Here is a 144,179-nt window from a genome sequence, read left to right on the forward strand (position 1 = left end):
GGTACTTGTTTTGAGGTTCTAGCAGGGGAGCGAAGGTCGGTGCTTCTCTACCGGCGAAGGCCATCCAATTCGACTGAGCGCTCAGCTTCGGGAGAGGTGTATGTGAAGCGGTGAGGGAGGAAAGGGAACACCCGCCTAGCCAGCCAGATCAGTCGAATCAACCCTAGCGATCAATTGGGTGACAGATGTCGCAGCCAGATAGCCCTCACATCCCAGATAGGAGTCTTGTTGGCTGCTTACCTGTACATGTATGGTTAGGTAGGAAGCAACTGGTTGCTGAAAAGTGATACATCTCCAACCTAGGGGTCCTAGAGAGGTGGAGGAACTCATCCATCTGCCACCTAGTAATTGATTAGCTCACTCCCCTCCACCCATTAGGCAATGATTTAAGAGATGGCTGGTAATAAATTAATAATAATAACAACATTAAACAATCAGATTACATTAATTAATAATAATCATAATCACACAATCAAGCCAGATAGGGGTCTTGTTGGATGTTAAACTGATCGAAACCGTTACACACTTGCAGACAAACTCTGTGCTGCACGAAACGCCCACCGCTCCTTGGCTACACATAAACATGATCAAGCCAGATAGGGGCCTAGTTTTTTAAACTGAAAAACAGAGGGCGGTGAACCGAATCAAAGCGCTGTAGGTCTGCAGGTGGAAACGGAATGCGTGTGGTAACCCCGTACCACCAAAACGAAATATTCAAAGGGTAATGTGTACTAGACACATATATTGCATCCCAAAAAAGTCCTCCTGCGAGCTTCAGGGGTGTGTAAACGGATAGAAAGAGACGTCCCTATCTTACAAGGAGCGTTCCTCTTCTCCGCTTTAAGCAAGATATAAATTCACCAAAGTGTATCCTTATCATATATGGATCAGTGGATGACCCTACACCACACTTCAGGGTAGAGGAAGAGGTACCATACGTCCCTTGTGAGGGATTGGCGTCTCCTCTTCTCCGAATGGTAGTATAGATCACCAGGTATCGGATCACATCAGAAACCTTCCTTTATGCATATATCCATGTATCGGGGAACCATAGGAGCAAAATAGAACCAGATATGGTGCAATAAAATCTCATTTATTGGGTCACAAACATAAAAACAAATGGACAAAGATAAAAGGTATTTCTAGGGCAAGATGGTAAATAAACCGTGTGTGGGGATTCAATCAATTACCAGATATGGTGGAGAACTTGATGAAAAAAGTTCTCAAACGAGCACGAAAGGTGGAAGTCCCGGAAACTTCCTGCCTCAAGCGGGTAAACACCATGGAGGTCCTGGCAGAGCGATCCCCAGATCAACGAGTGACAGCTGTAGTCCTACGCGTTTCAACCGCCTGCTGCGGTCTTTATCAAGGATAAAGTAAAGTGCTGTCTGTTCCCCTCTTTAAAGGGGTGAGTGTCCAATCAGAAAGTTGCGCTTCATCGCGCCAGATCAGGTCTCCGGTGCGTACACAGGAAGTTGTCATCGCTTGGAATGCCCCACTTCCGTCTTCTTTGTCTGTCACATTCATGCCGCACTTCCGGTTTCGTTTTCTAACGCTCCGGAGTAATAGATGCATTCTGACAGGTCATTTCTTCTCCGTTCTCTGTTGTGTCTCTGGAATGAGCCACGATGGTATTGAGTCACGATGGAGTACATAGCGTTGAAGTATAAAGTGCGAAACGTGCGGTGTATTTCTTCCATCCATTAAGTTATGTGGAATGAATAGAAGTGGAGAGACATAATTAGAATAAGATAAAAACAAGAATATATTGGATAAAAAATAGTGTAAAAAATGTAAACATGGACATACTGGAAAAAAGGGACGGATTAAAAATGCTTCTTTTATAAAAATAAAATTCTTTATAAAAACCATTTAATCTCAAAATCTTTGTTAAGACCATTGGGGTATAGTGTATTGAGATTAAAAATACATTTCATTTCCTCCTTTGCCAGTTGTGATGCCTTGTTTTTCTTTCTTGGGTCATCTTTAATCTCTTTGATGCCCAAGAATCTGACAATATGGTTGGGATTGGAGTGATGAACAGTTTTAAAATGGTGGGACAAGCTTTGTGTTTCAAGCCCTTTTCTTATATTGTTCAAATGTTCCGTTATTCGGGTCTTGAGGGGTCTGGATGTACGGCCTATGTAAAAAAGATTACATGTACACTCAATTGCGTAAACGACATTGGTTTTTAAACTGCCATCCTGTCTGCTGCTGCAGTGCCACCCCTAGATGAGCCACGTGTCTGTGCGGCATACGTGTGTGGCTTAGCATAGTTATCCAGCTACAGTACCTCGGTGCAACCTTTTGCCCTAAAAACAATATTGTTAGGTGTGAGGTGTTCAGAATAGACTGGAAATGAGTGGAAATTAATGTTATTGAGGTTAATTATAGTATAGGAGTAAAAAAAAAAAAATCACATGATATAACCTACAGTAACAGACATCACCTGTTGGTGAGATTTATCAGAGTCTTATGTATGATATAGGGTATAAGCCACTTACCAGACACCAGTAGGAGGCTCAGGAAACAATAGAGGTCCCTCATTATAATACAGTCTCCTGAGACATTGCTCTGTGTAAGTAATAATATGACTGACCAGTGGATCGGAGGTCTCTCAATATTGGGGTGTATGATCTCGCTCTCACTCACAGACCAGTGGCTTGGAGGTCTCTCCGTAGAGTTATGTATGACCTCTCTCACTCACAGACCGGTGGCTTTGAGGACTCTCTGTAGAGTGATGTATGATCTCGCTCTCACAGACTGGTGGCTTGGAGGTCTCTTTGTAGAGTGATGTATGATCTCGCTCTCACAGACTGGTGGCTTGGAGGTCTCTCTGTATTGTGATGTATGTTCTCGCTCTCACAGACTGGTGGCTTGGAGGTCTCTCTGTAGAGTGATGTATGATCTCACTCTCACAGACTGGTGGCTTGGAGGTCTCTCTGTAGAGTGATGTATGATCTTGCTCTCACAGACCGGTGGCTTTGAGGACTCTCCGTAGAGTGATTTATGATCTCGCTCTCACAGACCGGTGGTTTGGAGGTCTCTCCGTAGAGTGATGTATGATCTCTCTCACTTACAGACCGGTGGCTTTGAGGACTCTCCATAGAGTGATGTATGATCTCGCTCTCACAGACCGGTGGCTTGGAGGTCTCTCCATAGAGTGATGTATTACGTCTTTCACTCATAGACCAGTGGCTTGGAGGTCTCTCCATAGAGTGATGTATTACCTCTCTCACTCACAGACCAGTGGCTTGGAGGTCTCTCCATAGAGTGATGTATTACCTCTCTCACTCACAGACCAGTGGCTTGGAGGTCTCTCTGTAGAGTGATGTATTACCTCTCTCACTCACAGACCAGTGGCTTGGAGGTCTCTCCGTAGAGTGATGTATGACCTCTCTCAATCACAGACCAGTGGCTTTGAGGACTCTCTGTAGAGTGATGTATGATCTTGCTCTCACAGACTGGTGGCTTGGAGGTCTCTCTGTAGATCGATGTATTACTTCTCTCTCACTTACAGACCGGTGGCTTGGAGGTCTCTCTGTAGAGTGATGTATGATCTCTCTTACTCACAGACCGGTGGCTTGGAGGTCTCTCTGTAGAGTGATGTATTACCTCTCTCTCACTCACAGACCGGCGGCTTGGAGGTCTCTCCATAGAGTGATGTATTACCTCTCTCACTCACAGACCAGTGGCTTGGAGGTCTTTCCATAGAGTGATGTATTACCTCTCTCACTCACAGACCAGTGGCTTGGAGGTCTCTCCATAGAGTGATGTATTACCTCTCTCACTCACAGACCAGTGGCTTGGAGGTCTCTCCGTAGAGTGATGTATGATCTCACTTTCACAGACCGGTGGCTTTGAGGACTCTCTGTAGAGTGATGTATGATCTTGCTCTCACAGACCGGTGGCTTGGAGGTCTCTCTATAGAGTGATGTATTACTTCTCTCTCACTACAGACCGGTGGCTTGGAGGTCTCTCTGTAGAGTGATGTATGATCTCTCTCACTCACAGACCAGTGGCTTGGAGGTCTCCCCGTAGAATGATGTATGATCTCACTCTCACAGACCGGTGGCTTTGAGGTCTCTCTGTAGAGTGATGTATGATCTTGCTCTCACAGACCGGTGGCTTGGAGGTCTCTCAGTAGAGTGATGTATTACTTCTCTCTCAATTACAGACCAGTGGCTTGGAGGGCTCTCTGTAGAGTGATGTATGATCTCTCTCACTCACAGACTGGTGGCTTGGAGGTCTCTCTGTAGAGTGATGTATGCAGGGCCGGTGCAAGGCATCTAGGCGCTCTAGGCAAACCTACAGGATACCGCCCCCCCCCCCCATAGAGGGAGGAGTGGGGGGGTGTCACCGGGGAGAGAAGGGAGAGAGTAACATCATCTGCTCTTGTTACTTGGTCTTAATGCATTGCACTGCAGTGACAAGGAAGCACCACCTCGTAAAAAAATAACTGCCAGTGACAACCCCCCCCCCCCTGCACCACCTTGTAAAAAAAAAATACTGCCACCATCCAGAGAATGAACCCCCCCCACCCATAGAGGGGGAAGCACACCTTGTAAAAAAAATCACTGCCACCATCCAGAGGATGACACAGCTCAGACTGTGTCACTGAGTAGCTGGGCGGGGGGCTCCACCCGCCGAAGATTTACAAGAAAGCATTGCTCACTGAGTGTGTGCCGCCGCCGCTGACTTACCGGCGGGGGCAGGGGCTGCATCCGCCCGCCGCCAAAGTTTCCCGCTGGCGGCTGTAGTATGCCTGATGACTGGCGACTGACTGACTACTGTCTGTCAGAAGCTGGCAGCGCAGCTAGGTACACTTCTTCTTGTTCCTCTCCTCTGCGGACAGCGGTAGCGTGCATAGTAGCTTCCTGCTGCTGCTGCTACTACTGCTGCTGGCCTGCTCATTTCCGCCCTCCAGTGGCTGGCGCCCTAGGCAAATGCCTAACCTTGCCTAGTGGTGGCGCCGGCCCTGGATGTATGATCTCTCTCACTAACAGACCGGTGGCCTGGAGGTCTCACCATAGAGTGATGTATGATCTCTCACTCACAGACTGGTGGCTTTGAGGACTCTCCTTAGAGTGATATGTGATTTCTCTCACTCACAGACTGGTGGCACTGAGGTATCTCAGTAATATTATATGTGATGCCCCATTGCTTTATGGAATTAATCATTAGGTACTTGTTTCCTAGAACGGCGCCCAGCATGCGGTTGCATCGCATGCGGCCAAAAAATCGCATGCGATGCGACCGACGCGAGTACCGATTTTACATAGGGAACAATGTTAAATGGCCCAATTGACCCGATTTCATATAGGGAACAATGTTAAATGGCCCACAGACCCCAAATAGCCAACCTGAAGTGTGAAATGGCCCCCCCAATTGTTAACGCCACCCCACGATCAACGTCAACCCGAAGCGCGGCGAGCGGACGCGGATACCTTCACAGCTATACGCGTCCCCTCGCGGGCTTCACAGGTATTCACGTCTGCTCGCCACGCTTCAGGCTCGGTGGCTCGCTGCGCTCGCCACACTTTCTATTCTCAACTCCACGCCGACGTGGATAGTGGGGGTATGAAAAGGTCGGAGGACGCGTACCGACGCGATTTGTTTCCTTGCGATGCCTAAGATCAATATCGTGGGCGCCGTTCTAGGAAACAAGTAGCAATCATTCTACAATGTAAATGTGGACAAACCTGTATTACATCCAGGACAGTTTCCTTATGGTGACTATATATATGGTGCGACTATGTATAAACTAGATATGGGCACTATAAACTTGGGGAAACCTCAGTAACCTCATAAGATTTTACCTGTGTGAGTCCTACATAGAAAGTGAAGTGTTGATTGATTTGACTGAAATGGAAGTAGCCATTAACCCAACATTACCGGAGTGATACAGTAGATGATAATATATCCAACAATCAGTTTACCTTATTGTTCTTTCAATATGATGAAGTCTAAAGTAGAAATGTCAGTTTGCATATAGATATTATTTCTGCACCATTGTTACATCTTTACTTAGAATGTCTATTCACTGATACCTCACTAGATGCATCTTATCCACAGTTCTAGCGTGGGAGTTCTCAGTTACCTTTATTTTATTACTCATATATTTATTTTAAACCTTCTAATTATTTTAACATATTGGCTATCAATAATTTTTACTGTGGACATTTTTCTACCATCCTCTGATGTATACCCAAACCTGGGAGCATCAGTAGTATGATGTATACATGTGTCTGTTATGACTAATACTAAAAAACAAAAATGAGTGCTCCAGTTACTGAGTATACGGGAAACTTGGTCACTTTTACACCTTGTCCACAACCTGCATGGACATCACTAAGGATGCCTCCGATTCCGTGGACCTCTTCTTGCGCACAATCCGCAGGGACTATAGATGCCCCCCGATTTTTGTGGATCTTGTTTTGGTAAGAACCCTGGCCATCATCAAATAAGTTTATTATTTTGAATCAAAGTCATGATATTTATCTGCGTCAGTATATTCTTTTTCTTTAACTGTTATCCCCACCCGGTAGGAAACCTTCTTGCAGTGAGACGCATAAATCCAGTTGGTTTGTTTCACAGGGACGGGTCTTGCCATTGATCTACGAGACTTCGATTGTAAGAAATGTCTCACCATTGCATCATCTCCAGGCTGAACTCCATAACATGGTTCCTCTGGTCGTCCCTTAATAAGTTTGCTTGCTTTTCTTGTAAAGTCTTTATTAGATTCTGTGATAATTTTATAACATAGTCTGTGATTTAATCATATTAGAGTGACAAGTCTGCTGCTGGACGCTGAATGTGGTTTGTCAGTCTTTTAAAAAATTATATATATATAAAATAAAATAGAAGATATATGGATATTTAGATTGACAAGGTGTGCTCACTGAAACCTCATCGCAGCTAATCCCCAAGTTACACAGAGTAAAAACACCAGGCAATACTCAAACACAATAGGACAAGGGAAAAAGTGTGACATGGAGGGATAGCGCTCCAAAGTAACTATGGAGTTAAGTGGAAATATGAAAACACCTTATAACACATGCTGATAAATCAATACACAGACATGATACTTAGATTTTAGATTATTCATTTTTCAATAATCTACAATTTTCTTGGAGAATTCCAATTATGGTTTCAGAATAGCAGTGTCTTCCCTAATGCAAATAAATAGGGGAGATAAATAGACACAAATATAACGCAGTTCAATGGTATATAAATGATTATTATACATAGTGCACTTACAATAAGTGACTTATTTAAATGCACAAGATAAATGGTCCCCGACAAACAGCATGTAGGCAGATGTAATCGGGTACACAGCTAGAGTCCCTCAGTCTGGACAGGAACTCCAGTAAGTGATCCCAGCCAACACAGCATCCACATGGGGTGCCACAGGTCCCAAAGCAATACACTCTACGCGTTTCAGATAAAACTCCTTTATCAGAAGCATGTATATAATGTCCAGGACAGTGGGTTTATATACCCTTAAGCATGTCAATTACAAAGCTGATACCACTAGCCGGTAAACGGCTCACAACTTCCAACTTTCTCATTTTTTCGATTTCCAATATGGCCGTGTGTTCCATTAGCTGAAACTACGTCACGGCTTGCAAAGGGAGACGTATTTAACTGAGATATAAAAACAAACTTTCCTCTGACGATACGTATAAAAAGTTAAAGGGCGACCCAACTTTAAGGATTAATGAAGCCCTTTTAGTTCTAACCTCTAAAGCGTTGGAGAATAAAATATTACTAAACTGGAATTTGATTTCATTAATATAATAGATCCTAGTACAACATCTATTTACATACTCCGTAAAGTGCATAAGGACACCCTTAACCTCCAGGTTGCCGCATAATATTGGGTGTAACAGTTTAACCATCAATTTATCAGCAATGGTTGACTCATACTTACAACCATTAGTTATAAATTCTAAAGACTATGCCAAAGACACGGGCAACAGGTTGAATAAATTATCATCAATTAAATGGGCCAGTAATTAGTGGTTGTGCACCACTGACATCAGCACATTATACACAATGATTGAGAGAGAGAAAGGCCTGGAGGCTGTCTCCTATTTTTTTAATCTAAGCACTACAGTATGTCAGATTTATTAAAGACATTTTTGTTGGAATTTTTACCTTCAATGTACTGGCACAGCAATGGGCACTAGGTTTGCCCCTAGTTATGCCAACCTGTTTATGGCATACTGGGAAGATCAGGTAGTATGGCAGGGTGGCGTGCTAGGGGCAGACCTAGTGTCCTGGAATCATTTCATAGATAACATTTGCTTTATATGGTCCAGTAGTATGGTCCATGTTTAAACAATAACACGATGAACATTAAGCTTACATTTAATTTGAGCCAAAAGGAAGGGTTTTTTTTGGATCTCAACATGTATGCTGAGGATGAGAACCTAAGAACAAAAACTTTTAGGAAAAGTACAGACTCCAATAGTTACATCCACACCACCAAAATTTGCTTGACTCCATTCCGTTTGGACAATTCTTGTGGATAAAATGTAATTGTACGAACAAAGATGTCTGTAAAACCCAACTAGATGAAGTTAAACAAAGATTAGATCTTAAGGGCTAGTCTAAAGAACTCCTGGCAAACTCCATATTAAGAGTCAATCAGATTGATCGTACAACTTTACTGACTAATAAATATGGATCTGTTTCAGATGGTGATAGATTCAAATGGGCCTTTATTAGCAGATATAGCTATGTAAATAAGGATGTGGAAAAAGTTTTTTTGTCAAAATTGGCATCTACTGCAAAATGATCCGATTATTGGATCAAAATGACCCTCCTAACCTCAACTTATTTGTAGGAGATAACTATCTTTGAGGGATCACCTAGTACGGAGTTCAACTGAAGTTATCCACCAAAGTATCAGGACTAAAGGGTTCCACCATTGTGGTTCATGTCTGATATGCAAAACGGTGAAAACAAATGAACAAAAACTTACAGAATTTACTGACAGTGCTAAGAGCTTTCCCATAAGGCAATTTATAACTTTTCATTTTAAGAATGTGTATGTGCTAGAGTGTAGCTGCAGACTTTCGTATGTCGGTAAGACATCTAGACAATTGAAGGTCCGTGCTGCCGAGCACATATACAATATTCGAAAAAAAACTACTAACACACACAGTGTCTGAACATTTTAGGGTGGTTCACCAATCTAAGGAATGCCACATCACAAGTTTTGGGGGAATTGAGCAAATTCTACCCAAATGGCGCACCGCAGATATAGACAAACATCTATCGCAAACTGGGATGCGGTGGATCCACCATGTGGGTACTTTAATCCCAGGCAGTCTGAATGGTGATTTTTTAGTTGAAAACTTTCCTTTCTTAAAAATTTAAAGATATATAACTTTTTTCACCCCATTTTTAAATTTACACTTTATGTGTTGTTGGTGATGGTGACTTTATTATGATTTTTTGTATATTAATTGTTATTATGGCCCTTATTCTGATTGGTGCGGTAATATCCGCGTGCGGTCGGTCCGCCGATGTTTTGTGTCTGCGCATGTGCAGAGGCGTCTCTGCGCATGTGCGAGCGGGGTGTACGGCCAAATCCCGCATGAAATGTGAACACTTCGAACAGGGGGTGGAGAGGGGCGTGAAGGGCTATTTGGGCTCATAGCCATATGCATACGCCCCGCGTTTCATGGGCGTTCCCATGCAAACACTGGGTGTACGTATGGTAATGCAGTCGTGACGCACGTGTAGGTGGCGGACATATGACATCGCCGGATGTCAGCTGCCCGCCCAGATCCCTGCTTTTGCACGGAAAAATGTCCATGTGGTCTGAGGTTGCGGGAGTGGTGGACCACTCGGTCCTGCATTCGATGGTCTGCGACCATCGAATGATGGGGGAGGTTCCCTGAGATGGAGGAGGCGTATTCCATGAAAAATACACGTGCGGTCCATTCGGCCACCTTCTTACCGCGTACGGACGGAGTTGGCGATCCGTATGGAAGGCGGGGTTTCGCACACACGGTCCTGGCCGCATATTCGGATCCGGCCGCACCGATCAGAATAAGGGCCTATATTTGAAAAAGTGTATATCATGCGCTGCTGGCTTTGTATTTATAAACTCTCAATAATTAAATTTATAATTGATAAATCGATTGTTAAATAATCCAAATTAGTTCCATGCTGATCACAAAAACACTGGACAATGATATTAGTAAATATTTAAATAATTTATATAGAAAAAAAACTACTTTATACAAAGACAATTCATTCAAATAACTACAATAATAACAAAATTACATATATAACTGATATAAAAATAGAATAAATTAAATGCGTCATCCGGATTTGTTGTACTTATAACGTAAGGTCCTGCTCTAGGCCAGTGCTGCAATCTAGAGTTAGTCGCTTAAATGCAGAAGATGATTTGCCTTTTTAGGTGTTAATTGCTTGTTTCCAAATAATATAGATGGAACTGATTGTTACATTTAATTCAATTTTTATATCAGTTATATATGCAATTTATTTTTATTGTAGCTATTTGAATTGTCTTTGTATGAAATTGTTTTTTTCTATATAAAGTATTTAACTATTTACTAATATAAGTGTCCAGTGTCTTTGTGATCAGCTTGGAACTAATTTTGATTATTTAACAATTGATTTATCACTTATGAATTCAATTATTGAGAGTTAAGAAATACAAAACCAGCAGCCCATGATATACACTTTTTCTTATTTTCTGGCTAATTTGGGTAGTGGTCTACCCATGTACATCTGCAGCATCTGGTGCTGTGATTAAAAATGTATATATTTAACAACTATTAATTAATTACACACAAGGAGTTTTTTTGGAGTGGTTGGGGCCTAAAAGACTCCAGCTAATCTCCCCAAAAACTTTTTCCTCTGTTATTATATTTGTTTTATTAATTTTTAATCTTTTTAAGTATCTATTAATGCTTGTAATTTAATGGTTCCTTACATAACAGATGAGAGCGCTCTAGATGCACTACTTGTTGCAATACAAATGGTGATGCATTTTCGCTTATTGGAACGTATAGCCATCCTGGAAATCAGAAACAACAGAGAGGAGTGCTCTAGACTAGAGATGAGTGCCGGGACTGAAGATTTGGATTTGGATTTGTCACCGGGATTTAGATTTGGCTTTGTCAAGCAGTGGTTGAAAGCTTTGGATTTGGATTTTTTTTTCAAAACTGGTCAAAAACCACCCAAATCACTTAATTTTGTGGGGTTTTTTTGTCCCTAGAATAATATTAACTTCAATAACATTAATTTATCCTTCCTACTTTATGGCCGCCTTACAATGGGTTAACCCCTTATCTCCTAGTTTGTAGACAGGTAGTTTTTTCTCTTTGACGCTAGGATCTTCCCCCTTCACTGTGTGCTGTACCCTATTATACATGAACACTTACTGAGTCGGGATCATATATGTGTGAATATACACAAGAGACATTATAGTACAACAATATATCATCCAACTCAGGCAGTGCATTTCAAATATAATTAAGACTGAATACGATCCACGCCAGGCAACCATTCCCATTATAAAGTTTCCATATATTGTGTACAATCTGTGAACATATCTTAGATTGTCTTTTCAAGCTTAACACAAATAGGAGGCACATATAGCCTCAAATATGTGGTAGAAACTGTGAAGGGGATAAGCATACACCCTCCTGTCACCTTGTCATTATACTCTCCCTAAGAACAAATCAGAATCAACTTTATTGGCAATGTATACCATGTATACTATGATTTTTTTTCGGATTTCATTCCAGCTACAAGCAGGGAACACAAGGGTAGGTGTGACATACTAAGACATTTAAACTTTTTTGCATACATACAGTGGATATTTTGCGATTCAGTGGTGAGCATGGAAGACAATTTGCATATTTACGGTAAGCATAGTTAGACGACTCAATTTGGCATTAGTTTGCAGTACATTGTTCAGAAGCAGCATGGTAAGCATAGTTGGTGACACAATTTAGCATTAGTTTGCAGTGCATTGTTCAATTGGTGGATAGCTATCGGGATGAAGCTTCTCGCGGTTCTGGATGACTTGGCAGTGATCGCTCTAAAGCGTCTACGCAATGGGAGAATGTCAAAAAGGTTGTGACCAGGGTGAAGCTTGTCCGTCGCGATCTTCACCGCACGTTTCTTGACCCTGGCTAAGTACAGTTCCTGTACAGGGAGAAGATCAGCCACATTGATCTTCTGTGCTGTTCTCACCACCCTTTGCAGTCTGCGTTTGTCGGACTCATGTGCCCCTCCGTACCAGATTGTGATCAAAGAGCAAAGGACAGATTCCACGATTGCTGTGTAGAAGATACGCATCAGCTCTATTTGGATGTTGAATTTCCTGAGTTGTCTCAGAAAGAATAGCCGCTGCTGGGCCTTTTTGACGGTAGTGTTTATGTTGGGCCTCATTTGAGGTTGCTGAATATTCTTGTCCCAAAGAATTTGTAGGTCTCAACCTGTGGAACCTCGCAGTTGGAGATGGTTAGTGGGACCAAGGCGTTCAGTTTTCTTCTAAAGTTTACCACCATTTCAACTGTCTTGGTGGGGTTCAGGTCAAGGTTGTTCATGGTGCACCATTTGGTTAGTCTCTCCACCTCTCTTCTGTATTCGGTCTTGTCTCCTTCCTCGATTAGGCCAATGACTGTGGTGTCATCTGCAAATTGTATGATTTTGATTGACTGCTCAGCTGAGGAGCAATCGTTGGTATAGAGGGAGAAGAGCAGGGGGGAGAGGACACATCCCTGGGGTGCACCAGTGTTGATCATGTTAACAATCCAGAGGCATGTTGGTTCTGGGACTCCTAGAGCGAGAAGTTTGGGCTGCAGGATACAGGGGGAGATTGTATTAAACACTGAGCTGAAGTCGATGAATAAGACTCTCGCATGTGTGCCAGGGCGATCTAGGTTTTTCAGGATGTAGTGTAGCCCTTGGTTGACTGCGTCTTTAACGCTTCTGTTCACACGGTAGGCAAACTGTAAAGGATCTAGATTGGAGTTGGTTACTTCTTTAAGGTGCTTCAGTACTAGTCTTTCCATTACGTTCATGGCCACTGATATCAGAGCAATTGGCCTGTAGTCATTTAGGTATTTTGCAGGTGACTTCTTTGGCACCGGAACAATGGTTGAGTGTTTGAAGCAGGCAGGGACCATGCATGTTTCCAGTGAAGCATTGAAGATTGCAGTGAAGTTTGGGGCAAGCTGCGTTGCACAGGACTTTAGGGTGGATGGGGACACTCTAAAATAAAATACCTAGAGGAGGAAGAGATAATATAGCAATACCACCAACATTGCTGAGGATACAAAGTTACCAGGATAATACACTCCAGATTGTGTATTCATATTATGAGCTTGATACAAGTATTAAATAATTAGTTACACTGTATGGGAAACACTGTATAAACACAAGACACTGCACCAGAAGTATGACAGCTCAATAAATGTCTGACACTACATATTTATTGGCGTAATAACCATTTATTGATATCAACACACGGACACACATTGGTATAAGATTACCTGTACCTATCATAAAGGTTTAAAAAATCAATTTATTATACAGCGATCAACAGAATTTTTCATCTTCAATTTTCTTTCTTTTCTATAATTCATGACTTTGTTTTTAATATTTCGCTTCATTCATCTCTGGCACAGGGATCATAATTATATAGTCATATAATTAATAAAATTCAACGTGACTAATAGTGAAAGATGGTCTCATAACCTTGAACTATAATTGTTAATAAAGATATCACAAATTGTCATTTTAAGTCTCATTTGACTAAGTGGATGAGGAGTGCATCCGAGTTAAACTGATTTTCTTTTCTTTGTTGTTGGTAATGTACATTTCAAATCAGTAGAGCACCCTAAACCAGGGGGGAATATATACAATACTCCCCGCGAGTTGAAATTCTCCATCCACTAATCAATATAATATATACAGGTTGAGTATCCCGTATCCGTGCATCCATTATCCGAATTATTCCAAAAACCGTGGTTTTTGGAATCATTCGAATTTTTTTTTAATTTTTTTTTTTACCCCCCTAACCCTCTTTTCATGCTTACCAAGTCCCAGGGCGTCCACAGCAGGCCTCCGGCATCTTCTCCAGGGTCTCCAGCGGTCCCAGGAATGCATTGCGCGAGTGTGCGCACGCGCCGGTGACTTCACCGGTGTGCGCGCACACTCGCGCAATGCATTCATGGGACCACTGGAGACCCAGAGAAGATGCCGGAGGCCTGCTGTGGACGCCCGGGGACTGCGTAATGGCCGAGGGACCAGCGGACACCATCAGGGGACAGGTAAGTATGGCTAAAAAAAATTATTCCAAAAATCGAAAAATTCCCCTATCCGGAATGCTCGTGGTCCCGAGCATTTCGGATAGGGGATACTCAACCTGTATTGGTGACACTGTATATCAAAGACTAAGCTGACCTCTTCCCACCCTCCTGCATAAAACCTGACCATCTCTCATCGGGTTGGGATCATTTGTTCTACAGCATGATGGTCGACAGCATGTTGACCTTTCCCTATGTTGACATAGAGCCATGTTGACCCTTTCCCATGTCGACCTAATGGTGTCGACCTAATGACTGTCAACCACCATGCTGCAGTGTAGACCAAATGACCGTATCCCATCTCATCCTAACCTGTTTATGCTCACCTCTTTCCCTTCTGTGTAACCCCTCTCCCTTTAGAATGTAAGCTCTCACGAGCAGGGCCCTCTCTCCTCATGTGCCTTTCTTAGAATATATAAACCACTGCCACCCTGATGATTGCTGCAGTGTCCTGTCCCCTGGTGCAACTATCCGTATTAACCATGTACTTGTCCTAAACTGTCTTGTAATGTAATTCGTTATGTGTTTTTGCTCATAACTATGCTCTGTAAAGCGTTGCACAATATGTGTGCACTATATAAGAAACTGTTAATAAAAAAAATGGTACTTGTGTATTATCACGGCGCCCCCGATATTTAGTTGCGCGATTTTTCACATCGCATCGCATGCCATACACCCGATGCACTGCAATGCGATGCGATTTAAGACCCTATGCAATGTTAAATTGTATAAGCACCCTAATGGGTGGTTACAATGTTAAATGCACCCCCACGCCACCCCCCAGTATAAACGTGAACCCGAAGCGTGGCGAGCGCAGCGAGCCTGCGAGGGGCGGCGGCACGCGTCCTCCGACCTTTTTATACCCCCACTATCCACGTTGGCGTGGAGTTGATTTTATAAAGTGTGGCGAGCGCAGCAAACCCCGCGAGGGGACGCGTATACCTGTGAAGTTATGCGCATCCGCTCGCCACGCTTCGGGCTCGCTGCGCTCGCCACACTTTATAAAATCAACTCCGCGCCGACGTGGATAGTGGGGGTATGAAAAGGTCGGAGGACGCGTAATATATGGTGCGGGTCCCTTGCCCCTTTTTTCTGGGAATACCCACAGGACGTACAGCTGCCGTGCCCTAGCAGTCTTAGTACTGCATAAGAGCAGCACAACCATTCCTGTCCTACAAGCTATCAGATTATCTAGACTGCATGATAATAAGCAGAACTATTACAGGCCCCTAAAAAGGCTCATGTGTATCCAGAAAAATAGCCACCAAATATTAACGGATTGATACCGCATGAAGAGCAGCAGAATTACCTATTTTCTGGTGACATTTACTGTATAAAGCCATATGTAAAGTTTATTATAAGAGCAGTAAAAGCACCCATCTTTGGAGAAACTTATGAAGTTAAATGTGAGGTACCAATAGTACCTTATACCACACCTTCCAATTAATTGACACCTACTAGGTATACAAAAGGACAGCTATGAAATACACCAAAGAGATCAATCCCAAAAGGACACCACTGTTATCCCTTACCGACAAATAAAGGCCAATTGTATACACAGCGCGTGCATCCATCTTTTTAATACAATTTTATTTGTAAAAATGATGTATGTGGCACGGGTTGGGATCATTTGGTCTATTGCATTATGGTAGAAAGTCATTAGGTCGAATCCATTAGGTCGACATGCTAAAAGGTCGACATGACTCTAGGTCGACATGGGAAAAGGTCGACATGATTCTAGGTCGAAAGGTCATTAGTTCGACAGGTCATTAGTTCGACAAGGTCATTAGTTCGACATTGTCTATGTCGACATTCACAAGGTCGACATGGGGTTTTTCACTGTTTTTTTACCTGAATGTCAACACAGTCGACATGGACACAGTTTAAAGTGCACTGCATCCCCTCGCATCGCTCGCTGCGCTCGCAATGCGTCGGGCACGGTGCCTCGCTACGCTCGGCACACTATTTTATTCTCCCACCACGCCCTAGTGGATGGTAGGGCATGAAATACCGCCTGTCGGCACATGTTGGCTCAAAAAACAGTGAAAAACTCCATGTCGACCTTGTGAATGTCGACATAGACAATGTCGAACTAATGACCTTGTCGAACTAATGACCTGTCGAACTAATGACCTTTCGAACTAGAATCATGTCGACCTTTTCCCATGTCGACCTAGAGTCATGTCGACCTTTTAGCATGTCGACCTAATGGATTCGACCTAATGACTGTCGACCATAATGCAGTAGACCAAATGACCGCATCCCATGTGGCACATATTTCACATAAACGGTTTTACTTATAACACAAATAAAAGGTATATTTTATTCTTGAATTAATCTTTCTATCTCTAGTGCGCCAGCAAAAGAGACAATCCTTTCTGATTTTCGTGCACCTAGATATGGCAGGAGGTAGAGGGCAGATGAGCCCTGCGTGCCTGGGCACAATAGGGGATGGGAGATACCCATTAACAGCAGGCACAGGGGAAGGATGGAGCATTCAGCACATACACAGGTAGAGTGCCAGTGACTGCTGGAATGACAGGAGCAGGCCGGGGGTCTGGAATGAACATGTCTGTGACCCGCAGTTGTTATGTAAGGAGTGACACCTCCAGCCCCAGATCACCTGCCCGCTGCACAGTGACAGGACCGTGCACTGAGTGATGCCCTAGCCTCACACTACGGGGTACATGGCCCTGCTGCCAGTGTGCGCCTCAGAGAGAAAGCCCCTTAAAGTCTATGCACAGTAATGCTGGCTGGGCATGACCGAAGCTCCCACAAATCAGTGGCGGATCTAGACTTCTCTTTTAGGGGGGGCGATTTACTGTTTAAACTTGACCCTCCCCCTCCAGTCCTGACTCCTCCCCTTCCCATTCCTGACTCCTCCCAACATAAGACTGCAAATAACCCCCCCCCCCCAAAAAAAAAAAAAAAAAAAAATAATAATAATAATAATAATAAAAAAAAACAATAATAAAGGTTTAAGAAAAAACCCTGCATGGGGGGGTCTGCATTGCACACATATAGCTAGCACACCACAAACACACATGTACATTTCACATCACACACAGCTCACCCAAAATACATACATAGTATATCACACATACAAACACACTGTACAGTATGTGCAGCCAGACACACCAGTAGCCGGACAGTGCACACACAAGGGAGCTCCAGGCTGTGGCTGCTCCCGCTCATCAGGCGACTTCATCCTGAAACCGGGCACACAATGGGCACACACCCACCGTGCTGCACTGTCTGTGAGCAATCAGGGTGGCAAACCACCTAATTTACAGCCCACCAGCCAATAGGACAGCAGGATGGGGAGAGAAAGCGCAGCCATATCAGTTACTGGGTGAGAGAGGCGGCATCATCACCTCCCCATCATCACTACACTCATTACTTGTGGCCGGCGGCAGTGAGGAGTATACCCCTCGCCCAGGGCCGTCTTATCAGCAGTGTGGGCCCCTGGGAAAAGCAATGCACTGGGGCCCTTACCCTTTCTCCCCTCCTAGGGGTGGGGGGTGGTATCAGCAGCAGCTTTGATGTCCCACGGGTGGCAGGGGGTGCTCTATCTTCCATTTAACATGTAGGACCTGGAGCAGTAACTTCTGCTAATTACCCCTTTACTGCACAGGGGGTGGGAGGGAGAACACTAACGTGTGGAAGGGGGCACTGAGCTGAATGAAGGGTCCCTTGTAAATGACTTCCAGGGAGGTAGGGGGTGTTTTATACGCAGGGGAGGGTTGGATAATGGAGTGGGCTTAATATTCGTCATTTTCCGGTGGAAGGGCAGCTTGTTTGACTGCAGATATCGCCATTATCTGGAAATAGATTTCTTAGCCTTCAATAGTATAAAAACCTAGAGTCCCAACTTTCAGGAGGTGCTGGGGACTTGGGGATCAGAGATCAGGAGCCAGAGCAATCCATTGACAAAAATATACTGTACACCAGATGTTTGGCGCTGGAGCAGGGACCGGCTGCTGGAAGGCTGATATCTCTGGTTCTGGGCAGACAAGCCGCTAGTGTCCACAGAAAGGGGAGAGTCCCAGCTTTTGTAATATACTCAGAAAAACTCTAAGTCAGACAGAACCTGAGAAATATGACTGGGAATTGCAATTAACAGGTCGGATGTGGACTGCTGGTTTGAAGTTAGATACATCCAGTTCCCCAGGGCCGGTTTTCAAAATTCTGGTATCCCTGGAAAAAGGGGATCCTCAGCTATCAGCATAGTGATTCCACTCACCTAGAGGGGGTGACCTCCCCATTCGCCCCCCCCCTTAAATCTGCCACTGCCACAAATGAAGGGAGACGGTCACGGAGCTCCTGCAGCCAGATGGAGGAGGGGACGGAGCTCCTGCGGGCAGAGGGGGACTGGTCACGCAGCTCCTGCAGGTGGGGGTGGATGAAGCACCTGCCTCGGGCCTGATGCTGAATGGGGGGCAGAGGCAGGGATGGAGCTGCAGTAGCCGTGGGGACAGGCAGGTAGCTCCTGAGGGTGCAGTGAATATTAATGAGCCAGTCCCTGCTCATTAATTATGCGGCTGTCAGTGCTGCTATACCCATCAGAGCTGGAGCAGGGACCGGCTCATTAATTATGTGGCTGTCAGTGCTGCTATACCCATCAGAGCTGGAGCAGGGACCGGCTCATTAATTATGTGGCTGTCAGTGCTGCTATACCCAGCAGAGCTGGAGCAGGGACCGGCTCATTAATATGCACTGCAAGCCGGGTCCCGCTCTGACTACTGCTGTCAGAGTGCTGGGCAGCGGGCAGGGTGCCGTCAGGTGGAATGCCTATTTGGTATTCCGCCAATCCGTAGCAGAAAGCATTCTGAATAGCTGGAAAATCAAACTGGCTGTATATATTCCTCCTCCGCCTGACAGTGAATATACCCCTTAGGGTGAAACAAGCAACCCATGGGTGTTATTATCCAAAATACCTGCACCAATCCTGCATTATGCTTACTGTGCGCTCAAGGTTTTCTTTTATGTCTGTGTGGCCTGTCTATTGCTGTATTACCTCTAGCTTCCGTATAAAGGGCCTAATTCAGAACTGCTGTACAATGTGACATATATGTCGCACCCACGGCTATGTCGGAGCAACAATGAACATGGTTACATCTGTCAGTTATGTTACATTTCTCAGCCGTACCCGAATATCCCCTTTCCCCATCTCCCATGTTGGGTTCTTCAGACCACTAGATGCTAGCACAGCATAAGCATCCATAGGGGAATCTCCAGACACCAGGAATGCTGGTCCGCAGGTTAGACAATGCTTTAAAAAGGGGATTAATTGCTGTGATAATGCCGCAATACATTTTACTAATGTCAAATATTACAAAGAATATACAAATATACCATTTTGCGCTGTTATGTGCGTATGTTGGTGCTACTATGACAACTTGTATGGATCCGCTGCTCGACTTAGCAAACGGGTCTAATGGTGCCTACAGAATGCCAAGTCTTCTCCTTACCCTGGGAAAGGCTGTTCTTTGTCTATTGCGGGTTTGCATGCAAAATATATCTACAGTATCTAGTTGTCTGATCAGATAAAGAAATAAATTAAATTAAGAAGAAATCATGTTTATTATTATCCTAAATGATTCCAAAATGTGAAGAAATGTGAATCATTATTAATATGTTCATCACAGTTACAATCATTATGTTCATCACAGTAACAATCATTATGTTCATCACAGTTACAATCATTATGTTCATCACAGTAACAATCATTATGGTCTGTGCAGTAAGTAACTAACAGGTCATTAGGAGCAACAACGACGCTGTCAATACAGAAAATGAGGATATGACGCTTCTGGATGCTCCACTGCCTCTATTGGCATGAGTGGTGGTACTGGCATGAGTGGTGGTACTGGTATGAGTGGTGGCACTGGCATGAGTTGTGGCACGGGCATAAGTGGTGGCAATGGTATGAGTGGTGGCACTGGCATTAGTAGCAACATTGATCCAATCATAGTAAGCGGGAACGTAGGTGTATACTCCAGGCCGGTTAGCTAAGGCGCACCCCATTCCCCAGCTCACAATGCCAACTTCATACCAAACGCCCTGTATGGCACAGACCAGGGGTCCTCCGGAGTCTCCCTGCAAGATAAAATGCTAAGTATCAGACAGTTACACATAATAGAATTTGAAACATAGAAACATAGAATGTGACGGCAGATAAGAACCATTTGGCCCATCTAGTCTGCCCCTTTTTTTACCCTTCAGGTAATCTCAACCCTTTTTAATCCTTATTTCTTTGTAAGGATATTCATATGCCTATCCCAAGCATGTTTAAATTGTTCTACTGTCTTAGCCTCTACCACCTCTGATGGGAGGCTATTCCACTTATCCACTACCCTTTCTGTGAAGTAATTCTTCCTAACATTTCCCCTGAACCTACCTCCCTCCTGTTTCAGTGCGTGTCCTTGTGTTCTATTACTACTTTTCCTTTGAAGAAAATTTCCCTCCTGTACTATGTTAAAACTCTTGATATATTTGAAGATTTCTATCTTGTCCCCCCTTTCCCTTCTCTGCTCCAAACTATACATGTTAAGATCTTTTAGTCTATCCAGGTAAGTTTTGTGATGTAGGCCATGCACCATTTTAGTTGCCCTTCTTTGTACACTCTCCAATGTATTTATATCCTTCTGAAGATATGGTCTCCAGAACTGGACACAGTATTCCAGATGGGGCCGTACCAATGACCTATAAAGTGGCATTATTACGTCTTTTTTTTTTTCTGCTACTGATTCCTCTCCCTATGCAACCAAGCATCTGACTAGCCTTCCTCATTGCTTTGCTACATTGCTTTCCTGCCTTTAAGTCTCTTGAAATAGTGACTCCTAGATCTCTTTCCTCCTCAGTAGTTTCCATTATAGTACCCTTGATACTATATTGAGCCTTTGGGTTTTTGAGTCCCAAGTTCATAATTTTGCATTTTTTAGCATTAAACTGTAGTTGCCATGCTCTTGACCAATTCTCAAGTTTACTTAGATCATCAGTCATTTGATTTACCCCTCCTGGTGTGTCTACTCTGTTGCATATCTTTGTGTCATCTGCAAAAAGGCATACTTTCCCTTCAATACCATTTGCAATGTCACTAACAAAGATATTAAAGAGCACTGGTCCAAGTACAGATCCCTGGGGTACTCCACTGGTAACCGGTCCCTCCACAGAATGCACTCCATTTACTACAACTGTCTGTTTCCTATCCTGCAACCAGGTTCTTATCCATTTAATTGTTTTATAATCCAATCCCACACTTTCAAGTTTATTTTGCAGCCTGCGATGTGGGACAGTGTCAAATGCCTTACTAAAGTCTAGATATGCCACATCTACGTCCCCCCTTCATCTAGTATTTTGGTCACGGAGTCAAAAAAGTCAATAAGACTTGTTTGGCATGATCTCCCTGCAGTAAAACCATGCTGTTTTGGAAAATATTTTGCTTTACTGTCTCCAAAACAATTATTACACCAATGACACGAGGCCTGCATGCATGGCGGACATTGCAGCCAACCCATGGGCCAGGATGACAATCGCAAGGGAGGCCATTCTAAACCATTTGTTATTGCTAGCAGGATGCTCAGCCGCTATCGTAGCTGCGGTCTGCGCTGTTGCTTAGTGCATACTTAGGATGCCCTGATGCTGCCAGCCCCACCCCATTTGTGTGATGTCATGATGACAGTCAGTCAGGGGCCAGCAGTCAGCCATGTGTCAGGTAGTGATGGCCATCAGTCGGTTACCCATCCATGGTACCATTGATGGATGGGTAACATCAATGCTGTGAAACCATCAGGAATTGAACCATCGATTCCAGCTGCAGGTCCCGATGTCATACCAACAAATGTTGGGAGGTACTGTATGTAAATGGTCCGTAAGCCCTCTTGTGGCTGGCTGCGCTCAGCACACTATTATATACCCCCCTCTATGCCCACTGGGATGGTGAACAAGTCAGTTTAAAAAAAAAAACACCAAAAAACCCGTGTTGACCCTTTTACATTTTGATATTTTAACGTGTTGACCATGACGACCTATTGCATGTAGATATGTTTCACGTGTCCACATTTTGACGGTCAACAAATAGTGGTCCACCTTTTGACCTACATGCAGTCAACCTAACGACCGAATGCCAATGACCCTCTCTAATGCTAAATGGTATCTGATCAATCTGTCGACAGTAAATTAGTTTGACCGCTATTGGTTAATAGTGAATAGGTTGACGCAAGCAAAACATCAACAAGAAAATGGTCAACCCAGAAAAATGTCGACATGAGTTTTTGATGATTTTTTTGGGGGGGAAACCAAGCTGTTCTTACTTCATGATCCTTTTTTAGCATAAAGTTAGATTATAAAAGCGTACGGAGCGCAGCGAGCCATGCCAGGGGATGCGGTACACTTGTCCATGTTGACAGTGTCGATATTCTGGTAAAAAAAGGTGAAAAACCCTATTTCAACTTTTTGACTATTGACCTTCCCCATGTCGACCTAATGCTTCTGTCAACCTAATGACTCTGTCAACCTAACCCCATGTCCACCTTAAGTCATGTCGAGATAGTGGTGTTGACCTAATGCTTGTCAACATTCAGTAGTTGTTGTCTATCCCCTGCCGCCTAGACCTAATTACCCCTTATAAGTGCCTAATCCTAACCCCTCCTCCCTGTACCCTAACCCAACCCCCCATCCACAGCCTGATTCTAACACGCCCCAAATATCCACCACCTGATCCCATCGGCATTGGTGCGATTCAAATAAATGAACAAAAGGTTATATATCTTAATGCCCGCTACACATTGTGCTACACACCGTAATGTCCATTACACATTGTGCTACACACTGTAATGCCAATTAGACATTGTGCTACACGCCGTAATGTCTATTACACATTGTGCTACACGCCGTAATGTCTATTACACATTGTGCTACACGCCGTAATGCCCATTACACATTGTGCTACACGCCGTAATGTCCATTACACATTATGGAACACACCGCACTGCCCATTACACATTGTGCTACACTCCGTAATGCCCATTACACATTGTGCTACACACCGTAATGCCCAGTACACATTGTGCTACACTCCGTAATGCCCATTACACATTGTGCTACACGCCGTAATGCCCATTACACATTGTGCTACACACCGTAATGTCCATTAAACATTGTGCTACACGCCGCAATTCCCGTTACACATTGTGCTGCACGCCGTAATGCCCATTACACATTGTGCTACACGCCGTAATGCCCATTACACATTGTGCTACACACCGTAATGTCCGTTACACATTGTGCTACACACCGTAATGCCCATTACACATTGTGCTACACACCGTAATGCCCATTACACATTGTGCTACACGCCGTAATGCCCATTACACATTGTGCTACACGCCGTAATGCCCATTACACATTGTACTACACACCGTAATGCCCGTTACACATTGTGCTACAAGCCGTAATGCCCGTTACACATTGTGCTACACGCCGTAATGTCCGTTACACATTGTGCTACACACCGTAATGCCGTTACACATTGTGCTGCACACTGTAATGCCCGTTACACATTGTGCTGCACGCCGTAATGCCCATTACACATTGTGCTACACGCCGTAATGCCCATTACACATTGTGCTACACGCCGTAATGCCCGTTACACATTGTGCTACACGCCGTAATGTCCATTACACATTGTGCTACACGACGTAATGCCCATTACACATTGTGCTACACTCCATAATGCCCATTACACATTGTGCTACACGCCGTAATGCCCATTACACATTGTGCTACACGCCGTAATGCCCATTACACATTGTGCTACACGCCGTAATGCCCATTACACATTGTGCTACACGCCGTAATGCCCATTACACATTGTGCTACACGCCGTAATGCCCATTACACATTGAGCTACACGCCGTAATGCCCATTACACATTGTACTACACGCCGTAATGCCCATTACACATTGTGCTACACGCCGTAATGCCCATTACACATTGTGCTACACGCCGTAATGCCCGTTACACATTGTGCTACACACCGTAATGCCCATTACACATTGTGCTACACAACGTAATGTCCATTACACATTGTGCTACACACCGTAATGCCCATTACACATTGAGTTACACGCCGTAATGCCCATTACACATTGTGCTACACGCCGTAATGCCCATTACACATTGTGCTACACGCCGTAATGCCCATTACACATTGTGCTACACAACGTAATGCCCATTACACATTGTGCTACACACCGTAATGCCCATTACACATTGTGCTACACACCGTAATGCCCATTACACATTGTGCTACACATGGAGTAAATTACTCATTGTCAAGGGGCAATGAAATGCTGCCGCACTGTTTATGTAACACCGCTGCCAGCCACACACAATGTAAAGCTGTGACAGCTGGGCAGAGAGCGTTGGGCTGGCCGGTTGTATTCTGAAAGCAGGTCCGTGGCTATTTTGAACTCTTCCGCTGGACCGCGAGCCAATAGGGGATCGCGGCCTGGCACCCAATAAGGAGCCACCACTGCCGCTCCTGAATGGCTGTGGGATGCGGACTCCTATTGGCTCGCAGTTCAGCGGTAGCTTTAAAATAGCCCCGGACCTTCTTTGTGTATACAGCTGGGCAGTGCACTGCTCTGACTATCTGTCACAGTATTAACTTGTGAGCGGCTGCATCTGTCTAAATTACAAGGAGCGGACAGTGTGGCATTCCTTAGCAAATGGTTCTGCAGAACCAATAGTATATAAGGTATCAGTTCTGCGAATCCCACCTCTGCTTTCGGGGTTCTGGCGCTGGTCTTCTAAAGGCAGTCGGAATGCCGGCGTTGTATACCACCGGCATACAAATCACCAGGATTTTTGCTACAACCTGTATATTGTGCTTTGTGGAACTTAGTGGGTCTCTGGCCACTGGACATCCGCCCTTCTCTCTCCTTGCTACCATATCTTCAGATAATTGTTTTTTTCTTTTTGAATAAAGAATTTTGAAACCCCAAATTCGAGCGCAGCATGGTTTGCGTGGTGGCGGAAGGTGGGCACTACTCTAGAATGGAAACATATTTGCATGTACATGAGCAGCTGTTCCTTATCTGGAGGATTTTGTGGTCAATCAGGCCGGTAACGGTGATTATTGATGGTGTTACCAGAGATTGATAGATCTTATAGGGATAGATATAGATGACATACCTGGCAGGAGTCCTTCTGTCCAGCCTGGTACCCGGCACAGATCTGGTCACTAGGAATGATTGACACACTAGCGCTCATACCAGAGTTGATGTGGTACATCTGGTCACAGGCACTGTTGCTGATCAGTGGCAGCATCACTTCCTGCAGGGTCCCGGGGTACGGCAGGTTCACTGCAGAGAGACAGTCATACATATACTGATTCACCGGCCAACAAGGGAACACATCATAGTATACAATAGTGCAATATTGCCATAGCCTGATCCCAGAGTCCTGCTAAATTAGGGTCTTATCTCATATCAACCATGGACATTATACATTCCCCAAATCCCCCATATACACTCCACCTTAGTCACAAATGGTCAGGCTTACTGTGTACATCACCAAACCCTTTCTATTAAGCCGCCATTACCACATCGGCCATCTAAACCCCCCCACTCTCTCTCGTTCTCTCCAACTCTCCCCCCACCTATGTCTCCCCTCCCCCTCCTTTGTCCTTAACTAGCTGGTGTACCAAGAGCTGTATGTGACATCATGTCTGACAGGGACTCTGACTGGCTTCATGTCTAACAGGGTCTATATCCTGTATAACATGCAACAGGGGCTCTACCTGTTATTACATATATTGGGGTTCTAACTGATGTAATGTGTAATGGAGGCTCTACTTAGATTAACGCAGGGGTGGCCAAACCGGTCCTTGAGACCTACCAACGGTTCAAGTTTTCCAGATCATCTAGCTGGTGCACAGCTGTAGTCATTACTAACGGTCACATTTTCAAACATGCTGCATTCATTCCTACTGGCCACCCCTGGATTAATGTGTAATGAGGGATCTGACTGGCATGTGTAACAGAGGTTCTACCTGGTGTAATGTGTAACAAGGGATCTGTCTGGCATAAAGTGTAACAGACTCTACTTGGCGTAATGTGTAACCAGGAATCTGCCTGGCATAACATGTTGACTCAACCTGGAGTGATGTGTAATGGAAGCTCTACCTGGTGTAATGTGAAACAGGACATCTGCCTAGCATAAAGTGTAATGGGGCTCTACTTGGCAAAATGTGTAATGGGGATTTGCCTGGCATAATGTGTAATGGGGATTCGCCTGGCATAATGTGTAATGGTGGCTCTACCTGGATTAATTTGTAACAGGAGCTCTACCTGGAGTAATGTGTAATAGGGCTCTACCTGGCTTAACATGCAATAACGGCTCTACCTGGCTTTACCTGTAAAAGGCTTTACCTGGCATAATGTGTAACACAGGCTCTGCCTTGCTTCATGTCTAATTGGGACTCTGACTGGTGTCATGTCTAATGGGGGCTCTGACTGGTGTCATGTCTAATGGGGGCTTTGACTAGCATAATGTGTAACGGGGGCTCTACCTGGCTTAATGTGTAATTGGGGACTCTTTCAAGATTGTGCTATGTGGCCTATAAAGTAGAGATGTGTGGTTTAGATTTGGCTCAGATTCACTCGGATTTCAAATCCGAATCTTAGTCGCTATCGGCTGTCACATGTTGTGGATAGCCAATAAAATATCACTATGACATCCTAGTAAATCAAAGCAAATCAGAGCCAAATCCGAACCGCACATCTCTACTATAAAATACTATTTATGCCTCTGGTTGGGGAGATACCTCCCTGGAGTAGATGGGACGACAGCATGGAGTGCAATATTCTTGTAACTACTGGGCAACCTTACGTAGGAGACTTGTATAAAACACAAGAACTACTTTACTGTACGTTAATACTATTGCAGAGACGTGCGTCTCATTACGTTACAGGGATACGGTCACTCGTGCCCGTTGTTGGACGTGTGTAAATTGTATTCCACCACCAGACGTAGGCACTTCTGCCACTAACGAGAATACAAGTTATGATCCTTCTCAGCTTAGCCCCATTATTAGCAATTAGTTACGTGTGTCACATGTTGTGTGTTTTTCCTATACAATGAGTAAAGTCCTCCTGGAAAGTACAATGTGCTAAATGTGTCCCATAGTGTAGGGTGACATCGGATCTACGTCAGTTCTGAGATTGTGCAGACAATTCAGCCGTGCCCCCAGTATTGCACCTTTTATACCCCTGTATCTTATTCTACTAATCTTGCTCAGCCTCATTGTTTCACTGTTCAGCAACTCGGTACATTGGGCGATTCATATCCTCATTAGTCCCATTCCATTGCATTGGGTTCAGCAGACCCACAAACTCAGAAATGCATCCGGGAGGAGAGACGACTCCCCAAACTATCTGCTGCAGTGCTCTGTGTGTTAAGGGTACTGGGGGGATCTGGACACATATAGTTTGGGTCAACAACTTTGTGGACTCAGGCATGCATGTAATTTACACAGAGTGCATGCTCAGTGTGGGTTCCTGCCCCCTCAGTGTTCCTCCACCACATGGCTTCTACCCCTCTATGCAGCTTCCCCCACCCCTCCCCTACACACATCTGAAACTGCTCCTCCCCATAATTGTCTTATCTGTGTTTCTGTCTACCTCCTCCCTTGTCTGTCCCCATCTTTGTGTTGGTCTATCTGCCTCCAACCTGTAAGGGCAATCATCTCTCTGTCTCCCCCTCTCTGTCTCCATTGTCCATTTCCTTTGTGTATGGTTCATAATGTTCCAACTTGCCTTCAGTTCCACCTGTAAATATGTCCCCTAATGTTCTTGAATTCAATCTCTGCAAGTGAACATTGAGTGGACCTGGATTTGATGATGCAGTTAGTGGCACCATACAGTCTTAACCCACATAACACCAATCCTGTCATCCAGTGGCGTAGCTACGTTTTGGGCGCCGTTAGGGGGGGGGGCGCCCATACCCACCCCCCCACCGCCGCCCTGTCAAGCACCCCCCCCGGCCGCCCCGTCGCCTATTCTAACCCCCTCCCCCGCAGTCTTACCTATCGCGCTGCGCTGGTCCCGGCGGCTCCGTTCCGTTCTTCTGCTGAGGACCACCACAAAATGACCGCCCCCATACAGCAGACAGTTTCAGAGAACAGTGTGCTATATGGGGGCGGCCATTTTGTTGTGGTCCTCATCAGAAGAACGGAGCCGCGGGACCAGATACGTAAGTCTGCGGGGAATTGGGGGGGTAACTATAGCACCGCAGCCCCCGGCGCCCCCACATGCACAGCGCCCCCCCCCTACCCGCGCGGTGGCGGGGGCTGCGGTGCTATAGTTACGCCCCTGCTGTCATCAAGTTACAGTATCTTCTCCAGCTCTCCCTATTGGCATATGCAGGAACATAACTTTCCCTAATTGGGCCCCAGAGCAATCTTTTCAGGCCCCTATAACACTGCAGTCTATTCAGTCTAAACTTTGTCTGGTGACTCAGACGTGATGTTATTGTGGCTGGTGAGTCATGCAGAATAGCACAGATGTAGTGCTATAGTGGCTGATGAGTCATGTACAATAGCGCAGCTGTAGCGCTATAAGTGGTTGATGAGTCATGCACAATAGCGCAGATGTAGTGCTATAGTGGCTGATGAGTCATGCACAATAACGCAAATGTAGTGCTATAGTGGCTGATGATTCATACACAATAGCGCAGATGTAGTGCTACAGATAGAGCCAGCTTTTTCTTGACAGAGTATCTACACCTAGGTGCAGAAAATGCTTCCTTTCATCTATTGTTCTCAGCTACAATACAATAGAAGGAACAATACAGCAAGGGGATTAACAGGGGATTAGTGTGACTGGTCTTTCTTAGTTAATCATATTAAAGGCCAAGAAGAAAGAGGCCACATCTGTATAGTAACTGATGAGTCATGCACAATAGCGCAGCTGTAGTGCTATAGTGGCTGATGAGTCATGCACAATAGCGCAGATGTAGTGCTATAGTGGCTGATGAGTCATGCACAATAGCGCAGCTGTAGCGCTATAGTGGCTGATGAGTCATGTACAATAGCACAGATGTAGTGTTATAAGTGGTTGATGAGTCATGAACAATAGCGCAGATGTAGTGCTATAGTGGCTGATGAGTCATGCACAATAGTGCAAATGTAGTGCTATAGTGGCTGATGAGTCATGCACAATAGCGCAGATGTAGTGCTATAGTGGCTGATGAGTCATGCACAATGGCACATATGTAGTGCTATAGTGGCTGATGAGTCATGAACAATAGCGCAGATGTAGTGCTATAGTGGCTGATGAGTCATGAAAAATTGCGCAGATGTAGTGCTATAGTGGCTGATTAGTCATGAACAATAGCGCAGCTGTAGTGCTATAGTGGCTGATGAGTCATGCACAATTGCACAGCTGTAGTGCTATAGTGGCTGATGAGTCATGTACAATAGCGCAAATGTAGTGTTATAAGTGGTTGATAAATCATGAACAATAGCGCAGATGTAGTGCTATAGTGGCTGATGAGTCATGCACAATAGCGCAAATGTAGTGCTATAGTGGCTGATGAGTCATGCACAATTGCGCAGCTGTAGTGCTATAGTGGCTGATGAGTCATGCACAATAGTGCAGAGGTAGTGCTATAGTGTCTGCCGCTGATGAGTCAAGCACAATAGCGCAGATGTAGTGCTATAGTGGCTGATGAGTCATGAACAATTGCGCAGATGTAGTGCTATAGTGACTGATGAGTCATGAACAATTACGCAGATGTAGTGCTACAGTGATTGATGAGTCATGTACAATACTGCAGATGTAGTGCTATAGTGGCTGATGAGTCATGCACAATAGCGCAGATGTAGTGCTATAGTAGCTGATGAGTCATGCACAATTGCGCAGCTGTAGTGCTATAGTGGCTGATGAGTCATGCACAATTGCGCAGCTGTAGTGCTATAGTGAATGATGAGTCATGAACAATTGCGCAGATGTAGTGCTATAGTGGCTGATGAGTCATGTACAATACCGCAGATGTAGTGCTATAGTGGCTGATGAGTCATGCACAATAGCGCAGCTGTAGTGCTATAGTGGCTGATGAGTCATGCACAATAGCGCAGCTGTAGTGCTATAGTGGCTGATGAGTCATGCACAATAGCGCAGCTGTAGCGCTATAGTGGCTGATGAGTCATGTACAATAGCGCAGATGTAGTGTTATAAGTGGTTGATGAGTCATGAACAATAGCGCAGATGTAGTGCTATAGTGGCTGATGAGTCATGCACAATAGTGCAAATGTAGTGCTATAGTGGCTGATGAGTCATGCACAATAGCGCAGATGTAGTGCTATAGTGGCTGATGAGTCATGCACAATGGCACATATGTAGTGCTATAGTGGCTGATGAGTCATGAACAATAGCGCAGATGTAGTGCTATAGTGGCTGATGAGTCATGAACAATTGCGCAGATGTAGTGCTATAGTGGCTGATTAGTCATGAACAATAGCGCAGCTGTAGTGCTATAGTGGCTGATGAGTCATGCACAATTGCACAGCTGTAGTGCTATAGTGGCTGATGAGTCATGTACAATAGCGCAGATGTAGTGTTATAAGTGGTTGATGAGTCATGAACAATAGCGCAGATGTAGTGCTATAGTGGCTGATGAGTCATGAACAATAGCGCAGATGTAGTGCTATAGTGGCTGATGAGTCATGAACAATTGCGCAGATGTAGTGCTATAGTGGCTGATTAGTCATGAACAATAGCGCAGCTGTAGTGCTATAGTGGCTGATGAGTCATGAACAATTGCACAGCTGTAGTGCTATAGTGGCTGATGAGTCATGTACAATAGCGCAGATGTAGTGTTATAAGTGGTTGATGAGTCATGCACAATGGCACATATGTAGTGCTATAGTGTCTGATGAGTCATGCACAATAGCGCAAATGTAGTGCTATAGTGGCTGATGAATCATGCACAATTGCGCAGCTGTAGTGCTATAGTGGCTGATGAGTCATGCACAATAGTGCAGAGGTAGTGCTATAGTGTCTGCCGCTGATGAGTCATGCACAATAGCGCAGATGTAGTGCTATAGTGGCTGATGAGTCATGAACAATTGCGCAGATGTAGTGCTATAGTGACTGATGAGTCATGAACAATTACGCAGATGTAGTGCTACAGTGATTGATGAGTCATGTACAATACTGCAGATGTAGTGCTATAGTGGCTGATGAGTCATGCACAATAGCGCAGATGTAGTGCTATAGTGGCTGATGAGTCATGCACAATAGTGCAAATGTAGTGCTATAGTGGCTGATGAGTCATGCACAATAGCGCAGATGTAGTGCTATAGTGGCTGATGAGTCATGCACAATGGCACATATGTAGTGCTATAGTGGCTGATGAGTCATGAACAATAGCGCAGATGTAGTGCTATAGTGGCTGATGAGTCATGAACAATTGCGCAGATGTAGTGCTATAGTGGCTGATTAGTCATGAACAATAGCGCAGCTGTAGTGCTATAGTGGCTGATGAGTCATGCACAATTGCACAGCTGTAGTGCTATAGTGGCTGATGAGTCATGTACAATAGCGCAGATGTAGTGTTATAAGTGGTTGATGAGTCATGAACAATAGCGCAGATGTAGTGCTATAGTGGCTGATGAGTCATGAACAATAGCGCAGATGTAGTGCTATAGTGGCTGATGAGTCATGAACAATTGCGCAGATGTAGTGCTATAGTGGCTGATTAGTCATGAACAATAGCGCAGCTGTAGTGCTATAGTGGCTGATGAGTCATGAACAATTGCACAGCTGTAGTGCTATAGTGGCTGATGAGTCATGTACAATAGCGCAGATGTAGTGTTATAAGTGGTTGATGAGTCATGCACAATGGCACATATGTAGTGCTATAGTGTCTGATGAGTCATGCACAATAGCGCAAATGTAGTGCTATAGTGGCTGATGAATCATGCACAATTGCGCAGCTGTAGTGCTATAGTGGCTGATGAGTCATGCACAATAGTGCAGAGGTAGTGCTATAGTGTCTGCCGCTGATGAGTCATGCACAATAGCGCAGATGTAGTGCTATAGTGGCTGATGAGTCATGAACAATTGCGCAGATGTAGTGCTATAGTGACTGATGAGTCATGAACAATTACGCAGATGTAGTGCTACAGTGATTGATGAGTCATGTACAATACTGCAGATGTAGTGCTATAGTGGCTGATGAGTCATGCACAATAGCGCAGATGTAGTGCTATAGTAGCTGATGAGTCATGCACAATTGCGCAGCTGTAGTGCTATAGTGGCTGATGAGTCATGCACAATAGCGCAAATGTAGTGCTATAGTAGCTGATGAGTCATGCACAATTGCGCAGCTGTAGTGCTATAGTGGCTGATGAGTCATGCACAATTGCGCAGCTGTAGTGCTATAGTGAATGATGAGTCATGAACAATTGCGCAGATGTAGTGCTATAGTGGCTGATGAGTCATGTACAATACCGCAGATGTAGTGCTATAGATGCTGATGAGTCATGCACAATAATACTCAATGTAGGAGATAACACACTCCCCATCTCCTGGCAGGTAGCTATGAAAAACTGGTAAGCACAGTATGTTTAACGCTACAGGTGAAACATTGGAGGAAAGTTACTATGTATAAAATAGGCACCTCACCAGTGACTAAGTAATGATTGGGAGAACAAACTGATTTGGAACAGTTATAACAATTTTGCTCATCTCTACCATACAATATAATTATTATATGTATACTTACCACCACTTCTTATGGTACCCCATCCAGTTACCCAGCAGTCCATCCCAGATTGGAAGCTCATAGAGGGCGGAGGCAGGCACACCGGAAGGATGTAATCAGTATAGGTGATAGGACTGGACAGTTCAATCAGAGCGATGTCTCCGACGGAGCCCACACCGGCATACTGGGAGTTCACCGTTATACTCTGCACATAAGATGTAAGCTGGTGATTACTGGTGACATCCAGCTGGTACTTGCCCAGGACAACTGTGTAGTCTGAGGGACTGGTAGACCTAAGTGACAAATACAAGAGAAGTGTTCCACGTGTAAGTCAGGATGTATGTATGGCCACTGTAGAGTCTTTATGAGAGAACCTCAGCATTCACCTAACATCTGTCAGCACAAGTTCCCTCTTTTAGCCCTAAACTGACTGATTAATATGTTTTCCTTTTATACCTAATTGTGTTCCCTGAAATCACGGATCTAAGCCATGTGTGATACCGGCAGTGCAAGCAAGCAGTTTATTAAAGTTCAACAAAAGTGCGGTCACAGCAATCACATTTATATCCTTGCTGCTCTTCTCTCTCCAGCACAACAGTCAAGTACAGTATGTCCCTTCACTCGCAGCATGAACAATAATTGGACAAACTACTGCCTGTCACTTGTCCTTTATTCTAAAACTTCCTGTCCACCCCTCTGGACCAACTGGTTTGGGGCACAAACTCCACACTCACTGATAAGGCTGCATGGCTTTTGGTAAATCTTTTCCTTGTTAACCCCTGTGGTGTCTGCAGCTCAGCTAAAGTCTGGGATGTCCCATATGATGACACGTTAATATTTACTAACAATTCTTTATATAGTATAATGTATATGTCAGTAAGCAGTGCAGTTGGGAGGTATAAACGGTCATTTACACAACAGGGTGCCAATATGCACGAAGCGGTATGAGCAGGGTCACCCTCCCGGCCCCCCGGAAAGGTGGGCAACCCTCCCGGATTGCGGCTCCCCCACCGCGGCGTTTAAATGACCTTTTCTGCCGATCTCCGGAGAGGGGGCGGGGCTAAAGTGTCATCATCGCGTCGTTTAGCCCCGCTCCCTCCATGGACATCGGCAAATTGAGGCACAATATGACATCATGGGGCGGGGCTTAATGATGTCATGTTTAAGCCCCGCCCCCTGAATGCCTGCTGAAAGTCTCCTTTCCGGGCTTCTCCCGGAGAGGAGCTTTCTAAAGTCGGCAACCCTGGGTAAGAGAACGTTACCGGGCTCCATACAGGGCAGAACCGGTGATGTCACGTGGCCAGTGGCAGTACAAATAAAGCTTCAATTTACTAAAGCTTCTAAAAATGAAAAGTGCGGATATTAGCGATGATAGAATTGTTAAACATCCGCTCATTTCATTTATAGAAGCTTTGGTAAATTTACCCTTAAGCGCTTGGTAGAGATAATAAATTATTATGGCATACCTCCCAACTGTCCTGATTGTCGCGAGGCAATCCTGTTTTTTGGGTGGACTGTCCTGCATCCCACCCATTGTCCCACCGTGGGTGGGTAGTTTGTAGTCCCCCCTGCCAGCCGCTGCTCTACTGAGCAGAGAAGACACTATGCGCACAGAATCTATTCAGAGAGGGACCAATATTTGGGTGAATGCATATGTCCTGCTGTCACCAATCCCAATGTTGGGAGGGATGTTATGGTCACATATCACTGTTGGTTTTGGGATCAGAGTATCATTAAGTATAGAAGGGGGAACACATGTAAGCAGAGGGAAAGGTCGACATGAGTTTCTCCAGATTTTATTTTTAACCTTTACATGTGTCGACCATTTTCATGTTGACATTTTGCTTGTTTCGACCTTCTGGCTATGATGAGCTAGTGCATGTTGACCCTTTTCATATGTCAACTCATTACTGAACAACCTAGTGACTGTCAATCTAGACATTGTGGACCCATTATCCCAGAATCCTCTGCTCCAACCTTACTCTCTAATTACACTCCCCCAAATGCCTCTCAATCTCTCCTTGCCCACGTCTATAGCAGCTGATGTCCTGTCTCCGCTGTGTACTGTATATTATTCTGCGGCCTGTCTGTGATGTACATTATCCTCTAACACCTGGGTCCTCAAACTGCGGCCCTCCAGATGTTGTGAAACTACAAATCCCAGCATGCCTTGCCACAGTTTTGCTATAAGGGAGTGTTAAAACTGTGGCAAGGCATGCTGGGATTTGTAGTTTCACAACATCTGGAGGGCCGCAGTTTGAGGACCCATGCTCTAACATGATGCTCAGCATCGGTTGTAATACTCACAGTTCAAAGCAGTGCGCAGCCGTCAGTACCCACTGGTTGGAGATCAGGGACCCCCCACAGATATGGGACCCCCGGTACCGCAGACTGATCTGCCAGGGCCACTCTCCATCTGTAGCAGCTGTACCGCCGACTATCCGACTGCCAATCACTGGGGTCCCGCAGATTGGCGCAGCCGCAGTGGAGACCACAGACGTCGGATATACTGAAATATAATAAAGTAATCAATTTGCTTCTTTAACGGTTTTCCAAATATTCTTACATTTGGGCAACAAATTAAAGTTGTATTCAACATATCTGACAGACAGGATTCCTGGTGAAGCACAGGGAGAGTGCCTGCACCTTACCCACATCGCACCTGGTTCAGTTGTGAGCGCAGTGTCATTGACATATGCAAATGACCAATAATTTAATTCTCCTTGTGCATCCGAGTCATACATAAGGCTGTCTGTACACAGGGAATTCCGTACAGGTAACGGAGTAGGCGGAGATAGCGCCGGCATGTTGCCGAAAGTGGTTAGGTACAAAGATCCCCAGCGCCATAATCCTACGCAGACACTGCCATAGGCCTGGTGCAAATGTCCATGGTGCAATACTGTGGCACATGTGATCTGGGATTTCTCTGTGGCGTAATGTGAACTGGTTACTGCACTTCGACACATTTGTGATGCTACCGTAGATATATTTACACAATATACTGGTTAATTATAGTGTCAGCATAAATGTTATTAGTAGGAGCCGAGACAGGTGTTACCCTTATGTCTCCAAAAAACTTAATCAATCCCTGCTGAAATCTCATAGCAGAATACAGATGTGTCCTCACGCACTGGGGCCCATATATTAAGGGATGGCATTGCGATCTGGGCAGCATTGCAGTATGCGATCCTTCCCTCAGAATGTACCATCCTGCAGACGTCCCTGTTCTCTGCTTCGCCGGGTGCTGGGTGGTCTGCGCATGCGTGGTCAGAGATGCTGGCACTCAAAGGGTGAAAACTGTAACTGTAGAGGATGCAGCATGATAGGTTGACACTGTCTAGGTCGAAAGTAGGTCGACAAAAATGGTTGACACGCACAATTGATCCACACAAACAACAAAATCAACTTGAGCTTTTCACTTTTTTTCCTCCATCTTTTACATTTTCTTCGTACTTTACCACCCAGTTGAGGGAAGCGATGGGTCCACGTGGTGAGGTGTCACCACTGACACCACAATAAAACGCGAAATAATCCATGCTGGCATTTTCCCTCGCCAAACTTTCCCATATCGACCTTGGGTGTGTAGACTTTTTGGTGTCAACTGGCATGTATTCAATGCTCCTATGTCGCCGTAAATAACGGTGAGTGTGCATGTTTTTTGGAGAGTAGTGAACTTTTCTCTCATATTTTGTGCTTCCCTGTATTCAGCTCTGTTGCTTCTCCAAAAATATTTTGCGAAGCTAAGTCAGTTCACCCTGCACTTCTCCCCGGTGTTCGCAATGTCTGTTCAATGGGGATTTTAGTGTCTCTCTCAAAAAGTGTATTCAATGCACAAATTGCGAGTCCTGCTGGTTTCTTTTTTTAGAGATGTTCTCCATTTTTCCCTCGGCATCTTTTTTAGGTGAAATGTAGGGTTATCTTTGTTAAAGTTGTTTTTTTTTTTTTTATGGCTTATAAATTTTAAAAAAATGTACTCTAATGTATTTCTTGCAAGTGCCATAATGCTGTACTTCTATATTAATTAATTTGGAATTTAATAAGTTATTTTAATGGTAACCAATAAGAAATCATTTTGGAATGCTCCTTGTAATTTCCCATGCTTCCTCTCTTCTTCCTCACCTAACCCCCAAACAGGCTTTTAAACAAGCTAACAATTATAAAATAAATTACATAAAAACACAGGGCAAAGAAACAATGCTAAAAGCACAACACAAGGATAAAGGCCAAACAGAACAAAATACACCCGTCTGCACAAACCCAATTAAAATAGTCACACAGCCATTTGTTGTAAAATAAATACTGAACAAAACATTTACCTTTCTAAACCTTTGTAAAAAAAAATACAAGTCCACAAATGCGAGGAACACGCTGCTGAGATGAACACCCTGCTCAGGAATATCCCAGTCTGTCTGACCAGCTCACGTGGAGAGCAGGAGATAACAGATGTCTCCAGTTACAGCTCTCCCATCTGAACTCGCATAATTATGCTAAGTTTGCAAAAGGGGCTGGCGAGCTGGCCACACGTTGAATACTGAGGAAGTCAGAAATGAGGAAATAAGAAAAAGTGGTGAGCACTTCAGCGAGATCACAGGGACACAGAACAGTGAGCGGTGAGCCAGACTCTCAAAAAACATTGAATACTCCTCAAAGACTTAGACACTATCAACCCTATGATCCCTACCGAACTGTAGGTATATAAATATGTAAATCAGCTAAATATTAAAATATAGACTATGAAGATACAAAGAGAATTGGAAATAGTGTTGAAATGAATAATGCATTATTATTATTATTATTATTATTATTATTATTATTATTATTATTATTATTATTATATCCTTTTATACATATTCAGTATTATTATAAATATTACTATACACTTTATACCAGTGGTTCCCAACCTGTGTGCCTAGGCTCCCTGGGGTGCCTCAGGACTCTTGCAGGGGTGCCTTAGGTTGGTGGACCAGGAACAATTCATATTATTTATGGTCAATGTACCAGGCAAAACCAGTGCTGGCGGCTGCCAATCATAATATATGTGGACAAACAGAAGCAAATCCTGCCCCTCACCAGATAACTGTGACATAGGGCCTTATTCTAGTTCACTCTTTCTGACGAAATCCTTCTATGTGCACTGCAGGGGGACAGATGGAAAATGTGCAGAGATAATTAGATTAGTTCCTTGTACAAAACTCCTTCATTGGAATGCAAATAGACAGGATGCAAAGTCTAATAAGAGATCTGTACTGAAGGGGGGAGAACATCGTTGACCTCTCTCTGGACAATGTTGATGCAACCCCAATCTGGTTTATGAGGGGATGTTTATCTGACATCCTGGCTCTTTGAGCAACAAATCCTACAAATCTGTTTAGTATTTCTTTAGAGTGACATTCTAATTATTACTAGAGTAGAATCCTCCTTTCATGTACAAAGGATCAGTTACTTAAGGTGCCCACACACTAGAAGGATCTGCGATCATAAGATGTGCGCATAAATTAGCCTTCAAATTTTTTGCCTGTCCTGGACAAAAGATTTCAGGCAAGCGCACATCTTTACCAAAGATTTATCTTAAGATCCCGTGTGCGTTCCTATGGATCTTTTCTTAAATCTTCTGATCTTTCATGCAGCACGTAAGATCAGAAGATTTAGCAAAAGATCCACAGGAGCGCGCATTGGACAGAAATCAGGCGATTTTCGGCTGATTTATTGGTAATCGGCCAATCGGCCAAAAAAACGTTCTAGTGTGTGGGCACCTTTAGGGACATTCATTAGTGTCCAGAATGAAACTGGTTAAAACTCTGGAGGGTGGGAGTAATGAGGGAATCTGCAGGTATAAATTGCCTGTGGTACTTCTTGGGGATCTACCCATCACCTGTGGTACTTCTTGGGGATCAGCAAGCAGGCTGGAACAGAACCAATACTTGTGTGTAAGATACTGGTCTGTAGTTTTCATCCCTTTTTATTTTATTTGAGTTGTATTCTTCTGTGTGTATTTTTAAAATATATTTAATCAACTTTGTAACCATTTTTGTAACTTAAGCTCTGAAGTATTCCTGGAAATAAATAATGCATAATTCCAGTTCTGAATTTGTGTTCATAGGATTTATGCCAGAGTGCGGCTTTATGCTACAAGCCTTGTTATACATTGTATTGTGTGTCCGTTGAGAATGCAAGTGCCCCATCGAGTCTTGCATTGGTGGCAGTGACATATATAGAGGACCCGTGTGTCCAAAGTGAACCTCCAGTCACGGGGCTGTTCAGATTTGCGTATCTGGAGGAATGACCAGTGGGTCCATTACAGTAACATTAAAGTCACCGCGGATTAGGCTTCCGGGTCCGGCACGATGCGGTGAGCACCTCTGTGACGGAGCTCTGGGAGTGACCGCTCAATATCAGCATTAAAAGGCAACTAAAGCCTCCAAACACCCCAGCAAACCTGAACCCCACGGCAGTGCGGCGTATGGACAGATTCCTCAAGCCGCCGGCTCCCGCTCAACCCGCTCTGCCTTCTCCCCAGAGAAAAGAGAAGAGACGCGCTGAAGCCAACATGGCGTCCGGCTTAAACACTCCACCCTCCTCCCCAGCCGCCAAGAAAGTTGCTGCAGCTAGTTCAAAAAATGCTGACAGACCACAGGTACGCAAAGTCTTAGATGCCCCACTTACATACACTGACATGGTTGATGCTATAAAGTCGACAGTGGGACCATTGTTGACACAGGCAGTGAATGACATCACAGCCCAGCTGCAGCAGCTGACCCACAGAATGGGGGGATGCAGAGCGACAAATAGGCAGCCTATCTCACGATACAGCACTAATGCAGACAGACATCATAAAACTCCAGAAAGACAATTACCAACTGCTAAATAAGATTGACAACATCGAAAATAGATCCCGCAGAAACAACATCAGAATAGTGGGCATACCAGAAACAATTAAAGATAATGCACTACTTCAGTTTGCTAAGCAAACGCTTCCTTCAATCCTAGGTATATCAGACCAGTGTAAGGACCTGGTCATCGAGCGGATTCATAGAATAGGACCCTTGAGAACCTCAGACACACGTCCCTGTGTAGTAATTTTTAAATGTCTAAATTACTTACACAAGCTAGCTTTTTGGACTGCCTCCAGAAAACATAAACCACTATTGTGGGAAGGAAATAAATTGATTCTTTTCCAGGACTTTTCCGTTGAACTCACAAGGGCCAGGAAAGCCTTTTCCCACATATGTAGTAAGCTGGTGCATGAAAAGAAAAAAATTGCCCTTTTGTACCCAGCCAGACTTCGTATAAACCGCGGGGACACCTTCCACGACTTCTTAGATCCCCGAGACGCCGAAGCGTTTTTAAATGATCAAGCAAAGGAATACTCGCAAGATATCGCCGACCCTTAAAGTTAGGATTAGTGCATTGGTCAAAGCACGACAAACAGTCACTTCGGTCATGCCTACACTAAATGGAAGCTCTCTCTTCAATGAAGGCATATGAAAATAATATGCTCAATTTTGCCGCAGCATCTACACATATCTATATATATATATATATGTATAGCATTATGTTTATTTCAATTGTTTTATATTTGTATATCACCTATGGTAATTTCCTTACAGATTCCTTTAGATAATCATTATGGCAAGATATGATTGTTTCATAGTTTGATGTTTCTCTAGACATGCAGAATGTCTATGTTCTAGCTCAACTGTTTAATGTCCTGGGGTGTGCATTCCCAATTTAGGACAAGGTCACTACCCAAGGAGCACCCTCCCCTAACAGAGGTTTTGCCCTCCGCAGTAAATCTCTGCCGAATGTTATTATGGGTAGAATGTTTCACACATACCCTTATATTCGAATATCAAACCTGAGGTCCCCTATCATACCTCTCGTTTCCCTTTCCTTCATCTTAAAGTTACTCATGCTTTTGTTTACACATTCCCTCTTTACTATTACCCCTCCCCTCATTTCCCACTTACAGTGGAATTCTCTCAAGGTAAAAAACATCACACAGAAAATGAGACTAACTATGAGCTACTCCCTTGTTTGTTTATTATAGCCCCCTTAACATTTAAAATTGGTACACTTAATGTAGGAGGTATACACTCCCCCGCGAAAAGGCGTAGAGTGTTACAGTACTTGCAGATGCAGAGAATGGACGTAGTCTTCATCCAGGAAACGCACCTGACCCTAAAAGAGACCCTGAAACTTAATTTATTTGGATGGGAAATACTAGCATCATCCCCGTTTAACTCCAAGTCAAGGGGAGTTGTCCTCCTAGCTAGAAAATCCCTCCAGCTATCCCCCTTAGATATCTATAGCGACCCGGAAGGGCGCATTGTCTGTGCAACAATCCAACTTGCTAACAACTCATACAAATTATGTAACATTTATGCACCTAACGCATATGACAAAGCTTTTTTCAGGAAAATTCTCACATTACTACTTCCCCATTCTAACAAAAATATGATTATCTGTGGAGACCTGAACCTAGTATCATCAATTTTCTTAGACCGATCCCATCCCCCCACCAGACCTATTCACCTCCCCAAATTGGGTATTCCGTCTCTGACATCCCAATTACAAACAACAGACATATGGAGAGCCCTGCACCCTATTGAGAGAGAGTACTCATGTCTCTCAGCAGCACATGCAACTCTCTCGAGAATAGATTATACCTGCATTTCAACCCATCTACTTCCGAAAATCTCAGACTCTGCTATAGAAACAATTACAGTTTCAGACCATGCGTTAGTATGGTTTTCACTAATCTCAGAACAATACCCCTCGACCAATAAAATCTGGCGCTTCCCAACTAATTTAACCAAATCTCCCCAATTTTGCTCGATGCTAACTGAAGCATGGCAGAACTACACCTCAGACAACTCCCAATGCTGTGAAACTGATCCCTCTCTGTTTTGGCAATCAGCCAAATCAGTTTTGAGAGGAAAAATAATTTCTTATTCAGCTTCTACCAGACGTAAACAGGCTCAAAATTATGTTTTACTTCAAACAGCCCTCACAGAGACATTTGTTTTGTATAAACAGAACCCTAACCCCACCTCAAAATTAACATACCTTACAGCAAAAGCCAAATTTGAAGACCTACTTCAAGTAATAGGTGATAAACACCTTTTCTCCATAGATTACCGTTTCCACAAGTTCGGCAACAAAACGGGAAAGTTGCTTACCAATCTACTTAGAGGCCCTAGACACCCTATGCTAGTACATCCTCTTAAATTAGAAGATGGAACTTACACTAATGACCCTCAACAGATAGTCCAAATAATGTCACAATTTTATGAGAACCTTTATTCTATCCCGACCTCCAACACTCCTGACCAACATGACACAACAAACTCAAACCTCAATTTCCTTAATTTATTCACCCCCTTAAACGCTTTCCCTCAAATCTCATCTACTCAAGCAAAAACCCTCCTAGAACCAATCACATCACTGGAAGTCATATCTGCGATTCAACATATGAAAACTATGAAAACCCCAGGTCCTGATGGATTCGCCATAGAATTCTACAAAATATTACTTCCACATATCACTGATCACCTAGTGGCAGCCTTTAATTATATGATCACCCACAAGTTATTTCCCTTATATTTTAATAATGCGATAATCAAACTTATTCCAAAACCAGGTAGGGATTTATCTTCTCCAAGCTCTTATCGCCCAATTTCATTACTAAACTTGGATTACAAGATTCTAACAAAAATCATTACGGAACGTCTTAAACGTTTACTACCTGAAATTATCCATTTTGATCAAACTGGATTTATTGCGGGACGCCACTCGGTGATCAATGTCCGTAGGGTTCTATCGGTGATCCAACATACCCTTACTACTCAGCCTTCCTCTTGTAAATTAATAATGACCCTAGACGCAGAGAAGGCCTTTGATATGATTTTATGGCCCCATTTATTCCACACCCTAACATGTTTCGGCTTTCCTTTCCAATTTGTAAATACCATCAAGGCTATGTATGTTGGTTCGTCATCCCGGGTTCACTGCAACAATTTACTTTCTGAGTCCTTCGCCATAGCCAGAGGTACCAGACAGGGGTGTCCGTTATCTCCACTTCTCTTTGCAATAGCAATTGAACCTCTGGCTATGGCTATACACAACAATCCATCTATACATGGAATTAATGTCAGAAATGTGTCTTTAAAAGTCTCGCTTTTTGCAGACGATATGATTTTGTTCATATCAGACCCAACAACAAGTGTTCCCGTGATCATGGACCTTATACATAAATTTGGAAAAATAGCAGGTTACAAAATAAATGTTGATAAATCTGAAATCCTTCCCCTAACAACATTACCCTCATCACTCATCGACTCTCCGATACTAACTTCGTTCAAAATAATCAAAGACAAAATAAAGTACTTAGGCATTAATATACCAGCCTCGCTACCTAATTTATATAAATACAACTTCTCCACAATATTACAGAAAATATCTAATTCTATTGATAACTGGATATCCCTACCTTTATCTTTATTGGGTCGCATAGCAGTTATCAAAAGCATAATATTCCCCAAAATTTTCTATGCTATACAGATGCTCCCCAATACCCTGTTTCCCTCGGATTATGCACAATTCCACAAATTGTTAACCCGCTTCCTCTGGGCGGGCAAAAAATCAAGAATATCCTTGAAGAAACTCCAAATGCCTAAAGAAAAAGGAGGTATGAAAGTGCCTAACATAAAACTATATACTATCTCAGTCTTTTTTAGGTATATAAGTGACTGGTTACTAGACACTTCAAATTATACATGCCCAGAATTAGATCTAAACCTTCTACACCCCTACTCCCCTTCAGGTCTCCTCCATTCAGATCCTTCAAGTATTCCCCCTGAAATTCTCAATAATATCATACTTCATGACACATTTTACATATGGCTTTCCCTGAATAAAAAGCTACGCAGAGATTCTCATAGTTCTCCATATGTCCCAATATGGGGAAACCCTGCTTTTACTCCATCCCTAGACAACAAATTCTTCCAGGAATGGAAAGAAAAGGGCCTAAAAAATATCTCCATGGTCTTTGTTCCTGGGGGACAAATGCGTTCATTCTCTGCGCTGCAATCCCAATTCAGCTTACCGTCCAGACAATTTTTTATGTATTTACAGCTACGTCATTATATTTCTTCCCTCACTAAAATCTGTTATGCTCAAAACTCCGCTGACTTTGTGAACACCCTATTGAGATCAATACCTCGCAGCCCGTATCATACAACAATGCTATACTCCTATTTGATCGCTAAAGACTCAGATAACATATGGCAAAACATTACTACCCAGTGGGACTCCTTCACACCGCCATCCATGGACTTTCTAGGTCATTTGGTGCAGCCTACAAACACGCTACCTCAGCTTATTACCAGGAAGTTCATCTTCGTTTTCTACACAAAGCCTACATCTCTCCAGCCCAGAGGAAACACTGGGTGCCAGAAGAAACTGGACAATGTCAGAAATGCCACCACTCCTCAGCCTCCTATATACATTGTAATTGGGAATGCAGAAAAATTAAACACTTCTGGTATAAAGTCACAGCTTTTATCAACAAAATATTCCTATCTCAAATTGAGTTAAATGTCTCTACTCTAATATTTGGCAAATTCAAACCTCAATCCCTTGGAGGCCCTGCCACGTCAATTCTTCCACTCCTCATAAAAATTGTAACTATTTCTAAGAAGCTGATTCTAATAAATTGGACACAACGAACACCCCCTAACCTTTCGCAATTAACACACAAACTCCTCCAACTTCTTTATCTGGAAAAAAAATCCACCGTGATGCAAGATCGTGGAAAGGGAATATCAAAATTTCTCAATACTTGGGATCCCTTCATAAAATCATTACGCACCTCCACCCAAGAAGATATTTTGAAACCCTTTACCTGGCATCCCACTAATCTTGTATTATTTTCATAGAGACATCGATCGAACTTCCTCCTACATAATATTTTGAATATGTACCATTGTGCCAATAGGATAGTCAGCTCAAAGTTGTATTATGTTATACATGTAAGCTATTATATAGTATATGGTCTACTCTATAACAGACATTCTTATGTTATAATTGCCTACCTTGAGTACTTACACCTTCTCGAGTAAAATATAATTACTAATCTCCACATCCCTTTCTCCCCCCCCTCCCATTCTTTCCCCTACATTCCTCATCCCCTTAAATATCCATGTGCTTTCCAATTCTTCTATCCCCATTCTTCTCCGCCCACTAATAAAGCATACTCTACTCTCTCCTCACCTTTACATAACCCCGCTTTCTTAAAATATTAGATTACGTGTAAATCAATCTCTAATACTTTAACCTTAGCAATTACAGACTATCCTCGAAATTCCTAATATACTGATCAGACGCTCTACCAGCAGGATTGAAGTATAACTTACTATGTATAACTATATATACTCACACTTCATTGTTACATAGCGTAATCCTATATAGATGAATATGTCTTATTGTTCTTATTTCTACCGTTTCATATTGTTTGCACCTGAAAAATCAAATAAAATTTATTTGAAAAAAATAAATAAAAGTCACGCGGATTATCACTGTACCATCTTCCCAAACATTCAAATGTGCATATAATGAATAGAGAAAGGGTGCGTTAGGACCCGTAGGGACATAAATACAAGCAAGAGTAAAACGCTCACTTTCAATATCCACTTTTAGTACTAGATATTGCCTTCAGGGTCAGCTCTATCTTCTATTACCTAAAACAAGATATCCCTAATATATAGAATGATCTGCTAGATTTGGAGGTATAAAATGTGACTGTGATTAAGTGTTATGTAAAATTGAGATTCCTGGAAGAATAAAATATCTGGTCTAAATCATTTGAGATGCTTCAGTACTTTCTTCTTCTTCTTCAGCCGGGTGTTTAAGACCTCTACATTCCACATAAAAAATGTAAAAGTGTTTTCGTCTTAGTCTTATTTGTATTGATTTGTGGTCTAAATGTGATTATACGATGCCTGTTGGGATGGATTTCAATGACAAGGATATCTCATAGAAACCCTACATCATGTCCTTCAGACGGATTGAGAGTGAAGTCCGTACCATCGATTTTGTTCCTGGCAAGACTCCTCCTAGAGGGTGAAAGTATCCCCTTTACTCCCTGAAACACAAGTGATGACAAGTTATATCAAAGATAACCTTGCCTAGGGGTTCATCTGACCATCTTCCTCACCTGCTGGCACAGGTGAAGAAAAGAGATGGCTGCCTATGTCCCTGCATTGATTACTGTGGGTTGAATGAAATGATAGTGAAAAATCGCTACCCACTACCACTTACCACCAAATTATTTGATTGCGTCAGTGGAGATATCATTTTCATGAATCTAGATTTAAGAGGTGCCTACAACCTTATCAGGATCCAAGAGGGTTATGAGTGGAAGTATTCTATCAGTCTTTGGATGCCTGATGGAATGCCTGGACATCATCCACTCATAGATCACAGACATCCCACTGCTATATCGCCACTGACCAGCGCAAGTCTGTCCACGTGACCGGAAGTGGGGCAATAATGCTCCCAGAACTAGACCGGAAGTGGGCGGAAGTGAGCCGTGGTCAATCCCACGGACAGGGCGCCTTCTTTTTGACGTCAATAGACAGGGCCAGATTAACAATGGGCCTGATGGAGCTACAGCTCCAGGCCCACCCTCCAGGCCCATTTAGACCTTAATCTGGCACTGAATAGCAGCATTATACCGGCGTTAAACCGAAGGAAACCAGAAGGCAAACAACAAACCAACATTACTTCTGAAGGACTGCATTAAAACCACATAACTCAGGAACATCATGTGGCCTCAACTTACCTTTGCCATGAGAACACCTGGAACCAGGCCCACTCCCCCCAGCCGGGACAGGAGGGGGACAGGAGGCGCATTGGCCATGGGGCCCCGGCACTACACCCAGAGGCCGGTAGGACCCCCCCAGCAGGCCGCACCAGCTCCGGCCAAACTCTGCAGCGGCCGCACCCACCCCCACTAACTCTCTCCCGGCCTCACTGACTGACTCTCCCCCCCCCCCCCCACACTGGCTCTCCCTACAGGATGATGTCCTGTTGAGCCCTTCAAGATGGCGCTGCAAATGGCTGCCTGGGAACTGTGCACTCAGCCATATGTAACCCCATATCTCCTTTGTGATAACTGTACTGTCTTTGCTGTTACTGTTTTGTCTTTGCTCATATGGTTACCTACCTTGCTGCTGCAATGACCAGTGGTGCCGCTAATGGCTGCCTAGGCGCTGTGCAGCTCAGCAGGTAGGTGTTCCCTGTGTGATAACTGTACTGTCTCTGCTTATATTGTTACCTGCCTGGCTGCTGCAATGACCAGTGGCGCCGCTGATGGCTGCCTAGGCACCGTGCTGCTTGGCAGGTATGTGTTCCCTGTGTCTATATCCCCCAGGGTAGTTCTAGCCTATACCTGTATGTGTTCGCATATCTGTCACTGTTTAACTGTATCTAACTGGCTGTTGCACAGCAATCCAAGTCAAATCCCTAGTATGCGCAAGTATACATGGCCAATAAAGTTGATTCTGATTCTGTATGTCCTTGTCCTTAGTGTGTGTTTATGTGTATACTGTATGTACTTGTCCTTAGTATGTGTATGCACGTACTGTATGTCCTTGTCCTTAGTGTATGTGTGTACTGTATGTCCTTCTCCTTATAGTGTGTATGTGTGTACTGTATGTCCTTTAGATTGTAAGCTTGCAGCAGGGCTCTCCAACCTCCAAGTCTGTCTGTTGTTACCCAGTTTGTTTTATCACTGTCTACTATTGTAAAGCGCAATGGAATCTGCTGCGCTATATAAGAAACTGTAAATAAATAAATAAATGTCCTTGTCCTTAGTGTATGTGTGTACTGTATGTCCTTCTCCTTATAGTGTGTTTGTGTTTACTGTATGTCCTTGTCCTCAGTGTGTGTAGGTGTGTGCTGGATGTCCTTGTCCTTAGTGTGTGTGTGTGTGTGTGTATGTACACAATGGGTGACATTTTAGGCAAAAAACAACCAAAATCACACTTTTTTCCGAATTCGCATATTTAATGAGATGCAAAAAACAGCAAAAAGCACATTTTTTGCAGCGAAATCGCACATCTGAAAGTGCAATTTTTAGTTGCGCCGGAACTTGCATCCAGATGTTTTCCCATTGAAAAGTGGTACTTGTTTCCTAGCAGTGCGCCCAGTGTTTCTACGTATTGCAACGTAGTGAAATCGCATGTGTGCAATGCGATTTCAGTACCTCTCCCCTTCCCGCTCTCTTTCTCCCGCTCCCTGGCTCACTGTGAATCCTGCCCCCTGTCACATCAGCTCAGAAATCACTCTGAGGTGATTTTCTGAGAGGAGTGGACGTGTATTTCTGAGCTGCTGTTTTACTGAGAGAGAGATTTGCTATTTACTGAAAGCTGATGATATGGATGCTTCGCTGAATATGTTCTCATTGCCTCAGAAGGAGGCGGAGGCAATTGAGTTTTTTCAGCGCCATCATCTACTACCGGTGGCGGCGAATTGTGCCAATGGACACATAATGCGCCTAAGTGTGAAGAAAAGTATGTGGCGGTGCCATGTCAAGGTTTGCTGCCTAAAGGTGAGCCTCAGTGCGGCACACTGATTTCCAGGGTGCCGCTTAGCCTTTCTCACCTTGTTGAGGTTCGTATATTCGACATCCATAGACTACTGGCAGCAACAGCTGGATATGTCTAAAAAAACCGCTGTGTTATATAATAAGTGGATGCGGGAGGTTTGCTCGATGGACCGCATGGCGCAGCCACAGCGCCGTATCGGTGGACTAGATCGCATAGTGGAGGTGGATGAAAGCTTATTCGTGAGGAGAAAAAGCGATGTAGGCCGGATGTTACCCCAGCAGTGGGTGTTTGGGGGAATATGCAGGGAAACAGGGCAGTGTTTCCTGACGATGGTGCCCACCCGCAATGGCAGCACGTTGATAGCGGCTATCATCGACAAGGTAGAGCGTGGATCTACAATATACACAGACTGCTGGAGGGCGTACAGCACAGATCAGCTGCGATTGGCTGGATATGAGCACACCCAGGTGAACCACCGCTACAATTTTATCGACCCATCAACAGGGGTCCATACTCAGAACATAGAAAGAATGTGGGGCGCACGCAAATGGCGCAATGAACGCCATCGGGGCACCGCAAGACACATGCTCCAATCGTACCTGGAGGAGTTTATGTGGTTAAAAACATTGGGTGGGGATGACCCATGTAATCGTGTCCTGCACGCCCTGACACTTCTCCCTAAGGACGACTAAATAATTTGTTTTCTAATTGATTACATGTTCTTAATTAATCTTTAACTATTTTAAATGTATTCATTGTTCATATTACCAGTTATTTTATGACTGGGTGATTCATCGCGCACTACGGGCGCTCTTCGCACCGGCGTAAGGGGCTGCGCCCCATTAATTTGTGAATTTGTATAGTGAGAAATATGGTAAGAATTGTATGAAAGATGCCTGTATTGCAATTTGAGTTATAGGTGAAATGTGTTAAATAGAGAGCATATGATGTGGAAGGGGTGTGTATTGTTTTGTTTAATTAAAAAGTGGTTACAGAGTAAGATGTACATTGTTAGTGTGGAGGGTACAGTGACCTTTGTAGGTGTGTGTGTGTGTGGGGGGTTGTGTGTGTGCGTGTTGTTGAGGTGTGTGTGTGTGTGTGCAATAGTATAGTAGGGTGTTTTTGAGTCAGCGGCTCCCCACTGGCGGAGGTCACGACACAGGAAAACATGAGGCTGTGTAGTGATAGGGGTGTGTGGGCATAAGGAAGACTAAAGAGGAGGGTGGGGGACACTGTGCAGCTTCTGCCAGTGGGTGAGGGTCCAGCATGGCAGCACAGGAGTACAGGACGGTGGCCCTGAGTCAGTGTCTCTTCCTACTGGGTGGGAGTTAGGGTGCATGAGAGCAGGAGGCTGGGTGGTAAAGCATGATAGGGGTATGTGGGCAACACAGCATCAGCGACTCCCCAGTGGTGGAAGTTACGGTTCAGGAGAGCAGGAAGCTGGGTAGTGGTAGGGGTGTGTGGGCATAAGGGGGACTAAAGAGGAGGGTGGGGGACACTGTGCAGCTTCTGCCAGTGGGTGAGGGTCCAGCGTGGAAGCACAGGAGTACAGAATGGTGCCCCTGAGTCAGTGTCTCCTCCTACTGGGTGGGAGTTAGGGTGCATGAGAGCAGGAAGCTGGGCTATGGGGCATGATAGGGGTATGTGGGCAACACAGCGTCAGCGACTCCCCAGTGGTGGAAGTTATGGTTCAGGAGAGCAGGAAGCTGGGTAGTGATAGGGCTCTGTGGGCATACGGGGGACTAAAGAGGGTGGGGGACACTGTGCAGCGGGTCCCCACTGGCGGAAGTTACGGGGCAGGAGGCAGGACAGTGATAGAGGTGTGTGAGCATGAGGGGTAGTAAAGGTTTTTGGCTGTTGCAGAGTAGGGATGGGCATTGGTGCAAACGCCATCGATGGTTGGCATTGATGGCGATTTTGCACCCTGCCATCGATAGTAGTAAAATATTACTTGGATAACCATCGATTGTTGTAGCTATCGATGGTCATTCATTATATCTGACTGAATAGGTCGTGGGTCAATCAGAACTCGGTGGCGTGACTTTCGGGTGTGGGGGGGCGGAGCTATGCCCCGTGTCCAGGCACCATAAATATCGGTTCTCCTTTGCCATTGATGTAGGGAAACCATCTGGTCCTCCCACATCGATGGCAAAAGTATTCAACATCGGCCATAAACCATCGATGATTTGAAATCGATGGGCATCCCTATATCTGGAGGAGGGTGGGGGACGTCAATCGCGGGAGGGGGCGTGGGGGTGCCGTGAATCGCGGGAGTGGCGCGGGGGGTGCCGCGAATCAAGGGAGGGGGGTCGCGGGGGCCGTGAATCACAGAAGGGGAGCGCACGGGGTGCCATGAATCGCGGTGGGGGGGGGTGCCGTGAATCGTGGGTGGGGGGGTCGCGGGGGTCCATGAATCATGGGAGGGGGTGGGGGTCCGCAAATAGCAGGAGGGGGGCTCGGTGGACCACAAATCCAGGGAGGGTGGGCACAGGGGGGGCTAGAATCACGGTAGGGGGGGCGCGGGGGTCCGTAAATCGCGGGAGCGGGGGTTGCGGGGGGATGCCGGGAATCGCGGGAGGGGGGGTGCCGTGAATCGTGGGAGGGTGGGGTCGCGGGGGTCCGTGAATCGGGGTTCGCAAGGGGATGAGGATTATTCCACGTCCACTCTCCACGCTTCGGGCTCGGTGGCTCGCTGCACTCGCCACACTATATAAAATCAACTCCACGCCAACGTGGATAGTGGGGGTATGAAAAGGTCAAAGGACACCACGCTTCGGGGTGGCGTTGCTAAACAATGGCATAGGTTCTTACAATTGTAAGCAACCATCCCATCTCATATTATGCACACATCACATATCAATGTAAGCACCCATCAGATCTCATGGCTTCGGTGCTTGTACAATGAAAATTGTGTACTGGGCACCCTTCTAGGAAACAAGTACCTGAAAAGTATATAATTCACATATTTAATGAGATTCGAATTTGGGACAATGTGTCTTGTTTCAGAAATACGGGGGACCCCTACGCTTTGTCCCCCGTATTTTTGGAACCAGGTCCGGCTCAATGAGCCCGGGGCTGGTTATGCTCAGGAGGGGGGACCTCACACCATTTAAAAAAAAAAAAAAATTTAACACAAATCCGCACATTTTCATGACTAAAATTCGCCCTTTATCGCACTTTTACCCGGAAATGCGATTTTAAAAAGTGCGATAATGGGCGAATTTGAAAATGACTAAAAATCGCATTCTATTAAATGCCACCCTGTATGTCCTTGTCCTTGGTGTATGTGTGTGCTGTATTAACCCCTTCATGACAGAGCCAGTTTGTGCCTTCATGACAGAGCCCTTTTTTTCAAATCTGACATGTCTCACTTAAGTGGGGATAACTTTTTTTTGCTTTTACTTATCCCAGTGATTTTGAGATTGTTTTCTCGTGACACATTGTACTTCAAGTTAGTGGTAAATTTGGGTCGATACAGTCTGTGTTTTTTTGTGAAAAATACCAAAATATCGTGAAAAAATGGAAAATTTAGCAATATGCAAAATGTCACATTTTCTGCTTGTGAGACAAATAATCATACCACTCAAAATAGTTAATAACTAACAAAGACCATATGTCTACTTTATGTTGCAATCATTATTTCAACTTCCTTTTAATTTTTTTGGACACTAGGAGGCTTCAAATATGACTAGCAAATTCTCAAATTTTCAAGAAAATTTCAAACACTGATTTTTTTAGGGACCAGTTCAGTTCTGATGTGACTTTGAGGGACTTGTATGTGAGACACCCCCATAAATGATGACATTTCAAAAACTGCACCCCTCACAGTATTCAAAACAGCATTTTGGAAGTTTGTTAACCCTTTAGGTGTTTCACAGGAATTAAAACAAAGTGTAGGTGAAATTTCAAAATTTCATTTTTTTTTCGGATTTTCAATTTTAATACATTTTTCTAAGGAACACAGTACATTTTACTAGAGAAATGTGACTAAAAATTGATTCCCCCAATTCTTTGGTTTTCATAAATATCCTATATGTGGCCCTAGTGTGCACGGTGACCAAACCACAGGCTTCATAATAGAAGGAGCACCTACTTGATTTTGGAGACTCCTTTTTATGAGATTATTTTTTAGGCACCATGTAGGTTTCTAGGCACCATAAGATGCTAAAAGTTAGGAACCCCCCCACAAGTGACCCCATTTTGCAAACTACACCCCTCAGGGAATTCATCTAGGGGTATAGTGTACATTTCAAACCCCCAGGGGTTTCACCAATTGTGGTACAACTGGGCAGTGAAAATGAAAAAAAATAATTTTTCATTTTCACAGCTCAGTTGTATCAAAATTGGTGAAACCCCGGGGGGTTTGAAATGTACTCTATACCCCTAGATGAATTCCCTGAGGGGTGTAGTTTGCAAAATGGGGTCACTTGTGGGGGGGTTCCACTGTATGGGTGTTTCGGGGGTCATTCAACCAGAATCTGTGCTGCAAAATCCAAAAATCACTCCTTCCCTTCTGAGTCCTGCCATGCACCCAACTGGTATTTTTTGGTCACATGTGAGGCATTGCCGTACCCGGGAGAAATTGGGGCACAGATTTTGGGGTGCTTTGTCTCCTTCATTCCTTGTGAAAATGAAAAATTTTGAGCCAGATCTGCATTTTTGTGTAAAAAAATTTAATTTTTTACACAAAAATGCAGTTCTGGCTCAAAATTTTTAATTTTCACAAGGAATGAAGGAGACAAAGCACCCCAAAATCTGTGCCCCAATTTCTCCCGGGTACGGCAATGCCTCACATGTGACCAAAAAATACCAGTTGGGTGCATGGCAGGACTCAGAAGGGAAGGAGTGATTTTTGGTGGTGGAATGAATGGCGGGTGCTATGTCGCATTAGCAAGACCCCCCCACAAGTGACCCGATTTTGGTCACCAGCTTTGGGAGGGGGGCTGGCGCTGCGGCTGGCGGGGGGGTGGGAGGGGTGCTGGCGCTGCGGCAGCCGGGTGGGTGGGAGGGAGGGGGGCTGCCGGGTGGGAGGGGGGGGGGGGCTGGCGATCGTTGGTGATCGGTGCGGTATACGCACACACACACACACACACACACACACACACATATATATATATATATATATATATATATATATATATATATATACATATATATACATATATATACACACACATATATATATATATATATATATATATATATATATATATGTGTGTGTATATATATATATATATATATACACACATTTGCACATTTTTTAATTTTAATTTATTTTTAACTTTTCCAGCAGCAGCATGATGCTGCTGCTGCTGCTGCTGCGGGGGGGAGGGGGGAGGAGGGGAGCGCAGCGTGCGCTCCGGACGTAGCGGTGGAGCCGCTGGAGCTGCTGCTGCTGCCGGGTGAGTGCCCGGCGGGTGGGAGGGGGGTGCTGCCGCTCGGTGGTGATCGGTGCTGCACCGATCACCACCGTTTTCTGTGTTACCGAGCGGCTTAGCCGCCGGTAACACAGGAAACGCTGTGATTGACTGTTCAGATTTGAACAGCCAATCACAGCGATCGCCGACCGGGGGGGGCACCCCTGCCCCCCCTGGGCGACGAGGGGGGATGTCTGCTGTCAGGGACAGCAGACATCTCCTAACTGTCACCGCGTCTATAGACGCAGTGACAGTTAGAATCCATGACGTACATGTACGTCAAATGTCGGGAAGTACTTCCCGACCATGACGTACATGTACGTCAAATGTCGTGAAGGGGTTAATAATAATAATAATAATAATAATAATAATAATAATAATAATAATAATAATAATAATAATAATATTATAATTTTATTTATAAGGCGCCACAAGTGTTTTGCAGCGCCGTACAAAGGAACAATACAGGGAGACAAAGCTTGGCATAACATTGAATAAATAACAAAAATACAGTACAAATAAAGAGCGCCACAGTTCAATACACATTACAGCTTATATATAAGTAGTGAGGACTCAATCAGCATACAACTAGAGGCTTGAGGCCAATGATGGAGATGAGTATGCAGACGAAGATGGTCACTGAGTGTTAGAGTATAGGAGAGTTGTGAGTGACATGTGAAGAGAAGAGGGCTTTGACAACAGGAGGGAAGAGGGCCCTGCTCGGAGGAGCTTACAATCTAGTAGGAAGGGGAGACAGACAGATTACAAGAGGTGCAAGCGAGGGGGTGGTGGTTAGATAGCAGAATGTAAACAGGCAAGGGGTTGGAGAACCAGCTGGTTTATGCAGTGGAAGGGTACGCTTTGATGAATAGGTGAGTTTTCAGTGCCCGTTTGAAGCATAGCAAGGTCGGGGAGAGTCTAATGGAGCAAGGGAGTGCGTTCCACTGAAGGGGTGCAGCACGGGCAAAGTCCTGTACTCTAGCATGGGAAGCAGTGATCAGGGTGGAGGAGAGACGACAGTCGTCAGTCGACCATAGAGGGCGGGAGGGTGTATGAATGGAGATGAGGTTAGAGATATATGGAGCAATGGAATTAGAGATGGCCCTGTATGTGAGTGTGAGGTGTTTGAAGAGGATTCTGTAGGGGAGTGGGAGCCAGTGCAGATTTTGTTGAAGGGGAGTGGCAGAATTAGAGCGGCGGGAGAGGAAGATAAGCCTGGCTGCAGCAATGAGGACAGATTGGAGAGGAGCCAGTTGGGATCGAGCGAGGCCGGTGAGGAGAGCATTACAGTAGTCAAGCCGTGAGATGACCAATGAGTGGATGATCAGCTTAGTTGCACTCTGTGAGAGAAAGGGCCTGATGCGAGCAATGTTGCGTAACTGGAACTGGCAAGAATGGGCCAGGGCTTGGATGTGGGGTGCAAAGGAGAGAGAGAAGTCAAGAGTGACACCCAGGCAGCAGAGTTGGGGAACGGGGGAGATGATGGTGTTGTTAACAGTGATAGAGATATTAGTAGGGGGCATAGCTCTGGGTGGGGGAAAGATAATAAGTTCGGTTTTGTCCATATTCAGCTTCAGAAATCACTCAGACATCCAGGTGGAGATGGCAGAGAGGCAGTTGGAAACTTGAGAGAAAACAGTGGGGGACAGATCAGGAGAGGAGAGGTAGATTTGGGTGTCATCCGCATAGAGGTGATATTGGAACTCAAAGGAGTTAATGAGTGCACCCAGAGAGGAGGTGTACAGGGAGAACCTTGTATGCCCTTGTCCTTAGTGTGTGTGTGTGCTGTATGCCCTTGTCCTTAGTGTATGTGTGTGTTGTATGTCCTTGTCCTTAGTGTATGTGTGTGCTTTATGCCCTAGTCCTTAGTGTATGTGTGTGCTTTATGCCCTAGTCCTTAGTGTATGTGTGTGCTGTATGCCCTTGTCCTTAGTGTGTGTGTGTGTGTGTGTGTGTGTGTGTGTGTGTGTGTGCTGTATGCCCTTGTCCTTAGTGTATGTGTGTGTTGTATGTCCTTGTCCTTATTGTATGTGTGTGCTGTATGCCCTTGTCCTTAGTGTATGTATGTGCTGTATGTCCGTGTCCTTAGTGTATGTGTGTGCTGTATGCCCTTGTCCTTAGTGTATGTGTGTGTTGTATGCCCTTGTCCTTAGTGTATGTGTGTACTGTATGTCCTTGTCCTTAGTGTATGTGTGTGCTGTATTTTGTGTATGTGTGTGCTGTATGTCCGTGTCCTTAGTGTATGTGTGTGCTGTATCTCCTTGTCCTTAGTGTATGTGTGTGCTGTATTTTGTGTATGTGTGTGCTGTATGTCCGTGTCCTTAGTGTATGTGTGTGCTGTATCTCCTTGTCCTTAGTGTATGTGTGTGCTGTATTTTGTGTATGTGTGTGCTGTATCTCCTTGTCCTTAGTGTATGTGTGTGCTGTATGTCCGTGTCCTTAGTGTATGTGTGTGCTGTATGTCCTTGTCCTTAGTGTATGTGTGTGCTGTATTTTGTGTATGTGTGTGCTGTATGTCCTTGTCCTTAGTGTATGTGTGTGCTGTATGTCCGTGTCCTTAGTGTATGTGTGTGCTGTATCTCCTTGTCCTTAGTGTATGTGTGTGCTGTATCTCCTTGTCCTTAGTGTATGTGTGTGCTGTATCTCCTTGTCCTTAGTGTATGTGTGTGCTGTATGTCCGTGTCCTTAGTGTATGTGTGTGCTGTATGTCCTTGTCCTTAGTGTATGTGTGTGCTGTATGTCCGTGTCCTTAGTGTATGTGTGTGCTGTATCTCCTTGTCCTTAGTGTATGTGTGTGCTGTATGTCCGTGTCCTTAGTGTATGTGTGTGCTGTATCTCCTTGTCCTTAGATATAAACTACAGTAACATACATCACTGTTTGGTGAGATTTATTAGAGTCTTATGTAGGATATAGGGTATAAGCCACTTACCAGACACCAGTAGGAGGCTCAGGAAACAATAGAGGTCCCTCATTATAATGCAGTCTCCTGACACGTTGCTCTGAGTAATCTGTGTAAGTATTCACCAACTGGTGGCTCGGAGGTCTCTCAGTATTGGGGTGTATGATCTCGCTCTCACTGATCGGTGACTTGGAGAACTCTCAGTATCAGGGTGTATGATCTCTCTCACTCACGAACCGGTGGCTTTGAGGACTCTCAGTATCAGGGTGTATGATCTCTCTCACTCACGAACCGGTGGCTTTGAGGACTCTCAGTATCAGGGTGTATGATCTCTCTCACTCACGAACCGGTGGCTTTGAGGACTCTCCGTATCAGGGTGTATGATCTCTCTCATTGAAGGACCAGTGGCTTTGAGGACTCTCCGTCGAGTGATGTATGATCTCTCTCACTCACAGACTGGTGACACTGAGTTCTCACGATAAAGCGATGTATGATCTCTCTCACTTACGGACTGGTGGCTCCGAGGTATCTCAGAAATGTGACGTTCAGTATGATATCTCACATGCTTAATGGTAGTTCTGAGGTCTCCAAGTAACGTGATGTATGATCTCTCTCACTCAAGGACTGGTGGCTCCGAGGTCTCTCAGAAATGTGACGTTCAGTATGATCTCTCACATGCTAACTGGTGGCACCGAGTTCTCCCGATAAGGTGATGTATGATCTCTCTCTCTCATGGACCAGTGGCTTTGAGGACTCTCCGTAGAGTGATGTATGATCTCTGTCACTCACAGACTGGTGACACTGAGTTCTCACGACAAGACGATGTATGATCTCTCTCACTCACGGACTGGTGGCTCCGAGGTCTCTCAGAAATGTGACGTTCAGTATGATCTCTCACACGCTAACTGGTGGCAATAGTTTCTCCCGATAAGGTGATGTGTGATCTCTCTGAGGTATCTCAGTAATGTGATGTAGAATGTCCCACTGCTGTATGGAATTCATCATTTTTCAATGTAAATGTGGACAAACCTGTATTATAGCCAGGAGAGTTTCCTTATTTTGACTATATGCAAAGTGTATGTATAAACTATGGCTTTTGAAAAGGAAATACTGTATGAAAGAAAGAAAATACATTAGCTGTACAGGCAACAATCAGCAAGTAATAATATTTGCAGTACACTCATGATTGCAGTGGGGAAGACATAGATGTAGCCCGGAGCATTTACCATGTACAAGGCCTACAGGATTAGGTGTCAGAGCACTTCTCATTAACCATCCCCTAGAGAGGATTTCCAATGCTCCAGAACTAGACAAGATACAGGCTGGGATGTACCAAAGAGGAAGTTTGGTAAAAACCTCATTTCTGAATGCACTGAAGCTTCCTCCTTGAGGAGGTTAATGCCAACTACGCATTGTCTTAAATAAATTTGTTATATCGATTCTCATCACTAGTGCGCTGTTCACCTTTTTCTTTATTCCATTGTCTTTCATACGGGACTAACTACCCCGTTTACCGAACAGCTGCAGGTTAAGCAACACGTGACATAGCGCCCCCAAGTTCTGACCCCTAGGGGACAGTCCTATTCTATCTTTTTTTGCCCACTCAGTTATTTTGAGGTGGCAGCAGTTATGAGTTGCTTTTCAAGTTTTGAGAATCGAATGAACAGGAGGCAAACCTAGCTTTCTCAGTGGGATACCAGCAGTGATATTGTTGTAGAAAAACCCCACCTTGAATTAAGAGATGATTTTAATAAACTTGAAGATCTTTTAAAAGCAGAAATGCGACATTGGTTGGATGGCACGAATCTGCAAAAATATGTAGATCAAAAAATGGTCCCGAGAGGACTAAGACTCTTTAAGCCATCAGTATTTCAAAGTGACGAAATATTCCAAACAGAATGGGAGGGTATCTTGGACAGATGCTCCGTTTCCTTGATGGAGGTAGTAATCAGATATAGAAAGAACAAGGCTGAGGACCTGGTCAAGGAAATTGAGCATCTGAAAAAGACCCTAGAACCGCATAGTAAAACCAAAGAATACAAGGAGAGAGATAAATACCTAGTGGATAAAATTACAACATACGAGCAGACACTTTTAGAGAATAAGTGCAAAAAGTTTAAACGAGACATAGGAGACTATAGAGATGGACATGTAAGAACATACAAAACCTTAAATAAAACTAGAAAAGAAGAGACTAGAACATCAAGAAATATAGATACCGAAAGAACCCCCACATTGAAAAATAAAAGTCAATTTGAGAAAATTAGAGATACAAAAAGTTTACCATCGAGAAACCCCAACCAAATATAGAAAAAATTCAGCGAGAGAAAAACACCAATATACCAATTATCATAGAAATTACAATGATCAAACCCAATATAGACAACAGGATAGGGATTTGGGAGCTAGACCAAAGGACAGATATAACGAAACATCTGAAAAATATAGATCAGACAAAGATCAAACTCATTTTTTAGAGAAGGGCCAGAACAAAAGTCTAAACTGTCCAAATCATTGGCAGGCCACCCCCAAAAGAAGACGTTCACATTCAGAGGAAACAGAGGAGGGAAGAGACAAACACGAAAGAAACTAAATAGGATATCAGTGGAATCAGGCCAATCCAATATAGTGAATCTCTTAAAATAAAACACTTAATGAAACAGAGATGACTCTTCTGAGTCGGGGACTAAAATATGCTCCCTCCTCAACTCCAAATATTTTCGATCTTTTTTTAGAATTGAACCGGTATATCCGGACTCTTTGTAGGCAACGGTTCTTTGCCAAACAGATCTTAAACAGACAAATGGACCACTCAGAACCAATTCTTTTGGATTCTGGGGACCAACCCTTTATTACTATGCTTCAAGAACTCCAAGAAGAAAATATTCCAAATGCAGAACCAGATTCCCCAATAAAATTGTTTGAGATTCAGAGGAAGAATTTCAAACTAAAATCGGAATTTTTTCCTATAAAATCTAAAGGTTCTAGTGTAGAGAGCTTCTACAAAACGACCATGTCAGATTTTAAAATAACAAGTAAGAAAATTAAAACAGGGACAGACAAAAACTTTAGACCTAACCTGACTAAAAAGGAAGGTATAGCACTAAAGAACCTTATGGCCAATAATGAGATCATAATAAAAGAGGCCGATAAGGGCGGAGCCCTCATCATTCAAAATCGACAGGATTATACTTTAGAAGCCCACAGACAGTTTGAGGATGTTACCTTTTATTCCAAACTTTCAAAAGACCCTACCAATGCTTTCATGTCCGAGTTGTCCCTTCTCCTGGACCATGCCGTGATCAATGGAACCATATCCAGGGAGGAATTTAAATTTCTTTTACCCGATCACCCAGTGGTGCCCATCTACTATCACCTCCCCAAAATCCACAAATCTCTCATTGCACCCCCGGGTAGACCTATAGGGGGAAATTTACCAATATGAAAAACCTAGTTTTTCGTATTGGTATTTCCCCTCCGACTGCATACGACTGTTTCAGTCGTATGCAAAGTCGTGTTCCGGAGGGGAAATTACAAAGAAGTCATATACGACTGCTTTGTAACCCTCCGATGGTGTAACCATTCGTATTAGCGGCACATATATACGGCCGCTAATATGAATTCGTACAGGCAGTCTGCACGGATCAGTCAGATCCGTGCAAGCTGCAAGGTGTAAAAAAATAGAAAAATTAAATAAATAAGAAAAAAACCAGCGTGGGGTCCCCCCCACAGCTGTAACCAGCACCAGGCTGAAGGAGCCAGGGCCGGTAAATAAAAATCAGGGAACCCGACAAATAGGGGTTCCCCGATTTTTAACAACCAGCCCCAGGCTCCAGGTCCGGGGCTGGTTCCCAAAATACGGGGGACAAAATGACTAGGGGTCCCCCGTATTTTAAGAACCAGCCCCAGGCCAAACCAGCCAGCAGGGTAATGTCACAGCCGGGGGGACACTTATTATATAAGGTCCCACGGCCAAAACATTAACCCTACCGACCAGTCAGCCTGGCCAGGGGCCCTGGGGGAGTGGGGACCCCCCAAATAAAGGGGTCCCCCCCCTCCAGGACTTATCTGACCAGGCTGAAGCCTGGTGCTGTCCTCGATGCCTCTGGGCGGTGGGCATCGAGCTGATAGTGGTGTAAAAAAAAGATTAAACTATTGTCTAATACTGGGGCACTATGAGTCCCAGCAAGCCTCCCCCGCAAGCTGGGACTTGGAGAACCACAAGTCCCAGCCTGCAGGGCATTAAAGGGCCCGCTGGGTCTTGTATTGCCACAGTATTAAAAATAGTACAATAAAACACACTGACACACACTTAAAATAAAACTTTAATACATACAAAGTCCACACATACTAATACTTACCTATCTTCTTTCCGTAGGTAGCCCTGGTCCTGATGTCCTGCAGTCCTGTGTCTGCGTTCTTCTTCATGTCGACGTCCTTCTTCAAGTCGACGTCGCTGTCGGCGATGGCGTCCGGAGTCCGACGAAATCCATGTGGAAGCTGTGGAAGGAAACCATACTCACCTGTCCCGGGGCGACGTAGTCCAGGTAAGGGTCTTTGCAAAATAACAAACCGACACCCGAAACCAGCCGGACAGCAGGAGCCGCACGGTGTTTGTGTACATCGTGCGGCTCCGCCTCCCGAATGCCGCTATTGGCCGCCTTGCGGCCTAGCGGCTCCTGATTGGCCGCTAGGCCGCAAGGCGGCCAATAGCGGCATTCGTCCGGCTGGTTTCGGGTGTCGGTTTGTTTTTTTGCAAAGACCCTTACCTGGACTACGTCACCCCGGGACAGGTGAGTATGGTTTCCTTCCACAGCTTCCACATGGATTTCGTCGGACTCCGGACACCATCGCCGACAGCGACGTCGACTTGAAGAAGGACGTCGACATGAAGAAGAACGCCGACACAGGACTGCAGGACATCAGGACCAGGGCTACCTACGGAAAGAAGATAGGTAAGTATTAGTATGTGTGGGCTTTGTATGTATTAAAGTTTTATTTTAAGTATGTGTCAGTGTGTTTTATTGTACTATTTTTAATACTGTGGCAATACAAGACCCAGCGGGCCCTTTAATGTCCCGCAGGCTGGGACTTGTGGTTTTCCAAGTCCCAGCTTGCGGGGGAGGCTTGCTGGGACTCATAGTGCCCCAGTATTAGACAATAGTTTAATCTTTTTTTTACACCACTATCAGCTCGATGCCCACCGCCCAGGGGCATCGAGGACAGCACCAGGCTTCAGCCTGGTCAGGTAAGTCCTGGAGGGGGGGGACCCCTTCATTGGGGGGGGTCCCCACTCCCCCAGGGCCCCTGGCCAGGCTGACTGGTCGGTAGGGTTAATGTTTTGGCCGCGGGACCTTATATAATAAGTGTCCCCCGGCTGTGACATTACCCTGCTGGCTTGTTTGGCCTGGGGTTGGTTCTTAAAATACGGGGGACCCCTAGTCATTTTGTCCCCCGTATTTTGGGAACCAGCCCCGGACCTGGAGCCTGGGGCTGGTTGTTAAAAATCGGGGAAACCCTATTTGTCGGGTTCCCTGATTTTTAATTACCGGCCCCGGCTCCTTCAGCCTGGTGCTGGTTACAGCTGTGGGGGGGACCCCACGCTGGTTTTTTTTTTATTTATTTAATTTTTCTATTTTTTACACTAAAGCCTGCACAGATCTGACTGATCCGTGCAGGCTTAAAGCAAATACGACAGGGAAAGTAGGGTGTATTTTCCTGTCGTATTTGCGTGGGTGTTTTACACCACTTAGCAGCCGTATTATCAGTACGGCTGCTTAGTACATCAGGAACCACCATTCTTTTGAATGGTGATTCCTGACGTATTCTATCGATGGTGTAGACATTCGTATTTGTAAATACAAATACGAATGTTCCATCTTTAGGAATACGAATTGTTGTATTTTCGGGATTGTAAATCCCGAAAATACAAATTCGTAAAAAAAAGGTGTATTTCTCCCTACGAATACACCTTTTTTCTACGAATCCATTTTGGTAAATGTCCCCCATGATTTCTGGTATTAATTCCCTCACTTCTAATTTATCTTTCTTTGTTGACTCTTTTCTTCAACCACGGGTACCCACTCTCAGGTCATACATAAAAGATACTACAGCTTTTTTGAAAATGTTACAAAATCAAGAATGGAAAGAATCATACAACTTCCTCACGTTGGATGTTACAAGCTTGTACTCCAACATCCCTCACTCAAAGAGTCGTGAGGTCATCAACAGAAGACTTGACCTAGATAATGACCTGGGAGTGGATCTAAAAGGTTTTATTTTAGACTGTATCACTTTCATCCTCACACATAATTATTTTTTATTTCTGGACACATTTTATTTACAGGTCATAGGTACCGCCATGGGGTCAGGTTTGCGCTCAGCTATGCCAATCTCTACATGGGTGAGGTGGAGGAGAGACTCATCTGGGGAGGCGGCTGTGGCGCGAGCCTGGTACTATACGGGCGGTACATCGATGACCTGTTTTTCATCTGGGATGGGGACCTCAACTCTGCCACCAATTTTGTTGATACACTCAACCGTAACAGCTATAATTTACACTTCACCCACACTTTTCATCCCACTCACATTACCTTCCTGGATGTGGCTCTGGAGATTATCGATAACAAGATTACAACACAAAATTACACAAAATAAGTGGGTAAACCCTCCTATCTCCACTACAGGAGTGAACATTACCCCCCATGGAAGAGGAGTATCCCTAAGGGACAACTAATCCGGTTAAAAAGGAATTGTTCAAACAACCAAGACTTCCTCAAACAAGCCACTGCCATGTCCATCACATTCGAAAATAGGGGATACCCTAAATCCATTATAGACAAAGCCCTCAAAGAAGTGTGCACCTTGGATAGGAACTCCCTACTAGAACCTAAAACTAAAAACACTAGCCAACAAGCCTTTGGAGAAAAAGAGATCTTATATATATCTACATATAATAATTATTGTCCTCAAATAAAATCAATAATTAAGAAAAATTATAATATTCTGCGCCAAGACCCACTGTTATTTAACAGAATCCCAGAAAAACCACGTTTTGTGTTAAAAAAAAAAAAACGTTCCCTAAAAACCCTTCTGGCTCCCAGCCAACTGAAAACATCACCCTCCTCCATCGAGACTCCCATTACTTGGTTACCACCTAAACCCAAGGGGTTCTATAAATGTGGAGGAGGCAGATGTCTCACATGTTCCCATATCAAAAATACAAAAACGACTAAAATAAACTAAACAAGAATTTCAAACAGAGATATCTTAGCGCTTATACAGATTAGTACTTCCCTTTGGGTGGGTGATTATTTTCAAGATTGGATCTTCTAATATTTGTGGGTCCAGTTCTTTAACAGAGAGTCCTCATATTCACGAGTCCCGTGTTAAATATGGGAAAAAAATACATAAAACAATGTTTTTAGGAAAGTTCCAAGTCACATATATTAGAATCTTGATCTGTTTTTTCACCCATGTGGTTGGGCCTATAAAGCTTGTGTTGACAGACCCTTCACCGATATATGAGGGTTTTCGTACCCAACTCACATGGATGGTGGGCAAAAAACACCTATCAAGGTATCTTTATATATGGAATGATTCCCAAATGATTTATATTCAGATTAGACGGTGCAATATGAGGTGCATACCCCAACTCACTCAGCAAGGTGTTAGTATGTTCCCATCAAGGTATCTTTTAAGGAGACCAGGGCAATGGAATTTCCAGAAGACACTTTATTAACATCGGTCCTCCAACAACAGGATACACCGTAAAACAAACAATAAAAAGTGGTGAGGACCACAAATGGTTCCAGATATTTTGAGATCAGGCAGATGTTTGAAAAACAAAGTCTACAACCTGGAGTGGTGTCTGGACTCCCCAGGGGAGCAGAGAAGAAGGGCACCACTTGGATCCAGATTGGAAAACACGGCTCAAAGTCAAGGCGACCTGGAAAGCGAGTCCGGACACCACTCCAGGTTGTAGACTTTGTTTTTCAAACATCTGCCTGATCTCAAAATATCTGGAACCATTTGTGGTCCTCACCACTTTTTATTGTTTGTTTTACGGTGTATCCTGTTGTTGGAGGACCGATGTTAATAAAGTGTCTTCTGGAAATTCCATTGCCCTGGTCTCCTTAAAAGATACCTTGATGGGAACATACTAACACCTTGCTGAGTGAGTTGGGGTATGCACCTCATATTGCACCGTCTAATCTGAATATAAATCATTTGGGAATCATTCCATATATAAAGATACCTTGATAGGTGTTTTTTGCCCACCATCCATGTGAGTTGGGTACGAAAACCCTCATATATCGGTGAAGGGTCTGTCAACACAAGCTTTATAGGCCCAACCACATGGGTGAAAAAACAGATCAAGATTCTAATATATGTGTCTTGGAACTTTCCTAAAAACATTGTTTTATGTATTTTTTTCCCCATATTTAACACGGGACTCGTGAATATGAGAACTCTCTGTTAAAGAACTGGACCCACAAATATTAGAAGATCCAATCTTGAAAATAATCACCCACCCAAAGGGAAGTACTAATCTGTATAAGCGCTAAGATATCTCTTTTTGAAATTCTTGTTTTGTGTATGTTGTTGGGGGAGGGGTGTCCCCCCATCAAACATTGAGATTGTCTTTGGCTGCTGTGCCGGAAGGAGTGTCTCATTCATTTCCCTTTTCTGACTAAAATAAACTATTTGGATGACACCTACCATATTAACAGCTTTATAAATTGTAACACGGTCTTTGTTATCTATGTACTCTCCTGTGGGTGCGGACTTAGATATGTTGGACGAACCACCAGGTAAGTAAGAGTGCGCTTCCTTGAACATCGAAGAGGTATAGTAAAAGGCCTAGCTACACATAGCGTTTCACGCCACTTCACGGACCACCACCAAGGAGACCCTGCCAGTCTCACCATCACAGGTGTTGAACATATAGCGGCCACTAAAAGAGTTTTTAAACCTTTAGTTTATATGTTATTTTATTGTGAGTATTTGCACCACACCTGCGGCTAATGTGCCATGTGACCTATACTATGGGGTATATAAGACCAACATGGACAGACCTAGCTACCCACCTTTGATAAAGCCACCAGGAGCGTCAGGGAGCTACTGGGGAACCCCCCCCTCTCATTTGCCATTAAAACCTTTGGATTGCAGCCCGAACCATCCCCATGATTTACAAATACCACACCCTGGGACATTGTTTCCTCGTGCCTCCAGCTTAAGGACAACACCCGGTAATTCACTGTCTAGCATCTATCCTTTTGGGAGCACCCGAGCATCTTGCCATCATTACACCGTCGGTAATTTGTGCCATCTTGGGCCGACCCGTGGACACTCGGACGAGGACATCCCTAAATTCATCAAGGGTGGTAAATATGACATCTACAATTTTGTCCAGGGGATTATAGGAACGGACTCTCCAGCATTCTTCTCAACTGTAGGGGGACCCCTTCACTATTCACCCATCCGCTATCAAGTGTGCAAATTATTTCAACCCCTTTTTAATCTATGCATTTTTCTTAATTGTTTTTTACTTTCATTACGCATTGTCTTAAATAAATTTGTTATATCGATTCTCATCACTAGTGCGCTGTTCACCTTTTTCTTTAATGCCAACTGTAGCTGGTGTTACCCTATAGAAGCCCGTCGGCTTCTCTCCACAGCACTGGTTGAGGGATCTGACAAGGATCCCTCCCAGAATGCCCCGGCACTGGCTGTGATCTGAAAGGGCAGCTCTAATCGGAAGATTTGCCCTTTATGTTGCTCATTGCATATGTTAGTACATAGCATGAGCATCATCCCAATGGGCGGCGAATGTACCACCACTGCCTGGTATAGGGATGACCATGGGGTCTATAATTTCTTGTAGAAATATCTTCCCATCTCCAAGGTGGTGGTAAATGAGAAGTACTCCAACACCTAGGGCCTGATTCAGATCAATTGCTGGGTTGCAAATTTGCAGCCCGAGTGATTGTTGAACAACCGCACAAGGTGATTGGCAGGCGGCAGACATTTGTGGGCAGCAGGTTTGGAAGAATGGACCAGGGGCGATGATTGGCTGTCCACACAGTTTATCCAGTGATGTCACATGGATATGAAATAGAGAAAATATATAAGCGTCAGCTTAGGGTCTGGATGATAAGTGAAAAGTGGGGGTGCACTTAAGGGGCGGGTGACTAAAAGCGTACCCTCACTCACGATTAAAAGAGCAGATATGTGCATATAAAGGTATCTTTACAGATTGTTTGGATTTCACCACTGGTGCAACTTCTAGGAGTATATGATGCGTACCCCTCACTCACGATTAAATGGTGGAAATATACATATAAAGGTATCTTTTACAACCAAAAAGGATTCACCCCAGGTGCAACTTCTGTGGGTATACGATGCGTACCCTACTCACAAATAAATGTGTCGATATAAACGCATCAAGGTATCTTTTGGTGGTTCGGTGAGGAGTTATCTATTCCTGATGATCAAATCCTCCCGTCCACAGAGCATGGAAACCAAAAAAGGAATAAGCCTCTTTTAGTGTTGATAGTTTATTCGTAAAAAATGTAAACATGAACTGGGATGCACAAGATGGAATGGTACGGTACCTTGTGACTGGGGTATTGGCCTTATACCCCAATCAGTATCCGTGAACAAGTAGTGGATCCCAGTAGTAAACAGCAGACTCCTCTCCTGCCAACGCGTTTCGACAGGACAACCTGTCTTCCTCAAGGCTTGGAGAGGAATGGTAAGGAGATCATATTTATACCCAGTCACATTGTCAAAGTGTGCTAACTTCCGCCGGATATACTTCGGCCGGAAGTGCTGCTAAACATATAGAGATTCCTCTTAATATGACAAACATGCAGGCATTCAACTATTTAAATGTGAATGCGCATGGTGGCCGAAGTTTAGGGGCCCGTCTCGTGTTTAAAACGAGTCAATACTGGCCAGCGCGTTGCCTACAATGTAGGTGGAACGCACCGGCATCGGATCCTGGAACGCAAGACACCTTCCGGTGTATGCGTCACTTCCGGCGGTAGCTAAATTTAGTAAGGAACGCACGGAAGTGATTTAAGGCTACAGGGAATTTAGTACGATGCGTTCCACGGTGCGCAAGGAAGTGCTAGCCGTGGAGCGCATCCATAGCAGCTTGATAAACATGACAGACGTAGTACATGCTACGATGTCTGACTATTACTGGATAAAGTGACAATGTGCTGATAATAAATATGTCTGTACAACAACATTTCATAAAACGACAGTGTACCAAAAATGGATGCATAAAACATTGTGATTAACAGAATAAATTTTTTTTTTTTGGATAAAACACATGTTAAAACACTTAAAGGAACCATTTTAATTCAAAATCTGAATTTAAACCATTGGGGCATAGGGAATTAAGATTATAAATCCACCGCATCTCTTTCTTGGCTAAAAGGTTTTCCTTATTTTTATGTCGCCAATTGTCTTTAATAAGCTCAAGACCCCAAAATCCTTTGATATGATTGGGGGAGCATTGATGGACATTTTTAAAATGTAGAGAGAAGGGATGGGCAGGATTACCCTTCTTTATGTTTCTCACATGTTCTGACCATCGGATTTTTAAAGTCCGAGTGGTCTTACCTACATATAGTTTATCGCAGGTGCACATAATGACATAGATAGCGAATTTAGAGTTACATGTCATAAAGTTATTCAGTTTAAACACCTGTTTATTAAGGGTTAATTCGACAGTCTTTTTATCAGTAGTTGAGCAAGATTTACACATGGCACAATCTCCGCACCTGTGGAAACCTTTGTTTCTAGTAATACCTCCCAAAGGTTTCTCCATAAAAGCGCTAGATACTAATTTATCTTTAATATTTGGTGCTCTTTTATAAATAAATTTCGGTCTCTCAGGTAAAATCTCAGATAAAACTGGGTCCCGTAAAAGTAAATTCCAGTTTTGTTTAAAAATCCGTTCAATGTGGCGATGGTGGCTGCTAAAATTAGAGATAAAAGCGGTGTTGGCCCCTGATTCATTTAATACCATAGGTTTATCCACTAATAGAGTTTCTCTGGGGATAACTTCTACCTCTTCGATAGCTCTGGTTAAAATCGAGGATTTGTACCCTTTATGGATGAACTTTGACTCCAGGGCTTTAACACTTTTTTGGTATTCCTCGGGTTTAGAACAGTTTCTTTTCATCCTAATGAATTGTCCTTTAGGGACATTAGTTAACCAACGGTCAAGGTGATTGCTTTTGCTATCGATGTAGGTGTTTGAGTCTGAAGGTTTTGTATAAACAGACGTTTGAATGGTGTCGTTTTCGACATAGATGTTTAAATCTAAAAAATTAACATTACATTTACTAATAACAAAAGTGAGCTTAATATTAAGAGTATTTGTATTTAAAAAACTGCAAAAATCATTTAACATAGACTCTTCACCACGCCATATGAATAAAATGTCATCTATGTACCGCCACCACTGGACCAGGTTCGACCCCCCAGTCATGGCCAGACCATACCATGGTATCCTCCCATCTGGCCATGAATAAATTAGCATAACTGGGGGCGAACCTGGTCCCCATGGCGGTACCTACTTGTTGAAGAAAAAACGTGCCATCGAAGTTAAAATAATTATTGGATAAAATAAAGTTAATACCTTCCAATATAAAAGACTGTAGATTGGTTTCCATTTCAGTACCTTCTAACGTCTCCTTTATTGCACTTATCCCGTCAGCATGATTAATAATAGTGTATAAAGACGTGACGTCTGCAGTCACCAAGAAGAGGGAGTCATCCCATTTGACGTCTTTAATCTTATTTAAGACGTCTTTAGTGTCTTTGAGATGGGACCTGTTGCTAAAAACCAATGGTTGGAGGTGGTGATCAATAAAAAAGGAGAGGTTAGAGGTAATGGAATTTGTACCTGCTATGATTGGTCGTCCAGGTGGATTGGTTAAATTCTTATGAACTTTAGGTAAAAGATATATGACAGGTACCGAAAATTCGTCTATTATCAGAAATTCCGAAATATCCTTATCTATAGTTTTGAGCTCGGAATATTTTTCAATAAGTGCTTTGAATTTTTTAAAAACAGAGATAGATGGGTCCGATCTAAGTTTTGTGGGCAGCATGCTGGCACTTTCTGGGAGTGCCCAGGAGAACGCAGGTGGCACCCCGGCGCTAGGAGGGAGAGCCGCTGAAGCCATCATTGGTATAATTTATACAAGTTATGAATGAAGTAACTTTCCTTTTCTGAATACGGCAGGGAGGTGGAAGTTTGGAGGTCATACTGTATATATTGTATACTCATGTAATGTGAACTGAGTTAACTCTTGGAGAAGACGGAGAAACCTGGAGAAAGCTTGAAGAGATTTACTTAGGAATTCTGTAATACAGTTCAATGATATACGAACTTCGGATAACAGTAAGTCTCTATGAACTGAGGAGAATAATGACTTGCAATTGAGTCTTAGGAGATGAGGGGAAAGATACTGTAAAGACTTGATGGTTGTGGCTTGTATGACGAGAATGATACTGTACAGATTTGTGGCTGTTGCTTGAAAGACAAAGGCCCTTATTCTGGTTCACTCTTAGAGGCAAATTCCTTCTCAAATGGACAAAACCATCTGCACTGCAGGTGGGGAAGATGTTACATGTGCAGAGAGAGTTAGATTTGGGTGGGGTTTTACTTCAAAGTGAGATCTACAGTATATTGCAGTGTAAAAATAAAGCAGTCAGTATTTTCCCTGCACAGAAACAAAATTACTCACCCAAATCTAACTCTCTCTGCACACATGGTTTTGTCCATTTGAGAAGGAATTTGCCTTTGCGAGTGAACCAGAATAAGTCTACAAATGAGGACAAGGCAAAGACGTGGTAATTGTGGTTTGAAGATGAAATAGTGGACACTGAGAAGACTTGATGACTGCGGCTGGAGACAAAATAATGAACGCTGAGGAAACTGTCAGGATCGGGGTACCCTCCTGAAGCAAGCCAGGTGACTACGTGGAGAACCGTGACTGGATGGCGGGCATTGCAAGGCACAGGGGACTGCGACCGGACCAGTAGATGAGAGGTAATCACAGGAGCTCAGGACTGAAGCACTAACACAGGTAAGTAATAAGAAGTACTGGCGCCGAGGCTGAAAAACTGATCCCTTTTATAGGAGAGGACTGAACCATTAGAGCGAGGAATCAGGGGGAATAGCCTGATCCGGTCTCCAACATGGCGCCCCCCTGTACAGAGGACACCTGCTGAATCTGGAGTCAGCTGCATCCAGCATTAACTGCCAGCACCAGTACCTGGCCAGGGATACTGACAAGATGGTGGCTGCTGCCACACCTAACATTCTGCCTGACGCCCTATCCTGAGCGGCTGCCCTGTCAGTCTCGTCCTGCAATGCTGCCTGCCGCCACGCACACCCTGCTGGGCGCTCCCCGCTACAGAGGTAAGCCTCCGATGTGTGACACTAAAGTCTATTGTCCGGGTATGGCACATTATATTATATTAAGCCTCCTAAGTTTGCCTTAACCCCTTCATGACAGAGCCAGTTTGTGCCTTCATGACAGAGCCCTTTTTTTCAAATCTGACATGTCTCACTTAAGTGGGGATAACTTTTTTTTGCTTTTACTTATCCCAGTGATTTTGAGATTGTTTTCTCGTGACACATTGTACTTCAAATTAGTGGTAAATTTGGGTCGATACAGTCTGTGTTTTTTTGTGAAAAATACCAAAATATCGTGGAAAAATGGAAAATTTAGCAATTTGCAAAATGTTAAATTTTCTGCTTGTGAGACAAATAATCATACCACTCAAAATAGTTAATAACTAACATAGACCATATGTCTACTTTATGTTTCCATCATTATTTCAACTTCCTTTTAATTTTTTTGGACACTAGGAGGCTTACAATATGAATAGCAAATTCTCAAATTTTCATGAAAATTTCAAACACTGATTTTTTTAGGGACCAGTTCAGTTCTGATGTGACTTTGAGGGACTTGTATGTGAGACACCCCCATAAATGATGCCATTTCAAAAACTGCACCCCTCACAGTATTCAAAACAGCATTTTGGAAGTTTGTTAACCCTTTAGGTGTTTCACAGGAATTAAAACAAAGTGTAGGTGAAATTTCAAAATTTCTTTTTTTTTGCAGAGTTTCAATTTTAATACATTTTTCTAACGAATACAGTAGATTTTACTAGAGAAATGTGACTAAAAATTGATTCCCCCAATTCTTTTGTTTTCAAAAATATCCTATATGTGGCCCTAGTGTGCACGTTGACCAAACCACAGGCTTCATAATAGAAGGAGCACCTACTTGATTTTGGAGCCTCCTTTTTATGAGATTTTTTTTTAGGCACCATGTAGGTTTCTAGGCACCATAAGTGCTAAAAGTTAGGAACCTCCCCCACAAGTCACCCCATTTTGCAATCTACACCCCTCAGGGAATTCATCTAGGGGTATAGTGTACATTTCAAACCCCCAGGGGTTTCACCAATTTTGGTACAACTGGGATGTGAAAATGAAAAATTACATTTTTTTACACAAACATGCAGTTCTGGCTCAAAATTTTTCATTTTCACAAGGAATGAAGGAGACAAAGCACCCCAAAATCTGTGCCCCAATTTCTCCCGAGTATGGCAATGCCTCACATGTGACCAAAAAATACCAGTTGGGTGCATGGCAGGACTCAGAAGGGAAGGAGTGATTTTTGGATTTTGCAGCAAAGATTTTGGTGGAATGAATGGTGGGTACTATGTTGCATTAGCAAGACTCCCAAAGCACCAATACAGTGGAACCCCCCCACAAGTCACCCCATTTTGCAAAGTACACCCCTCAGGGAATTCATCTAGGGGTATAGTGTACATTTCAAACCCCCAGGGGTTTCATCAATTTTGATACAACTGGGATGTGAAAATGGAAAATTACATTTTTTTACACAAACATGCAGTTCTGGCTCAAAATTTTTCATTTTCACAAGGAATGAAGGAGACAAAGCACCCCAAAATCTGTGCCCCAATTTCTCCCGAGTACGGCAATGCCTCACATGTGACCAAAAAATACCAGTTGGGTGCATGGCAGGACTTAGAAGGGAAGGAGTGATTTTTGGATTTTGCAGCTCAGATTCTGGTGGAATTTTGGTGGGTGCTATGTCGCATTAGCAAGACCCCCCAAGCACCAATACAGTGGAACCCCCCCACAAGTGACCCCATTTTGCAAACTACACCCCTCAGGGAATTCATCTAGGGGTATAGTGTATATTTCAAACCCCCAGGGGTTTCACCAATTTTGGTACAACTGGGATGTGAAAATGGAAAATTACATTTTTTTACACAAACATGCAGTTCTGGCTCAAAATTTTTCATTTTCACAAGGAATGAAGGAGACAAAGCACCCCAAAATCTGTGCCCCAATTTCTCCCGAGTACGGCAATGCCTCACATGTGACCAAAAAATACCAGTTGGGTGCATGGCAGGACTTAGAAGGGAATGAGTGATTTTTGGATTTTGCAGCTCAGATTCTGGTGGAATTTTGGTGGGTGCTATGTCGCATTAGCAAGACCCCCCAAGCACCAATACAGTGGAACCCCCCCACAAATGACCCCATTTTGCAAACTACACCCCTCAGGGAATTCATCTAGGGGTATAGTGTACATTTCAAACCCCCAGGGGTTTCACCAATTTTGGTACAACTGGGATGTGAAAATGGAAAATTACATTTTTTTACACAAACATGCAGTTCTGGCTCAAAATTTTTCATTTTCACAAGGAATGAAGGAGACAAAGCACCCCAAAATCTGTGCCCCAATTTCTCCCGAGTACGGCAATGCCTCACATGTGACCAAAAAATACCAGTTGGGTGCATGGCAGGACTTAGAAGGGAAGGAGTGATTTTTGGATTTTGCAGCTCAGATTCTGGTGGAATTTTGGTGGGTGCTATGTCGCATTAGCAAGACCCCCCAAGCACCAATACAGTGGAACCCCCCCACAAGTGACCCCATTTTGCAAACTACACCCCTCAGGGAATTCATCTAGGGGTATAGTGTACATTTCAAACCCCCAGGGGTCTCACCAATTTTGGTACAACTGGGATGTGAAAATGGAAAATTACATTTTTTTACACAAACATGCAGTTCTGGCTCAAAATTTTTCATTTTCACAAGGAATGAAGGAGACAAAGCACCCCAAAATCTGTGCCCCAATTTCTCCCGAGTACGGCAATGCCTCACATGTGACCAAAAAATACCAGTTGGGTGCATGGCAGGACTCAGAAGGGAAGGAGTGATTTTTGGATTTTGCAGCTCAGATTCTGGTGGAATTTTGGTGGGTGCTATGTCGCATTAGCAAGACCCCCCAAGCACCAATACAGTGGAACCCCCCCACAAGTGACCCCATTTTGCAAACTACACCCCTCAGGGAATTCATCTAGGGGTATAGTGTACATTTCAAACCCCCAGGGGTTTCACCAATTTTGGTACAACTGGGATGTGAAAATGGAAAATTACATTTTTTTACACAAACATGCAGTTCTGGCTCAAAATTTTTCATTTTCACAAGGAATGAAGGAGACAAAGCACCCCAAAATCTGTGCCCCAATTTCTCCCGAGTACGGCAATGCCTCACATGTGACCAAAAAATACCAGTTGGGTGCATGGCAGGACTTAGAAGGGAAGGAGTGATTTTTGGATTTTGCAGCTCAGATTCTGGTGGAATTTTGGTGGGTGCTATGTCGCATTAGCAAGACCCCCCAAGCACCAATACAGTGGAACCCCCCCACAAGTGACCCCATTTTGCAAACTACACCCCTCAGGGAATTCATCTAGGGGTATAGTGTACATTTCAAACCCCCAGGGGTTTCACCAATTTTGGTACAACTGGGATGTGAAAATGGAAAATTACATTTTTTTACACAAACATGCAGTTCTGGCTCAAAATTTTTCATTTTCACAAGGAATGAAGGAGACAAAGCACCCCAAAATCTGTGCCCCAATTTCTCCCGAGTACGGCAATGCCTCACATGTGACCAAAAAATACCAGTTGGGTGCATGGCAGGACTTAGAAGGGAAGGAGTGATTTTTGGATTTTGCAGCTCAGATTCTGGTGGAATTTTGGTGGGTGCTATGTCGCATTAGCAAGACCCCCCAAGCACCAATACAGTGGAACCCCCCCACAAGTGACCCCATTTTGCAAACTACACCCCTCAGGGAATTCATCTAGGGGTATAGTGTACATTTCAAACCCCCAGGGGTTTCATCAATTTTGGTACAACTGGGCAGTGAAAATGAAAAAAATACATTTTTTTACACAAAAATGTACTTCTGGCTCAAAATTTTTCATTTTCACAAGGAATGAAGGAGACAAAGCACCCCAAAATCTGTGCCCCCATTTCTCCAGAGTACGGCAATGCCTCACATGTGACCAAAAAATACCAGTTGGGTGCATGGCAGGACTCAGAAGGGAAGGAGTGATTTTTGGATTTTGGAGCACAGATTTTGGTGGAATGAATGGTGGGTGCTATGTTGCATTACCAATACAGTGGAACCCCCCCACAAGTGACCCCATTTTGCAAACTACACCCCTCAGGGAATTCATCTAGGGGTATAGTGTACATTTCAAACCCCCAGGGGTTTCATCAATTTTGGTACAACTGGGCAGTGAAAATGAAAAAAATACATTTTTTTACACAAAAATGTACTTCTGGCTCAAAATTTTTCATTTTCACAAGGAATGAAGGAGACAAAGCACCCCAAAATCTGTGCCCCCATTTCTCCAGAGTACGGCAATGCCTCACATGTGACCAAAAAATACCAGTTGGGTGCATGGCAGGACTCAGAAGGGAAGGAGTGATTTTTGGATTTTGGAGCACAGATTTTGGTGGAATGAATGGTGGGTGCTATGTTGCATTACCAATACAGTGGAACCCCCCCACAAGTGACCCCATTTTGCAAACTACACCCCTCAGGGAATTCATCTAGGGGTATAGTGTACATTTCAAACCCCCAGGGGTTTCATCAATTTTGGTACAACTGGGCAGTGAAAATGAAAAAAATACATTTTTTTACACAAAAATGTACTTCTGGCTCAAAATTTTTCATTTTCACAAGGAATGAAGGAGACAAAGCACCCCAAAATCTGTGCCCCCATTTCTCCAGAGTACGGCAATGCCTCACATGTGACCAAAAAATACCAGTTGGGTGCATGGCAGGACTCAGAAGGGAAGGAGTGATTTTTGGATTTTGGAGCACAGATTTTGGTGGAATGAATGGTGGGTGCTATGTTGCATTACCAATACAGTGGAACCCCCCCACAAGTGACCCCATTTTGCAAACTACACCCCTCAGGGAATTCATCTAGGGGTATAGTGTACATTTCAAACCCCCAGGGGTTTCATCAATTTTGGTACAACTGGGCAGTGAAAATGAAAAAAATACATTTTTTTACACAAAAATGTACTTCTGGCTCAAAATTTTTCATTTTCACAAGGAATGAAGGAGACAAAGCACCCCAAAATCTGTGCCCCCATTTCTCCAGAGTACGGCAATGCCTCACATGTGACCAAAAAATACCAGTTGGGTACATGGCAGGACTCAGAAGGGAAGGAGTGATTTTTGGATTTTGGAGCACAGATTTTGGTGGAATGAATGGTGGGTGCTATGTTGCATTACCAATACAGTGGAACCCCCCCACAAGTGACCCCATTTTGCAAACTACACCCCTCAGGGAATTCATCTAGGGGTATAGTGTACATTTCAAACCCCCAGGGGTTTCATCAATTTTGGTACAACTGGGCAGTGAAAATGAAAAAAATACATTTTTTTACACAAAAATGTACTTCTGGCTCAAAATTTTTCATTTTCACAAGGAATGAAGGAGACAAAGCACCCCAAAATCTGTGCCCCCATTTCTCCAGAGTACGGCAATGCCTCACATGTGACCAAAAAATACCAGTTGGGTGCATGGCAGGACTCAGAAGGGAAGGAGTGATTTTTGGATTTTGGAGCACAGATTTTGGTGGAATGAATGGTGAGTGTTATGTTGCATTACCAATACAGTGGAACCCCCCCACAAGTGACCCCATTTTGCAAACTACACCCCTCAGGGAATTCATCTAGGGGTATAGTGTACATTTCAAACCCCCAGGGGTTTCATCAATTTTGGTACAACTGGGCAGTAAAAATGAAAAAAATACATTTTTTTACACAAAAATGTACTTCTGGCTCAAAATTTTTCATTTTCACAAGGAATGAAGGAGACAAAGCACCCCAAAATCTGTGCCCCCATTTCTCCAGAGTACGGCAATGCCTCACATGTGACCAAAAAATACCAGTTGGGTGCATGGCAGGACTCAGAAGGGAATGAGTGATTTTTGGATTTTGCAGCTCAGATTCTGGTGGAATGAATGGTGGGTGCTATGTGGCATTAGCAAGACCCCCGAAGCACGGTGAAATGATGAACCTAATAATCCATAGATGTGTGGTATATTTTGAAACACTCCTTTATACATAGGCCGGGTTTGTCGGGGCAAGTTTCACAGTGGAAAATAGTATCCTTTCTTATTCCCTTTTTATAGCAAACTTTGCACCTTTTTTGTGTCCTGCCCTTTCTTGCAGTGGAGGGGATTTCGTTGGGAAAATGCTGCCCTGGTACAATACGGGGGCCAGTACTAGAAGTACTGGGGCCCTCTGCCTGCTGATTCCCAAATATTAGGCTCTTTATGACTTCCTCTTGAAAGTGCATAAATGTCCCCCTCTGGCCGGTAGAACGGAATAGCACGTAAGCGTTATACAGTGCCATCTGGATGATATACACGGCCAGCTTCTTGTACCAGATATTTGTTTTCCGCAGGGCACTGTACGGCTTCAGTACCTGATCTGAAAGATCCACTCCGCCCATGTACTTATTGTAATCTAGGATACAATTTGGTTTTGAGGTGTGGGTACTGGTACCTCGTACAGGGATGGAGGTGGTACTGTCTCCATGAATTGTTGTCAGTATAAGGACATCCCTCTTGTCCTTATATTTGACCAACAACATATTTTCGGTGCATATTCCCCTGCTTTCACCCCTTCTCATTACTTGGGCAATGTGCATTTTGGGGAGGCCTCTTTGGTTCTTGCGCACAGTACCGCAAGCTGCTGTACCTCTTGAACCAAGGGCCTTAAACAGGGGGATGCTGGTGTAAAAGTTATCCACATAGAGGTGATAACCCTTATCCAGGAAGGGGTGCATTAAATCCCAGACAATTTTTCCACTAACACCTACGAGGGAGGGGGGGCATTCTGGTGGTTCAATTCTTGAATCCTTCCCTTCATATACCCTAAACTTGTGGGTGTACCCTGTGGTGCTTTCACACAGCTTATACATTTTTATGCCATACCTTGCCCTCTTACTGGGAAGGTACTGGCGGAATTTAACCCTTCCTTTAAAATGTATAAGGGACTCGTCGATACTAATACATTTATCAGGGATGTATAGCTCTGCAAATTTGGCACTGAAATGATCAATGACCGGCCTGACTTTGAATAGCCTGTCAAAGGTGGGATCATCTCTGGGTGGGCACTGTGCATTATCGGTGTAATGTATAAATTTATGGATTGCCTCAAAACGAGCCCGGGGCATGGCCATACGGTGAAATGGGGTGCTGTACAGAACATCTGTACTCCAATATTGCCTAATTTGTGGCTTTTTTACTATGCCCATGTGTAACACCAGACCCCAAAACGTCATCATCTCTACTGCATCTACAGGGGTCCACCTAGCAAATGATGACGTGGGGTTTTGAGCAATAAACTGCTGGGCATATAAATTAGTTTGGTCCACCATTAAATTTATAAAATCATCAGAGAAAAATAATTTGAAAAAGTCAATTTCTCTGAGACCTGTTGAATCAAATTGGATTCCTGGGATGGCCAAAAACTCAGGAACCTGGGGCTCAAAATTGTCTGGTGGTGGGGTCCATACGAGATCAATTATTGGGGGGGGGTCTCAGCTGCTCTACGGGGGCGTCTTTGAGGGGGTCCCTCATCACCAGAGGAGGAAGAAGAGCTTAAGACGAATCCTTCAAATTCCCCGCTTGCCTCACTGGCTGTGTCAGAGTCAGAAGCAAGCATGGCATATGCCTCCTCCACTGAATACATTCTCCTGGATGACTGGGACGACATTTGGGATGACATTTGGGATGCCATTTATATTTTTGTGTTACTGGTAGTGAAATGTTTCAACACGTGTATAGTGTAGGGGGGGGTACAAACTTTATTTCAACCCGGGGGGTATGTAGTGTGTAGTGTGTATGTAGTGCAGAAAAAAAAAATACAAAAAAAAAAAATTGAAGGGTTAAAAAAAAAAAAAATGGAAGGGGTTAAAAAAAAAAAATGGAAGGGGTTAAAAAAAAAAAAAAGGTCCTGCGCCAAAAATTGAGCACAGATGTTGGTCAGTAACGTCCGTCACTGAACAGCGCTCAAAGGCAACAGGAATTTGATCAAAAAAAAAAAAATAGATCAACCCTGTGCCGAAAAAGCTGATCAGTGATGTACGTCACTGATCAGCGCACAGTGGCCACAGGACACACACAAAATCACAGTGTGTGTAAAAAAAAAATTTAAAAAAGACCCCACAGCACTCACAAAAAATAAAAAAAGGTGATCAGTGATGCGACACTGATTACCAGTGAGGGGCAGCAGGTGCACAACCTTTGGTGCAACTGACAGTGCAACTGGCAGCAACTGACAGGTATATATATAAAAAAAAAAAACCTCTGTACCCCCAAAAAGTTGCTGATCACCTCAGATATAGTGATCAGCACAAAAGGCGGGGGCAGCAGACACAAAATTTAGCACTCTCTGTCACTATCTCTCTCTATCTCTCTATCTCTCACTATCTATCACTCTATGACACTGCAGCAGCAGCACTGACAGGTATATCTATATATAAAAAAAAACCTGCGCCCCCAAAAAGTTGCTGATCAGTTAATTTATACTGATCAGCACAAAAGGGGGGGCAGCAGTCAGTTATATAAAAAATATATAGCACAATCTGTCACTATCTCTCTATCTCTCTCTATCTCTCTCTCTCTATCTCTCTCTATCTATCTATAGCTCTATCACACTGCAGCAGCACAAAATATAGCACTAGGCCTCTCTATCTCTCTCTATCTCTCTCTATCTCTTTCAGTTATATAAAAAATATATAGCACAATCTGTCACTATCTCTCTCTCTCTATCTCTCTCTATCTCTCTCTATCTCTCTATCTATAGCTCTATCACACTGCAGCAGCACAAAATATAGCACTAGGCCTCTCTATCTCTCTCTATCTCTCTATATCTCTTTCAGTTATATAAAAAATATATAGCACAATCTGTCACTATCTGTCACTATCTCTCTCTCTATCTCTCTCTCTCTATCTCTCTCTATCTCTCTATCTATAGCTCTATCACACTGCAGCAGCACAAAATATAGCACTAGGCCTCTCTATCTCTCTCTATCTCTCTCTATCTCTCTCTCTATCTAATAACTCGCAGCAGCACAAGATGTCACAGGATGTCACAAGATGTCACAAGAATAAGCAATATCTAGGCAGTGATCAGGTAAGTATTTGGATGGGTTCTGGTCAGTATTGGCGGCAGCTGGGCACGGTGACCGCACTGCACGCTATTCCAGACCGGAATGGCGTCTGCAGTGCAGTCACCGTTAGTTTAAACCCCCCTCCTTGGCTGTGATTGGTCCGTCGGTCCGACGAACCAATCACGGCCTTTGGGGGCGGGCGGGGTGAGGTGGGGTGACACCAGTGTCACCCTTACACCCTGCGGTGATTGGTGCTGTACTTTACAGCACCAATCACCTCCGATCCCGTGTCACCGGCGAACGTTATTCGCCGGTGACACAGAAAACGCTGTGAATGGCTGTTCACACTGAACAGCCAATCACAGCGATCGCCGACGGGGGGGGCGGCATCGCAGCCCCCCCTGGGCATGCACGGACATGTCTGCTGTCAGGGACAGCAAACATCGTCCCTCTGTCACTGCGTCTCTAGACGCAGTGACAGTTTTAAGCCATGACGTATATATACGTCAACGGTCGGGAAGTACTTCCCGGCCATGACGTATATATACGTCAAATGTCGTGAAGGGGTTAAAGGGGAAGCACAAGGCAATATGGATGAATTGCTTAAAAAGTTTGCTGAACTAGAAGCTGGGCAGCAAACCTTAGGTCCAGATGAGGTATGAGGGGCAGCAGAAGATGGCTGCCGGACAGCAGCACCTGGCTAATAGACTGCAATCTCAGAAACAGGGGCAGCAAGCTCAGAATCAGCTGCTACATGAAGTGCTAAGAGATACATAAAACTGGGCAGGAGCGGGAGAGACAGAGGCATTCCTTTGCATGATACCAGCACACAGCCACATGTTTGGGATGGCTCCCTGTCTAACTGGCCCAGCTGCCAGTTCACCAAACTTTTTGAGCAATTCCTCCATATTGTTGGTGAGTAAGGCCAGGTCATGTTTCTTGCCAGTACTAAAGCCCAGAACTCAGGTCCCGGTGGTTAAGCCAAAGGCTTCCCTCTCATGGTATGCTTTGAATGGAGCGAGCTTGGTCATGTGTGGCGGGACAGGGAGAGCCGATGGATTTCAGTGTAGGAAAAGTGGCTCGGTGGTTGGTCAGCATGGCGGCTGCGGGTGTATTCCTAGTAGAGTGCACCCTGTCCTGGATGATGGTACAGTTGGAAGGCTGGGAGATCTGGGCACTGGTGTACATTGGCAGTGAGCTCACCATTGTAGCTGCCAACTTGGTTTCTCCAGGAGCTGACAAAGTCCTGCCTCCTGTCAGGGTGTTGTGTATACATGGCAATGTTGAGGAGTGCCCACGTGTATACTTACCAGATAATCCAAGGCCGGCCATTAAAGGTGGTGGCTGAGCTGAAATCCAGACAAACATCAGTTAATCCTGGGCTGTGACTTCCAGTTGCTGCAGGGCTGGTTACATGGCAGGACACTAACGGACAGGCAGCCGTTAAGGCAACAGAGAGTCCAGAGACTACCAAGGCTTGGCATGCGGGAGAGCTATTGAAGATACCGAACCACCCTAGGAGACAGCCTGAGGCCCAATGGAACCCGGTTTGTGAGAAGATATGGTACTTCTTTACTTTCACGGCGCCAGCATGGCGCCGTGCTACTTCCGGCTTCTACTCTCGCCACAAACTATGTAAAATAAAGGAACTTAACGCCATGCCAACATGGATAGTTCATACCTCCACTATCCATGTTGGCATGGAGTTGATTTTAAATAGCGTGGCGAGCGTAGCGAGCCACCGAGCCCGCAGCATGGGCGAGCGAAGCGAGCCCCGCAAGGGGACTCAGACGCACGGCGCCATGCTGGCGCCGTGAAAGTAAAGAAGTACCGAAGATATCACTGCAGGACTTTGGGCGAGATCAGCCCGATGACAGAAATCTGGTACACACCTTTGAGACTGTAAAAGTAGTTCATGGTGTGGGGATTGCTGCTTTACCATCATATTTGCCATGATGGTGCCATATTTTGTATTGAAAAATGATTTGCTATAACGTGTTACTACAGATGGCGCCCCTCGCACCTGAGCGTCTCCCATCCCGCCGTCCTCCGCACCATCGGCAGCCAGCGGACAGGGTGCGTGAGCGTGTTAGAATGCCCACGTCCATTGGCCCGCTCTCCACCAGATACTGAAATCTGGTGCGCTGACGGCAAGGGGGAGAACATCTGCATCTGTACTTTACAAGGGAAAAGAGGAGATCAGTTGTTATTTCCTTGAAAACTTGAGCAGTTGGTATTAGAAGCTGCACATACGCAGCTGTGGGGTGGACATTTAGGGTAGGAGAAAACTCTGACGCATTCGGTTAAGGTTCTTTTAGCCAGGCTACTATCCCACAGTTAAGAGGTATTGCCAGGAATGCCCAGTGTACCAGAGGACAGACCCTCGGCCAGAGTTTGGGTCTCCACTGGTACCCCTCCCTATCATTTCTGTGCCTATGGAGCGGATTGGTACAGTATGAATCTGATAGGGCCAGTGAAAAAGACTGCTTGAGGGCACCAATACATACTAGTGGTGGTGGATTATGCCATTTGGGGAGGCTAAACCCCTGTATAATATGAAGTCTGGTACTATTGCCAGAGAGTTATAACCATCTATAGCTGCTTGGGAATACTATAGGAGGTCCTAACGGACCAAGGTGTGTATCTCTAATATATTTATATACATACATACATATACTGTATAGTGCATCCAGAAACTATTTACAGCGCTTCACTGTTTCCACATTTTGTTATGTTACAGCCATATTACACAATGGAATAAATTCTTTTTTTGTTCTCAAAATTCTATACACAATTCCCTATAGTGACAACATGAAAAAAAAGGTTTTGGGGAGATGTTTGCAAATTTAATAAAAAAAAAAAAAAAAAATAAGAAATCACATGTACTCACAGCCTTTGCCATGAAGCTCAAAATTGAGCTCAGGTGCGTCCTGTTTCCACTGATCATCCTTAAGATGTTCCTACAGTTCCTAATTAGAGTCCACCTGTGGTAAGTTCATTTGATTACACACACACCCAACGTGGCTTCTTTTGACAATCCACCCCTGCGATAAGACATCACTGTTTGTGATAAAGTGCCACTATAGAATACTACTGTAGTTTGTGACACTTTATCATGATGAGTGACACCCTATCACTAGCGGTCGAGCATTTCAGACAACGCGGGTTTACATGCAATAAATCACACATCCGGTTGTCTGATGAGATATTGAAATACATTCCATTTGGGGGAAATATTTTTATTATCCTAAACTATTCACAAATGTAAAGTCCAGTAAAGCATCAATAATACATTAATAGCGATAAAAGTAATCCTGCGACATCTGTGCAGTCATTTTAATGTAATGTCTTTAAGAGCAACAACGTTGCGATTAAAACAGAAATGGACGATGTGGCGGTCCTGGGTCCTCCATTGGCTTCCGCACCAGTGATCCAACTATAGTAATCGGGAACGTAGGTGTATACCCCAGGGCGGTTTGGTAAGGCGCATCCCGTTCCCCAGCTCACAATACCAACCTGATACCAAACCCCACCAACATCACAGACCAGGGGTCCTCCGGAGTCTCCCTGCAAGATAAAATAATAGTCAGAAATTGGGAAAGATACATGACACTATTAGAATAGAATGTATAATGTCGCACACTCTGCACCCATTTATTTTAATACTTTCCCCTCTGGAATTCCGCAACGACGGCAGCAACGCTCCAGAAATTGCCAGAGATGTGTGCATGCGCAATAGTCTCAGCCCTCTAGTGGTCATACTCTAGTTATAGTGCTCTACGGTTTCCGGGAGAGAGGAGGGGCCTGAATGCAGGAGGCGGCACGCAGACCTCCTCTTCTCAGTAAACGCCCCTGATCCTAGGAGTGAGTTCTTGTCCAATTGGCTCTGCGTAAATAGTGCTTGGAGATGCGAGGGCATGCAGTTTACTATTTGGGTATGGGTCATTTGGTCGACACAGGTTAGATCGACATGCACTGGAAGGTTGAAACAAGCATTAAGTCGGCAGAAAAAATGTCGGCATCAGTTTCACATTTTATTTTCCCGATTGTCGACATTGACACCACATCCCCTTGCAGGCCTCGCAATGCTTGGGACATGTGCGATTCCCCCTCCACGTCCTAGTGCATGGTAGGGTATGAAACACCGCCCGGCGACACGTCGGCTACAAAAACAGTGAAACCCTCCTGTTGACCTTTACTGTCGACCTAGCCATTGTTGATGCAATGCTTGTGCATACCTCCCAACTTTGTAGCTGCAGAAATAGGGACACTATGGAGCGTCCAAAAAGGGGGCACAGCTTATGTAAATGAGGGGCGTGGCTTATGCAAATGACCGGCGTCCCGGTTTTCGCCCGGGAATAGACACTGTGCGCATGCACACAGCGTCCATTCTGTTAAATTGGGGGGGCTCCCAACTGCCCCCCCCCCCGCAGCGGGACACCTCCGGCCGCGGGTGGGACAGCGGGACAGGACCCGGTAATCGGGACTGTCCCGCTGAAATCGTGAGTGTTGGGAGGTATGCTTGTGTCGACCAAATATGCGACAACCTAACAACCATCTCTATACAATTTGGGAGTTCATGTGTTTAGGTGTCGACATGGACAGCAAAATAAAAAAAAGGTACTTGTGTAGTTTCACGGCACCCGGCTACGCTAAGTTTTCAGCATAGCCCAGCGGCAGCCCTGCGTAGTCAGCATAGTGTCCCCGCAGAAGCCCTGCGTAGTCAGCGTAGTGTCCTCACGGCAGCCCTGCGTAGTCAGCGTAGTGTCCCCACGGCAGCCCTGCGTAGTCAGCGTAGTGTCCGCGCGGCAGCCCAGCGTAGTCAGCGTAGTGTCCGCGCGGCAGCCCTGCGTAGTCAGCATAGTGTCCCCGCGGCAGCCCTGCGTAGTCAGCGTAGTGTCCGCGCGGCAGCCCTGCGTAGTCAGCATAGTGTCCCCGCGGCAGCCCTGCGTAGTCAGCATAGTGTCCCCGGGGCAGCCCTGCGTAGTCAGCATAGTGTCCCCGGGGCAGCCCTGCGTAGTCAGCATAGAGTCCCCACGGCAGCCCTGCGTAGTCAGCGTAGTGTCCCCGGGGCAGCCCTGCGTAGTCAGCGTAGTGTCCCCGCGGCAGCCCTGCGTAGTCAGCGTAGTGTCCCCGGGGCAGCCCTGCGTAGTCAGCGTAGTGTCCCCGCGGCAGCCCTGCGTAGTCAGCGTAGTGTCCCCGCGGCAGCCCTGCGTAGTCAGCGTAGTGTCCCCGCGGCAGCCCTGCGTAGTCAGCATAGTGTCCCCGCGGCAGCCCTGCGTAGTCAGCATAGTGTCCCCGGGGCAGCCCTGCGTAGTCAGCATAGAGTCCCCGCGGCAGCCCTGCATAGTCAGCATAGAGTCCCCGCGGCAGCCCTGCGTAGTCAGCATAGAGTCCCCGCGGCAGCCCTGCGTAGTCAGCATAGAGTCCCCGCGGCAGCCTTGCGTAGTCAGCATAGAGTGCCCGCGGCAGCCCTGCGTAGTCAGCATAGAGTCCCCGCGGCAGCCCTGCGTAGTCAGCATAGTGTCCCCGCGGCAGCCCTCATAGTCAGCATAGCGTCCCCGCGGCAGCCCTGCGTAGTCAGCGTAGTATCCCCGCGGCAGCCCTGCGTAGTCAGCATAGTGTCCCCGCGGCAGCCCTGCGTAGTCAGCATAGTGTCCCCGCGGCAGCCCTGCGTAGTCAGCATAGAGTGCCCGCGGCAGCCCTGCGTAGTCAGCATAGAGTCCCCGCGGCAGCCCTGCGTAGTCAGCATAGTGTCCCCGCGGCAGCCCTCATAGTCAGCATAGCGTCCCCGCGGCAGCCCTGCGTAGTCAGCGTAGTATCCCCGCGGCAGCCCTGCGTAGTCAGCATAGTGTCCCCGCGGCAGCCCTGCGTAGTCAGCATAGTGTCCCCGCGGCGGTCCTGCGTAGTCAGCATAGTGTGCCCTCGGGAGCCCTGCGTAGTCAGCGTAGCCCAGCGGCAGCCCTGCGTAGTCAGCATAGTGTCCCTGCGGCAGCCCTGCGTAGTCAGCGTAGCCCAGCGGCAGCCCTGCGTAGTCAGCATAGTGTCCCCGCGGCAGCCCTGCGTAGCCCAGTGGCAGCCCTGCGTAGTGTCCCCGTCAGGCAGCGTAGTCGCTGCACTTTCCTTGGGAGCTGCAGCTCTGTCCCCGGTGTCCCTGGCAAGCCTAGTGAGCGCCCCTCACACAGCGCAGATAACCGCCAAATCCCATGCGCTGGCGGATTCCTGCGGAAAGAGGATCACGAGGGCACCGTCGGAGAGGCGTTCCATCTGCCTGAGACGCAGGAGTGTCTCAGTACTTATTGCAGCAGGGTACTGGATGGGAGCAGGATGGGAGCGGTGTGGTGCCACCAGTGTGTGACTGGCTGGCAGCGGGCTATGGGCTGTGAGGTGCCAGCAGTGTGTGACTGGCTGGCAGCAGGCTATGGGCTGTGTGGTGCCAGCAGTGTGTGACTGGCTGGCAGCGGGCTATGGGCTGTGTGGTGCCGGCAGTGTGTGACTGGCTAGCAGTGGGCTGTGAGGTGCCGGCAGTGTGTGACTGACTGGCAGTGGGCTGTGAGGTGTGTGGTGCCAGCAGTGTGTGACTGGCTGGCAGCGGGATGTGAGCTGTGTGGTGCCGGCAGTGTGTGATTGGCGGGCAGCGGGCTGTGAGGAGCCGGCAGTGTATGACTTGCTGGCAGCGGGCTGTGTGGTGCCGGCAGTGTATGACTTGCTGGCAGCGGGCTGTGTGGTGCCGGCAGTGTATGACTGTCTGGCAGCGGGCCGTGAGCTGTGTGGTGCCGGCAGTGTGTGACTGGCTGGCAGCGGGCTGTGAGCTGTGTGGTGCCGGCAGTGTCTGACTGTCTAGCAGCAGGATGTGAGCTGTGTGGTGCCGGCAGTGTGTGACTGGCTGGCAGCGGGCGGTGAGCTGTGTGGTGCCGGCAGTGTCTGACTGTCTAGCAGCGGGATGTGAGCTGTGTGGTGCCGGCAGTGTGTGACTGGCTGGCAGCGGGCTGTGAGGTGCCGGCAGTGTGTGACTGGCTAGCAGCGGGCTATCATGGGCTGTGTTGTGCCGGTAGCATAGGCGTACGCACATAGAGTGTTATATTGTAGCTAGTGCCATTAGATGATGGTAGACACGTCTTATTGGTGGTGTTATACATGCCCTAAGGAAATGTGCTGCGCACACCTATGGCCGGCAGTATGTGACTGGCTGGTAGCAGGCTGTGAGCTGTGTGGTGCCGGCAGAGTGTGACTGGCTGTGCGGGGGCTGTGAGGTGCCGGCAGTGTGCGACTGGCTGGCAGTGGGATGTGAGCTGTGTGGTGCCGGCAGTGTGTGACTGGCTGGCAGCGGGCTGTGTGGTGCCGGCAGTGTGTGACTGGCTGGCAGTGGGATGTGAGGTGCCGGCAGTGTGTGACTAGCTGGCAGCGGGATGTGAGCTGTGTGGTGCCGGCAGTGTGCGATTGGCTGGCAGCGGGATGTGAGCTGTGTGGTGCCGGCAGTGTGCGATTGGCTGGCAGCGGGCTGTGTGGTGCCGGCAGTGTGTGACTGCTGGCACCACACAGCTCACATCCCACTGCCAGCCAGTCACACACTGCCGGCACCACACAGCCCGCTGCCAGCCAATCACACAGCTCGCTGCCAGCCAACCACACACTGCCGGCACCACACAGCTCACAGCCTGCCAATCACACACTGCCGGCACCACACAGCTCACAGCCCGCTGCCAGCCAGTCACACACTGCCGGCACCACACAGCCCGCTGCCAGCCAATCACACACTGCTGGCACCACACAGCTCACAGCCCGCTGCCAGCCAATCACACACTGCCGGCACCACACAGCTCACAGCCCGCTGCCAGCCAGTCACACACTGCCGGCACCACACAGCCTGTGTGACTGGCTGGCAGCGGGCTGTGAGCTGTGTGGTGCCGGCAGTGTGTGATTGGCTGGCAGCGGGCTGTGTGGTGCCAGCAGTGTGTGACTGCCGGCCCCACACAGCTCACATCCCACTGCCAGCCAGTCACACAATGCCGGCACCACACAGCCCGCTGCCAGCCAATCACACACTGCCGGCACCACACAGCTCACAGCCCACCAATCACACACTGCCGGCACCACACAGCTCACAGCCCGCCAGTCACACACTGCCGGCACCACACAGCCCGCTGCCAGCCAATCACACACTGCTGGCACCACACAGCTCACATCCCACTGCCAGCCAGTCCCACACTGCCGGCACCACACAGCCAGCTGACAGCCAGTCACACACTGCCGGCACCACACAGCTCACATCCCACTGCCAGCCAGTCACGCACTGCCGACACCACACAGCTCACATCCCACTGCCAGCCAGTCACACACTGCCGGCACCACACAGCCCGCTGCCAGCCAATCACACAGCTCGCTGCCAGCCAACCACACACTGCCGGCACCACACAGCTCACAGCCCACCAATCACACACTGCCGGCACCACACAGCTCACAGCCCGCTGCCAGCCAGTCACACACTGCCGGCACCACACAGCCCGCTGCCAGCCAATCACACACTGCTGGCACCACACAGCTCACAGCCCGCTGCCAGCCAATCACACACTGCCGGCACCACACAGCTCACAGCCCGCTGCCAGCCAGTCACACACTGCCGGCACCACACAGCCTGTGTGACTGGCTGGCAGTGGGCTGTGAGCTGTGTGGTGCCGGCAGTGTGTGATTGGCTGGCAGCGGGCTGTGTGGTGCCAGCAGTGTGTGACTGCCGGCCCCACACAGCTCACATCCCACTGCCAGCCAGTCACACAATGCCGGCACCACACAGCCCGCTGCCAGCCAATCACACACTGTCGGCACCACACAGCTCACAGCCCGCCAATCACACACTGCCGGCACCACACAGCTCACAGCCCGCCAGTCACACACTGCCGGCACCACACAGCCCGCTGCCAGCCAATCACACACTGCTGGCACCACACAGCTCACATCCCACTGCCAGCCAGTCACACACTGCCGACACCACACAGCCCGCTGCCAGCCAATCACACACTGCCGGCACCACACAGCTCACATCCCACTGCCAGCCAGTCACACACTGCCGGCACCACATAGCCCGCTGCCAGCCAGTCACACACTGCCGGCACCACACAGCTCACATCCCACTCCCAGCCAGTCACGCACTGCCGACACCACACAGCTCACATTCCGCTGCCAGCCAGTCACACATTGCCGGCACCACACAGCTCACATCCCGCTGCCAGCCAATCACACACTGCCGGCACCACACAGCTCACATCCCGCTGCCAGCCAATCACACACTGCCGGCACCACACAGCTCACATCCCACTGCCAGCCAGTCACACACTGCCGGCACCACACAGCTCACATCCCACTGCCAGCCAGTCACACACTGCCGACACCACACAGCTCACATCCCACTGCCAGCCAGTGTGTGATTGGCCGTTATAACAGCCATTATATATATCCCCCCCCCCCAGACATTAATCTGGCCCTGCCTGTTGCCCTCTCGGATTAATGGTCTTGGCTGCAGGTGAGGGTTAGCAGAGGGATTTCCGGGGGAGGGGGTGTAGCTGGCAGCTTTACATACGTCGTTACACGAGCAAGAGATTTTTCATGATAAAATACTGTGAGCAGTTTGGGGACAGGATTCGCAGGGACAGAGGTAAATATCATTTTAATAGAATAGAAAACTATTCATTTAAAACTACTAAGCAAATTATTGTATAATACCACACAGGCGCACGGCCAGCGCATGTTATGAACGTAAAAATACGATGACATCTGGGCTTTCGGTGGGGGTCAAAGGGCATTCATGGAAGGTGCAGTATTGAGGGGTCTGCGACCTGTCCAGATAACCAATCCGGCAGGATGTGGGCTCTGGCGCTGGGCGCTATCAATGTTTCAAATATACTGGCACAGGGCACCACCAAAATGTGTTGTTGCGGCACTGGCACCAAGTTCTGTTGCGCTTCATATACAGTATGGTCGCTGCTGCACACAGATATGCGTATTAAAGGAATCTGTGAATAAATACATGAATCGTTCTGCTCCGTTGCTGTATAGGTTTCCTGCACAGCAGCGGTCATACATGTCCCATAATTCTGGGATCTGTACAGGTCACGTTCTGTTCGCCTCCTATAGGAAATACATGGAAATAAAGTTCTGATGAACAATGAAAACCATTCCGTTCTAGATTGGAACCTATATTCCTGGAACTGCCAGGAGGTTCCCAGAAACCGGTTAGCACTCCTGGCTTCCTGGAGAAAGTGGGAAAGTTTCACATCCAGGGTAAGATCTAGACGACGTACCTGGCAGGAGTCCTTTTGTCCAGCCGCGAACCCTGCACAGATCTGGTCACTAGGGATGATGGCTTCACTAGCATTAATGCTGGAGCCAATGTGGTACATCTGGTCACAGTCACTGTTGTCGATTAGTGGCACCATCACCTGCTGCAGAGTCCCTGGGGACGGCAACGTCACTGGAGAAAGACAGAAATACAGTACTGTAATTCACAAGCCAACCATGGAGAACCACCCTTAAGCCCAATGTTCCTTGTGGCGAATGTATGCCCAATTGCGTATGACACAAAAAAGGACCAGACTCAGACTTTTGTAAATTTTTCAAATAAATAAATCCAGAACTAAAACCATATACAGTCGGGTGAAATTCCGGGATTCTTAGATGTGGAAGTCACCAATGCACCATCTTTCATCCCCACCTGGGGGCGACAGGGAGCTCCATCCTATCTCCCCTGCTCAAAGAGAGCTCTCGCAAAGTAGATACATCCCTCTAATTGTCTAGCTCAGAAAAAATAAATCTCATTCAGTAAAACGAGGTACATTGGGCCTGATTCAGTACATGTGAATTTATAATAATAATCTGATTTTAGGACAGCTTTATCAATTTTGCTCATCTCTACCATGCAACATTATGGAGGTCATTCTGGTTGGCTCGCAAAGCAGCGGTAGATTGCTGCTTGGCAAGCCTTGTAACGCCACCCACCCCCTGCTACATGGCGAATGGATGTTTTTCATAATTCATTCAATGGATGCCAAACATCTAATGATTTCTGTAGGGTTCGCAAATCTAAGTCAGTCTCTGCTGACTTTGATCTGCGGCGTCTTGGTCAGAGAACTGGGCGGGCAGCTGACGTCCGTGACATCAGCCACCCATCCCCGGAAGGCAGGTGCCTGCCCGCGTTCACATGGGGCACCCATCGTTTTCCTGAGCGCCACCAGCGTTTTTGTGGGTACAAAACTCCCCCTGACCGCCTCCCCTTTGCGAGCACCTCGGAGACTATGCAAGTGTCCCATGGCACCCGCATACACTCTGCACATACGCATAAGCAAATATGTGCCAAGTTACAACAACGAACTCCCCGTGCGAACAGACGAGTGTGTTTGCAAACCAAAATGAGGGCCTACAGATGTAGCCGGCCTCTTCCTTGCAGGGGCTGACGAAAGCATCCTAGTTTAATGGAGTCCCTGTCTGCTGGCGCTCGTATGTATATGTATTCTTACCGCCGTATCTTGTGTTACCCCATCCAGTAACCCAGCAGCTCATCCCGTCTGGAAAGCTCATAGAGGCCGGAGGCAGGCACACCGGAAGGATGTACTCTGTATAGGTAATAGGACCGGACAGTTCAATCAGTGCGATGTCTCCGACAGATCCCACACCGGTGAATTGGGAGTTCACCGTTATACTCTGCACATTAGATGTAAGCTGGTGATTACTGGTGACATCCAGCTGGTACTCGCCTAGGACAACTGTGTAGTCTGAGGGACTGGTAGACCTAAGTGACAAACACAAACAGCCTCTGTAAAACTCTATAAGTGCAGTGGTGAAACATAGAACTGGATGGCAGATAAAAACCACTTGGCCCATCTAGTCTGCCCCATATTTTATCCATCAGGTATAATCTTCACCCTTAGCTTTTTGTAAGGATATTCACATGCCACCTATCCTGGTCAAATTCCTACAGGTCTTAGCCCCTACCACTCCTGATGGGAGGCTATTCCCCTTATCCACTACACCAGGGCGTTAATTAGGGGGTCATACGACCCAGGCGCTGGACTAGGCGGTACTCTTGGCCGTCCAGCAAAGTCCTGCACCGAGTCCCACGTTAGGTCCCTACTTGCCCACTCCTCTGTTGCCTGCCCACACTAGGAGGAAGCAGCCGCCTTGTACAAGCCACGACTTCTTGGTCTGCGTGGCCGCCAGCAACCAGAAATCCTAGCTTCTGCCCTGGCGACACTTTCTGTAAAGTAACTTTGTTCTTAAAATTTTCCCTGAACTTCCCTCCCCCCCAGTGTCAGTGCATGTCCTCGTATCATAAGGCTTCTCTTCTGGTGAGCAATGTCTCTCTGTTATGTGACTGTATCGATCATGTCCATATAGAGCTTTTATAGTCTTTCCAGGTAAGTTTTGTGGTGTAGGCCATGTACCATCTCTAATTTATAGCCTTCTGGAGAACTGGCTGGATACAAAAGGTTTTTCACACCGGCAGCCACTGGAGGGCGCCTAACAGAGCTATTCAAATGTAGCTCCATTTGGGCGCGTATGGCTGCCAGCGCAGTCATTTCAGCTCACAGCCCCCAGGGGTGGCACGCTAGATTGTGCAAATAGTCACCTGTTTGGGGGCAAAACAGGACTTTTCGCTCATTAGTTTGGTGGGGTTTAGCCGCTATGTACGCCTAAACCCAACCTTAATGGACGGGACCAATAAAAGTAGGCATTGAATATCGTTACTTCAGACAGGAGATTGGGCGCAACAAAACATTTAAATACGGCCCTGGGATTGCTGTACCCTCAACTGGACAGATAAGCCAATGGATTTTTTTTTTTTTTTTTATCTTGTACGTGTGTTTTTACCATTTTTATTTGTAACTGTATCATTCAATTATTTGTATGTTAAGCTTTGGAAACTTCAAACCTACGGATTATTTATGTTGGGACGAGAGTGCTCCTAATAAGGGTTTTCACAATTTTAATATTATTCTTGAGAGCTGCAATTTTTCAACATTAGACATGGATTTTTTTTCTTACTTTTTATATAAATCACTCAATGGTCATCGGTCCGAACATCTGCATACCAAGGTAAGTGGTGTGCTCACGTTTTAATATTTTGGGTGTTATATCAGCATCTCACACTGAGCGACATACATACATACATACATACATACATACATACATACATACATACATACATACATATGCCAGAGAACAACTTACATTTCAAAGCAGTGCGCAGCAGTCAGTATCCACTGGTTGGAGATCAGGGACCCCCCACAGATATGGGACCCCTGATACTGCAGACTGATCTGCCAGGGCCACTCTCCCTCAGTGGCATCAGTACCTCCGACTATCCGACTGTCAATCACTGGGACTCCACAGGCTGGCTCGGCCGGAGTGGTGACGTTAGAGAACACAGCAGTTGGATATACTGAAATATAATAAAGTAATGAATTAACTTTTTTCAAAGAATTCTTCAATATCAAAAACAAAATTAAAATACTATTTTAATGTCGTTTTAACTTAGTGGCGCAAGTGGTGTCATATGGACCTGCCCACATTACCAGAGTCCATTTGATTGTGAAAATATTTATTTTTTATCCTAACAAAACCCTAGTCTAGTACCCTGTACGCGGGCACTCAGGTTACTGTAAATGAGATACAGGTATTAAGCCCCTTCCAATAGACCTAGAGCCTGATACAGGAGATGGTCACGCATCGGAGCACTGATCGGTAGATCGGTAGCCAAGATACATACCTCCCAACAGTCCCGATTTTATCGGGACAGTCCCGATTGTCAGGGCCTGTCCCGATGTCCCACCCGCGGGCGGCAGTGTTGGGAGTCCCCCCTGACAGCTGCTAAGCAGCGGGGAATAAACGCTGTGCGCACAGCGTCTATTCCCGCAGCCAGGGGGCTGGGGGCATGGCTAGAGGCTCACAGAGCCTCTGGGTCATGCCCCCATAGCGGCAAAATGGGGGCGTGGCCTCGTGGGGGAGCCGCGAGTATAGGCCACGCCCCCAAATTAGGCCACGCCCCCGAAAAATGTCGGCGCGCCTCCAGCGCGCAGGAGCATCGTCCCGACTGAGGATCTCCAAAAGTTGGGAGGTATGAAGATACTCTATCCAGGCCGGCTGCAGTCAGTTTTGGACTTGCGCTGATGTTCTTGCATCGCCAATGTCATGACTGGTGGCAGCAGCTTCAGCACTTGTAGTAGCAACGGTTTCCTGATCTTTTAGGATTTTTCTTCTAGTTCTATCAATACAAAGCGCCCCCTGGGCTTAATAGGAGCGAAAGCTTACCTAAGCTTTAGTGGAGATAAGCACCCTGTTTTGTATGAAGTAATTGTTAGCATCTTGGGGATTGGTGTTTTAGTCAGGGATGGTAATTGGGTGCAGTTATTTCAGCTAGCCAGTAGGAGTCGAGTGAGGGGGAGGAGCTAGGAGTTAATAGAAGGGCTGGCTGAGGTAAATTATTCCTCTTGCCATTTTTGGATTCCCACCCACCCACCCGAAGTAAGAAAATTTTGTTGTGTAAGTGCATGAGATATGCTTAAAAAAGGCTGAGCCTTGCAAGTAGGAGGCGAAGAGGAGGAGTGGCAAAGGCTTAGGGCCTTGCAGGTGAGAAGGAGGTCGAGAGGAGAAATTGCAAAGGCTTAGGGCCTTGCAAGGGAGGTGTGGAGGGCGGAGAGCATGGCTCCTCGGTTGGAAAGAGATTAGCGTGACAGAAATTGACTAGCATTTACCCTTTGAGTGCGGCGAGCCGGTCACTACCTTAGGGGAGGACCAGGTCACCATCTTAGGGAGGGACCAGTGCTCTGCCAATTAAGGGAAAATGGAGCTACTCGGTAAGGTCACGCTGGGCGTGGTTATAGCCACGCCCATTTGTTTAGTTATGCATTAGCTAGTACCGAGGGGCCATGCTTCTTGGCCACTTATTGATTAATAATTCATTCCAGCCATGCTTTTAAATAAATTTTGGCTGTGACCTTAATTTTCCAATTTATATAGTTGTCTGAGTCATTATTTATTGTGTACGAGTCCAGTTATTGTGTCCGAGTCAATTATTTCTAGGCGCAAAGAATTATGAATATTAAAACATATGGGTGACTTATACGACAGAGCACCTCTTTTTTTTTGTGGGGGCCCAAACAAACCAATAATTTCAGCCACAATTGTGGCAGACCCGGTCTCTGAAGTAATTGGATTGTTACAGTGTGCAAGTCCTTTTTACTATACATGAGGTTGGACAACATTGCACATCTTTTTCTTTGCATTATGGGTCTAGTTTTTCAAACTGCCATCCTGTCTGCCGCTGCAGTGCCACTCCTAGATGGGCCACGTGTTTGTGCCACCCACTTGGGTCGCTTAAATAGTCATCCAGCTACCTCGGTGCAACCTTCTGGCCTAAAAACAATATTCTGAGGTGTAAGCACGGATTAAAGTGGTCCCAGAGAGGTGGTGGAACTCATTTACCCTGCCACGGACCCCCCTCCCCCCCAATTAGGTGGAGACCCGGGTACTGCCGGGGTTTTTGGCACCCCATGCAATCTATGAACTTTATGCCATACCTCTGATACTTTATAAAGGGACAGTGATCTCAAAATAGTACTCCCAATTCAAATTATGCAACACAGTAGCACAATCATATTCACATTACACCACATGTAGTGACCCTGATTCATGTTACAGCACAAAGTCGTGCTCCTTATTCATGTTATGACACATAAGTGTCTCTTTTACATGTATGCACACAGTAGTATACCTTGCACATCATGCCTACAGTAGTATTGATTATACACATAATGCCCACAGCAGTAGTACCCAGTGGCGTAACTAGAAATATTGCGCCCCCCTGCAGAATTTTTTTTTGCGCCCCCCCCATACATTAATTATATTTGTTTTCATACATAATACTTCCTGTCCCCCATCTCTATCATCGCTACTATGACCCATAACACCTATGCCTCCTGTCCCTCCCATAACAGTTATCCCTTATCTGCCTGTTCCCCCACTAAACAGACAGTAAGAGAAGTTCAGACCTGGAAGGCAGGCTTCAGGAGCAGGTGTCCGGACTCTGGACACAGCGAAGTTCCTGTAGTCATTTCTTTCAGCTCACTCTCTGACTGTGGCAGCCTTTATAATCAATCTAAAGCCTCACTGTAATATGCTTTACTGTGAGGATTTGGGTTGATTGTAAAGCCTGCCACAGTCTGTATAAATCAAGCGAAGTGTGGCAGGGACAGGACGGAGGAGAGGGAGATCGTTATGTACACTGCTGTCAGAGTGTCACAGAGGGTGCAGGGCTGCTGCAGCCAGGCACCACAAATCATCTCAGCACTTTGCATACCTTGCTGAGCCGCCAAAACTCAGCCCCCGGCATTCTCCTCCTGCCTCCAGCTCCTGCATTCACAGGTACTGTGCGGTGACACTGCGCCCACATATTGCTGGCTCCCCCCCGCAGTGGCTTGGGCTGCTGAGCGTTAGTTACGCCACTGGTAGTACCCCTAGCAAAAACTGTCCGCGGTAAGTGCCCATTTCATATATCTGACATAATGCGGGGTACACACCAGGACGACCCGCTCACGATGCACATCGTGAGCGGGTCGTCAGTGTCTCGTCCGACCCGCTCACGATGACGCGGGAGGGCACGACCCGCTCACGATGTGCACCGTGAGCGGGTCCGATCCGATGCCGACCCGCACCCGGTTCTATGGTCGTCATTGAGATCCTACCTGCAGCAGGTAGGATCTCAATAACGACCGACCGACCCGCGGGACCGCGCATCGGATCGGAATCGCTCCACACCAGGTCAGAAAAGGGCCCAATCAGCACACAATCTACATCCGATTGATCGGAATTGGATCTAGATTGTGCTGATCGGGCCCTAGTCGTCCTGGTGTGTACCTAGCATAAGACACATATCTGCCCCTTTCTGTCCAGCAGCTACCTCTCCTCTGATATTCACCTGTGCAGTGGTGACAGCATGACATCACATACGCCGTGCCAGAAAAGGAAGCTGCTGGAACCGTTTTTTCTGTTGGAACTACTGTCCAGGGCTGTGGTTCAGGTTGAACTCAGTTCCCCCTACCATTACAGGTGGTGGAACTCAGTTCCACAGAGTTCCCCCTCACTTTAACCCCTAGGTGTAAGGTATTCACAGGGCCGGTGCAAGCCCCCCCCCCCCCCGCCCCCAGGCAAATCCCCCCTCCGGCCATTTGCTCCTCCCCTCAGCGCGCTCTGGGGGGGGGGGTACTGCAGCACGGGGGCGGGCGATACTCCAGCAGGCGCCCGCACGCCCTGTGACCAGGGGGGCAGCAACCGCACCCCCCGTGCCCAGCAGGGGGGGGTGGAGCTCACAGACTCACCTGCTCCCTGCTTTCAATGGTACCTCTCCTCGGCGGCTCAGTACCGCCCTCCAGTTGCCTGCACCCCAGGCAAATGCCTAGACCTGCCTAGTGGTGGTGCCGGCCCTGGGTATTCAGGACAGACCAGAAATGAGTGCAAAATTAATGTTATTGAGGTGTAGGAGCAAAAAAAAGAAATAACACAAACTCAGATTTTAGCTATGGGGGAAGCAATGCTGCCGATGTATGAACATCAGGCAGCTTTGCATTGGGTCCTGGGGATGTCGCCATTCTGGGGTCGGCGGGGGGGGGGGGGGGGGGGCATAGCAATACCCGTGCATGTGCAGACCCCTGGCTCAGCACATCGCAGGGACGGGATCCTGTCAGAGTGATACATTCAGCAGTACAGATTGCATATGGCAATGCGATCCTGGGTGGCAATATTCTACCCAGATCACATTGTATTATATGCAACCCTACATACATGGGACCATAGGCGGTTTTTGTTTCGGACAGATTTTTTTTCCTCAATTGACAAAGGTCACGGTCTGGTTATAGGAGACTAAACTAAGTCAAGTGTTCTTGTCCTCATTTTCTTAAGGTACGCACACACTGGCCGATCTATGGGCCTTTCGATTGAACAGCCAATATATTGATGCGGCCAGTGTGGACGAGCAATATATCTGTGAACCGCATCGTTCACTGATATAGCACGTCGGCTGCGCAACACAGTGCGCATGGGTGATCCGCCGGCCACCCGTACAGCAGTGTCAGGAGCTACCGGTGATTGACAGCTCGGTGGGTTGGCATATGCAAATGCACCCCTCACTTGTGATGTCACTTCCGGCAGATTGAGCTGGGTGTATGGCTGCCTGATCCGTCTGTAGATATATCTGCCAGTGTGTACCCAGTTTAAATTCTGGGACAATATTTTCCCATTTTTAATCTTCTTATCCTTGTTATACAATGGGTGAGATAAAAGTTTGAAAAAAAATGCTGTTTTCGGAGGGTTGGCCGCAGCCCCCATATGCACCAAGCCCAAGGCTTGAATGCGGTGGACAACACAATTTTAATATCAGCATTGCCCACAGAAGCCTATGGGCGGTTTCACACGCTCAGGCTAACGCTGGGCAGCGAAACCACGCACGCCCAAGAGGCTGTGCCATACACAGTAGTTTACATTGGTGCGATAGCCACAGCCCGGCAGCCGTTCTTTTCCAGTGGTGACATCCGGCTGCAAACGGGCGGCCGTGACCGTCCCGTGTCCATTCCTGTCCATTATTACCTACTGTGTACGGCGCGGCTTTTGCCTGTACGGTGTTTCGCCACCTGGTGTCAGCCGGAGAGCGTGGAACCACACTATGGGCTTCTATTTCACTTCACCGGCTATGAGGGATCCAACCAGGTCCCTCAAAGCATCCCAGGCGGAGCACGCGACAGTCGGGATGCGGTCATTTTGTCTACAGCATGATGGTCGACAGTCATTAGGTCGAAATGGAAAAAGGTCAATGGTAAAAGCTGGTTTTTAAACAGCCAATCACAGCAATTTGTACAAATTTCCCAACACCCAATCAAATTCCACACACTTGTTGGAAGGCAGACCATGGAAAGCAGTGTGAAAGGGGCAGACATGGGAAATTCCTGGGTCTGAGGTGCGGTATGAAGGGGGTCTGTTGAGGTGAGAAGCTCTGTGCCTCGCCAAAAATCCGGCAAGTAAAACCCGAGATTTCGCAGGGGCGGCAATGAGAACGCAGCATAATACTACTTACAGACCTGGGCTTTTAGATCCAAGAGCGAAGCAGCTCTGATTGGCTGCAGGTGCTCTGCACTTAGTGGCAAGTGGGGGGGGGGGGGAGAGGAGGGATTGGATGCTGCACATTGTATATATTGGTATGGTATTGGTATCAAGCAGATAGCAGCAAAATCCAGGAGGAGGAATGCAGTAACGCATTTTATAATCTCTTGTAAAAACCTGGTTCTGAGCTGGGAAATTCCCAGGTCGTATGTCCGGAAATGGTATACTGTAAGTCAGTGTTTTTCAACCACTGTGACGTGGTACACTAGTGTGCCTTGAGCTGTTCTCAAGTGTGCCACCAGATCTAGAGATGTCCAAACCAGTTTACAGCCACCACCGGTTCAACTGTTATTTACTGTTTCTTCTTTTCATGTAAAGGGCCAATGTATTTTATTTTTGTTGCCTGTGGGGATCAGTGTGATTGTTTTTAATGTGGGGGCCAATAGGTTTGTTTTTTTCCTGTGGTGGCCAATGTGTTTTGGCCTGTGGGGATCTCATGGTGTGCCTTGGAAATTTTAAAGTCCTATTTAGTGTGCCACAAGGTAAAATGGTTGAAAATCACTGCTGTAAGTGATTAATACTTTGAGACCCATGTTTTTCAGCTCAGCATTATCCCACCTAACTCGAAACCTGGGAAATTCCCGGGCCATCCCCTTTCGAACATAAGCAGTTCCACCCTGGTATTCTACAAGCCAGGGCTGCTATCATTCACACATACATGTCATGCCCAAGTCACATACATGCAGGGCAGCACAACCCGCTCAGCAGAGAGGCACCAGGCAGGAGAGGGGATACCCCTGCTGATGTCTGCTGTGGCACCTGTCACACTAACCAGCAGCTTGAAGTCAGCTTCCACTTTTCTAAAAGCATCAGTGAGTGGGACCTGAAAAGGAGGTGGGGCTATATGGAAATGAGGGGGCGGAGCTGCGGTGTGTCAGAAGGAGAGGTTGAGCGGTTACAGAACCGGGAAGCCAGACTTTGGGAGCCATTTATCATAGACTAGCTGACCCACCCGGCGTTGCCCGGGAAAACCTTGGGGTTTTTATAATTTCCAAAATTGCTGTAAAATTTCATCTAATACTGTGCCAAAGACCTAAGATTGTAATTTGTTATAGATTCCACCATAATGTTAGAATGTGTTTGCATTGATACTCAATGTCGGCAATGAAATCAGGTGTGGTGTTGTATGAAACACAACGCTCCTGAGTGGATAACTTGTATGTGTTGATGAATTCCACATCCACTCCTGAGATTTAGCACCTATGACATACCCTCCAACATCCGAGGGTCAGAAATCGGTACAAAATCAGAAAGGGGCGTGGTCACATCTCCATTCTGTATTTCAATGGTACAGTTTCTAGGGTATGTAATTACAGGCACTGAGTGCGTGGAGACCGGTGTGGGCCTTACTTACCGCACCATAATTAATAAAAAAAAAAAATGTATCGCTCACTGCCACTGCCGCTCTCCCCACCACTTCTGCCACAGAGCTGCTGCAGCAGTCTCTGAGGTCTGGAGATCTGTAAAGCACATGCACTGGGCATCTCTACCAAACAGTGGGGCAGCCCCTGAGTGTGGGAGCAGGTCCACAGGCCTCGCCACGTGACGTCTGTTAGGAGCTGCACGGGCAGCGCCTCCGCTCACCCGGCAGTCTCCACTAGCTCCGTCCCAGCGGTTGCTGGGTTACCACGACGCCGTCGCGTCACCAGCCGGGAGCTTCCGGCTGACTGTGACGGGCGTCATGCAGCCCGGGTGCAACCCCTTCCTCCCCTGCCGCAGCGGTTGCCAAGGCGACGGGGGACGCCTGGCGGCCGCAGGGAGGAAGGGGTGGATACTACGCCGCACGCAGCGCCAGGGTAGCGCTTGGCGCGCTATTTAAACTGCCTGGCCGGGACACTCAGACGCCGGCTATAGTTCTTGACCTGGTGTCTAGAGTGTTCCCAGTTCCAGGCTCCTACCCAGCGTTGGCTCCCGTTCCAGTGACCTGGTCCCAGCTGTCTCCAGGATCCTTGTCTGCTCCTGCCTGCAGATCCTCCTGTTTCCAGATAAGTTGGGAGATTCCCACTCTTGGTCTCAGTACTTACTATTTCCTTATTGTGTCAGCATACTGTGTATTGTTACACCCGTCAGCAGATTCTTATTGTGTCAGCATACTGTGTATTGTTACACCCGTCAGCAGATTCTTATTGTGTCAGCATACTGTGTATTGTTACACCCGTCAGCAGTTCCTATTGTGTCAGCACCTTGTGTATTGTTACACCTGTCAGTTTGGCTACTGTGTATTGCTTCACCCGCTGCCAACAGCGTTTGCCTAGGGGGTTCCAGCTTTGAGTGTTATCCACTGGCACCCTCCTCCGTAGGGCAGGGTAGTTCTCGCCTCTTGTTGTTAGTTAGCTTTCCCCTTGTTTACCTCGGGCCTTGGCGGCTGCGTTGTCACTAGTAAGACCAGGTGGCATCAGGGTGGGAGCCTGACTAACGGGCTCCCACGAACGCGGCTATTATTGGTGAAGGTTAGCTTAGCACGCATCCGCCAACTCCAAGAGGTGACAACGGAGTTAGGGTTGGCGAGATCTCCCGTGTCCCTAACATTATAGCCGGCCCATACTTCACCTAGCTTTCAGTCAGCTGTCATGGATCCGGCCCAGCAGGCCGCTAGTCACGCTTTGGCGGGACAGATGCATACCCTGACACAAGAGCTCCAGAAATTGACTCTCCGGGTGAACTCACAAGAGGAACGGGTGCAAGGGGTCTTATCCTCATCCAGAAACCCCGAACCCAAGTTGAGTCTCCCGGACCGGTTTTCCGGGGAGCGTTCCCAGTTTTTTAACTTTAGGGAATCATGTAAGCTTTACTTTAAACTCCGCCCGGCCTCCTCCGGCTTGGAATCCCAGCGGGTGGGAATGGTTATCTCCTTGTTACAGGGGGACCCACAGACCTGGGCTTTCGGCCTTCCCGCAGGGTCTGAGGCCCTTACCTCTGTGAATGCTTTTTTTTTCTGCCACGGGGTTACTTTACGACGACCCGGACCGTGCTGCCTCAGCCGAAGCCAACCTGAGGGCACTACGGCAGGGTCAGGGTAACGCAGAGGCTTATTGTACCCAATTTAGGAGGTGGGCCATTGATTCAGGTTGGAATGACCCAGCACTCCGCAGCCAGTTTAGAATTGGTCTTTCTGAAACGTTGAAAGATGCATTGGTTCACTACCCTACCCCGACCTCCCTTGATGAAATTATGGAATTAGCCATCAAGGTAGATCGGAGGTTCCGGGAACGCCAGAGGGAGAGGGAGTCCGGCATATTTCCCTCATCTTCACTAGGGGAAACCTCGGAGATTGCTGGTGACGAACCCATGCAGATTGGGGCTACGCGTTTGTCAGCCGCAGAGAAAAATCGCAGGAGGCTGAAGGGTCTCTGTCTGTATTGTGGAGGTCAGGGTCACCGTGCGGTTGTCTGCTCGTTGAAGGCGGGAAAAGACAGGGCCTAAGTGTGGTTGGGGAAACTCACTTGGGCCTATCTTGTTTTTCTCCCCTCGACTCGATAATTATTCAGGTTTCTGTCTCCTGTAATAACTGCACTGTCGATACCACTGCCTTTGTTGATTGCGGCGCAGCCGGCCATTTTATTGACAAGAGTCTGCTTCATTCGTTGGGGCTCGAGCCCATTCCCTTGGTCAATTCTTTGTCGGTTTGTGGCCTTGATGGTCAGTCACTCTCCAACAGCAGTGTTACCGCATGCACTCCTTCTCTTCAGCTTTCGGTGGGGGCTCTTCATTCGGAAGAGATTTCTTTTTTTTTGTTTCACTGTCCTCTCACGCCACTCGTCCTGGGGTTACCATGGCTTAGGAAGCACAAACCCAGTATTGATTGGACCACAGGAGAAATCACACGTTGGGGCCCCTCCTGTTCTGACCATTGTCTCTCCCTTCCTCTTCGTCTTGTTCTTCCTGTTTTGTCTCCCATACCTTTACCCTACAGAGACTTTGCCGATGTGTTTTCCAAGAAAGAAGCAGATACGTTGCCCCCTCACCGTCCCTTCGATTGTGCCATAGACCTAGTCCCCAATGCCAGATTGCCCAAGGGACGCCTTTATGCCCTCTCCGCACCGGAATCCCAGGCCATGGATTCATACATAAATGAGAGTCTTGAAAAAGGATTTATTCGTCCTTCTAAGTCTCCCGTAGGCGCAGGGTTTTTTTTTGTTGAAAAAAAAAGATGGATCTTTACGTCGCTGTATAGACTTTCGGGCCTTGAACAAAATTACCATAAAAAATTCCTATCCGTTACCACTCATCTCTGTTTTGTTCGACCAAATCCGGGAGGCGGTAGTTTTTTCCAAGATCGACCTTAGAGGAGCATATAACCTCATCAGGATTAGAAAAGGAGATGAGTGGAAGACTGCCTTTAATACGCATTCAGGCCACTACGAGTACCTCGTAATGCCGTTTGGCTTGGCCAATGCTCCTGCAGTCTTTCAGGATTTTATCAATGAGGTTCTCCGGCCCTACCTGGGGGTATTTGCTGTGGTTTACTTAGACGATATTTTGATTTTTTCCAAGTCACTTCCTGAACATCGGCAACACGTCCGCTTGATCCTTCAGAAATTGCGTGAGAATCAACTATACGCCAAACTCGAAAAGTGCGAATTCGAAATCTCTCAAGTCTCATTTCTGGGTTATGTCATCTCTCCCAAGGGTTTTTCCTCGGACCCCAGTAAGGTTCAGGCCATCATGGCCTGGGCTCGTCCTACCAACCTTAAGGCTATCCAAAGATTTTTAGGATTCTCTAATTATTATCGGAGATTCATCCGTTCGTTTTCTGACATTGTCGCCCCCATTGTAGAGTTGACTCGCAAAAGGAGCCAATCCGGAAGTTTGGTCCCCACAGGCCATCGAATCCTTTCATAAGTTAAAGAAAGCCTTTTGTTCGGCTCCCGTCTTACATCACCCGGACCCCAGAATTCCTTTTCTTGTGGAGGTTGACGCCTCGGATGTAGGGGCTGGAGCTGTCCTTTCCCAGAAGGACCTTCATGATCAGAAGATTCATCCTTGCGCCTTCTTCTCCCGCAAGTTCTCCACAGCCGAAAGGAACTATGATGTCGGGAATCGTGAATTGTTGGCCATTAAGTGGGCTTTCGAGGAGTGGCGTCATTGGCTTGAAGGGGCCAAACACATCATCACCGTGATCACTGACCACAAAAATTTAGCCTACATCGAGTCGGCTAAACAGCTAAACCCACGACAAGCTCGGTGGGCATTGTTCTTTACCAGGTTTCAGTTCATCATTACATTCAGACCCGGCCCCAAAAATGTCAAAGCTGATGCGTTATCTCGCAGTTTCCAGACTTGTCAGAGTGCTGAACTGGAGGATGCACCCATTGTCCCGTCTTCTGTCATTTTTGCAGGTCTGACTCAGGACTTGGCCTCCCGGGTTCTGGCTTCTCAGCCTTCAGCCCCTCAGGAAACTCCACACAATCGCCTGTTTGTCCCTAAACATCTTAGAAAATTGGTTCTCAAGGACTTTCATTCCAGTAGGGTCACGGGACATCCTGGCGTTACCAAGACCCTTGAGCACTTGTCCAGAGCAGTTTGGTGGCCCACCATAAAACAAGATGTTACTCATTTCATTTCTTCTTGTCTTGTTTGTGCTCGACATAAGTCTTCCAGATCATCACCAGTGGGTACACTCCTGCCATTGTCTATTCCAGAAAGGCCATGGTCCCATATTTCTATGGACTTCATTGTCGACCTTCCTTCATCGACTCGTTTTACCACCATTTGGGTCACGGTCGACCGCTTTAGCAAAATGGCACATTTTATACCCTTGCGTAAGCTTCCCACTGCCAAAGAATTGGCACAGCTCTTTATCTCTCATATTTTCAGACTCCATGGCCTTCCCTTGGATATAGTTTCGGACAGGGGGTCTCAGTTTGTGGCCAGGTTCTGGAGAAGTTTTTGTTCTGGGTTAGGAATACAGGTCAGTCTTTCTTCCGGGTATCACCCACAGTCCAACGGACAGACCGAAAGGGTCAATCAGGCCCTGGAACAATATTTACGCTGCTTTGTCTCCAAATGTCAGAGCAATTGGGCTGAGCTGGTACCTTTGGCCGAGTTTGCTTATAACAACTCCTATCATGTGGCTTCCAAGAGCTCGCCTTTTCTGTGTAATTTCGGGTTCCATCCCAAATGCAACTCCTTCTTTGTTCCTAGGGATTCCTCTCGGTCGCCTGTGTCCACGGTGTCCCTCCTTAGGAAGTCATGGCAAAAGGTTCATTTAGCTCTGAGACAGTCTTCTGCACGTTCTAAGATTTTTTTTGACAAGCATAGGAGACCATGTTTATTCCGAGTGGGGCAAAGAGTGTGGTTGTCAACTCGCCACATCAAGCTTCGCCAGAGATGCCCAAAACTAGGACCCAGGTTTATCGGTCCATTTCTGATCACGGCTCAGGTCAACCCGGTGGCATTTAGGTTGCAGCTTCCCAGAGCACTGCGAATTAATAATGTCTTTCATTGTTCTCTTCTCAAACCAGCCTCGATGGTTCCCCAATCAGGGCCTGCTCTGAACCGTAAACCAGTCCTCGTTCAAGGGCATAAAGAATTCATAGTACAGCAGATATTAGATTCCAAGATTGTTCGGGGTCAACTTAAATTTTTGGTCCATTGGAAGGGGTTCGGAGAAGAGGAGAGGTCTTGGGTACCTGAGCGATTTTTACATGCGCCCAGGCTCAAAGCAGAGTTCTTTAAGACCTTCCCGTTCAAACCTGGGTCTAAGGGTTCGGTGACCCCTCCTCAAGGGGGGGGGTACTGTTAGGAGCTGCACGGGCAGCGCCTCCGCTCACCCGGCAGTCTCCACTAGCTCCGTCCCAGCGGTTGCTGGGTTACCACGACGCCGTCGCGTCACGAGCCGGGAGCTTCCGGCGGACGGTGACGGGCGTCAGGCAGCCCGGGTGCAACTCCTTCCTCCCCTGCCGCAGCGGTTGCCAAGGCGACGGGGGACGCCTGGCGGCCGCAGGGAGGAAGGGGTGGATACTACGCCGCACGCAGCGCCAGGGTAGCGCTTGGCGCGCTATTTAAACTGCCTGGCCGGGACACTCAGACGCCGGCTATAGTTCTTGACCTGGTGTCTAGAGTGTTCCCGGTTCCAGGCTCCTACCCAGCGTTGGGTCCCGTTCCAGTGACCTGGGCCCAGCTGTCTCCAGGATCCTTGTCTGCTCCTGCCTGCAGATCCTCCTGTTTCCAGATAAGTTGGGAGATTCCCACTCTTGGTCTCAGTACTTACTATTTCCTTATTGTGTCAGCATACTGTGTATTGTTACACCCGTCAGCAGATTCTTATTGTGTCAGCATACTGTGTATTGTTACACCCGTCAGCAGATTCTTATTGTGTCAGCATACTGTGTATTGTTACACCCGTCAGCAGATTCTTATTGTGTCAGCATACTGTGTATTGTTACACCCGTCAGCAGTTCTTATTGTGTCAGCACCTTGTGTATTGTTACACCTGTCAGTTTGGCTACTGTGTATTGCTTCACCCGCTGCCAACAGCGTTTGCCTAGGGGGTTCCAGCTTTGAGTGTTATCCACTGGCACCCTCCTCCGTAGGGCAGGGTAGTTCTCGCCTCTTGTTGTTAGTTAGCTTTCCCCTTGTTTACCTCGGGCCTTGGCGGCTGCGTTGTCACTAGTAAGACCAGGTGGCATCGGGGTGGGAGCCTGACTAACGGGCTCCCACGAACGCGGCTATTATTGGTGAAGGTTAGCTTAGCACGCATCCGCCAACTCCAAGAGGTGACAACGGAGTTAGGGTTGGCGAGATCTCCCGTGTCCCTAACAACGTCATGACGCGACGCACGCTACCTGCACCACTGGGAACGGGTGCAATGGGCCAAATTCTTCCCTACACCTACGGGCCAAACCCCTGATCCAGCCATCACAAGCATCAACGGGTGCATTGATAATGTTTGGTAGATGGGCATGAGCGCTGCCTGTATTTGTTTGAATGTTATGAGTGTAAGACGTAGAAGAATAAGACTAAGACTGAGATGAAGATTTGTCACGTTATAGTGTACAATTTACTCAAAAAAAAAAACATCGATATACATAGAAGTACAATCAAGAAATGAAAGTAGGATTAAAAGATAAGTTCTGATTCAAATTGATAATTGTTTGGATGGGGGTGGGTTACACTCATAACATTCAAACAAATACATGCAGCACTCATGCCCATCGAGCAAACATTATCTATGAACCAAAAGAGTCTGGGAAACCCTTAAAGTAGAGCAGTGCCTAACATCCAACTGACTAACTGGGTGAGTGCAGTGTACCCACTTTGTATTGATCAATGGGTGCATTGGCCAGGACAAAGATTTCTCAGTGCCGCCGGCCGGGGAGTGCAGTGACAGCCTGGAGAGACGGCTATGGGCGAAAAAAGGTACATTTGGTACAGTTTTTATTTGCCGGTACAGACTGTAAAAAAACTGCAAATTCGGTACAGTTGGCGGGTATGCTATGATGCAATTATTTTTTTATTTGTTCTGTGTATTTGTCTGTGTTTTGTAGTGTATGTTTGTGTGTTGTGTTATATGTATCTGTCCAATGCATAAGTGTGTGAGGTGCACTACGTATATACAGTCCAGTATGTGTAGTGTGTTGTGTGTACCTGTGCAACGTTTAAGTGTGTGTGTGTGTTTTGTGTCTTTTTTTGGGGGGGTGTAGTGAATGTGTGTGTGTTGTACTGTTAGAGGTGTGTTATGTGTGTTTGTGTATCTGTGCAATGTTTACGTGTGTGTGTTGTACTGTTTTTGGGTGTGTGTTGTAGTGAATGTGGGTGTGTGTTATGTGTGTGTTTGTGTGTATCTGTCCACTGTGTAAGTGTGTGTGGTGCGCTACGTATATATGTTTGTGTTGTGTGCATATGTGGTGTACTGTGTGTGTGTGTATGTGCGCGCGCGCACGTGTGTGTGTGTGAGAGATATGTGGTCTATGTCTATCCTCAATTATTCCTAATTGTTTAAAGCCTTCACCATAATGTTAGAATGTGTCATTCATACTCAATGAAAGCAATGAAAATATTGTTCCTTCATCGGTTTCCCAGATCGTCATTATTTTCCCCCAGATTATCAATGAAGGCAAATTAAAACTTGGTGTTTTTTACATTTCTAAGTGAAATTTCCCCCCAAAAAAGCAGCTTCGAGGTGCACACCACCGGGTCCAGAGGTATCTTGTTGCTGAATTTGGTGGCTGAGTGCCACAGTGTGTCCGCAATGCAACAGACATGCACGCTTCAACTTATTCTATAGATTTCAGTTGGTTATGCGTCGGTGCAAATGTACTAATGCTGCCTTCAAAGCAAACCTGGGATACAAACTATCAATTCATCCTATTGGGAAGACCGTGTCATACTCTTATGTACAGTATATGAGGCACTTACCGGACACCAGCACGAGGCTCAGGAAATACCAGGTGTCCCCCATTATAGTGCAGCCGTCCCGTGCTCTCGTTACAGTCTTGGCTTAAGGAATAATCCTGGTGGTTCTGAGGTCTCAGTAAATTGATTTACAGTAGGATCTCTCGCACACTGATCCTGGTGGCTCGGAGATCTCTCAGTCAGTAACGTGATGTAGGTCCCCTCGTGCACACTGATCCTGGTGGCTCGGAGATCTCTCAAACAGTAACGTGATGTAGGATCTCACATGCGGACTGATGGCTCGGAGATCTCTCAACAACGGGATGTAGGATCTCCGTTGATTCGGAGGTCTCCCAGTAACGTGATGAAGGGTCTCCCAAACACTAGTCCTGGTGGCTCTGAGAGCTCTCAGTAATGTGATGTAGGATCTCTCATACACTGATCCTGGTGGCTCGGAGATCTCTCAGTCAGTAACGTGATGTAGATCTCTCATACACTGATCCTGGTGGCTCGGAGATCTCTCAGTCAGTAATGTGATGTCGGATCTCTCGTACAATAGTCCTGGTGGCTCTGAGATCTCTCAGTAACGTGATGTAGATCTCTCGTACACTAGTCCTGGTGGCTCTGAGATCTCTCAGTAACGTGATGTAGGATCTCTCGTACACTGTTCCTGGTGGCTCTGAGATCTCTCAGTAACGTGATGTAGGATCTCTCGTACACTGGTCCTGGTGGCTCTGAGATCTCTCAGTAACGTGATATAGGATCTCTCGTACACTGGTCCTGGTGGCTCGGAGATCTCTCAGTAACGTGATGTAGGATCTCTCGTACACTGGTCCTGGTGGCTCGGAGATCTCTCAGTAACGTGATGTAGGATCTCACATGCGAACTGATGGCTCGGAGATCTCTCAGCAACGGGACGTAGGATTCGGAGGTCTCCCAGTAACGTGATGAAGGGTCTCCAAAACACTGATCCTAGTGGCTCAGAGATCTCTCAGTCAGTAACATGATGTTGGATCTCTCGTACACTAGTCCTGGTGGCTCGGAGATCTCTCAGTCAGTAACGTGATGTAGGATCTCTTGTACACTGGTCCTTGTGGCTCTGAGATCTCTCAGTAATGTGATGTCGGATCTCTCGTACACTAGTCCTGGTGGCTCGGAGATCTCTCAGTAGAGTGATGTAGATCTCTCACACACTGGTCCTTGTGGCTCGGAGATCTCTCAGTCAGTAATGTAATGTAGGATCTCACATGCGGACTGATGGCTCGGAGATCTCTCAGCAACGGGATGTAGGATCTCCGTTGATTCGGAGGTCTCCCAGTAACGTGATGAAGGGTCTCCCAAACACTGATCCTAGTGGCTCAGAGATCTCTCAGTAACGTGATGTAGATCTCTCACACACTGATCCTGGTGGCTCTGAGATCTCTCAGTCAGTAACGTGATGTAGGATCTCTCACACACTGGTCCTGCTGCTGTATGGAAATCATCACTATACAACCTGTAAATGTAGACAAACCAGTCTTACAGCCGGGGCCATTGCTGATATGTACATAGCGTCACATTGTCACAGACAGGTTTCGGTGCCTGACAGAAACTAGTGACTTTTGAAATGGACATACAGTATGAAAAGAATAAATAAGATCTATTTGTTGTCTTCACAATGACCTCAGCTGTGGCAGTCAGCATAGATTATTAAATATACAGTATAAGCGTAGAGATCATTCTAGCACCCTGCATCTTCCACATCCCGTACAGTTCCTCTTCTCTGCCTCCTGTGCTGCTTCTAGCACAGACTGGTCTGTTTCTCAGCACTGATATACAGACCACACTGTGCTAGAAGCAGCACAGCAGAGAGTGACACCATAGGCAGGGAAGAGGAACTGCATGGGGTTCAGATGATGCAGGGTGCTAGAATAAACATTAAATGCCCATAAAAATAAAATAAACACACACTTTAGAAAAATATTGGTTATTTATCAAAGATAGATAGGATCTAGACCAGTGATGGCTAACCTTGACACTCCAGCTGTTGAACTACACATCCCAGCATGCCTTGCATCAGTTCAGTAAAGTTGTAGCAGGGTTTGCTGGGATGTGTAGTTCAACAACAGCTGGAGTGTCAAGGTTGGCCATCACTGGTCTAGGTCAACAAGCACAAGGTCAAGGGTCGACCTTTTGGTAATGCCGGCTTAGCAGATGTCAACCTTGCCGACAGGGGTGCGCAATCACACGAGACGCTTGCGCATCCCCGTCAGGCGGAGCTGCCGTCCTGCACCAGCACAGGAGATAGTGCAGGCTGGCTGATGGCTGCTCCAGCTGTACAGCACATTTTATATAATGGTTCAAAATTGATGTGATCATAATTAACCCTGTAAGTGCCAAGTGAATTTGTCCAAATAGGTGTTAAAATTGCCAAGAAAACATTTGTATTCATCATAATGACCTGTAATGTCACCTTATATAGGAAATATCTATTTTTACATTGTTGATTTGAATTTATATAACAAATGTGAGCGCCGCGGGTATTTTTTGCGGTTATTTTGTGCATCTCTCACAGTTATTGGCACTCAAAGGGTTAAAGAGTTAAGATTCTTTGAACCCCCCAGTGATCTAGTTGTTGGTTTGCACATTCTATGCACAATACTGTACAACATTAACATATACAGTAGGTTTTAACACACTTTCTCCAAGTTCTGTGACTTCATGGTCGCCCCAAACATTGGTTCATTGAGATTTACTAAGATGGGATGTTGCTATTGGCAACCAATCACATACTATCTATTATCTTCTAGATGGTACTAAACAAAAAAGAATTAGATTCTGATTGGTTGCCCCCAGCAACATCCTATGTGAAATAGAAACTCTCATCTTTGTAAAATTTCCCCATTACAGTATGTTAGATCGTTAGTCTATTTAGAACACCCTGGGGCGTATGGAAGAGCCTCCAAATTCCTTCCTCCAGTCGCACTCTGCCATCCGCTCAGTGTCTCACCTCACATCACACTCTGCCACCCGCTCAGCATCTCATCTCCCGTCACACTCTGCCACCCGCTCAGTGTCTCACCTCCCGTCACACTCTGCCACCTGCTCAGTGGGCCATATTCAATTAGAATATTCACGGCGTGCAGCGAATCTGGTTTAGGATTCGCTGCACAGTCGCCACTGCCCGCCGTGTTCCGGAGCCTTGCTGTCCCCCCTATTCAATGTCGCAGGGGTTTGCTGCCCCTGACGGTAAGTGTGAACCCCTGCACCGAGCCTGAGGACGGTGGCAGGCAGCTAGATGGAAGTCTCCCTGCCTGCCCCAGAACATATGTGGGGGGGAGGTGGGCTCCCTGGGAGCCAGGCAGCACAGACTGCCCCCCCCCCCCCCCCCCGGGAGAGCCAGCAGGGGACCAGGTATTCACTGCTCCTGATCGTGCATATGTAATGATCGGGTGCAGTGAATATATGAATATCTAATTTGCGGCTCACGGCTCCCGGCCCCCTGATCTGTGTAAAAAAAATGTATATATATTTTTTAATTAAATATATATTCATGTGCTATAAAAGCACATGAATAAAAATAGCATGCCCTTTCTCAGAATAAAATTCCTGATTTTTTTACACTAAAAACAATAACTTTATTTTAAAAGTTCTCTTTCCACTTCACCATGAAAAGATGGAGAATTGCTACATGGCGAAAATCACTTAGAAAGACGGTGAGAAGTGCACGTTAAATAGAGTGATTCACTTTCTGACCCAAAAAAGTCACCTTCCAATGCAAAAATAGCACAAATTCGCTGTGAAACAGGGCAAATCCTCATTGAATACTGCCCAGCGTCTCACTTCTCATTACACTCTGCCACCCGCTCAGCGTCTCACCTCCCGTCACACTCTGCCACCCACTCAGTATCTCACATCACACTCTGCCACCCGCTCAGCGTCTCACCTCCCGTCACACTCTGCCACCCACTCAGTATCTCACATCACACTCTGCCACCCGCTCAGCGTCTCACCTCCCGTCACACTCTGCCACCCACTCAGTATCTCACATCACACTCTGCTACCTGCTCAGTGTCTCACCTCACATCACTCTCTGCTACCTGCTCAGTGTCTCACCTCATATCACACTCTGCTACCTGCTCAGTGTCTCACCTCACATCACACTCTGCTACCTGCTCAGTGTCTCACCTCACATCACACTCTGCTACCTGCTCAGTGTCTCACCTCACATCACACTCTGCTACCTGCTCAGTGTCTCGCCTCACATCACACTCTGCTACCTGCTCAGTGTCTCACCTCACATCACATCACACTCTGCTACCTGCTCAGAGTCTCACCTCACACTCTGCTACCTGCTCAGTGTCTCGCCTCACATCACACTCTGCTACCTGCTCAGTGTCTCACCTCACATCACATCACACTCTGCTACCTGCTCAGTCTCACCTCACATCACACTCTGCTACCTGCTCAGTGTCTCACCTCACATCACACTCTGCTACCTGCTCAGTGTCTCACCTCACATCACACTCTGCTACCTGCTCAGTGTCTCACCTCACATCACACTCTGCTACCTGCTCAGTGTCTCACCTCACCTGACACTCTGCTACCTGCTCAGAGTCTCACCTCACACTCTGCTACCTGCTCAGTGTCTCACCTCACATCACATCACACTCTGCTACCTGCTCAGAGTCTCACCTCACATCACCTCACACTCTGCTACCTGCTCAGTGTCTCACCTCACATCACACTCTGCTACCTGCTCAGAGTCTCACCTCACATCACACTCTGCTACCTGCTCAGTGTCTCACCTCACATCACACTCTGCTACCTGCTCAGTGTCTCACCTCACCTCACACTCTGCTACCTGCTCAGAGTCTCACCTCACATCACACTCTGCTACCTGCTCAGTGTCTCACCTCACATCACACTCTGCTACCTGCTCAGTGTCTCACCTCACATCACACTCTGCTACCTGCTCAGTGTCTCACCTCACCTCACACTCTGCTACCTGCTCAGAGTCTCACCTCACACTCTGCTACCTGCTCAGAGTCTCACCTCACACTCTGCTACCTGCTCAGTGTCTCACCTCACATCACATCACACTCTGCTACCTGCTCAGAGTCTCACCTCACATCACCTCACACTCTGCTACCTGCTCAGTGTCTCACCTCACATCACACTCTGCTACCTGCTCAGAGTCTCACCTCACATCACACTCTGCTACCTGCTCAGTGTCTCACCTCACATCACACTCTGCTACCTGCTCAGTGTCTCACCTCACCTCACACTCTGCTACCTGCTCAGAGTCTCACCTCACACTCTGCTACCTGCTCAGTGTCTCACCTCACATCACACTCTGCTACCTGCTCAGTGTCTCACCTCACATCACACTCTGCTACCTGCTCAGTGTCTCACCTCACATCACACTCTGCTACCTGCTCAGTGTCTCACCTCACCTCACACTCTGCTACCTGCTCAGAGTCTCACCTCACACTCTGCTACCTGCTCAGTGTCTCACCTCACATAACATCACACTCTGCTACCTGCTCAGAGTCTCACCTCACATCACACTCTGCTACCTGCTCAGTGTCTCACCTCACACTCTGCTACCTGCTCAGTGTCTCACCTCACATCACACTCTGCTACCTGCTCAGAGTCTCACCTCACATAACACTCTGCTACCCGCTCAGCATCTCACCTCACATCACATCACACTCTGCTACCTGCTCAGAGTCTCACCTCACATCACACTCTGCTACCCGCTCAGCATCTCACCTCACATCACATCACACTCTGCTACCTGCTCAGCGTCTCACCTCACCTCACATCACACTCTGCTACCTGCTCAGAGTGTCACCTCACATCACACTCTGCTACCTGCTCAGTGTCTCACCTCACATCACACTCTGCTACCTGCTCAGTGTCTCACCTCACATCACATCACACTCTGCTACCTGCTCAGTGTCTCGCCTCACATCACACTCTGCTACCTGCTCAGTGTCTCACCTCACATCACATCACACTCTGCTACCTGCTCAGAGTCTCACCTCACATCACACTCTGCTACCTGCTCAGTGTCTTACCTCACATCACACTCTGCTACCTGCTCAGTGTCTCACCTCACATCACACTCTGCTACCTGCTCAGTGTCTCACCTCACATCACACTCTGCTACCTGCTCAGTGTCTCACCTCACCTCACACTCTGCTACCTGCTCAGAGTCTCACCTCACACTCTGCTACCTGCTCAGTGTCTCACCTCACATCACATCACACTCTGCTACCTGCTTAGAGTCTCACCTCACACTCTGCTACCTGCTCAGTGTCTCGCCTCACATCACACTCTGCTACCTGCTCAGTGTCTCACCTCACATCACACTCTGCTACCTGCTCAGAGTCTCACCTCACATCACACTCTGCTACCTGCTCAGTGTCTCACCTCACATCACACTCTGCTACCTGCTCAGTGTCTCACCTCACATCACACTCTGCTACCTGCTCAGTGTCTCACCTCACCCTCTGCTACCTGCTCAGAGTCTCACCTTACATCACACTCTGCTACCTGCTCAGTGTCTCACCTCACATCACACTCTGCTACCTGCTCAGTGTCTCACCTCACATCACACTCTGCTACCTGCTCAGTGTCTCACCTCACCTCACACTCTGCTACCTGCTCAGAGTCTCACCTCACACTCTGCTACCTGCTCAGTGTCTCACCTCACATCACATCACACTCTGCTACCTGCTCAGAGTCTCACCTCACATCACACTCTGCTACCTGCTCAGTGTCTCACCTCACACTCTGCTACCTGCTCAGTGTCTCACCTCACATCACACTCTGCTACCTGCTCAGAGTCTCACCTCACATCACACTCTGCTACCCGCTCAGCATCTCACCTCACATCACATCACACTCTGCTACCTGCTCAGCGTCTCACCTCACCTCACATCACACTCTGCTACCTGCTCAGAGTCTCACCTCACATCACACTCTGCTACCTGCTCAGTGTCTCACCTCACATCACACTCTGCTACCTGCTCAGTGTCTCACCTCACATCACACTCTGCTACCTGCTCAGTGTCTCACCTCACCTCACACTCTGCTACCTGCTCAGAGTCTCACCTCACATCACACTCTGCTACCTGCTCAGTGTCTCACCTCACATCACACTCTGCTACCTGCTCAGTGTCTCACCTCACATCACACTCTGCTACCTGCTCAGTGTCTCACCTCACCTCACACTCTGCTACCTGCTCAGAGTCTCACCTCACACTCTGCTACCTGCTCAGTGTCTCACCTCACATCACATCACACTCTGCTACCTGCTCAGAGTCTCACCTCACATCACTCTGCTACCTGCTCAGTGTCTCACCTCACACTCTGCTACCTGCTCAGTGTCTCACCTCACATCACACTTTGCTACCCGCTCAGCATCTCACCTCACATCACATCACATCACATCACACTCTGCTACCTGCTCAGCGTCTCACCTCACATCACATCACACTCTGCTACCTGCTCAGTGTCTCACCTCACATCACACTCTGCTACCTGCTCAGCATCTCACCTTGTGCCCTGCAGTTTCTGAGTGTCTCTGATCCTGACTGTGAGCTGTACACCTACCTCAGCTTCCAGGCTGCTACCTGCTCAGAGTCTCACCTCACACCCTGTTACCTGCTCAGAATCTCACCTCACACTCTGCTACCTGCTCAGAGTCTCACCTCACACTCTGCTACCTGCTCAGAGTCTCACCTCACACTCTGCTACCTGGTCAGAGTCTCACCTCACACTCTGCTACCTGCTCAGAGTCTCACCTCACACCCTGCTACCTGCTCAGAATCTCACCTCACACTCTGCTACCTGCTCAGAGTCTCACCTCACACTCTGCTACCTGCTCAGAGTCTCACCTCACACCCTGCTACCTGCTCAGAATCTCACCTCACACTCTGCTACCTGCTCAGAGTCTCACCTCACACTCTGCTACCTGCTCAGCGTCTCACCTCCCGTCACACTCTGCTACCTGCTCAGTGTCTCACCTCACATCACACTCTGCCACCTGCTCAGAGTCTCACCTCACATCACACTCTGCTACCTGCTCATAGTCTCACCTCACCTCACACTCTGCTACCTGCTCATAGTCTCACCTCACCTCACACTCTGCTACCTGCTCAGCGTCTCACCTTCTGCCCTGCAGTTTCTGAGTGTCTCTGATCCTGACTGTGAGCTGTACACCTAGCTCAGCTTCCAGGCTGCTATCCCTCCATGGTCTGACTATATCACTGCTGCAGCACTGCCCCCGGCTGATTGTGCACCTGTGCAGACCCAGGAATACAGCAGTGATCACAGACAGCTGGTGTGCAGGTTAGCAGAAGACATACCGACTCTCATGTGTGCTGTCATCAGTGCACCCCATGTTCCCCAGCTTGTCCAACTCATGAGTACCCGCCTAAACCTGCCATGAAAGCAGTGGCGTAGCTAGGGGACCACAGCTCAACCATTGGTGGGAGGAGCCAGTGCTGCGGGGCATCTGCAGATACACCTACCCTCTGCAGGAGGGGCACAATGCTCTGCTCCTGCACTTCCCTCCTAATGTATGATTACCATCACCTGTACTGCAGCACCTTTCTTATCAATTACCCTGTTCAACACAGATGAAGGTAATCATACATTAAGAAGAAATTCCAGGAGCAGAGTATTGTGTCCCTGCTGGAGAGAGACATGTTGGGAGGTTTGTGCAGATTCCTTGCGGTCTGGCATGGAGGGCCTGATTCAGACCTTTTCACTGCAAGTAGGTAGCTGTAAGCCAGACAGAGGGGGAGATTCTCTAAGACAGACTTACCGCATTTCTTGTTTAGTGAATCTCCCCCAGAAAGTGAAGCCGCGCGTGCACATGTGCGAGTGATTTGCAGGTGGAACACTAACCGCAGCGCACACAAAGAGACCATAGAAACCCCTTGCAATAATAGAACTGAATGTTCGCACAATTGGATATCGATTTCCAGTAAAGCTCTGGATCAATAATAAATAAATATGATTATTGTCGTTATCAAATGAACAATGTCCTGAATTTAATAATACAATGTTCCAATAGTTTAGGAAAGTGGATCTAACACTGGATCCCAGGTTGCTACTAATACCACTTTTATACCAGCCCTGCAAACCTGGGTTTTTGAGGGTGTGGGTTATTGGTTTGAACAATGGTTAAGTTGACACATGAAAAAGGTTGACATACCTAAGGTTGACATGGGTGGTGGGTCAACACAATCATTATGTTAATCATAAGAAATCGTGGAAATTAGTGCTGCGCTTTGCCCTGGATAAATGATAATTGACACAGTGGTGTAAATTGAAAGGGAAAGGAAATATTTACTTGGTGATATTTAGTGTCAAACAGAAAAGTAATGGAACATAAACAATTAAAATCATTCAATTAGCGGTGAAATGGTGGTGATTAGAACTAACTTCTGCAATAATGGTCTAATGAAGAAATGCTAATCCTGGGCAGAATTGAGCAGATGTCCCAACAAAGAGCTTGCGCACCGGGCTTGCTACCCGTTGTGCCAAGGTAAATGTTGGTATGCAGAAAGTTGTTCAGTCTTTATGGAATGGAACAGTCACGAATTAAAGTTAGTTTGGGCTGCACAAATTGCAGGCAAAAAGTCTCTGTCTTAGTGCGGCGTCCCGCTGCTCAGGCACAATATTAGCTTCGGGTACCCCTTTAAAACCTTTGCCACGGAGTTGGTACGGTGCAGGTTTTCGGAGGTAGTATACTGTGGTGCAGCCTAGGGTGTGCCAGTATGCGGTGCGTCTGTGACAGGTGTTACCGCCGCACGCGTGTGGATCCCACAGCGTGTAGCGGTCCCGGTAAAACAGACGTGCGCGCTTGGGCGGGTGGCAGGATTACCTCGCTTCAGCCGATAGTGTCGGTATCCGCGTGGTATCCCGCCGTCCGACTGGGAGCCCTCCTGCCTCGCGGACAGTTCCTATCTCCTGTTCCATTCCATAAAGACTGAACAACTTTCTGCATACCAACATTTACCTTGGCACAACGGGTAGCAAGCCCGGTGCGCAAGCTCTTTGTTGGGACATCTGCTCAATTCTGCCCAGGATTAGCATTTCTTCAGCAAAGGTTTTAAAGGGGTACCCGAAGCTAATATTGTGCCTGAGCAGCGGGACGCCGCACTCAGACAGAGACTTTTTGCCTGCAATTTGTGCAGCCCAAACTAACTTTAATTCGTGACTGTTCCATTCCATAAAGACTGAACAACTTTCTGCATACCAACATTTACCTTGGCACAACGGGTAGCAAGCCCGGTGCGCAAGCTCTTTGTTGGGACATCTGCTCAATTCTGCCCAGGATTAGCATTTCTTCATTAGACCATTATTGCAGAAGTTAGTTCTAATCACCACCATTTCACCGCTAATTGAATGATTTTAATTGTTTATGTTCCATTACTTTTCTGTTTGACACTAAATATCACCAAGTAAATATTTCCTTTCCCTTCAAATTTACACCACTGTGTCAGTTATCATTTATCCAGGGCAAAGCGCAGCACTAATTTCCACGATTTCTTATGATTACCACTTTTAGTATAGTTCAAGTCAGACTATACATAAGTGCTTTGCAGCTAGTCCGACCAGGGAACACTCAGTGCGCTGGTACACCCCTAAAATTCCACAATCATTATGTTGACAATGGCTAATGTCGACATGTGCACCATCAGTGGTCAACCCAATGCATGTTGATCTTAGATGTGTCGACCTAACTACTGTACAGTATGTTTGCATGGGGGTTTGTAAAACCCTCTGTTCAATGAGTCTTCTTTTTCTCCATGTGACTTAACAAAACCCTGGGTTCGCAGGTGGTGTAAATGGTCTGACCTGGTTCGTGAGACCCGGGATTTCAACCCGGCAAGTGCTCAGTGTTGACAATTAAATCAACCTAGATGGCGGTGCCATACCTCCCAGCTTCTGCTGCTGTGAAAAGTCGTGCTGTGCCGCAATTAGGCCACGCCCCCTGTTTTTCCAGTCATGCCACGGCACAGCGTCTTTTCACTTCAGGCTGGGGAACTCCCAACTGCAACACCCCCCCCCCCCCCACACACACACACACGTGCCCTGCGGGACACTGCCGGCCCCAGGTGGGATGCGGGACAGTCCCAAAAAACGGGACGGTCCCGCGAAAACGCGGGACAGTTGGGAGTTATGCGATGCAGTGTAAGCGAGTAACAGCCTCAACCCAGGACTCGTTCACTTGAATGGAAAAGATGGCACCCAGGATTGCTGGTCTAAAATGGGTCACAATCAGGGCCGGCGCCACCACTAGGCAGAGCTAGGCATTTGCCTAGGGTGCCGGCCACTGGAGGGCGGTAATGAGCCGCCGAGGAGAGGTACCATAGAGGTACCATAAAAAGCTGGGAGCAGGAAAGACAGACAGTGGTCTTCTTCCCTCTCCCTCCCCCCCATCCCGCCCGTGAATCAACGCTATCCTCCCCCCCTGGACACGAAGGCTGCGGGCACCCGTCGCTGTATAGCCCGCACCCCGTCGCTGTATAGCCCGCACCCCCCCCCCCCCCCAAGCACAGGTCCCTGATAAATTGATCCATATTTTCACCTAAAAAGTGAAATTTTAGGCCTCTTGCCAGAACAGATGTTGACTTAGATCAAAAAGATTTTGCACATTTCTTATTCAGGTCAAGTCACAACTTTTCCACACTAGCCGATTTTGAATTTCTCAATTTCAGTTTTTTCACTCCACCCTAATGTACAGGTAAGTATCGATAATGCAGGGCCGGCTGTGTGGGAATGCGGCTGTTATGGGTTTACATGATACATGTACAGGTAAGTACCGGTAAGCGCGCAGGGCCGGCTGTGTGGGAATGCTTCCGTTATGGGTATATATGATACATGTACAGGTAAGTACCGGTAAGCGTGCAGGGCCGGCTGTGTGGGAATGCGGCTGTTATGGGTATACATGATACATGTACAGGTAAGTACCGGTATGCGCGCAGGGCCGGCTGTGTAGGAATGCGGATGTTATGGATATACATGATACATGTACAGGTAAGTACCGTAAGCGTGCAGGGCCGGCTGTGTAGGAATGTGGCTGTTATGGGTATACATGATACATGTACAGGTAAGTACCGGTAAGTGCGCAGGGCCGGCTGTGTAGGAATGCGGCTGTTATGGATATACATGATACATGTACAGGTAAGTACCGGTATGCGCGCAGGGCCGGCTGTGTAGGAATGCGGCTGTTATGGATATACATGATACATGTACAGGTAAGTACCGGTAAGCGTGCAGGGCCGGCTGTGTAGGAATGCGGCTGTTGTGGATATACATGATACATGTACAGGTAAGTACCGGTAAGCGCGCAGGGCCGGCTGTGTGGGAATGAGGCTGTTATGGGTATACATGATACATGTACAGGTAAGTACCGGTAAGCGTGCCTGGCCGGCTGTGTGGGCATGCAGCTGTTATTGGTATACATGATATATGTACAGGTAAGTACAGGTAAGCGTACAGGGCCGGCTGTGTGGGAATGCGGCTGTTATGGATATACATGATACATGTACAGGTAAGTACCGGTAAGCGTGCCTGACCGGCTGTGTGGGCATGCAGCTGTTATTGGTATACATGATATATGTACAGGTAAGTACAGGTAAGCGTACAGGGCCGGCTGTTATGGATATACCTGATACATGTACAGGTAAGTATCGGTAAGCGTGCAGGGCCGGCTGTGTAGGAATGCGGCTGTTATTGGTATACATGATACATGTACAGGTAAGTACCGGTAAGCGTGCAGGGACGGCTGTGTGGGCATGCAGCTGTTATTGGTATACATGATATATGTACAGGTAAGTACAGGTAAGCGTACAGGGCCGGCTGTTATGGGTATACCTGATACATGTACGGGTAAGTATCGGTAAGCGCGCAGGGCCGGCTGTGTAGGAATGCGGCTGTTATGGGTATACATGATACATGTACAGGTAAGTACCGGTAAGCGCGCAGGGCCGGCTGTGTAGGAATGCGGCTGTTATGGGTATACATGATACATGTACAGGTAAGTACCGGTAAGCGCGCAGGGCCGGCTGTGTGGGAATGCGGCTGTTATGGGTTTACATGGTACATGAACAGGTAAGTACCGGGAAGCGCGCAGGGCCGGCTGTGTAGGAATGCGGCTGTTATGGGTATACATGATACATGTACAGGTAAGTACTGGTATGCGCGCAGGGCCGGCTGTGTAGGAATGCAGCTGTTATGGGTATACATGATACATGTACAGGTAAGTACCGGTAAGCGCGCAGGGCCGGCTGTGTGGGAATGAGGCTGTTATGGGTATACATGATACATGTACAGGTAAGTACCGGTAAGCGCGCAGGGCCGGCTGTGTGGGAATGCGGCTGTTATGGGTATACATGATACATGTACAGGTAAGTACCGGTAAGCGTGCAGGGCCGGCTGTGTGGGAATGCGGCTGTTATGGGTACACATGATACATGTACAGGTAAGTACCGGTATGCGCGCAGGGCCGGCTGTGTAGGAATGCGGCTGTTATGGATATACATGATACATGTACAGGTAAGTACCGTAAGCGTGCAGGGCCGGCTGTGTAGGAATGTGGCTGTTATGGGTATACATGATACATGTACAGGTAAGTACCGGTAAGTGCGCAGGGCCGTCTGTGTAGGAATGCGGCTGTTATGGATATACATGATACATGTACAGGTAAGTACCGGTATGCGCGCAGGGCCGGCTGTGTAGGAATGCGGCTGTTATGGATATACATGATACATGTACAGGTAAGTACCGGTAAGCGTGCAGGGCCGGCTGTGTAGGAATGCGGCTGTTATGGATATACATGATACATGTACAGGTAAGTACCGGTAAGCGCGCAGGGCCGGCTGTGTGGGAATGAGGCTGTTATGGGTTTACATGATACATGTACAGGTAAGTACCGGTAAGCGTGCCTGGCCGGCTGTGTGGGCATGCAGCTGTTATTGGTATACATGATATATGTACAGGTAAGTACAGGTAAGCGTACAGGGCCGGCTGTGTGGGAATGCGGCTGTTATGGATTTACATGATACATGTACAGGTAAGTACAGGTAAGCGTGCCTGACCGGCTGTGTGGGCATGCAGCTGTTATTGGTATACATGATATATGTACAGGTAAGTACAGGTAAGCGTACAGGGCCGGCTGTTATGGATATACCTGATACATGTACAGGTAAGTATCGGTAAGCGTGCAGGACCGGCTGTGTAGGAATGCGGCTGTTATGGGTATACATGATACATGTACAGGTAAGTACCGGTAAGCGTGCAGGGCCGGCTGTGTGGGCATGCAGCTGTTATTGGTATACATGATATATGTACAGGTAAGTACAGGTAAGCGTACAGGGCCGGCTGTTATGGGTATACCTGATACATGTACGGGTAAGTATCGGTAAGCGCGCAGGGCCGGCTGTGTAGGAATGCGGCTGTTATGGGTATACATGATACATGTACAGGTAAGTACCGGTAAGCGTGCAGGGCCGGCTGTGTAGGAATGCGGCTGTTATGGGTATACATGATACATGTACAGGTAAGTACCGGTAAGCGCGCAGGGCCGGCTGTATGGGAATGCGGCTGTTATGGGTTTACATGGTACATGAACAGGTAAGTACCGGGAAGCGCGCAGGGCCGGCTGTGTAGGAATGCGGCTGTTATGGGTATACATGATACATGTACAGGTAAGTACTGGTATGCGCGCAGGGCCGGCTGTGTAGGAATGCAGCTGTTATGGGTATACATGATACATGTACAGGTAAGTACCGGTAAGCGCGCAGGGCCGGCTGTGTGGGAATGAGGCTGTTATGGGTATACATGATACATGTACAGGTAAGTACCGGTAAGCGCGCAGGGCCGGCTGTGTGGGAATGCGGCTGTTATGGGTATACATGATACATGTACAGGTAAGTACCGGTAAGCGCGCAGGGCCGGCTGTGTAGGAATGCAGCTGTTATGGGTATACATGACACATGGACAGGTAAGTACCAGTAAGCGTGCAGGGCCGGCTGTCTAGGAATGCGGCTGTTATGGGTATACATGATACATGTACAGGTAAATACCGGTAAGCGCGCATGGCCGGCTGTGTAGGAATGCGGCTGTTATGGATATACATGATACATGTACAGGTAAGTACCGGTAAGCGCGCAGGGCGGCTGTGTGGGAATGCAGCTGTTATTGGTATACATGATACATGTACAGGAAAGTACTGGTAAGCGCGCAGGGCAGGCTGTGTGGGAATGCGGCTGTTATGGGTATACATGATACATGTACAGGTAAATACCGGTAAGCGCGCATGGCTGGCTTTGTAGGAATGCGGCTGTTATGGGTATACATGATACATGTACAGATAAGTACCGGTAAGCATGCAGGGCCGGCTGTGCAGCTGTTATGGGTTTACATGATACATGTATAGGTAAGTACCGGTATGCACGCAGGGCCGGCTGTGTAGGAATGCGGCTGTTATGGGTATACATGATACATGTACAGGTAAGTACCGGTAAGCGTGCAGGGCCGGCTGTGTGGGAATGCAGCTGTTATGGGTTTACATGATACATGTACAGGTAAGTACCGGTATGCACGCAGGGCCGGCTGTGTAGGAATGCGGCTGTTATGGGTATACATGATACATGTACAGGTAAGTACCGGTAAGCGTGCAGGTCCGGCTGTGTGGGAATGCAGCTGTTATGGGTTTACATGATACATGTACAGGTAAGTACCGGTAAGCATGCAGGGCCGGCTGTGTAGGAATGCGGCTGTTATGGGTATACATGATACATGTACAGGTAAGTACCGGTATGCGCGCAGGGCCGGCTGTGTAGGAATGCGGCTGTTATGGGTATACATGATACATGTACAGGTAAGTACCGGTAAGCGCGCATGGCCGGCTTTGTAGGAATGCGGCTGTTATGGGTTTACATGATACATGTACAGGTAAGTACCGGTAAGCATGCAGGGCCGGCTGTGTAGGAATGCGGCTGTTATGGGTATACATGATACATATACAGGTAAGTACCAGTAAGCGCGCAGGGCCGGCTGTGTGGGAATGCGGCTGTTATGGGTATACATGATACATGTACAGGTAAGTACCGGTAAGCGCGCAGGGCCGGCTGTGTAGGAATGCGGCTGTTATGGGTATATATGATACATGTACAGGTAAGTACCGGTAAGCGTGCAGGGCCGGCTGTGCAGGAATGCGACTGTTATGGGTTTGGGTTATCACACAATGACTGTATTAGGGTGACTCATAACCTGCACACGACAGGCTGCAGCCGGGGAATTTTCTGTCAGGTAACACACCTGCTGCAGCCCAAGGGCATTGTACACAGCAGACAGAGACAATGGCTTTCTAGTAATCGCACAATGTGGGTGTTACTCTGATTCACTCAGAAAGGCACAATCACTCTCCAATAGACAAAACCATGTGCACTGCAGGTGGGGCTGATGTAACGTGCAGAGAGAGTTAGATTTGGGTGTTTTATTGTTTCTGTGCAGGGTAAATACTGGCTGCTTTATTTTTATACTGCAATATAGATCTCACTTTGAAGTAAAATCCCACCTAATGCCCCGTACACACGGGGGAGATATATTGCTCAGTTTCTCCTTTTCATCAGCGACCAGAGATGGTCGCTGATGAAAGGCGGTGCCGCAGAGGTAATCAGCTGGTCACAGGAGCAAGCTCCTGCGACCAGCGATTAGAACGGGGCTGAAAACGCGAGCGCGCACCCAGTGATTTATCGCTGGGGCACACTCCCATCACTGGCAATATGGTCGTGTCACCTGTGGTGACAGCTCTCTTATCAGTTACCTAGCTCCCCACAGGTGCTGGCAATCCTACATTATCCATACCCCCCAGCATCCCCAGGAGCAGAGCATTGTGTCCTCCTGGAGAGGGGCATGCTGGGAGGTATGGATAATGTAGGATTGCAATCACCTATGGGGAGCTAGGTAACTGATTAGAAAGGTGTCACCACAGGTGCTGGCAATCATGCATTACCAGGGAAGCCCAGGAGCAGAGCATTGTATCCTCCTGGAGAGGAGCATGCTGGGAGGTATGGATAATGTAGGATTGCCATCACCTGTGGGGAGCAAGGTAACTGATAAGAAAGGTGTCACCAGAGGTGCTGGCAATCATACATTACCAAGGAAGCCCAGGGACAGAGCATTTTGTACCGAATGCAATGGGTCATGTTGGAGGGTATGGTATAGCCCAGGTTTGCCTACCCTCCAGGAATGGCCGAGAGGCGCTCGAAAATCTGGTCCCCCTCCCGACCCCCCAGAAAGGTGGGTAACCGTCCTGGATACCGGCACCGGAGAGGAGACTTTAAAAGTAGGCAAACCTGATATAGGAACAAAGAAAAGGGGTGTTATTCGCTCAGGACCCTCATTATACTTGAGGAAGAGGAGATGGACCCCCTACGTAATTTTGTACTTGGTATATTCCTTCAAGTTTTACTATATGGGAGGTGTGCTACCACTGGACATACATAAGATATATACGAGCAAGGGAAAGAAAAGATATGTCACGGTGTGGTGCACCTTTATTGACTCTCACGAATAAAAGTTAACTTTTATTGACATAATTTTAAAAAGTAGCGAAATATAAAAACACACAAAACAAAACAACATAAATGTGGTGTGTTAAAAAGCGATGGCTCACTCTTTCCACACACTTGATTTGTTATGTATATATATGCACTGTTGACAGGTAATTCCCGTTGACACTTCTATGTTAAGTAAGTCACTTGTTTAATGTAATAGTGTCTGATTCGGGTTGTGCTTATACTTGGGGGTTTAGGGCACTGTGTAGGGTCTATTAGCCTGATATATGTTCACACAATTTGATCCCCCTGTGATAGGTGGGCTTCAAATGGTTAATATTATTGGTCTGTAGTACTGCAATAAAGGGTGGTGATTATCTAGCAGTGTGCCATAAGGTTCTCTATATAGGCACTAGCACATATTGTTGATTTTGTAACAGTATTTGTGCACATAAATATTCTGCTACACCACACAAGCAATTGCAACACTGTATAGAAATGGAAATAACCAGTGTGATTTAGATGTGTACGCTGGAGAGTTATGTTACACTCCAGCACTATATCCGGGGGGGCACAGCTCAAAAAAGTCAACCCCTGTGTCGACTGATGAAGCCTATGGGCGGCACCTGCTGGTGGCGGCAAGCAGTGGCGTGATTTTCTTTTGTCACTTCCCGCCGTGCGGGAAGTGCCGCCCCCTCCCCCAGCTTTGCCTGCAGCGTCTGTTCTGTGAACCGGCGCCGGGGATCAAGTGCCGAGGCAGCCGTGTCTTGTCAGTGACATGACAGAAGCATAACGCTTCCGGCGCTGGGGAGTGAGTGCTGCTGCTGAACACCCGGCGCAGCGGAGATGCTGCAGAGGGGGCTGAACACCCGGGAACTGCAGCCATGCGCTGCTGAAGGTATCTTTTTCTCTTCTCTTTCTGTCCTCTCTCTCTCTCGTTTGGGGGGGGCAGCAAAAAATGTGGTGCCTATGGGGGGCTATATGTACCTGTTGTACCCTGCAGGGGGGCTATATGTACCTGTTGGTAGCTCTTCAGGACTGGAGTTGGCAACCTCTTATCTAAGCCTTAGAGAGTGATAAAGTGCAGAGAGAGAAAATATCAACCAACCGGCTCCTAACACATCACAGGCCGTGTTAAAAATTACAGTTAGGGTCTGTTTGGCAGGTACTTTGTCTCTGTCAAGGCTTAGTACATAGCTAATTCTTCTACACTGAATATAATTAACTTACACTGTCATCATATCTTTATTGATTGACTAATGATACAATGAAAGATGCTTCAGATTCTCCGGCACAAAAGACAAAAATGTGACATGAGATTACTTTGTACAAATAAAAGACGTATTGTGTATTACAGTGTCTGTTTCCCTGGTTACACAACGTGGCGTCACGACGTGACTAGTGACCATGAATAATAGAGCAGGTGACACTAGTGTGTACTGGATGAGACCAGTGTTCCTGTGACACAATGGGCCTTATTCTAGCATACCTCCCAAGTGTCACGATTTCAGCGGGACAGTCACGATTTTCGGGTCCTGTCCCGCTGTCCCACCCGCGGCCGGCATTGTCCCACTGCGGGGGGTGGCAGTTGGGAGCCCCCCCAAGCTGATTGAATAGACACTGTGCGCATGCGCACAGCGTCTATTTGCGGCCCGAAAATGGGGTTGCGGCTAATTTGCATAAGCCGCACACCCTCATTTGCATAGGCCCCGCCCCCTTTAGGGGTCTATCTGCCTGGGGTAAAGGCAGTTCTCTATGTGGGAGACAACCTGCTACAAGCCCTGCCTGGTATTATTCAGCTATCGCTTCTTTAGTGAGTTAGGAGATTATTCTGTGTATTAAGTTAGAGCCAGACTGGTTCACTAATAAAACTAGCTGAGGCCATTATCTTCTAAATAGTCTAAATAAGAAGTAGAGTTTGATTGGTTGCTATGGGCAACAGTCAATCTTCTTACCCAGAGGGTCCACTAATAACTTCTGTGAATAGGCTACAAAATAAATATTTGTCATGTATTATTAGAGTCATGGATATGGTGGATTAATGATAAAAATAATTATTGTGTTTCCTGCTGTTACCACCTCCATAGTTGATGGCAGCGGGGTACAATTACTGTGTATCTACTTAATGTTATATCAGGTTTCCTCAGGGTGAGAAGCTAAGTGGCATAATCTCATAGACTCACCTTTGTAGACAGCTCGCTGCCGTTAGCACCCACCGGTCGGAAATCAGGGACCCCCCACACATGAGTATCCCCTGGTACAGCAGGCTGATCTGCCAGGGCCACTCTCCATTCACAGCATCTGTGCCCCCGACTATCCGAGCGGAGATGACTGGGGAGCCGCACACTGGCGCTGGTAATGTGGGCGCAGTGGCAGAGGGATTGCAGCAAAGTAAGCAGAAGGAAACAGTTAAATGCAATCATTAAAAATCTGCAGCGATTCAAACAACTAATCATAGCAGTCTCTTTGTGCCAGTGTGTGCAACAGTGAGTACGGCTGTGTCTGCAGCAAAGCAAATATGTCCAAAACCCATCATAACAGGCTCACCATCATATGATTATTATAACACAATGGCCCTTATTCTGATCGGTGCGGCCCGATCAGAATATGCGGCCGCGACCGTGCAGGCGAATCCCCGCCTTCCATACGGATCGCCACCTGCCGTCCGTACGCGGATATGTGGCGATCCGCATGAAATTGGACGGGGATACGCCTCCTCCATGGTGGGAGCAGCCCCTGCATTCGATGGTCGCCGAACATCGAATGCAGGGCCGCACGCTCCACCAGGTCCCGCAACACAAGACCACACGGACACTTGTCCGTGTGAAATCTTGTATGGGGGCGGGCAGCTGACATCCGGCGATGTCAGATGCCCGCCCCGTACCCACGCGTCACGGCCTCATTACCATGCATACGCCCCGCGTTTGCATGGGAACGCCCATGAAACGCGGGGCGTATGCATAGGGTAATGAGGATAAGTAGCCCCTCACGCCCCTCTACGCCCCCTGTGCGGCGTATAGAGAATCCTTGCGGCGAAATCGCCTGCACATGCGCAGAGTGACCTCTGCACATGCGCAGAAGATTAACATCGGCGGCCCGTACGCAAGCGGGAATATCCGCATCGATCAGAATAAGGGCCAATGTTATCTTTGTCCCTATGTAAGGATTGTATTCACCAATGCAAAGGTTATAGTCAAACATTACTCATATATCATATAGTTGTATTATAATAATAAGAATAATAGTAATAATAATAAGAAGAATAATAAGAATAATAAGAATAATATCCTTTTCCACATAATAACAGAGATTGATAATGGATGAAGCCGTTTTGTCTCCTCACCTGTAACGTTCCCAATGCTCTGGCCCCAATCTGGTGCTGACTTGGGGGTTACTGTTGGATGGTTAAACACCAGGTCTGGCACATAGCTCTGGATCCATGACTTATAGGCAGACACGAGGGTGTTCACCCCAGGGCGATTTGGAACAGCACAATCGTGACCCCAACTTACAATGCCAACTTCATACCAGGCACCGTGCCCTTTACACACCAGGGGTCCCCCGGAGTCTCCCTGGAAGACATTATGGACCAATAAATGTCATATACAAGCCGTGCTCTACCAGGACATCCAGTCATCAGATTATCCCTGTGTCATTTTCTACTATCAGTACTGAGAACAATCCCTCCCACCTCCCTCCATTGGCGGAACTAGACTTTTCGGTACTTCTTTACTTTCACGGCGCCAGCATGGCGCCGCACGTCAGAGTCCCCTTGCGGGGCTCGCTTCGCTCGCCCACGCTGCGGGCTCGGTGGCTCGCTACGCTCGCCACGCTAATTAAAATCAACTCCATGCCAACATGGATAGTGGAGGTATGAACTATCCATGTTGGCATGGCGTTAACTTAGTTTATTTTACTTAATTAGTGGCGAGCGTAACCCGGAAGTACGCGCGGCGCCATGCTGGCGCCGTGAAAGTAAAGAAGTACCGACTTTTCTTCTGGGGGGGGGTTACTGTTTATTCTTGACCCTCCCCCTTCAGTTCTGACTCCTCCCCTTCCCAGTCCTGGCTCCTCCCCTTCCCAGACCTATCTCCTCCATCATACAAATTCCGCAGCGCTGTATAGAGAATATTGTAACCAGTTATTATATAGCGCACACATATTCTGCTGCACTTTACACAGAATACTTGAACATTCACATCAGTCCCTGCCCCATCGGAGCTTACAATCTATATTCCCTATCACATTCACACACACACACACACACAGAGACATTCTAGGGTTAATTTTGTTAGTGAAATCCTTTCTGCTTCTGTCCTCCTCCTGTATACAATGTGTATGTGTACACAGCACACATTGGTTGCACCCACCCAACCCACTATACAATTTTCCTTTATCCCACCTTATGTCATTCAATACACACACAGCCACTTCCTGAGTTCCTGGACAGCCTGCTGTAACGTTTATCAGGTGCACTGTGGATTGCAGAGAGACCCGTGACGCTGTAGAGAAGATGAAAGCAGTCTGACTCGCAATGCATAAACAAAGTGGGCCTTATTCTGGTCGATGCGTACTTTCCCAAACTCTTTCGGATGGCGTTTTTTAGCCGTCTGCGCATGCGTAGGCAACGCTATGTGCATGTGCCACGCAAGGTCTCTGTACTTGTTCTCACTAATACCGTACAGAAATGTGCACCGCATTCACTATGGAGATATGGGCGTATTATGGGCGTCATTCGGAAGTACACAGGGGCGTAGTTTCAAAGTGGGAGTAAACATGGGCGTACACGAGAGAGTGCACTAATTCTGGTACGCGTACATTCGGACAGCACACCGAATGCACACGAACAAAAAGGCAGGAAACATGCGGTCTTCATAAGCAAGTATTGCTTTGCGGACACCACTCGGTCATGCGCTAGGCATTCGGAACGCCCAATCACTACGGGCTCACCTCAACCAATTTCAGCTGAACACAATACAATCCACTCCTTTGCTCATTACTCATTAATTACACTCTTCTCATTGCTTCAATTGGAACCATTGCAGCTTAAATGGACCATTACTAAACACACACATATATGCTGCATTTTTGACACACATTTACACTGCAAGCAATCGACAGAACTTCCTATCACTAATATAAATATACATGTCACGTGTACATTTACCAATAAAACCACACATTTGGGGATCAAAATATAAATTTATTACACTAAGGTCAAACACAAAATTGAAAAAGCATGTTTTTTGACACATGCAACAAATTAAAGGTACCATACCAGGAATGTAGAAAAATAAATAAAAATAAAACAATGTATTATTTACATACATAGCCACAGCAAAAGTATAGCACCAACACTTCAAGTACAGCAGACAGTAATGGCAGCCAAAAGAGGCCAACAGAGGAATCAAACACAGCATTCGAACCGAGGGCAAATGTGGGTACCCTGTGCAGGGGATTGGTTTGCACACAGGAGGCTGACCCACACACAGCAAAATGAAAGATTTGGGAAGACATAAGGGTGGAGATTAATGTGGACACAAGTTCATGTGCGGGGCTTTTTGGCCTTGGAAGGGCCCTTGCCACGTGCAGCAGCAGCTCCTCGCCCACGGCCACGGCCACGTTGGGATGGTGGGACAGGTGGGCCTGATGATGGCGAAGGGGTTGATGCTCTTCCCCTTCTGCCAGTAGGGAGTGCTGGTGGTGGGAAAGCACCAGAGACGGCTGCCAATAGGGACCGATTGGTTGTAACTAGGTCTTGGAGGAGGTCATTCATCCGGCAGGATTGATCTGCCAGCACCCGCAGGCTGGCAGCTACGGACTGCTGGGTGCTGACAAGACCCTTCATGACCTTCTCCGTCCTACGCAGCCGCTCTGATGCTATCTCTCCCTGCTGGTGAATCTGGCCAAGCATCTCCACCCACCTGTCCACATCCTGTGTGGCCGGTGGCTGCTGCTGCTGCACATGTCTGGCAGTGGTGGCAGGTGGCACAGACTCCTCCATCTCCTGAAGACTTGCCTGACCAAACGGCGGGGATGCTGGTGAAAGAGAAAATTACAATTACAACACATTCCAAGAAAATTAGTACCAAGTTCTTATGCCATGCCAAACAATTACCTTCTACATAAGTAGCAAAGACTTCCACTGGGGCCTCGCTATCCATGCTGCTCACCCCCCGGATCTCCTCTATGGCTATGCAGCCAACAGCCATCTCTTCCAGGGGGGTGAGCTTCAGTTTTGCTGGCATGGGGCCAGCCCCAGAGGTTTGGCTGTGTTCCCGCCGTTTGGTCAGCTTCTTCTTCAGGTTGGTTTTGAAGTCGTGCCACCTGCAAGCAAAGTTCTCATATTAATACGTCACCCCTGACCAGGGGCTGGCTGGCAACTTTTAGCCTGGGGGGCAAGTCCAGAGCACTGGCCCATAAGTAGGACCCCACCGGCTGCTCCCCTGTATAATATAAAGACCCCCACAGGCTGCTCCCCCTGTATAATAGGACACAACAGGCTGCTCCCCCTGTATAATAGGACACAACGGTCTGCTCCCTGTGTTATAATAAAAACAGGACACTACAGGCTGCTCCATTGCGTAAAAGACAGGACACCACAGGCTTCTCCCCTTGTATAATATAATAATAGTAATGCCATGAGACAAATTATTATTCAAGGGGAGCAGCCTGTGGTGTCATGGCATTATTATTATACAGAGGGAGCTGCCTGTGGTGTCATGGCATTACTTTTATATTATACAGGGGGAGCAGCCTGTGGTGTCATGGCATTATTATTATTATTATACAGAGGGAGCTGCCTGTGGTGTCATGGCATTACTTTTATATTATACAGGGGGAGCAGCCTGTGCTGCCATGGCATTATTATTATTATTATACAGGGGGAGCAGCCTGTGGTGTCATGGCATTATTATTATACAATAATGCCATGACACCACAGGCTGCTCCCCTTGTATAATATAAAAGTAATGCCACGACACCACAGGCTGCTCCCCCTGTATAATATAATAAAAGTAATGCCATGATACATAAATTATTATACAGGGGGAGCAACCTGTGGTGTCATGGCATTATTATTATTATTATTATACAGGGGAGCAGCCTGTGGTGTCATGGCATAATGCCATGACACCACAGGCTGCTCCCCCTGTATAATAATAATAATGCCATGACACCACAGGCTGCTCCACCTGTATAATATAAAAGTAATGCCATGACACCACAGGCTTCTCCCTCTGTATAATAATAATGCTATGACACCACAGGCTGCTCCCCCTGTATAATAATTTGTGTCATGGCATTACTTTTATTATATTATACAGGGGGAGCAGCCTGCGGTGTCGTGGCATTACTTTTATATTATACAGGGGGAGCAGCCTGTGGTGTAATGGCATTATTATACAGGGGGAGCGGCCTGTGGTGTCATGGCATTATGCCATGACACCACAGGCTGCTCCCCCTGTATAATAATAATAACGCCATGACACCACAGGCTGCTCCCCCTGTATAATAATAATAACGCCATGACACCACAGGCTGATCCCCCTGTATAATATAAAAGTAATGCCACGACACCACAGGCTGCTCCCCCTGTATAATATAATAAAAGTAATGCATGACACATAAATTATTATACAGGGGGAGCAGCCTGTGGTGTCATGGCATTATTATTATTATACAGGGGGAGCAGCCTGTGGTGTAATGGCGTTATTATTATTATTATTATTATACAGGGGGAGCAGCCTGTGGTGTCATGGCATTATGCCATGACACCACAGGCTGCTCCCCCTGTATAATAATAATAATGCCAGACACCACAGGCTGCTCTCCCTGTATAATATAAAAGTAATGCGTTGACCTCAGTGAGTTTGATTCTCACTTACTGAATTGTTCCTGCTGCAGCCACAGATCAGTCCCCCGACTCATCAGACTCCAGCGTGCGTGCCTGCTTAATCCTTTCTCTGCAGACGCATGGGTGGGAGGCGTCATTGTCATGACGTCCACACCCAGCGTCTGCAAGTGCTGGGTAAACAGAGGAAACAGGCTGCCGGCCGGGGCCCTCCTCCATGTAGCTGTGGATGCCGGCGGCCATGTTTCTGTAGCCGCAGCCCGCAGACATGTTCTAAAAGACTACAGGAACATGGCCACCGGCAGTGTAACGTAGGTAAGGCGGCCGCGGCCCGAAGCACTCGTGTCAGAGCGGCCTGGGGGGCACATGGCACCCTGCCCCCCGGCCCAGCCCGCCCCTGCCCCTGACGTTTGATGTAGCATGCATTGGAATCTGCTACCGATGTCAATGTGTGCTTCATTCTACATAACTTACATTATGTAAAACTATAAACACAACACTTAGAACAAACATTCCCACTCAACCTCCCAAAAATATAGAATAAGTGACATGCCAATCATCTCTGTTGCTCCTAGCAACGTGACCGACCATTCCCCAACTCCATCTAACATATACTGTAATACAAACATTACTGGTCTACTTCTGCACAAATGTAGCACACTTTAACTTGCCTCTTCTTCACATGCTCCCTCTCACGAACTTGTGGAGCTACCACATTAATCTCCGCGGTTATGTCATCCCAAATCTTCCATTTCCTGGTGTGTGTCAGCTTCTCCTGTGGACACTCTATCCAATCCCTTGCATGGGGTACCAGAATGGCAAGCTCCTGCGGTTCGAATGCCATGTTCCTGGTGTCTGGATCCTCTGTTGGACTCTTTTGACCATGACCACGGCCACGGCCACGGCCACCTGTCGCTGTACCTGAAGTGCTGGCCATGCTACTATCTTGGGAAGCCACCTGCTGTGTTCCCAATGATTCTGCTGAGGCAGAAGATGGCCCAGCTGCCTGCTCTCCTCCAAATGCCTGTTGTTGAAGGGGCACATAGGAGGTGCTGGAGTCCAGGCGTTCCATGAGGCTCTGGAAGTCTTGCTCTCCCTCAGAATGAGAGCCAGCCATGTTTGCAACACCATTTTGTGGTTCTAGCACACCTTTATATACTATTTCTGTCAGTGGCGTACTTCAGCCCCACCCTGTGTGTTTTTTTTTTTTGCGGCAGCGTTCCGTACGGCAGCGTTCCGTACGGCTGCGTACGCCGTGCTGTTTGTGCGGCGCATAGGCCACGCCCATAGTAGTGTCAATTCGAATTTACAAAACCTGGCGTACCTTCAAAGTCTAATTTAGGTGAAATGTTGTAATATTTTCTATAATGGCCACCTCCAACGTTATAAAATCATAAATGCTATCTGTGAATGTTCATTAGTACTGTGCTATTGTTGTGAATGTACCAAAAATGTAAGTAACCCAATCCATTTGGAAATCCACCCCACAAGTCATGCAATAGTCATCACTGATGTCATGCACAACACATGTGATAGGCCTATAAATAGTGGTTTGATGCTAGATTAATTTGTCTCTAGATCTGTATTGCGGCCGGGTCTAAGGTAAGCTCTCCCATGGTCATTGTAGAGATGATATACATTAACAATGTAAGGGTAATAATGTATGCAACATTTGTTCACATATCAAAGATTTTTTGGTCAGCAAAGGCTTGCTAGCATTAATGAATCATGTTAGCTGGCCACCATTTAACACACAGGTGTTAAACCTGTGGGCCACCATATATTGGTGAACTACATGTCCCATCAATAGCTGAAATGTGTCCCATACTGTTACAGTTCACAATGGAGGTTATTCATGTTACAACATTCCCTTTCACACCATCTGAAGGCGCACACTTTGATGTCCCATGCATTTTCACCTAACATATTTCTTTCAATTTGTCATTCATGTGTCAGACTACATGATTTCATGATCAATTGTTCTCATATATAATACTTCATTAGTGTTTAGGTGTTAAATGTAAGAGAGATATTTGTGTTTACATAGTTGTGTGGTGAGGTAATATTCTTGTTACATCATTGTAGATCATTATGGATATTCGGGACTTCACTGGGCGGCCGTCTATTGTACGTATGGATTCATATAATTCTACTAATTTTTTGGGATGAGCATTCTTTGCATAGGTGTTCCATTTCATTTGATCATTTTATTGTAGGTTGCTGAAGCAATGATGGACTTTGTGGCTAATGGGCTAAGGGCACTTGCGGCTCAACCCACTCGTCGCCCAAGGAGGCCAGGACATGCAAGAATCTTTCGCACACGGGTGACACTCTTTGGGATGCCCGATGATGAGGTACTTACTAGGTACCGGTTACCCCCACATGTAATTCTAGATATACTCTCTTTAATTGTGAGTGATCTAGAACCTCTTCATGGGCTCACAATGGCAATTCCGCCTCACACTCAGCTGCTGGCGGTCTTGCATTTCTGCACCTCAGGATCATTCCAACAAGTAGTGGCAGTACTTGCTGGAATATCCCAGCCTGCTTTCAGCAGAATCCTGAGGCGTGTGACGTCAGCCATGTTTAGGCGCAAGGGGCACTTCATGGCCATGTCTTTTGCCCAAGAGACCCTTCACAGAAGCCAGCAGGCATTCCATCAAATTGCTGGCTTCCCTAATGTGATAGGGGCTGTGGATGGCACCCATGTACCATTTGTGCCTCCATCACGAAGTGAGAAGATCTATAGGAACCGAAAATTGTTCCACTCACTCAACGTGATGGTGGTATGTGGCCCATCCATGGAAATTCTCGCTTTCAACTCGAAGTTTCCCGGAAGTGCCCATGACTCTCATGTTATCCGACAAACCGGGATTTGGCAGAGACTCCAAGAGCTTGAAGGCCGTGATGCGTGGGTTCTGGGTGACTCCGATTACCCATGTACGCCCTGGCTGCTTACGCCGTACAGCTCCCCAGCACCAGGCCCACAGGAGGCATTCAATAGGGCGCATGTTGCCACCAGGCAAGTGGTGGAGCGCTCAATTGGCCTGTTAAAGGGTCGATTTAGAGTGCTCCACCGGACTGGTGGTGACTTACAGTATGCGCCTGAAATGGTGTCGAGGATTGTGGGCTTTTGTGCATTCTTTCACAACATAGCTGTGCGGCGTGAGATACCCTTTGATGAGTGGGATGTTCCATCTGAGCCGCAAGATCCTCCCCTGCGCCCATCCCGCTCCCCGGAAAGCCGTCGGGGATACCAGCTGCGGGACTCTGTTGCCCAAAGATTCTTCAGGTACATTTTTGAATGTTGCACAGACCAACCCAATTTCTGATCAATTACACCCATGAAGGTGGAAAAGTATGTTAATTTTGTGTCCTCGAAATTGACAATTACGCACCATGGCCTCTTAATGCCAATATCAATTGCACTATGTATTATGTTTGAGGTGTATTGGTTTTAGACCAATATTGCAGGTCACACTTATACCTTGTTCATAGATTTTAAAATGTTCTTTTATGTTTCCAATATTGTAGCTGAGGTTATCATCCATGTCTGGTGAGTAGATTGTTTTTCATACTTTTTTCACCATGTATGTTTGGTATGTTGGTGTGTTGGTGATTATTTTCTTTGTAGATTTAATATATATATATATATATATATATATATATATATATATATATATATCTCTCACAAGTGGTCCGGCACTGCCACGTAGTAAATGCAAATGAACCTGCCCGGGTGCTCGCTCAATCGTCAGCTTACATAAGCTGACCACATATAGACTTCCCCAAATAAGAACGTCACTCCAGGTCTTTTTTTGAAATCAAGTGCGGTTTTTACTGCTGTCTACGGCGTTTCGGGCCAAGCCCGTCTTCAGGACATACTCAGTTATACAAACATAAGTGACTGACATTTATACCCGTGTTAAACTTACCCATCCCGGCGCTGCCCGCTCTCTCCTCCGTCCACCGGCGTGTTCTCCGTCCCACTTCCGGGTTGGTCTCCCGGAAATGACGTATCGCCGTCCAGGGACAGTATGATCGACGGGCAGCACTGCGATGCACTGTGTAGTGTGTCTGAAACAATACAAAACAAACAAATGCAAAACATTATCGATAACTAGCCCCAACATATTATATATCTTGTGTGGTAAAAACTTGTATGTGATGTGTACATTACAAATGTGGGGTCTTTCTATCTGTGACGTTTCTGCATCTGTCATATGCACAATATGTGTGATGCTCTATGTGTTATAATATATGTGATCACTAGATGGCACTGGTGTATTGGTGTACATCAAGTGTACCAATATTACATGTGGACAATAGATAATAAACATTATTGACAATACATACATTTCCACTCATTAAAATTTAAATAATTAAATAAATAATAAATAATGAAAATATCTTAGCTAAAAAACTATTAGTGTGCTACTAAATGGTGTGTATCACTCAGGGGGCATGTCACTGGTCCCTGGGTTGGAATTTAGCCGTGTCCACTCAAAGTGGATCGGCCCAATTCCACCGGTTCTCCCCAGTCGGCTTCCTCCCTTGTGTCGACACCTACTATTTCTGTCTCACCAAAAAAATCAACAATTCAAAGTGAAAAATAACTTAAAGAAACTTGTGTCAAAACTCAAATCCAACTTAACTGTGTCAATTTTAATGTGAGATACTAAAAAATTAAAATGTTAAAAATAATCTGCTAAACAATGTGTGCTCTTTTTATTTTTTTATTTTTTAGCACTATCTGCATGTTTACTCTGGATCTTATCTGGCTGTCTTCCCAGTTACACTTTATAGTTTATCAAATCTATATTACTCTATGTTTTTCATATTTGTATGGCTTTTATGGTTTTAGACTTAGTCATTAGATTTAGATGGCAAGGTGGTCCCTATTTATCCGGGCCTACCTGACATCTAATGGAGAAATCTAGAGATCCTTGTTACAAGAAGCACCCGAGATGATTGGCTTCATTGAGCCCATGTGGGCTGACTGTATTGAGCTTGTGAATCCACTTACTCTCCAAACGTAATAGCTGCTTATCCCTATCGCCACCCCTAAGGGAGGCTGGGATGTGGTCGATCATCCGGTATCTCAATGCCGCGATGTTATGCTTGGCCAAGGCAAAGTGACGAGCCACTGCTTGTTCACTTGTGCCACTAATCAGGGCAGCCCTTATGGCTGTCCTGTGCTGGGCCATCCTCTCCTTGAACTGTGTCACCGTCTTGCCTACATAATGTAGGCCACACGGACACGATATCAGGTACACAACGTACCGTGTGGTACATGTCAAGGCAAACCTGATTTTGTATGTTCTGCCCGAGAAAGGGTGGCTGAATGTGTCACCCACAACCATGTGACTGCAGGTGGCACATCCCAGACACCTGTAACACCCTGCTTTCCTGGAGAGAAAGTGTGTGGGTCTATTCGTCCCTCTCCCCGTTATGTCAGTTTTTACCAGGATGTCCTTCAAGTTCGGGCCCCTGATGTAGCTGGGGACTAAACGTGTCCCTTTCAAACTTTTCAGGTCGGGGTCGCTGTTGATAATTGGCCAAATGGATTTAATCTCTTTAACCATTACCGGGCTCTTATTCGTGAAATGGGTCACCCACATGAAAGATTGTTGTTCTTCCCTTTTCTTGTCTTTCTTTGTTTGTAGTAGGAGCTCATCTCGGTTAACCCTACTGGCCTTGTCTCTGGCTTTTATGAGGTCTTTTTTGCAATATCCTCTTGCATTTGCATTTGTTTGTTTTGTATTGTTTCAGACACACTACACAGTGCATCGCAGTGCTGCCCGTCGATCATACTGTCCCTGGACGGCGATACGTCATTTCCGGGAGACCAACCCGGAAGTGGGACGGAGAACACGCCGGTGGACGGAGGAGAGAGCGGGCAGCGCCGGGATGGGTAAGTTTAACACGGGTATAAATGTCAGTCACTTATGTTTGTATAACTGAGTATGTCCTGAAGACGGGCTTGGCCCGAAACGCCGTAGACAGCAGTAAAAACCGCACTTGATTTCAAAAAAAGACCTGGAGTGACGTTCTTATTTGGGGAAGTCTATATATATATATATATATATATATATATATATATATATATATATATATATATATATATATATATATATATATATATATATATATATATATATATATATATATATATATATATATATATATATATATATTTTGTTGGGTGTTTTTTTTTTTATATATTTGAAGTAGGAGCCAGGCAGGCAGCCAGCTTAGGTGTATAATGTGTCCAATATAATGGTGTAGTCAGGAGAACTGCTAGTATGTGTATGTGTTTTTTCTTATAAATGTACGCATACACATAAATGCATACAGTAAGTAATGCGAAGTACAGCTATGCGATGCCAACCGATAGCAAGCGTTGCTTGGCGGTGCGATGTTTTAGCCGATTCTTGTAGCGCATACACATTGTGCATGTCAAAATGAATAATAAAGTTAATACCAAATACTACACTTAACAACCAATCACAGGACATGAATATTTTACATGTGCCATTGCTAAAATGGCTTCATATCAAAGAGCAGCGCCCTTCAGCACTGGGGAGCTGCTTGCCCTGGTCTCCGTTATGGAGCGGAGGCTGGGGCAGGCAGGTCCCTATATTTCAAATAGGGACAAGCTCCGGGCCTACGTTGCAGCCCGGGGCCGAATATTCGCGCGCACAAATGTGCGGAGGACCGTAGCCCAGCTGGAGAGGCGATGGTCCGACCTGCGTTGGCGGCAGCCGGATTTACTTTTGAGGTGGCGTCTTGAACGCTGTAAGTATTGACGCAAAACACACATAATTAACAGTGAATGTTTTCATTTTCACATTATTAAATAATTATATTACATGAGGTCAATTGGGTGTTGATGATATAGAAATGGCATATACTATATGTGTGATACTTCCTCTATCACATGCATTAATGTGGATATGATATGTACTTGTTATAGTAATTAGAATGTCAAATGACACTCAACCATTTTGTTTGTTTAACTCACAGTGCGGGAGAGAGCCAGACAGGCCCGTGAGGAGGGCCGTGAGGAGGGCCATGAGGAGGCCCAGGAGGAGGCCCAGGAGGAGGCCCCGGAGGTGGCCCAGGAGGTGGAGGTAGAGGTGGAGGGCCAGGTGGAGGTGGAGGAGGAGGAGGAGGCGGGACAGGTGGAGATGGAGGAGGAGGAGTATACACACACCCCTCCCCCTAGCCACTCACCAACCTCCTCATTCCCATTTCCTTCCCCACCCAGCTACCCTGGTCATGAGGAGGCAGACCTACCCCCCTACCCAACTACCCACCACCCAGCAACGTTGAGCCGGAAATGGGTGTGGAGCTGGCAGGCAGTGGTAAGTAGACCTAATGCCTCATTACTGACTTATTTAGGTACAGTTTGTTATGTCGCACAGCTGATTACATTTTGCTATAATATAGTAAAGACTAGTCCAAACAAATGGATAACAACAGACACGCTTTGGGGTTATAGGGCCATGCTGCAAACGTGGAATCTGGAGGCTCATGTAGGTGATGAGTGTTTATTTATGGAGGGTCTTTGTATAGAAGCAACAATAAAACATCAATGGAATATGGGCAGGCCTGATTTATACTGGAGTCACAAGTGGGCAGTTCCCCTGGGCCCCCCTCTAGCCAGTGGGCCCGTGTTGTTGCCATGTATATTTGACAACTATTATGTAGGATGGATTTACCTTAGAAATTGTTTGGTGTATGGAAGCGGATTAGTGCTGCACTTTCACCTATCTGGCAATGTGACAATGATTCAGGAAGTAAGGGGTAGAGGGACTAGCCTAACCTTTTAATGTGGTTTCTATCTATCTATCTATCTATCTATCATGCAGTTTAGCTATTAAGCAGTGACATGCAGGTATATATGTATGGCAAAATGTGACAAGTTTTAGTGGATGTAGCTTTCTAGTAGATTGGTGAGTGTTAAGGCAGGACAAGTGTGAGTGAGGCTCAAGTGTTGTTGTGATTTTGATACAAACATTGGCAATTTTATCAGTCACATATTCTGTAGTGTAAGCCACTGTATGTGTTTGTGTGGCACCATAATAGTTTTTTTTTCCATTAGAAACACTATTGCCTATGTAATTGTTTGTATGTATGATTTCTCATGCTGTAGGTACTTAGGATTGACTGTACAATGTCTACCTGAATAGCATAATTAATGTTGAACCCCCTTTAACATGCCCACAGATGACCAGAGGGAAGAAGGCGAGGGTGTCAGAGGGGCCCTCCTCAGGCTGCGCCAGCACCTGCTGATCCTGGCTGCAGATGTGCAGGACCTCTGCGACCTGCTGCTGTGAATTGTTTTTTTTTGTATGTAAATACATTTTTTTGTGGAAACTTAGAAGTGGTCTGTGTGTTATTGTATTATTTTACAGTATAAGTATAAATAGTGATGTTTATTTATGTAAGGTGCAAAAGGTATATACAGTATATAGATGGGTTTATGGCATACAAGTGCTAGAAAGTGAAGGGTAATGTAAAGATGTACATAGTGTGTTGATGTGTATGTGTGTGTTTGCATGTGAAGAATAATTTATGATATAATATGCATACATAGCACATGGGCGTAAAGGGGCAAGAAAGAATGTGGTGAACTTAGCATGATGTAAGGGTTAATCTAAAGTGGTAGTAAAGTGTTTAATTATCAATTTGAGAAATAATAGATGACCATTAAAAACAATCCCTTTTTAATGAGGTTGCCTAATTGCATAAGTGGGTCATGTAACAGATTTCGGTGTTCAGAGAATAGTGGTGAATTGTGCGAATGCAGAGGACCGGTGGGCGTTTCTTCGTACCATGTCCGCACAGCGGACCGCTCTGAAATATACGCACCAACCAGAATAACCTCCAGTGTGATTTACTACCGCAGACTCGCAGAGGCATCTAATGTGACCTGCTCCCTGGCTGGGCGCTGGGAGAGGTAGGACGGAGGGAGAGCCAGGACATAACTTCAGAGAGTGATTGTTTACTTTGTTCTGGCTGACTGAATGTCCTGGGGGGGGGGGGGGGGGGGCAACGCCCTAATCGCCCCCCTCTAAATCTGTCCCTGCCTCCTTCTCTATTGCATACCTCCCAGCTGTCACGATTACAGCGGGACAGTCCCGATTTTCGGGGCCTGTCCCGCTGTCCCACCCGCGGCAGGCATTGTCCTGCTGCGGGGGGGTGGCAGTTGGGAGACCCCCCAATCTAATAGAATAGACGCTGTGCGCATGCGCACAGCGTCTATTCTCGTATGAAAATGAGGTTGCAGCTAATTAGCATAAGCATACCCCTCATTTGCATACGCCCCACCCCTTGGGAGGTTTGCTATTACCCATGTTAGACATGCACTTAGCCAATGTGATGGGAGCAGAGTTTAAAAGTCGGAGAGAAACAGGTCTATAAAGATGGACATAGAGGGTGATTCAGGATGGTTTGCGAAAGCAAACGCTTTCTTTAATGGACAAAACCATGTGCACTGCAGGTGGGGCAGATGTAACATGTGCAGAGAGAGTTACATTTGGGTGAGTTATATTGTTTCTGTGCAGGGTAAATAATGGCTGCTT

General features: G+C 46.4%; 1 protein-coding gene and 1 long non-coding RNA gene across 2 annotated transcripts; one reads left to right on the forward strand and one right to left on the reverse strand.

Moving 5' to 3' along the window:
- Positions 1-12,443: 12,443 nt before the first annotated feature.
- On the reverse strand, positions 12,444-109,445 carry LOC146021068 (serine protease 53-like). Its single transcript, XM_083154869.1, has 11 exons — positions 109,192-109,445; positions 93,853-94,063; positions 92,142-92,413; positions 90,930-91,099; positions 83,974-84,201; positions 35,452-35,666; positions 33,166-33,437; positions 25,570-25,739; positions 20,222-20,468; positions 19,519-19,619; positions 12,444-13,286 (listed from the first exon to the last, which is right to left on the reverse strand). The coding sequence occupies exons 1-11, from the start codon at positions 109,232-109,234 to the stop codon at positions 12,444-12,446; spliced, it is 2,772 nt and encodes a 923-aa protein (XP_083010995.1). The 5' UTR covers positions 109,235-109,445.
- Positions 109,446-136,490: 27,045 nt separating this feature from the next.
- Positions 136,491-141,720, forward strand: LOC146019770 (uncharacterized). The gene is made up of 3 exons (XR_014450670.1): positions 136,491-136,716; positions 138,124-138,145; positions 141,616-141,720. It is a non-coding gene; the product is annotated as an uncharacterized LOC146019770 (long non-coding RNA).
- Positions 141,721-144,179: the final 2,459 nt, after the last annotated feature.

Source organism: Crinia signifera, chromosome 7, assembly GCF_055691185.1.
Source record: "Crinia signifera chromosome 7, ASM5569118v1, whole genome shotgun sequence".
NCBI lineage: Eukaryota > Metazoa > Chordata > Amphibia > Anura > Myobatrachidae > Crinia > Crinia signifera.

Coding starts and splice junctions, on each gene's coding strand:
- LOC146021068 (XM_083154869.1), bottom strand. CDS start 109,234: ATGGGGGACACCTGGTATTTCCTGAGCCTCGTGCTGGTGTCCG. Junction 91,100..92,141: donor GGGTAACACAAGATACGGCG/GTAAGAATACAT, acceptor GTCTTTCTCCAG/TGACGTTGCCGTCCCCAGGG. Junction 84,202..90,929: donor GACAAAAGGACTCCTGCCAG/GTACGTCGTCTA, acceptor TTTATCTTGCAG/GGAGACTCCGGAGGACCCCT.